Genomic DNA, 144,179 nt, shown 5'->3' with positions numbered 1-144,179 from the left:
CACATTTTGAAGTGTTCAGATAATACAAAACAAAAGTGTTGTCCAAATCTTGGGTCAAGTTTCAAAAACTGGTGTTACTAAGGACGATTAGTAATTAGCTGGGCTTGTCTCCAGCTATAAACAAACTCTCCACATTTGTGGCTTTCCTTGATATAAATATCAACCCAGTAGAAACTCTAGCATACCCAAAATTCAGTGAAAATCATCATCTACAAGCAAAACGAGAATTTGTTCCCTTCATCTGCATACTAAGGGTAATTTCCATCTGTTCTGTTTAACAATTAAAATAAAGCTTTCAAGAATATGATTATTGAGCATGGTAAAGATACTTCATATGAGATTGTCTTAGGTTGTAGAGAATGCGAACAAAGCCTAAGAAGAATGTTTACAGGAAGGACACTGAGTTCATGTACTTGGCTTACCCTTCATCTTGCAGAGAGGTTGATGGTTCCCAGATCGGTTCCCATACAACTGATGGACGTAATGGCCCCCCGTCTGGGGACTCGCTGTTTACTGATCTCAGCTATATGGATGTATGCCAGAAACAAAAGGGTTTGAGATTAACTTAGGAGAGAAGCAGAGGGCTTTTTAGCTGTACAGTTTTAAATTTTAAGATCTTTCCAATAACCTCTCTTGAGACAAACAGGGATGAAGTAGAATAGACCCATGATTACAGATGTTGATATTTAGATTCACATCAAAATGGCTGCACAGAAGAAATTTTAACCAACATGGTGCTCAAGACAAAGCAAAAAATCACTGATGGCTGGAAAAGTCAACTAAGAATAAAATACAGCAAGTTAATCTCTTCAACAATCATGCAGCATAAATGTTTTAGTTTTAAAATATGTCTTCGGACCTCTACAGTGCATATGGCAATCCCTGATTGCAATCTGCTTTCAGATCATTAATAGTAATCACAGAGTTGCATACTACAACTTCACACTGGCTGTTTACACAGCAAATGACCAATATCTGTTTCCAATTAAACGAAACATAAAAGCTGAACATTCAGATTTTCAGAACTGATGATACCACCATACATGCAGCTGCTTGGAGGTTTTTTCAGTCCTTATTCTCTTATTTGCCTCCAGGGCTGGGGGAAGTTACGCTGACTGCAGTTACCTTCCTTAAGAGATAAAGCCAGAAAACAACCAATTCTTTGAACACAAGCAACAATCATGCTTTTTTCCTCCACGTACACCGGGTATGTACAGCCAGTCAGGATCTGACTCAGCCAAGGATTCAGTGGGAAGTGCAGTATGAGGGGCCTCTAGACCTGTGTCGATCTTTGACCAGCCTCACCTCTTCCCTTAGACCACATCTCCCTGGATCTCTTCAATTCTTATTATAGTCCACCTTGGCTACAGCACTTCACACCCAAGCCTTCATTCAAAGCTCAGACCTAACCAATAAACTTGGCACCGCTTGCCCTGGTCCTCATGGCCCTGTAGACCATGCAAGTTAAAGACAAGGTACAAAGCACAGTAGGATAGCGTAAGCTTTTGTGTTTTCTGACCAATGATGTTAGAGTTTTCAAATTTCTTTTTTGCTAAAAGTAAATTTTCTCCAAATAGAATTCAGCCAAAAGTAAGGTTTGTATTTTCAACACCTTTATTCAGGAAGTGAAATATGGAAAAGAATAGCTAAAAAAAACCACTACTACCAGTAATGACAAAGTGACAACAAAAAAAATGACAGTCAGGGACACATTATTTCAATTCAGTGAAATTGTTATTGCTGATCAGCATAGGAAGGACACGAGCTGTGGGAGCGAGCCCAGCGGGGGCCACGGAGATGGGCAGGGGCTGGAGCCCCTCTCCCGGGAAGCCGGGCTGGGAGAGCTGGGGCTGTTCAGCCTGGAGAAGAGCAGGCTCCGGGGGGGCCTTAGAGCAGCTCCCAGTGCCTGAAGGGGCCGGCAGGAAAGCTTGGGGGGGGGCTTCTTACAGGGGCACGTGTGACAGGGCACGGGGGTGGCTTTGAGCGCAGAGAGGGCAGATGCAGGTCAGATATCAGGAAGAACCTCTCCCCGTGAGGGCGGCGAGGCGGTGGGCCAGGCTGCCCAGAGCAGCTGTGGGTGCCCCATCCCTGGCAGGGCTCCAGGCCAGGCTGGATGGGGCTGGGAGCAGCCTGGGCTGGGGGGGTCCCTGCCCGGGGCAGGGCTGGGAACTGGGTGGGCTTTAAGGTCCCTTCCAACCCAGTAGGATGGTTTATGATTTTGACTGGTGCCTGTTTTCTGTGCATTTCTTGCTTGTTTGTCCAGCCTGTTATGTTTGTCTATGGTACTTGTGCTCCAGCACATTCTAGTGTCATGACTGCAGCGCCATGCTTATGGTTGAGAAGGCGTTTAATTCTAATTCTGTGTTTTCAGAAGCTTTACATCATCTAAACAAATTGCATTTTGGACGCAAATTTATGTGCCTGTTCTAAACCCAGAATGAACTACCTGTTATGTCCAAACTCTGCTATAACTGGGGTGGCTAAGATTTTTATTGCCCACAGTTTGAAAGTGTTTCTGGAAATACTTTTGCCTGTCAGAATGCATCCTTTTTAATCACTTGAACCTAAAGCATGAGACTTTAATTTTCTGTGGCTACCTGTGTACACAAAAACATACCTGGCTGCAAAGGACAGGGAATTTTGCAAAACTCAAAAGAGCAGCAGTGCAGGTGCCACTCTGCAGCTCCAGGCACTGCAGTGAGCATGCAGGGGGGTGTGCCAGTAACTTGATGTTACTGCAAATTGCTGGTGGCATGATTCAACTCAACTGCTTCAACAACTCTTCTTCCTCCCCTTAGCAAAACAAGGGCACTGAGGAAAGATTGAGCAAAAGTCAAGGGTGATTTCTCGCATTTCCATAGATCTCACATGCAACTCTGGCAAGCCATTTGGCAGCAGGCGAAAGGGTAGCCCACAAAGCTAAGGTTAGGAAGTGGAGGAAAGAGAACTGTAGTAAAACATATTTCAGAGTATTTTACATTGTGTACAGAGTTTAGGAATATTAGTCCCTGTGGGCCATTAAATACTTTTCCCTTATCTGTAAAACAGAGGCAATAGCACTTACCCACAAATGCAAGAGTAAATAAATAAAGAAATTAAGTGGTCATTATACAGCCTTACGTACATACATGCTTTTCAGACATTGCCAGGACCTGCTGCCCACCAATGTTTCTATGCATTTGCAGATATATCAGAGGTGTAAAAACTTAATTTAGGCTCCATGCTGTGCCCATCCAGTCCCTGGGTTCATTTCCAACTCTGCCTACAGCTGAGATCTAATTTCACATTGGGTAGGATTAAAAAAAAACAAACAAATGTGCTGAATTATAAAAAAAAAAGAGCCATAAATATACAAAGGATCTGTTCAAGGAAAATAGTTCTGTATGTGGAAACTTCTTGGGTAGCTAATGATGAAGTTAAACTATAAAGCAGTGTAAGCAGAGACTCTAAGCAACAGGTATATTAGGTAATGTATGGACTAGGTGCTACAGAGAATTAGTGGGCTAGTAATAGAAAATGGGAGAATGCAAAGCGTCCTTTATTGCAGTGTATTTTGATAATGTGACAGTGGAGAGTAGGACAGCTTAGCAAAACTGTTATCAACTCTGACAGTGCCTTGCTGAATCATTCATCACTTCAAAAGAATATAGAATTTTCTGGGGAAATAAATATATTACATTCCCCTCATGTTTAACTAGATGTAACTGAAGCTGAATAGTGAACAATATGTAAACACTTCTTGCTCTGTTCAGTGGCCACTAGGTCTGACAAAAAAAGCTAAAAACCTTATAATATGCTGCAAAAACATGTTTGGAGACTGGTATTTCACTACTATCCTAGAAAGAGATAGCCAGTTGTTAGCCATTTTAAGCTAGATATTTCAGAAAGCCAAGTAGTGATAATTGTATGTCAGTTCTTTGTTTTCTTCTGTGCAAAGGTACTTAGAGAAACACTTGAAAGGTATTTTAATGGATGTAAAATAAACTAGACCGAGTCCCCAAATTAGGTATCTGAAATCCTTACGGGAAACAGAATGGAATAATAAAGAGGGAAATTTAATCATTTGAAACCTGTTTGCATGTGGCACAGACTACAGATACGTTACAGTCACAGCTGTAGAAATTACATGGAGGGTAGCTAGGAGTCAATAGGAGTTACTGTATTTAGTTACTAATTTTTTGTTAAATGTTAACTGTGGTGTTGAAAATCACACCTATTAAATTAAAACTTACCAGAAAATACAAGAAAAGCAATACTGCAGAAGTGAAATTTGATTTTCTTTAAGTATACAACACATTGTTAAAAAATATCACCGCTAACTTAGTTTATTCCAGATAGCGTAGCCAGTAAGCTGCTCTACATCCCTTTGTTCTTATTCTTGTTTCCTCCAATTCTGTAACAGTGTACGTGTCTTTACAGCTGTGGTGATGTGCTGGGCTTGGCAGAGCCCCACAGCATCCCCTCCCAGCGCTGTGCTTTGTGTCGGTAGCTAGAAGGGTGGTGATGACGCCTGGCTGATGCTGAGCAGCAATCACACAGCACCAAGGCTGTTTCCAACCTTCTCACCACCACCACCAGGCTGGGAGTGGGCAAGAGCCTGGGGGCAGAGAAAGCCAGGACAGCTGACCCAAAGTGTCCAACAGGATATTCCATACATGTGGCATCTGCTAAGAGAAAGGAGGAGGAAGGGAGGGCGTTTGTTATATACAGTATTTGTCTTCCCAAGCAATCTCTATGCATACTGAAGCCCCGCTTACCGGGAAGTGGCCAAGCATCACCTGCTGATGGGAAGTGGAAGATCCCATCTTTTGTTTTCCTTTGCTTCTGTACCTGCGACCTTTGCTATTGCTTCATTAAAATGCCTTTATCTTGACCCACAAGGTTTTTTTTCATCCTGTTTTCTGCCCCCACCCCCACATTGTGCTGAGGAGGGGAGTGATAGAGCAGCTTGGTGACCAGCCATGGCATCCAGCCAAGGTCAACCCATCGTAGGTGATAAACAGCATGGTAATTTTCATAAACATTTTCAAATAAGTCTCTGTCATGATTTAATTAATCAGAAATTTCCAGAATGCCACAAGTATTTGGGGATACTGCTCACTTATGATTGTTTTCTAAAAGTAGATGGAGGGATCATGTGGTTTGGGATCATCTTGGCATGTAGTAAACATGTATCATACAAGGTCTGCTCTCTACCATGGCAGTTCATGCAATCTCTCCACCACCACTGCAATGGTAATTGCTCCTGAAGATACTGCAATGACAATTGAAACACTCAGCCCAACTACATAACCATAAATTTACACCTATGCAGAAGCCCATGAAGTATTTTCTTTGTGTCACTTAATAGCCCCAAGCCACATGAACAGAAAAAAACCTGTTTAAAGTTATCCATAACTAACAAGTACGTATATGCACATATACACAGATACAGGCATATGCCTGTATATGCTTATAAAATGATGACTTGTTATGAAATGGTAACGTAAAAATCAAGTTAAGAGCAGGAAAAAAGATAACCCAGAAATTTTCACTGAATTCCTGGATTTTTTCAACATTTTTGTCAAAGTATCAACTTTTGAACATGGCAATAAAGCTTTAAAATGGGAGGCTTTTTTACCAGCTTTTCTTGAGACCTCTTGATGGATGTTATCGCCACCCCTAATATTACAAGTTGTACAAATGGCATCTACCTGATACAGATCAGACTGCTGGAAATCACTCTCCAGATTTCCCTTTGCAGTTTTTCTGCAGCAGTTTGTAGGGACAGAGAGCAGGAGGTCACAGAGCTTCCTGCCACCCCATGTGTGGTGCTCATTTTTTCCCCAGAATAACTGTAGGTACCTTCTATCTTCACGATACAAGGTAGTGTTGCTGAAAAATGGTCACGTTAGCCTACGGGTGGAGAGTCAGTGGATGGTAGTATCTCCAGCTGCTGAGCAATCACAGAGAAACCACGTTCAGTCAGTACCTGGAATGTCCTCGGAGCCGATGGCGACACTGACTAATGGCTGTTCTGAAACAAAGAGGGCTTTTAGGGCTGTTGGACAAGAAAGCATAGAATATGAAGTTAAATTCATGCACACACACACAAAAAAAATCCGATTTGCTTTCACACCAAAATTACATGTCACCAAATTGTGAATGATCTTCTGTTTGAGATCATAGCTTATTCCAGGTGTGTTTGTGACATAGTCCTGCCGCATGAGGCCTTGTAAACCCAGTCGGTTCTACTTCTTTTAAGCCAAAGCAGAAAAATTTTACTTAACTTGAAATATAAGATATAAACAAAAGAGGAATAAAAGGTTGGACGAATGCAGGCTGAAGGGAAAAAGAAGAAAAGTGGGAGTAAACATTTTCATAAAGATATGAGACAAATGGAACTGTAGATAATGGTGGTAGCAAGGAAAAGAAAATAGAAGGGAAAGAAAAGACAGACGTGCTCTCCGGAGAGGAAAAGATAACTGGCCAGCGGAAAGAAGCCTCACTGGGGAAGAAGAAGGTAAAGACAAGTGAAAGGGAAAAAAATACCCCCAAACCCCTCCCCCAACCTGATCTTCCAAAAACATGCTTTATCAGCCAGAGACAGAAAGGCTGTCTTTAGAGAAGAAACTCAGACATGAAGAAATCACAGCAGGAGATACAGAAATCCCCAGACACCTAACCTAGATAGGAAAACTGAAAATGAAGGAGTCAGAACAGAAGACAATAAAAATAAAGATGAGAAAAAATTCCACTGATCATTTCGTCTGGAATTTTCAGTGAACGTGTCTTATATTTGGGCTAGCATATGGTGTTTGGTATATGTTCTAAATTCTATGGAACCTAGGGCAAAGTGTGTCTGGGTGGGAGGGGACAGGTGACAGCACATCTTGGAGACCCCTCGTTAGTCCAGATTGTCAAATAAAATTAAGTTCTCGAAACACATTCAGACACACAGCATCCTTGTTGCTGGTAAATATGAATTTGCAACACCTTCTAACTATTTGTCCAGAATTCTATGCTATAGATAAAGGTTTATCAGTCTGTATGAGCTTGGCCATCCCAAAGAAAAAGAGCTGGCCAGGTTCATATGTATAGACAGATTCCAGAGATCGTAGAATCACTGAGGTGGGAAGAGACCCTTAAAATGATTGGGTCCAACCTTAATAAACAATATTGTATCTTCTTGATGAAACAGGTAGTTTCATCAAGTGAAGCACATCAGTCGCTGAATCCTGAGGCCGATGCTGTGCATCACGCTCCGAGCAGTGCCGGCCGCGCCCCAGGAGTGCCTTCAGCTTTGCGCAGTGACCGAAACACATGGGCAGCAAGCGGCAGCGAGGGGCAGCGGCCTGGCCGGGAAACGGCATGATGCCCATCGCACCTCGAGGGGACACAGGAGCTCGGATTGCGGGCAGGGGAGTTCGGTGCCACCCCTTATGCTCCTCAGCAATACAGTTACAAACACAATCCCAAGGAGGATGACTGAAAACCAGCATAAATACTTCTTGACTTCTTTCCAAATACAACATGGGTGAAGCAGCACCGAGCCAGACCAGAAAGGATGAGTTAGTAAGCAGGAGTGAAACATCCGAATCGGGAAACGTTTCATCAGGGAAGACACAGAGCCAGGCTGCGCCAAGGGTAAAGCAGCGACCGAGATGCCGGGGCCACCCAGTGAGCAGAGGATTGCTAAACTTGGTGGCTGATTAAAAGTAGCGCTGCAGTTTTCTTGGCAGCCGTGCCCTTTGGGATAGCTATCCCAGAGTTAGAGCCCAGCATTCAGGAAGGAGACCTTCCAGCAACTTAGGGGTTGAAAAACCATTTTCTTTGCCTGGATTTCGAACTGCAGTCCAGTTGGTGTCTGGTATTTCAAGCAAGGGCTTAGGAACTGCAGCCACCACGCAGCATCCCCTGGGGGGGCCGACCTGACCCCTGCACAGGGCTTTGGCACTAGCTGCCAGAAGGATAGACAGTGCAAATTAGCCACCATCATCTTTAAAAAAAATAGGTGTGTTAAAAGGCATTTACTGTGGGCTTTGGGCTTATAGCAAGTTGGCAGTGTGAGTTCAGCTGGGGGAGTTTGGGGCATGTAAATCTGCGGTAAGTACTCGTGGGGGATGAGGATGCTTCCCAGCCCTGGGCGTTAGTGAGCAGCTTGGCCTCAACTTAACGGCACATCTGGACAAGACAAGCAGGATCTGGCCATGCTGCCTGCTTGCCTTTTCCCCAGCTGGGCAACACAGGAATGTCTGCAAGGAAATAACAGAGCACACTCGGTCTAAACCCAATAGGTAGTACGTAAGGTATACTCTTCCTATGCATCCAAATACATATTTGTAACATAAGGCACCTTTCTTTCACATTCCTTGCCCTTTCTAAGCTCTAGCCAGTGGACTTGATTAAAATAACGTTACTTTGCTTGGGAAATGGATACAACTATAAAAACGGATGGTTTGGAGAAGTTATAATGCAAATAAATTTTTTGCAGTGGCTTAGAAAAATCCATTAGCTAAATATTTCTACCGCTTCTATTTTATAACCCATAAGCCACATTCTTAGTAAAGAAACTATAAATTATTACATGAAATGCAATTACAGAACACAGTGTTTGTGATACTGATTTGTGATCAGTAGAACAGGGCAATTCATCCCTCTACAAGACAACCCAAACAATAACGGTAAAAGTCTAACAGCTTTCCACAATCGCATATTTCTCAGAGGAGTGAATAATGTTTGAGAGACTCTCCTGCAAGATCTACAGAGCCACTTAAATCAGACTGAATCGCTCATCTAGGGAAGCAGAAGTTCCCTCAAATCCCATCACTTTTTACTGAAGTCAAAGGAGTTCTCTGAATATTGAGCGCTAAAGCCATAAAACTTTAAAGGTATACCTCTCCATGAACCCACATCTAGATGAAAATTTGAAACTATTCAGGTCTTGCTTTCAAATAGACGAGGGATTTGGCAAGGTGTGTTATAAAGTCAGCTACCGATGAGAGAATCTCGTAACGCAAAGATTTCAGGTAACTGGCGTTAACCGGCTCTTATGGGGAGGCTCCGGGGAAGGTTTTGCAGATTCCGAGCCGTGCCCACATGCATCAGCGAGGAGAGCATTTTTAAAAGTATGTTTAGAAAGCACTTGAAGTACTTGAAGTTTTATTTTTTATGAATGCTAGCACAAAGCATGTTTAGGATTAGTAACTTTGACTTGCTTGTTCACAAAGCTGTATCATAAAACAAGTATTTTCAAGAGAAATGCAAATTCTGGCAGAATTTACCTAAAAACAGATTATGCAGATTTTTTTCATTAAGCTAGAGCAAACCTGGTCAAGATTTAACTTCAAAACTCTATGTGAGTTTTGCTATTAGTTTTTCTTAGAGAGAGAGAGAGAGAGAGGAAAAACCTTTTCAGGCAACGCTGTGCTATAGATTGCTTGACTAGATACATTGTGCCGCAATTAATTTTGAGCAAATAGGTCCATCCATGCCCTAGAAGGAGATCTGCATTTGCCAGACATGTTTTTTCATCGTTTGACCCAGTTCAGCTGTACCTGGGAACCGCTCCTTGCACTTCCGTGGTGGTAAGAAGTGTTTAAGTGCAAAGCTCAATCCACTGGACATTAACAAAAAAATAAACGGACCACCTCCATGAAGTAGGTCAGTCTGTGAGATGTTCCTCTGCCACAGGCATCCTCCTCCACGAGAGTCTGAGCAAGGTGTTGGCCCATCGCTGTAGCTCAAGGCGGTGCGGTGCCTCTCTCGACCTCATCAGTACACAAAAGCTGCTTTGACTCTGCTATTTTTGGAGTCAAGCATCTCACTCGCTCCCCTGATAAAAGACCACTCGCCTTGTCAGGGACCCCTGGAAACCATCTTCTTTGAGACTGCTGGAGTCCAATCCAGGGGAGGTTAATGTCTGCCCTACCTGTTCTTCCCGGGTCACTGGGGACAAGGACCTGAAGTGCTCCTAAAGCTCCCTTGACCCTCTTTGCTGCCCTGGTTCTAATGCAGCTGTGGAAATGCTGGGTGCTGAGCCCCTGAGGCCACATCCTCCAGCCTCCCAAGGTGTCCCCAGTGCTGGGTCAGGCACCTCTGGCAGAGCATTGGAAGCCACCCGAGCAGCCATCTACAGCAACTAACGCCGGTGCTTTATTAACACGACCAAAAAGTTGGATTTATGTGAGCTGCTGAAATAACTGTTGCATTAGTATTAAGTTTCATTAATCTAGAAACAAAACTAGCTATAACAGTGTCTAAAATTCTTTTCTCTATCTTGGCAGGTTAGTTTTAACAAATTCTTTTTTAATGGAACATTTTTAAAAATGGTGGAGAGAGGCACTTAAAGTTGTATTTGGTAGCACGATTTATAAATGAAAGCATACATTATGTGTCATAGAAATGACTTTTTTCATTTACCCATCTACATAAAGCTAAGTGTTTGTTTTTATAATTGGCCTTCGCACAAAAAAGGCATTAAGTCAGCAGTGGTGAATTATTTATGAGACCTACTTTAATGTGATTATTCTCAGAGGGCCTTAAAAAAGTTTTGGGCATGGTGCTGGTTTTCATTAATTGCTGAGATAGCCCAGGAGTCAAAGATCTGCAAGGCCATTTTTCCTTCTCATTTTTTTCCACAGGCATCAGTCTCCAGCCACACCAGTTTAGGGTGGTGCTGGGAAGGGGCTCCCCTCTGGTGGAGGGATGCATTTCATGCTGCCCACGAAAGCCTTGCATTAAACCATGGCTCAGTGGTTCTTCAGGAGAAGGATGAAGGCTTTTTAGATGATGGGAAGCCCCTCAGTCATGGCTGTAGGACTGCAACTTTGCTAGAAGATCCTGAGCGGGTGCTTAGGCTCCTCACCTAGCATCTTCACTGCTGCTGCTTCACAGCAGCCAATACTTAAAATTAACTATCGCTCCACAGTGAGCTTGTTCTCTGAGCCATAACCAAGTTGTAATTACTGTTGCCAAGCATAAATGCATCTGTAGAGCTACACACAGGTCTTCTGCATCCAGATACCATACACAAAACAAAAAAAGCGACAGGCAAAGAAATCCAGCATAGGTATCACCTGAGAGACCAGAGGGTCCTTCGGTCCTGTCCCTTCTAAGGAAAGAAATTGGGATCTATGCCAGGAAAGCGGGGAGCAGGCGCAAGAGGAGTGCGGGGAAGAGGCGGAGGAAGGGAAAGCAGCAACTAAAATTTGTGAAATGAAGTATTTTTTCGTTGTGTTGGTTTATATCAGGCCAAGCAGCATTTTGGTGGGCAGTGATGCCATTTTCAGTGCCAGGCTGCCAACGGCTGCACACGGAGGTTGCAGAATGTGGGCCCTAAGTACAATTTGACCTTTTCTCTCTGTTTTTGAAAGCATACCACTGCAGGGGTACGCAGCGCCTTCCCCACGCTTCATCACAGTTGCACATCTCGGCAAAACTCCAAACAATCCCAGTATCGGACCATTAAAAAGGTGGAGGCAATCAACAGTGGTTTCACAGGCTCTGTTTTCTCATTGCTGGGTGCCTGGCTCTGCTCTCCAACTTCTTTTTTTTAAAAAAATAAAAAAAAATATTGACTTACTGTATTGTTGTGATTGTAGTTGTTTGGCTTTGTAGTGCTGTTTTCTCCCTGCTTTTATCCTTGGTTCTGCACCTGCAGCCAGTACTGCATGAGGATTTGGATAAAAAGCTGGAAAAGCTGGGAAACTACGTGTGCACTCAGGACATTGTTTGTTCCAAACAGATTTAATTATTCTTTTGGAGTACAAATGCACAATTAATTGTACTTATTACACTAGTTCCATACAGATAAAACTTAAACTACTCTCAGCTGTGGGTACAAATAACCCTAAGATAATTTTGAAAAATATAAACTAAAGATCAATGTTTTGCTGGGATTAGAAATTGCCAGGAAAGAGCAATAAAGCTTTAATGTGCCAAATACCTTCCCTTTTAACTTCTTTCAAGAAAATGCAATCTAACATTAGGAGCTGCCACACAAAGAACAACTGCTGGTAGCTTCAAAATATTTATTGAAAGTGACAATTGAATTAAGATGTACGACACCGTTAAACAATGGAGTTTTTCATGTGCAAGCTGAAAGGGCTTGAGCTGCAGCTTTACTGTATCGGTTTGAAAAATGATAGCAAAGGACAGAACCTATTTTAAAGTCAGCCTTTTAAGCAACTCTTAATAAAAATACATTTTTAATGTTAATTAGGAAGGTGAAATAACTCAGACTATTCATTCTCTGGCTCCAAATGCTTGTTCAGTGGACTCATAATTAAAATTTAGGTAATGTTCTCTCAGGTGTGTCCTTCATATATGAATTTAAAATTAAAAACACCCGTTCATTGCGTGAGTGCCTATATCCAAATAAATCACTTACCCCTCATTTTTTTTCAGGTAAGGGGGTTAAATGCAGAATCGGCTGATATTTACACCAAAAAGGGAGGGAGAACGTGAGAAACAGCAGCGGGGGCAGAAAGCCTGGGTGTGCAGGGGCAGCCCCGAGCCCACGCGGTGGCTCGTAGGGCACCAGCACCACTAAAGCTGCCCACGGGCAGCAGATCCACCCCCAGCTGCACAAAATGCCCTTGCGCTTGCTCCCCCACAGGATTTAACCCTTTTAAAGCGATTACAGCCAAGCAAGGACATACCTGTTTTTCAGAACGTTTTCTTTCTGTTTTGAGAAATATTTCATCCCTTCCTACGTCGGGCTTCTTTTCCCCATTTTACCGAAGATGCCCTATCCCTGTTGCACTGTGCAGCAGAGCACGTGGCATTTTGCAGGGGGGGTTAAATAACTCTTGTAGCCCAGCAGCTCTCTGGGCCTCTGACATTTCACACCTTGTTTTATGTAGCTCCCAAGCTAAAAACATGGGAAAAGATTTTTAAGATCTTCTTAAAGTTTTTCAGATCTTCAAGATCTGAAAGGAGCTGATCCAGCCTCACTAGGCTGGGAAACTGTAATGGCTTGCAAACTTTTCTGCAAAGACATTTATTTTGGTTATTTATCATATACTAAAGATAACAGCCTTGAACCTTCACCAAGTTGTGTATGTTCTGCATCAATATTTTTCCCCTAAAAGAAACAATGGGAAAGCCTCACACCGTAGCTCTGCCTTACATGTAGCTGTACTTGACCTTGAGCTGGAAGCGTTCAAAAACAGTGATCCTGTGGCAACAGGCGGAGAGAGCAAAGGCAGGGGCAGGGAGGTCAAGAAACCAGCTCTGACCCAAACTGCAGCTTGCCTACACGGGGCTGGAAAACACCGCTGGTCAGAAATGGGGACCAACACCAGACAGACTGAATTCCGCATTGCTGCCGGGCTTTACACGATCGTTACTTCACCCTACGAGTAGGATCCAACTCTGAAGAGCAGCCTCTCACAGGAGAGCTGCGTGAGACTCCACAGCCTGTTAAGCAGATGTCCAAAATAAGCGTAAACTCTAGCTGTAAAATTTTACCTCTCTTTATGGAAATCAGTGTACATATGGTTGAACATTATTAATACCCAGTTTTTCCAAGCTATAAGTTTTATTCCAGAGTTTTGCATTTCCAGGTCTCTGCTGCAATTCTGGAGCCCTGTTTTAAGTCCTCCTCAGCAGGGCTGGTTGTGAAGGGCTTGCACGGCTCCGTGTTTATCTCCTCAGAGCATAAGCGTAGTGTTTCTTCTCTCAGGGAAATTATCTATTTATGATTTATCATACAGAGAAGAAAAAAGCAATTCAGTGCAACAGTGGCGACACATCAAAATAAGCCCCAGAGCTGAGAGCAGCTCTGTCAGACCAAACGGCTCTTTGCAAGAAAGCCTTAGAAGACCCCCGCGCTGCTGGAAGCGACAGCAGAGGCAGTAATGGGAAGGGATACACCGCAAGCAGCGTATTAAAGGATATTTCTACACTGTAAGTAGTAGAAGCAGCAACGCAGCTTGCAAGAGGGGAAAGAAGACTAGGGAAGGGACACGCTGTGCCACAGAAAAGCAGATGGAGGCTTTTTCAGCCCCCTGTCCCTCACTCTGCCTCGAGCAGCATCCCCAAACCTGTCCTGCGGCACAGAGCAGAGCAGCCCTCCGAGGAGCCCGGCCTCCCAGGGGCAGCGAAAGCCAGGGCCACGTTCTGGTACCTGGGCACCTGAAGGTACAGCGCAGTGTCCATACTCCTCCCTAACTTCCCGATTAAGCTCCCAGGTGAAAACCTGCCGGATCCTCAGCATTCAGGATCACAAAGCACCCCCCTGCTGAACAGCAAAGCAGCTCCACAAGCGCCCTGAGTGGGCCCAAGAGATGCCCAGCCTAGCAATGCGACCACTTATGAATCAAAGCTCATAGGCAAATGAAGGCATCAATTAATAAATACTTAAACGCCATCCTTAAAGGATTTTTCCCAGTTAGGTCCTCTTGCAGTGCTGCCTGTTTCTTTGGGAAGGTGTTACAGCACAAAAAGCGTATTTATTTTGCTGTGCTTTAACAGAAAGTACTGAAAATGTCGGGGGAAAGGTCTCTTATGTAGTTTTAGAATTCCCTTTAGAATAGAAAGCACGTATTAAAACTTTAAGGCAAGCATATTTTTATCCCAGAGGTCACTGCTACATTAAAGGTTAACGAAACTACATTAAAGGTTTGACAAAACAAGATAGGCACCATGCCAGCACAACTTCTATTTTTTAAGGCCTAAAAGCTGTCTGCAGGCGCTTTCCCCGCAGCGGCTGAGCCTTTACCACTGCTGCTACGGGGACACATGTTGTCCAGGAGCAGCTTTTCTCGAGGAAGGCTCCAAGCCTGATCCCAGCTGAGCATAAGCCCTCCTGGCTTACCCTTAATGCCTCTCGTGACCCGCTTTAATGGATAAACCTTGCTGGGTGATGTCTCGCCCTGCTTTTCGGCACCCATTGCCAGCCCAGCCCTTTGCAGCAGCATCCCTGTGGTGCAGGCTGCACATCTCTACCATACCAGAGCCTGAGAGGATGGGGCTGCCTCCCCCTGACCTCTCCCAGCACACTCTGCCACTGGTTATGCTGGTTTGGGGTTTTGTTGCATTTGGGGGAAATAACAGCCTGTCCTTGCGCACAGAGGAATGCTCTCGGCTGGGCACTAAGCAAGCCAGCTGCTGTGCAGCAGGGGTAACTGACAGAAATGCACAGGTTAAATTTTAAACATGCCGTTTAAACATTAAGACTTCCTTGATTTATTTTTTAAAGGTCCACCAGCACATAAGTGTTTGCAAATCCTGTGCTGTGGTCCTAGATTTTTTGTGTTCGTACTTAAGATTTTTCACCACATCTGAAGTTTTGCTTATTTGAGCATCTTCTGAATTTTTGTACCTCTTTCTGGGCCATGATCTTATTTCTTTATGGGAGCTGGTGACTCTGGAGCTTAAACTATTTCTACATATATTCTGAATTTACAAAGGCAATGAAGAAAAATGTGTTGTGGGAATAGTCTCCTTCAGAGATTATTTCTTAGAAAGATGCTTTAGTCTTTATGCCCATCTGGCACAGTGGGTGATCCCTGTGCGGTACAGATGCTACTGATCTTGTAAAGCAGGTAGTAGTTGATATTTTAGTGTTTGAGGAGGAGAAGGGCCACCTCCACTGCCCTGATGCCAAAGGTGTTTCTGGGCATGCCAGAGCGCTCTGGGGGCTGGCTGTCAAGCTGCAGTGCCAGTTCCCAAAGCCAAGGTCCAGGCTGCTCCAGCACCACCAGAAGGCAGCCAGCACCCTTGCCCAAAGGCACTGGCTTACATTTTTTAATGCCAGGGTCCAATCCATATTTTCTGGGGGAACACAGAGGGTCGGGGAAAGCACGTGGGACACGCACTGCCCTGGAAGCCACTGCCACAGGCTAGGGCAATGCAGCAGCACGACACAGCTTCAGCTTCACAGCCCGAGGGGCAGCACATACAGCACCACAGCTACAGCTGGAGGGGACAGAGATGTTCTCATCCTGAATTAAGGACTGCTGCGCTCTCTGGCTGTTGCTGTGTCACCTCCTCAGGTCCCCAAGCGATCCTACACTCTCCATCATGCTGGAAGAGTCCACTCCAGCATCTCTGTCTCACATCCCCCTTCAAAGGCTCCTTTTCCCTGATGCTCCAGGAAGCCCACTCTGCCAAACCTAAAAAAATGAGGCTACAAATGAATATTGCCTAACATCATTACATCAGCTTCTGCCCTGGTGAGTGCTCCTGCATATTAAAAATCCTTTTTTTTTTTTTTCCCCCCACATTTATTCTGGAGGGAAGCAACACAGGTAGTGGGGTTTTTGAAGTTAATTGTTTAAGTGTCAGCCCTGAGACCTGCTGTTCATCTGACTCCAGGCTCTCAGGTGCCAGTCCCCAAAATAACCCATCTTCAGAACACAAGATGCATTTGTTTTCCAAGTTACACCCTCTGCTGTGGGTGAAACCACTGCCAATCTGCAACTGAGCAAACCAGGATACATTTTTAAGAGGAAAGAATATGGTCAGCCCCTGGGGAAGATTTTTTTCTTCTTTTCTCCCCCAGAGGTAACGTTCCATCGCAGCTGATGCACGCCATCAGTTACCAAAGCCTGCAAACAGAGCTCTGCACAGTGAGCCCATCTCAGCACCCTCTGCGCAGATCCCCCCCCCAGGGGGTTCCACTGGTGTCAGCCACCAAGTTCTGGTTCCCAATGCATCGCTGCTAGAGCTGTGAGTATCCAGAGTGGAGCAAATGGGGTCAGAAACTGGGAACAGGACAGCTGTGTCACAGGACCTACAGTAATTAGCACTACTAAATTAAATGCTGAGGATTAACCCAGTTAATTAGCACAGGCACAGCATCATGCTGGTACAGCCCTACTCCATCAGGGACCTGAATTAATACCTTTATACAAGGGTAAGTCATTCCTTGCACTCGGTGCTTCCAATCTCCTCATTCATACGTGCCCAGCCCAAGATTCTCATACAGTCACCTCTGCCGTTCGAATTTTTTTTGCTTTTCCAAATAGCAGTTATTGTAAGTTTCAAAAAGAAAATTTCTAGCAACCTCAAAGATCTCCAACTGCAAAGAAATGCCCTTAGACCAGCAAAATCAAACAAACACCGAGCCAGAGCGCTGACTCCTCTGCTTCAGCTCCACATTCCCGTTACAGACCTCTGTGTGATTCCCACAAAAGCCGAACCAACTCAGTTTTATTGGAATAACAGCCACACAAAGTATGTCTCACATTTGCGCCGGGCATATATCCAGCTGACGGCAAGTACCAACCAGAGAGATGCTCTCACGTACATGGTAACATCTAGTTCGCAGAAAGAGAATTCGGTGTTATCAAACCAAACAGATTTATGCTCCTGCACATGTCTAGGGAGGAAAAAGCAGCAGCAGCACGAGATTGATCTGATCAGTCAAACAGCACAGCTCCTGTGTCAGATAACCACCATCACCGCTAAGTGTAAATAAAAATTATTTTTAAATAACAGTGAATAAGCTAAAGAAAATGCAATGAATTACTGTCAGAAGGTGAGCTAGCTCCACTGTCTGCTCAGCTTCCAGCGGATAAACAGGTCAAACCACGCACCAGGTCTCAGCACCCCCACACCAGCAGGGCTTTGTGGGAGCAAGGTTTCCAGCAAAACTGGATTTGATGGGAATTATTTATAAGCGTGCACCAGGGATCTGAGGTCTCCCATGCTGCCCAGCTCCAAAGGCCAGCAGGTCAGAAAGAAAGATTTAAAAAGCTGTTTCAGCTGGTTGGAAGAAAAGGATGGAAACTTGGTTTTATGACAACAGAAAATCACTTTGCATCCATGGCAAACAAAGAGTATTTGCAAGGTCCATTTGGGAACTGGTAGATCAGCAATTGATTGACTTTGTGTTTTTTCCTTCCCCCCCCCCTGCAAATAGAGACAAGCAATAACCCACCACAGTTTCCAGCTTATGGATTCTGTAAAATATTATCCTCAGAAATGTAGTCTTTTTATGGGGTTAGTATTTCCTATCTTTTTGGAAAATGAATATCCTTAGTGTAAAATACCCCACGAATGTCTGATTTCTCAGTGTAGAACAATCAGACTTTTTGAACTAGGCAGTATTGTGGATGATTTTATTTTCTCCTTGGATCTGTTCCAACCAAGTAAAAGTCTTTTCCAGAATGTGTTATTTTCTGCTACAGGATATCCTTCATGGGCTATTGCAAGTGTAAAATCATAAATTTAAAGTGGGGGGTTTATTACTTTCAAGAATACAACTGACAAAATGCTCTGAAAAAAAATAAATAATCCTGCGATATCCACAGGGCCACAGTTGCTGGTTCCTGATTTCAGGTCCCTGTTTCCCAGAGCCAACAGAAATCATGGGAGATGCTCCAGAGGAGCACGAACAGCTCGACTCAGCCATGGCATCCATTTTATTTTTACATTTTTAAACACTGGCAATTACTGGGGCTCCTTCAACAGAAACTGGGCTTTCTGGTGTGCACCACAAATGGTTTAACTAATTATTCATTGACTGCCTAATCAATCCTGATTGAATTAACTGATAGCTGCAGCTTGAAGGAAGGAAGATAAGCAGGGAGGACACAATACAGATTGTTAGAAGCATTGGCAAGATCAGTGACTGCAGCTTAATTCAGCTGTGAGCTTTGATTGGAACAGTAAGATACCAAAGAGAAGATGCCCAAGAGAAGGTATTTTGCTATTCTTTACTGGCACATACCAGAAAAAGACATCCTCATCACGGAGAACAGGTAATTGTTACAAAAAGTGGGTGCATGCAAATCCAGAGCAAGTCAGGGCTGTGGTCCAGATGTCTCTGCAGCAATCCTGTACCCACTGGGCACAAAGGCGCACAGGACAGTTGGTGGGGCCAGGCTGTAGCAGGGCAAACCCCAGCTGCAGGTTTGGCAGCGCACGTTGAGCCGTAAGGCAGCCAGCTCGGGAACAGAGGGACAGGGAGGACGCAGGATCTCCATCCTCAGAGACATCCAAAACTGCCTGGACAAGAGCAGAGCTGCCTGATCCAGCTGTCCTGGTGCTGGGCAGAGGTGGGACCACCGGCCACCGAGGTACCCACAAACCTCAGCCCACCTGCATCAGCCATACAGCTCCACACCGGCTGCAGGATGAGGTCCAGCAGTGCCGGCGCCATCAGGCTCCACATCACCTGCGGCAGCACCCACACCATTCTGCATCCCACACCAGCCTTCCTAGACCTGGCAGGAGCTGGCTGCTGGCCCATTGCTCCCGATGCTGTTCCCAACCATACTGCCAGGAGCAGAGACGCAGACACTGCCCGAGCCCACAGCGCGGCTTTCCAGCGCACCAGGACTTCTGGTGCCAAGGGGCATTTGGTTATTTCTGTTCAGTAAAGCAGGAGAACACTCCAGGTTAGAGTTGCATGAGATTGCAGCTGCTGCACACCCAGGAGGAGGGTAGATGCTGGGGACAGCCCTGTTGTGTGAAACTGCCTCCATCCACATGGGGTTCAAGTTGTGCAATGCTTTACAGGTGTTCGAAAGCGCAAGTCTCCTGGACACACGTGGCGTGTCTCCTTTCCTCATACATTTCTTCAGCCCCATCATACACAACCTAAGCCTTTGGAGGATCATTTGCTGGCATCTCCTACTTCTGTTCCACATTATTCTTGATCTTGACTTTTTCTTCACTGCTTTTGCAGTGTTCAGTGGACTAGCTTAAAAAAAAATAAATAACCTTGAGTAATTCATAAGGTGAATTGTGAATTCCTGAGAGCTGTAAAGACCTGGGGTCTCTGCAGCGAGCCGTGGCCTTGGCTGCAGCAGTGGGATGGGCAGCCCAGGGAAGAGGTGACATGCCTTCTGATGGCATTGGCAGGAGGAGGTTTAAAGCAAACCACCTGCCCCTGGGATTTAGCCTACTTCTTTTGTTATCTAGTTGCATAGTTCACCTAAGAATTTAAAGCAATTTCTAGCTAAGCAAATTTCTACAAATAAAGGAAAAGCTGTGTAGCATAGCCAAAACCATGAGGGTGTTTCTGTGAAAAAAAAAAAGTAATTGTGGGAATTTCCCCATTTTCTGGCTACCCCAGGATCCAGCATTGCTTTGATGGGTCATGCTGGAATGTGGTTTCCATCCTCCTCTGCAACCCCGGTACAAGAGCTCACTTTTGCAAGGGCTCATTTCAGCCTGGAGCAAGCAGCACTTCTGTACCCATCTGCCACACATAATTTAGTGCAATTAAGTGTGATTGACGATTTCTTTTCCAGAAAGACTGTGAACAAGGCAGGATAAGAGAATAGATAACTTTTGTCACCTAGCAAAGCCGGCTTCCCTGGGGCAGAGCAGCTCATTAGCAGGGCCAGGCATGGATGAAGGAGCAGAAGCAGGCTGCTGATGACAGACATCTCCACCCCTTCATCATCAGAAATGCAAATGTTCCCACATAATAGGGCAGGACAGGCACAGAAAAAATCAGAATTTTCCATGCATTTTAATTAAAGGAGATTCACCTCTAACTCCAGCCTGACACTCAGGCCCTCAACCAGCAGGTGATGGCAGGATCAATCCCCATTTGACCCGGTATGTGGCATCAAACCACTGAAACATTTTCACACTGACCTGCCAAAATGGGATCTGCATGGCTGGTAAGCTCGACAAAAGCTGATAAATGCAACAAATTCTCTGATTGTCTGTGGGCTGGGTACATCTGGAATAACTTGAAAGGGTCTTTGTCTTCTAATGCTTTAATTACAGTTATCCTTCATTTTCATTTGCCGCATTACTGTGCCACCATTCCAATGCTTTCCAATACAGCTATTTTATAACGAAAAAAACAGTAGATCCAAAATTAGTAACCTGTTAGGAGAGAAGAGCTATACCAAAAGTCTGTTTCCCATAATCATCCTAACACATCTCAGAAATCCCACAATATTCTGAATGCATTTTGAACCTCAGCGAAAGTCAATGACAGTATTAGAATGACATAGGAATAATTCTTGCTTGAATATATTTGATTCATTTGATTCACTCCTCTTACATTCCTTTCCTCTCTGCTATCATGCTGTGAGCCACAGGAGCTAACAGGTATTCAGAAAGCCCAGATTTTCCATTCTGAGAAGATTGTGCTCAGCATCCCCGCTCCTCAGGCCAGGCTTTGCTGATGCCACCCCCAGGAAACCTTCCCTGTGCAGGCAGGAAAACAGCTTTATTACCTCCTGCAACTGTACAAGGTCTTCAGGGCTGAACAGGTCAGTCCGAGAATACGATAAGGCATATCAAACAGATTTTTCTCAACTTTAGTTCAATATACAAACAATTACTTCTGCAATAAGTCATCATCAGTCATAAGGTTTCACTTGTAGTCTTTAGAAGACCTTAGTATCTCTTAACTGAAACAGAGCAAGAATTCCCTTCTTCCTCATTCCTGTTGTATTAAAAAAAGTAGGTTCTATTTCCTCTTAAGCTATTTGCGTATCCAAATATTTCCAGAATAGCTGATACGAAGCTATGCTTGCGCAGTGTCACACCTTTGAGCTATGCTAAAACACCCGCTGTGTGCAGCCACAGTAGATGGGAATTCACGAGCTACCCATGCAAGGCAGACCATCGCAGACTGATTGTAACATCCCTATAGATACCATGCCCATGAAGAACGAAACTTACACCAGAGCCATTGCAAAAGTTACTCTGCCTACGTACTTGCACACGCTGGAAAAGGAGTTTCCCCTGGGACTTGGGAAGTCTAATGCACCAGGCACTTGGGACATCATCTGCTTCCCTTCAGCAATATTTTTAGAAAAGAACAGTGCTTTGCTTGACAAGTATTAACGATTACAGACTATCTCACAATATTGCTTATGGAACTTGTTTTCTTATTCACTTATAATTTTTTTTAAAAAAATGCAATTTGGATTTAATATCTTCCTGCTCAGTATTTATTGTGCTCCTTGAGCACACCTGCCCAGGATGCCACCTGGGCAGCAGAGGCAGCCAGGACCCGTCCCCAGAGGGAGGGCTGAGCCCCATGCAGGGGCTGGCACCGTGCAGAGCAGGGGGCTCACTCCTGGCCTCTTTGGTGAAGCCATCCCTTCCGCAAAGCACAAATGGGCTCAGGTGTTTCTGCCACTGGAGCCCAGAGGTGCCTGCAGGGACAGAGCTGCTGAGGAGGTGCCTGGATGGAGGCACGGGTGCAGAGGCAGCGGCTGACCATCCCTGTGGTGCCAACATCTCCCCCTCATTCTCAAACCCACCAGCATTTCCCAGCTTTGCAGCATCACCAGGCTGCCACGGTCCAAACCACTGCCCAAACCGAGCACAACGCTATCAGAAAGGAGGTGTATGTGTTATTTACCCTGATGTCCCCAGCCGTTCTGTAGTAAAGCACCAGCTACCTCCATTAGTATTTTCTACCTGACTAGAAGAAACACAGAGTCCTTTTAACAAACGCATAACAGGAGAACAACAGCTAAAAAGCCTAGACAATCCACTTCAATTTCCTTCTTTCACGCTTTGAGAACAGCTTGAAAGTAAGGAAGATCACAAAATCCTTAACTGATTTTGGTTTAGGGCTAGTGCAACATCAGCAAGATTAAGTCCTCCTGGGCACAGCTTGGGAAGAAATCCCAAACAGCGTGCAAGGTGTGAAAGATGGGTTATTAACTTCCCCTCTCCATGTAACTCCTGTTCCCGCTGCAAACATGCTCGTGCCTTCAGTGCGTGCAACAATGTAAATCGGGATGCGCATAGTAAAGAGCACGGGGAATTGGGCATGGGAACGGCTGTTATTTTAATGGGCATTTTGTGCCTGGTCTCCTTCCCAGCATGTGGAAAGGTGGCTGTAAGAGGCAGCACACAACTGTTACCAGACATATATTGCCCCCCACCCTCTGTTTGGAAGAAAACCAGCACCGCTCCATTTTCCAGCCTGAGCTGCATCCCCAGAACCGAGCTCCAGAGCCTGGCACATGCTCATTCAATGAGATGATCAGAGAAAAAGCTTTCTCTTACGGGCTAACTAACAGACTCTATACATAAAAGGATCTAAGTCTGGCAGATTTTACATATCTAATGTTTTACAGGAATTTTCCTTCGACACAGAAGACTGGTTGGGACTTTCTATAAAGCTTGCAGTAAAATAATTGAGTATACAGTGAAAACATCATTAAAATCTGCTTAGGATTCAGACAGAGAAATACAAAAATAGCAAGGCATCCTGTAAAAAGAAATGGAAAATGGTGGAGGAAAAAAGTGGCAAATACAGAGTCCATCATTAGAAGATGCATCATGGGCAAGTAGCTGAAGTAGAATCATTTTGAGGAACTGGTAGCATTCCCAGTTGTCCTTGAGAGGAAAAAAGCATTTTTTTCTGACCCCGCTTGGCAATGGTAGGTAGCATCCACAAAAAGCCACCCTGAGATAAGTGCATAAAGCCTTGTGTCTTAGCCAAGAACGGTGATGTTAAAGACTTCCAGAACATGGAAAATCCATACCAGCAGCGTCCCTGGAACACCCTACAGTGAGCAACACAGAACTGGGGGCAACACCTATATGAGGTACCAAAGATGTTACACAACAGCACGAAAAAGCAACTATATTCTAAATTTCAAACTTAAAAGCACACATAGGCATTGCCGAGATGCTTTAATGGGGCTTGTATGAGCACCCCACCCACTGTATGTACACCAGCAAACCTGCTTACTGAAGTCAGCCCTGCCAGAAACATTACACATTTCTCAATTTGCCTTAATTTAAAGCTAACAGGAATGGTTTTTCTGCAGTGAATTTTCCTTTACAGGGAAGGACAAAAGGCAGCTCCAGCCCTCACACCGTAAGTGCCTGAATATCTGCAGAAAAGGTCCCCCAGACAGCCAAACTGCCTACAGAAATATGAAGGGCTGGGGGGACACCACTGTAGGTGGTGTTATGTAGCTTTTTAAGTTTGTAATGGAGCAAATAGTGACTAGCAGAGGCATGGGAGGTGGTGGGGAGGCAGGCACCTGGGGCACCAGCACTGCCAGGTGCTTGCAGTTTCTTCCATCCACCCCTTTTCCATACTAACTCAGAGTCGGGGAAAAGCAAGGGCTCCGAGTCATACAAAAACATAGAGTATAACGACTGTTTTTTCCCACTTCCATTGATCTGGGATGAGGGATCCCTTCGGGGTGGTTGGGCGGTGTACAGCCCGGGGGGGGGGGGGGGGAAGCCCTCTGGCTGCACTGCCACCAGCACAGCGCTGTCCATGATGTTACTGCTCTGCACTCGTACCCGTGCCACCTGCCTCACTGGACATGCTTTCATCAACTTAGCTTATTTTACACTGAGGGAAAAAATGCATCAGAATACTACAGTGAAAAAAATCCTAGCAAAATTGTTCCCCTGCTCAGTCCAAACTTTTGTCTTCCTGGAAATCTCTCCAGTACCTATCATATGCAATTATGAAAGCTTTTTTTCCCTGACGACCAGATCGCTTCAACATCAGATTTTAAATCCATAGCATTTGTGTTACTGATAATTAGATACTAAATATAATATAGTCCAAAAGACTTAAAGGTCAGGCATCAAATGCTATGTGATTAAGTAAATCAGAGAAACAGATTGCTCTTTTGTCTTTTGTCTTACTCTATTGATTACAGAGCATTTTTATGGCATTTTTGTAGACTGGCACAGTGTCTTCAGGGGAATGGGACAGAAGGTTTGTTAAGTATTTCTCCTATTAAAATACCTGAAAAAAAGCAGTTTATGCTGCCACTAGACTACTGGGAAAAAAAAAGTTTGTAACAAATAAATTGAGATAAGATGCAAGAGAGAACTGCAATTGCACCAGCATGGGATTACTGTGAGCTCCATCGCTGGGTAATGGCATCGTGCAGACCCCGCTGCAGCTGGAAGCACACGGTGGGAAGGAACAGCAGTTCCAGCTGGGAGAGGGTGCTGAGCACCCAAAAGAGCAATGGGGCTGGGGACCACATGGGGCCAAGCAGGAGCATCCTCGCCATTCCCATCTGCAGCCTGCATGCCAGCAGCAGCCACGGGAAGGGCTTGGGCTGGGTGAGAGTCCAGCAAACAGCTGCCCTGAAGACATCAACCTGAAGACATCAAAAGGTGTTGCCTTTGAACCCCCCTCACTGATGCACATGGTGTGCACCCCGATTGCCCCTGTGAGGTTTTGCCAGATCAAGGCTTCAACAGCGCAGTTAACAAGGCTGTGAGCGTCACGACAGAAACCCGGGCTGCAGGCTGGCACACAGAGGAGCAGTGTTCTGAGAAGTGAGGGCTTCAAAAGCGAGCTATATTCCACTTATGCCTTTTGGCTGGTTATGACAAGAATAATAAATATTATTTGGGGACAAATCCAATAGGAGAATAATCCCCAAGAGATACACAGGCAAAATAAGAGAAATGCAAAGAACTTCACTGTAGTTATATTCAGAAGCAGCTCTGGTCCCCATCTTGGTGCAATTCCTTTTTATAGCTATTTCTTATTTTATGTCAACAAATTTATTGTGAGAGCATGGAAAAAACCATTGTTATGGTTTTATATTTCTTACACACACAAATCAAAAATCCCTGTAGAAAGACTTTTCTGTTGCATAGATATATTTTTCTGAGGTTCTTCATCAGGAAGAGCAGCTCAAGGACGCTGCAAAGCAGGAGCCTTATTTACAGGCAAGCCCAGCATCACACACCTCATTCCCAAATGCCACCAGGTTCCAAGCAGTTCAGAAGTGACACTTTGATCTAGTCTGCAGTCTGGTGGGAGACAGCTCTGCTTCATCAGCACTCGCGGGTTCCCCCACACTGGAGGGCACCTGCTCCCAGCGCCGCACAAAGCACCGGCCAGGGCCAATGCCAAAACCTCCTGCGGTGACAGGATGGCAAGTGCTGGTGGTGCCCGTGACCTGCAGCCCCCACGGGCTGGCTGGAGAGCACAGACTCAAATTCAGAGCTCCCTAGCATCCAGCAAGAAAAAACTTGAAAGGTTTTTTTAGAGGAGAGGGAAGGTCAGCTCAGGCAGCTTAACTAGAGCCACGCTGAGGCAGAAGCCACTGGCTGTCACCGACTGCGGCAGACCCGCAGTGCCTGCAGGCTACCCTGACACGTGTTCGCCATGTAAGACCAGTGTGCAGATGCAATCCCCTTGTCGCTCATGCTGCCCAGGCAGACCACGCCGATGTTGATCCCACACATCACTTAACTGCTTTATCTCACCCGAGGCCCCCAGCCCAGCCCCTGGACAGGCAGCCCGCAGCAGGGCAAGGCTGCTCCTGCCCCAGGCAGGTAATGCCTGCCTTGCTGGGGTTACAGCAGAGCAGGAGCTGCGGGACTGGGCACTCAGAGAGGGTGTCAAACAGCTCAGGAAGGGAGACAGATGCGCAAGCCTGCAGCAATGGCCAACCTACCCTTTTACACGCAATAAAGGCATTAGAGTCTATACAGTGCAATTGAGTTACTGCTCTTCTGGGAACTGTAATCGCGAGTGCCAGTAATGCATTGCTGCGTTTGGCCCACAAATTCTATTCCTCTCACCGGCATGCTGCCAGGAACTGGGCTGTGTCCTGTGTGGCACCTGAAGGTGCTCTACCAGGTCCTTCTCTGCAACTTCTTCAGGCTCATCTTCAGCCCCAGGCACCCACGCCAACCAGACACCATGCAGCTTAACCATATTCTAGGAACCCAGACTGGGCAGAGGAGCAGCCAGCCAACATGTAAAGGTGTCTGCTTTTTCCCCCAATTTCCCTTCTGCAGCCACTTGTTATTTCTTGTCTTCCAACTTGAGCTTTTGGGTAAAGGTTGCTTCCTTTGTACTTCCCTTCAGGGTCTAGCCCAGTTGGATCTGCTCACCAGGACCTAGGCGTAGCAGTAACAGGAGTAACGCATTACACTCATACCAGGCTTATTTGTTCAGAGCATTAAATCATCGCAGACGGAGTCCCAAAGCACACAAGACACATGCCGTGCCCTGCAGCACAGAGGAGCTGAAGGCTTAGCCTTGCAGGGCTGTTGGAGCATCCCAGCTCTCCCGGCCATGCCTGAGGGGTGATGAGGGAGCCAGGCCCTGTGCCAGGCACCAGCAGGAGCATCCTGAACATAAGCACACCAGGTCTGCTCAGTCTGTCCCGTCATTTGGAGCAAGGACCGGTAGGTTTCAAGGCAGACCAGTATCTGCAGGGACATCTGCAGTACAGGTGATGCGATCTGGTCTGAGCTATGTAGCTTATCTTTGCAGATGACAGAGGAGCGGCACCGCAGGACTGTTAGTAGCTCTGGGATGCAGCTCAGCATCAGCCTCTGTGTCTCAGATGCTCCATGGCAAAGCCACCCACCCTGCCACCCCACGAGGGGCTGTGCCAGGCCCAACCTGCCCCAAGGAAACACACAATTTATGTGTGAGCTTTAAAGCCTTAGGCAGTACTAATCCTGTTCACATGGCACTTGGGCAAATGTGGTTTTGCTCCACTGCAGAAAGCCTTACACAGGGTGGGCTTCTGCAGGAGGAGATCCCTTTATTTTGGCGGGGCTGCTGGCTGACAGCAGGAGCCAGACCCTGCTCCGCAGCACACAACATCTCCCTCGCTGGTTCTCACCAACCATCACATGAAAAGCACTTTCAGGAGGGGAGAGAGCAGTCATGCTTTCCACCTCCACCCCAGTCACACAAGACCTTCACGTGAATTTTTCATTCCCTAAGGTTAAACATGGCTCTGGAACACATCCTGGACCCAGGGCAGAAGTGCCCAGTGAAGCCAGCACTGCTCTTGCAAATCCCAGGGCAGTGCAGCCGCACCAGCACCTCCAGCAATCTCCATCCTGGAGTGATGTGCCATGGCCAGCTCTGGGTGGCAGCTGGAGGAGAGGGCAAGCCAGGAAATGGCTGCATATTCGCTCCTGGAGCAAGCACAAGAAAATCTAACTTTGTCCATGACCAGGACTGTGCTGTGCTACTAAAGTAAGAAAAATAAATGCCAGCTGGCTCCAGAGAAATTGAATTATTTTTTTCCCTTTTTTACATTTGGACATACTAAGAAACGTTTTTATTGCCCTCTAAGCCTAATGAGACGGCATAAAGTGCTTTCTAAGGCTGCTTAAAAATCCAATTTTTTAAAATCAAGTATTAACAACAACTCATTAAGTTGTATTAAAGCACTCAGAAGCTGTGATTTTGCTCCTTGGATAATTGAACAGTTTGTCCATTGTGCTACTTTCCTTGGTGACGGTTTAATTTTTGCCTTGATCTAGCAGCAGGATGACGGCTGCTTGGCACATCCCCCACCACCAGCTGATCCGTGCAGCTACTGCAGCTCCCCGGCCCCTGCAGAGAGCTGTGGGGACCCAGCGCTGCAAGAAAGATGCTTTCTCTTAGAAAAAGTACATTTCCAGTCCTTCAAAAGATACTTCATGTTAAGCAATCAATAGCATTGAAGAATAGTCTCTGAATTTTTCCTTCTATACCTTGTGGAAAATCCCTACTCCCATCACAGAGCTGAGCTCGACTCCACAGCCAAGCACGGGAGAAGCTGGCATGGGGCAGGAGGAGGATGATGCTGCCCTTTCCTCCCAAAACCAGCAGCATGGGAGGCAGGGGTCACAAGACCCTTTTGAACAAGTCCAGGTTTATTTTAACAACTTGCTGTCTCCTTTCATATTTTCCTTTGGCTTAATGCATATTCACAGGACTGTTTTTTACTTTCAGCAACTAAACACCATCCCACGCAGAGCATCCCGGTGGGGCAGGACACCCCATGGTCCCTGGGGCTGCCGTAAAGGCCAGCTCTGAATTCTGCAGGGATGCATCTATTCCTCTACATCAGCTCCCAGAGGATTATACGGAACATTTTTTTTCTTCCTAAACCTAAATTCCTTCCACAATCTACCAACTGGAGGAAGCAGCTATACGGTTTAATAAAATATGAACTTTTTCTTATCCTTTTCCCATTTCAAGATTGCCAAGACATTGCTCATCTTTTTTAAATGCATAGTTTCTCTAAACATCAAAATATTGATACACTCTTCCAAGAAGGCTGAAATTTAGTCTAGTAACAATAGTCATTTTTATTAAAAACACAACCACAGAATCCACGCACAGAACTACTGTTAGCTGAATGAAAAGCAGATGTTAAAACTGTTATTTAAAAGGTGAAAATTTGCTTCCTTTCATCTCACTGCCTCCTTTGGGGCAGTGGAAATGAGCACAGTTTAAAAGGGTAAGTCTCTCTTTATGAGGCATTAAAAAAAAAAGGTGATTTAAAAACCAGCCCCCAGCTGGTGGTAGAGCTGTGGCAGAGCCCTGCCGGGCACTCGCTTTTCCAGCAAAGCACTGGGCACAGCCAGGCAGCGGAACCTGTTTTGACCACGTAATTTTTCACCCGAAGATGAACAGGACCCCGGTAAGAGATCTAACTTCAGCCAGCCCCTCTGGCCACAAGCTCCAGTTCTCTCACTTCCAGAAAGCAGCCATCCCTTTCCGCATCTCAACAAAACTCATTCACCGCCCGCCTGCAAAGCAGGGGCACGTAGCGCATGCATCACTGATATCTGAACATTAGCAATCCAATACCATGCATTTACCCAAATACTTTTTTTTTTGCTGAACACTGTTGTGCTAGAACAGCACCAGCAGTCCATTTAACAAACCAACATGGGCTTTTGTTCATTTTTTTTTTTTTACCCTGACTACAAGTTACACAGTTTATTTCTCCATATCTCTCCCCACATCATGTCCCAGGGTGCATCCCAGACTGCAGCAAGATTGGTTTGGGTCTCACAGCACCACCCAACACAATTAACACACTTAATTGCTTACTGCCCTTGATTTCAGGTGTTTCCTTGGAAACAGCTCTTCAGCTGACACAGAAACATCCTGCAGAGCAAATACAGGATTTAAACCGGTACCCCTGAAAGCCAGTGGCCCTATGACTCTGGGCAATGCAAGGTCCTTGGAAGTTGCATCCGTCTTCATACAGGCCATAAACAGATGCAATGAATCCCTGGGGATTAACATCTGCAAAAGACACTGCAAAAGTTCCCCTTCATATTTCAAAATATTTAATTAGAATACAGCTGCAACTTTGTCAGCCATGGTGGTAGTTTTGGCTGAGCATTCTGGGTGTTCAGAAGTGCCCAGCATGACTTCTCCTGACAAGCAGTTTCATCGCAAAATGGACTGAACAGATAAGGAGGACGCAGGAAAAGGTGCTGCTCGTGCTTGCCATGACCTGCTGCTGCTGAATCCACCCCATGGCTTCGAGCAGCGATTTTCCAGACAGAAGAAAGATGGGCTTATGTGAGCTTCAGTGAAGCATTCTACCAATGCTAAAGAGGCATTAATTGTGGAAGATGGAAATTGGCACAAATGGCATGGCACTGGCCAAAATAATTAAATTGTTTACATCAATGGAGCAAGTACTGAGGAGCTGGAGGGAGGTTTTCCATTGGGATCTTTAAGGATGGATTTTGAACTGATCCCACGTAGCAGAAGCAGACTGATAGCACTGCAGGGAAATCAGAGGAGAATTAAGAGAGGTGTATCATACAGGAGCTGATAACACCAAATTTTACTTTTTCATTTTTAATTTTACATATCAGTCTGTACTCTCAGCCTATAAGATCATGCAATGAGGGTTTATTAGAAAGGTTTTGGATGGGGTTTTTTTTTGAGCTTTTAACAAACAGCTTGAAAAGGTAGTAAGAAGGGAACACCATTTCACAATAATTGTAAATAATTAGGTAAGTACTCTCAAGGAGGATGCTGAGCCTCCCCATGACAATTTTAATTCAATCCCTTTATCTGTTGTTGTACAGAGGAGTGTTCTACGCTGTCTAACGTGAACGGGTCTGACTCTGGCTTAGAGCAGCTGCTATCAGCAAGAGATGGGACTCTACTCTCCAGAGGTCCCTTCCCATCAGCTTTACACCAGTTTGACATGAAAGCACAGGCAGGTCAGGCAATATCTTCCATTTATAAACAAACCACCCCCAGTCTTTGCCCATATTCACAGTCAGCCTGTAACAACATTAAATAAGCAACAGATCATTTGGGCTGAGAAAAGGGCAGAGCCGAAGCACCACGCTGCAACTGCCCCGACAAACCCACTGTGCCACTCGGGCTCCCCGCCGACCCCCACTGCTGCAGACATCTCCCCTGCAAGGATCCTTTGGGCTGGGCAAGGCATACTCCATACTATTTCTGAGTATCAATTGAAAGCATAGATTTTTAAAAAATACGATCTGGTTTACAGTCAATGCTCTGTTGCTCACTAAAACAAGCAGTTAGCGTATTGATGGAGGGGTGAGACTGTGCAAAGCACATGTGCCGCATCATCTGTGGCCAGCGGAACAGGACAGGCTGGTCAGAGGGAGAGCAGAGCCCCCGCCCGCCACCCCTCCCCATCGGGTCTGCGGGCAGGTGAAGAAAACAGGGTCCAGGGTCTATTCTCAGCCTCCAGTAAGTCCACCTCAGAGGAGGAGGATGGATCAGCATGTCTAATGTACACACAGCCAGGTGGCTGAGCAGAACGCACAAAGAAAAGCCTGGGAGCAAAACCTTAGGCTGCCAAATTGGCAAATACTCGTTGCAGCAGCACAGGGCACCATACGGGCGAGCTGTGCTCGGAGAAGCGGTGCTCCAGCTTGATGGGCAGCTGGAGCAGTAAGTACAGCAAAACAAGCAGCCAGTCACCTGAGCTGGCAAAGCTGTTATCCTTAAAGGCACCTTTCCATCCATGCCACAGCTGGAAGGGACATGGGAGATGCTCCTGGGCTGCCCCACCACACATGTCCCACGGCAGAGCAGGGCTCCTCTCCAGTGCTGAACCTAGTTCTGAAGAGCCCCAAAACCGCATGCTGTGCTGCGGACACAATACACCCTCGTTACAGTTCGTGGTGCTTCTCTAAAGCCCAGCTGAATGGTGGAAACACCGTGGAAATGAATCCGGTTTATCTCTGCATGCAGCTGGAGACATCACAGCAGACATCAAGTGAGGGAAGGTCTGCGGGGGGTGGTGAGAGACAGCACAACGGCAGTTGCTGATGGAAGTAGGATTTGTGCTTTTATTCCCCTCTATGGGGGGAGAGGTAATAGACATTTTTTTTCCTTACTGATTTACCATTCTGGGTAAAAAACCACTGCCCAAGAGTAAAAACTTATTTACAGGCTCCTTATATTTTGATTTGACTTGAAATTACTTGTGCAGCCAAACAAATACACAAGCACAGGAGCACACACACAAATCTTTTCTTACCAGCTAATACCCATCTCCTCTCCAAAACACAAGCACCTGCTGGGCTGTTCTGAGCTGTGGAAGTATACTTAAGATGCTTGTTCTGTAATGGTTTACCTGAATGGTGAAAGCATCTCGATAGCAAATGAATGCTGTGTGCCTTTGCACTCTGCAGTGATGAGTGCTTGGTAAGTGATTTTTCTTCTGCTCCAAGTTAAAACAAGGGCAGAGGAGTTTGATCTTACAGGGAGGTGACATGCCCGCAGACTCAGGCCCTGGCACTAAGCCCAGCTCTTTTACAAGGCTGAGAGCGTGGTAGTAGAGATGCACAGAAACTAGACTCCGTTTGAAGCAGCTTGCAGAAGAAAAGAGGTAGCGCATATGCGCCACTAGCACCAGCATCACCAGTTAAGGCACCACCGCATCCACAGACTCACACCACTGTTGTCCCCATGGGGAGTAGGAAGAGCCCAAAGGGGATGCTTCTCCAGAAAAGCCACTAATTATGGTGTAATTAAGGTTCAGAGCAGCAGCTGGGAGGGAAGCCATAACTACTTGCTCCCCAGTACCACTGAGCCACATCAAGTCCTGCCATGCCAGCCACAACCCTCCACAGGGCATGACAGCATCAACTGCATCAACATCTGTCCAAGTTGGAAATAGTTTCCCCGCAGGCAGGTGTATCTTCCACTAAGATTTCAAATTAGCTTTCAAAGTAGCTCTGCTCTATAGGGCTGGGGGTCCGGCCCCACATAGAGAACTGCCCAGCCCACAGACCTACCCTGGGCACAGCCACAGCCAGACACACCACAGCCAGTCTGCCTGCTGGAGCAAGGGAGTTACTACCATGGTCCAGCTTCAGCAAGTTACATAAATTCCTTAAAAAAAACCCTCTCTATAAATATAAACTATCACTGCAAATTGTAGGACTGAATTGTGCATTTCAGAAATTAAGGCAATCAAAAAATATATTGCAGTTGCAAATTCCCTAGAGCTGTCTCAGTGAGCGACAAATTCATGCAGAGATACTTGGATCAGGCAAACGAAGCCCTGGAACTATGACAGCTTTGCAGAGCATCTTCCCTTCTGAACAGAAGGGCCTAAGGAGCTCAAAACTGAACTTGGGGTTAGGAAAAATAATCTTTACGTTGACTGTCCCCTTGTATCACAAAGCCCCTGCTGACATGCCACTGAGTAGAGCTTCAGCCTCTCCACGAGTAGGCGTGAGTATAGTTCAGCTTAGAGCTACACAGTCACCAACAGATCTAGTTGTGGCTTCACGAATCAAGAAGGGTCTAATTTTAAGATAACTCTAAGTATCTCAGACACTTTAAAAATTAACTCTTTCCACAGAATCCACTCCCAGCCCTCGCGAAGGTATGAGGAGCAGGTACAGCCGGTGGGGTTGCCATCATCGTTAGCTGCTGGAGCAGTGCTGCTGTGAGACAAAACAAACCTGTGGGTACTCCTTCACCACATGGAAGGTCCTGAGCTCCAGCAAGAGAAGCACTAAGCAGATAAAACAATTACAGGTGTGGTTCTTTAAAAAACAAACCAAACACTTGAGTTTTAAAGCAAATAAGCCTGTATCTCACATAAATCTCATGTGCAATGTTTTAAGGTAAGCTGTAACAATTTTTCATTTCATACTTAAATACTTCAGTTGTTTCACATGGATATAATGTTCATGAGCAAAACCTGTACAAAACCACCTTTTTTCTTGCTGAAATGCACAGAAAGCTTCCTTTTTTCTGGAGTGCCAACTTGGTGTTTATATGACAGCATTTCAAATGAAGTTAAAGACAAGTACTTTTCTTTATATAAGACATATAACTTATTTGCACATTATTACACTTCATTAAAAAGCACAAGATGCACGTGTGTGTGGAGAACGGAGTGGGAAAGAGAGGCAAAGCCACAGATCCAGGCTTGCATCAGTGATACAGTGAAGTTAAGAGGTTTCTGCAAGCCCTAATTTCCATATGTCAGTCACCATAAAATGCTTATTCCATGTTACTAGAAGTGGCATTTAAACCCAGAGGGTGCAAACCAGGACCACAGGAATCAGTAAAACACCCTCCCCTCCTGAAACTGCTGAGTTACACCCACTGTAGAAAATGTACTGCCAATCAAAAAGCTCAGCACTTGACTTTCTACTTTGTTTCCTACTTTTCTTCTGGCTCTTAAAAAAAAAATGACATTATTCCTGACACCAATGCCAGCAGATGGGCAGCTCCCCCATGCAGCTGGTCAGCCCCCAGCACCCACACAAGCCCAGTGAACAGCTCCCCAGGGGAGACACTTTTGTGGCCCACAGCATCAGCATCCACCACCCCATTTGCCCAAGGGCCACCAGCACAGACCCAAGCAGTAGCAGCCACAGGGGGTCCAGCACAGTTTACACTTTTTGCTGCCAATTCACATTTTGCAGCTACCATCTCTCAGCAGTTACTCTTCTGCTGCACCTTTTCTACCATCCAACACATACTGCTGCCTACTCCAACACTTCCTAGCAGCCTTGCCTGCTCCAGCAACCCCCCTGCACTCACAGAGCTGCAAGCAAAGATGTTACATCCTCAACCAGGAGATGTCCCTGAGGTGGGCAGTTGCTCAGGCATGGCACTGGGCTCCTCAGGCAGCTCCCACCCCAGCTCCCTCCTACAGAGCCATCCAGGACCAGGCACAGCAACACTGAGCCAAAGCAAGAGAAGTAACCTGAAGTCACAAAGACCCTCTCACACCCCACTGCCCTCACTCAAAAATTATTTTTTTCAAAAAAATCCTATTTTTCATTTCACATTGTACTTACAGAAGCAATGCACGCACCAAGATGAGCAGCAAGCTCAGGCCAGAGCTCAGAGCTCTGTTAAATATAAGTGTGGCAGCAACACCTGGGGCACGTTGGCCTGATGACTGGGAGGTGGGAAGGGCTGATCCCTGGCACCTGGCTCCATTTACTCCATTCCCACCTCCCAAAGCAAAAGATCGCTTCACTCTTCAAATAAAAAAATTATCTCATAGCTCATACATTTAAAAAGTGAATGACTACCCTTCCATAGGAAAAGCAGTGTGGTAGCAGTAGGCAGAATAATGGGCTTTTTTATTTACCCTTTATAAAAAATGCTATCAGATGCTACTTTGTGAAGGCACACCAGAGTTTTACTACATTATCCTGTGATCTAAGGCATTTTGGGAGGCCTAAAATATTAAATAAAATATTGGTTACATGTCATCACGTTGTCAGACTGTACAGTCCAATGTATTGAACAGTAATTAATATTTAAGTACCAAACTGATAATGTTAATTTTAAAAAAGTTGTTAACATTGGAATATGCCTTCCCTTAAACAGAATTAACTCAGTCTTTAACATTTGTTTCACTCTTGGTCTATTACAAAACCTAAAAAAAGGCAGCGTTGTAGTATTAAAACGGAAAGCTTGATTTGCGTTTTGTGCATTACACTCCTGGAGAACATTGTGCCTGCAAGGTGGGAGCAGCACATTCAGGGACCAGCTTTCATTCCCAGGGATCCCTCTTGCAGTTCTGCTCTGCTGCTTGAAGTTTGCAGTGAAATTAAACACACTGGAGTCCAAACTCCATAGGAAAATAATGAATCCTTACTGAAACATAGACACAGAGCTGTGGGAGCGAGCCCAGCGGGGGCCACAGAGATGGGCAGGGGCTGGAGCCCCTCTCCTGGGAAGCCGGGCTGGGAGAGCTGGGGCTGTTCAGCCTGGAGAAGAGCAGGCTCCGGGGGGGCCTTAGAGGAGCTCCCAGCGCCTGAAGGGGCCGGCAGGAAAGCTGGGGGGGGGCTTCTTACAGGGGCACGTGTGACAGGGCACAGGGGTGGCTTTGAGCGCAGAGAGGGCAGATGCAGGTCAGATATCAGGAAGAACCTCTCCCCGTGAGGGCGGCGAGGCGGTGGGCCAGGCTGCCCAGAGCAGCTGTGGGTGCCCCATCCCTGGCAGGGCTCCAGGCCAGGCTGGATGGGGCTGGGAGCAGCCTGGGCTGGGGGGGCTTTAAGGTCCCTCCCAACCCAAACCCTTCTGTGATTCTATGAAACAAAGGTATAATTGAAACCCAGTATTGAAATTAACTTAAATCATGTTACTATACATTTGGGGTGAAAAGCAACACTGAGGGAAGTATCATTTTAAGGAAAGCAACCTCTGAATTTATCTGAGTCCAGGGGCATTGCCAAGTGCCATCTGCTAACAGCTGTGAGAGAGATCTCTTGCAATTGCTAATACCACAAATGAGACATGTTGCTGCAACGCGATAAATATGACGGCTGTGTCTGAGAGGTTCCAGCTGCTGCACAATGACCTGCCATAGGTGGCTGACAGCACCCCCACCGCGGTGGAGCCTGGTGCCAGCAGGCAGCGCGGGCAGGAGGGTGCTGCGGAGGGTGCCAGCCATCCCCACACCCAGGCTGCACGCTTGGGCCACACAGCGTTTGTGAAAGCAATTAATGCTGGCGCTGCTGCCAGCCAAGACTTCTTGAAAAATATTTCTGCATTTTCAATTGGGGCTGTTGGCCAGAAACCTGAGTCTTGCTCTGCTGTTTCCATCTAGATTTGAAAAAAAAAAAAAAAATGAATTAGCATGCACCTCTCTTGGCGCAGCCTTATGTCATCAAAAGCACAAAGTCCTTTTTCCCAGAACGGCAGCAGCAGCAGGTGGGTGTCCTGCCCTCAGTTGCTCAGGTCCGTGTTTCCAGCAAACGTTTTGCTGAAGAAGCTCCGTTTCCCCGCTGAGCGGCACCAACCATTTTCTCTGCCCATGTGCCCCAACCTGCACAATCTGGACCTGGTCTCCAGCGCGAGAGCTGACCAGTACCTGCCATGCTTGCGTGGGCCATAGCAGTGCCTGCACCTAGCAATCATGTGGTTAAAAATAATTAACTCTTTTGACCTGAAGAAATGCTATTTTCTCCTCCTTTAGTCTTATATTATCATTCCTGGATTTCAGTTTATTCAACCCCCTGATTAGCCAAAGCTTTTCCTGTTTGAGTTTGAGGAAATTGGCTTAATTTAAAATAATTTGGTAGTGTTTATTTTAAGCTCCATTTCAGAAATAATTTTATTAAAAATGTGGGTGAAGTCTTCCCATTAGCATTTAAATGCTAATAACAGTTTAATTAAAATATATTTTGTAAACCCTTACAGGCTTTGCACCTGAAGGAGCAAGCACTGCTGGGAATGCTGAGGAGTCTTCAAAAGCCATATTTTGAGGAAGAAATGTTTTAAATGTCTTTGCTGACTGAGAGCCAGTATCCCAGATGAGCAAACCACTGCTGAAGTGCATCTTAAGTTCCTCTTAAAGCACATTTTAGTGAACAGATAATTGCAGGATAGGATCTCCTCAGAGACCTGTTGAAGTGCCATGGATCCATCAGTCAGATGGTGGATCTCCAACCCCTTGTGCTCAGCTGCCCAGCACAACGACAGTTCCACAGCCCCACACCGTCTACTGAGGCCTTGGAAATACACGACTGTGCTCAGCCCCTTGAGTCTTAGCCTTCCTCGTGCTCGTCCTGAGCCTTTGGAAGAAGAAGAGGTGTCTCGTGGACTTCTGCCACAGGGCTGAGCTGCCTCCATTCAAGATCACCGTGCCAAGCCCCGGCACTGCAGCAAGCTGCCTTATGGAGATGTCTCCACCGGTTTAGCTCCAACTTGTGTTATTTTTTTTGTGGCCTGCGTTTGTTTAAATATTTATTCGGGTGCCTAATGCATTTTTTCCCAAAGCAATCTGTCATGGCAATGAGGCTATATGGGACTTGAGAGAGCGAGCTGTGTCTGTGCAGGGTGAGCGTGTCCCAGCAGGACGCCCTGTGCATGCCACCACCTTCTCCTCGTGCGGGGTATGGGACAGGGGCCCTTGCGGTTTGCTCAGCCTGTCTTTGCCCGGAATGACAAAACAAGCCTTCCCCAGGCCTGGTGGGTGCGTTCGCGAGGGGAGCAGGAGACCCCCAAGGGCTTTCAGCAGCTTGGTCTCCACAAAGACCTGCGATCACGGTTGCCTTCGATATCAGAATGATATCAGAACCGCAGCCGGGTGGGGGCTGCAGGGCAGGCGGAGCCCCCCCAGCCGCCCCCCGGCTGCGGCAGCTCCCCTCGGGCAGGCTGCACAGAGCCTGGGCTGGGGGGGCTGGGCAGGAGGAGCCCCCCCAGCCTACCCGGCACCCTCCCGGCACAGCAGCTCTCCCTCACGGGCCGCAGCAGCCGCCCGTGCCGCAGCAGGTGCCCGCTGGCCCCAGCCCTGGCGCTGGGCACCGCCGGGCAGAGCCCGGCCCCGGCCCCTCGCCACCCGCCCGTAAGGTCTCTGTGCGCCCCGACAAGGTCCCCTCCCCGCCTGCCCCTGCCCCGGCTGGGCAGCCCCCGCTCCCGCAGACGCCCCGCACGCGCCGCCCGCTCCAGCACCTTCGTGGCCTCCGACCCGCCCTCCCAGTAGCTCCCTGTCTCTCCAGCCAGGAGCCAGAGCAGGACACCGTGCATGGCTCACACCACACCGCCGTTGTCACAGCACATCTTCCCAGATGTTTTATACAAGCCAAACACCATGGCAGGCTCCGGCGGCACCTGACGGCTCTCTGGAACTCATTTGTAAGCCCGCAGAGGGCACAGACAGCCGGTGGCATACCGGGGAATGCATTAATACGCACTTCCCACGGGGTTCACGCAGAAGAGTACTTTTGTAACATGAAGTTGTATTTCTTTGTGTCATGTCCATATCCAATTTTCACAGCTGTCTCCCTCTTCCTCACTAATTACCTCCATCCCAGTGGGCAGCCCAATTACATGCCAAGATATTTTAGAGTGAGTAGGGAGCCTGTTGGCTTTACTCAACAAAAAGTAAGTCAATATATTAATTTACATAATTGCAATCTTTTGGGAACAAATTATCCTTTGCAGCACATCTGGCCAGGTGCTGTGACAGCCCCGTCAAGCAGTGCCTGCAGATGTAAGGAGCTCATAATCCTTACAGAAAGACAGCAGCGACCACCTCGCGGAGGAAAACCACTGCTTCTCCACTGCTGGGATGTCTTCATCAGCTGTCCAGTGCAGCAGCAGGGAAAGAGTAGCTGCCAAATGTGAGCCTCTGGGCTGGGAGAGCAGCAGGAAGGCAGAAGCCACTTTGCCGTCACTGCTGCTGGAGAACAGCCCTAAGCTGGACCCAGTGGCAATGCCACCAGCATCCCTGTGCCCTGATCCTGGGCTTTGGCCATTTTGGGGAGTGCTCTTAAAAAGCATGCATCCCTCAGGGGGTGCACCCCAGGAAACCACCTCAGGAGCCCAGAGCAGTGGCACATGCATGTCTACACACTCCGGATTTTTTAGGCTGTATAGAATAGATCTGCCAGCCTTTATCCCAGAGGGCACCAGATCCATATGGGAATGGCTCAAAGCTGCAGCAAGGGAGGTTTAGACTGGACTTTTGGAAGCATTTCTTGAACAAGAGGGTGGCCAGACACTGGGACAAGCTTCATAGAGAGGTGGTCGATGCCCCAAGCCTTTCAGAGTTTAAGACGCATCTGGATGATGCCCTGAACAACGTGCTGGAGCCTGGTCAGCCCTGACTTGGTCAGGCAGTTGGGTTAGGTGCTCACTGTAGGTGGCTTCCAACAAAAATGTTCTATATTCTGTTCTGCATCCGTCTGGCATCCCTTTCCTTTCAGCAGCCGTACCCTGTTTGTGTCATCCTCATGGCAAACTCAGTCAAACCCTGCAAATCTATGGGATTGTTTTCCACGCTCTCATTACAGGTTATTGCACTTTTTATAACAAGATGGAGGAGAACAAAGTTTTGCATGTTTATACTCTGAAGCCCGGAGGATCCTGTTGTGAGATACTAGCTCTGCTGATGGCATGGGTTCCCAGCTGGAGACCAGGATGAAAGAGGTACTGCTACAAACCTTTCTTAAAATTAAAAAAAACCAACACCCGCTCATAAAAAGCACAGGTCTGTTCTCTTCGTCAACTCACCTTGATGAAGGCCTCGAGGGAGCTGATCAACATGATTTTTTTTCCACAACTAAGTTGAATAAATATACTTAAAATCAGTCACCAAATGAGAGTGTATTTATAGCTAATTACCAGTGGAATACACATGGAATGGAACAGAGTATGTTTCATACATCCGTTGACTGGCATGTTTTATAAATACACAATTTCTTACTTCCTCGGATAAAGCAGTTTAAAAGACTGAATCTTGTTTTCATTGCCTTGATCAAAATAGAAAAAATTAAGATAATAAGTAAAGCGAAAATGTAGGGGGGATGTGCGGGAATAATGAAAAAGTCAAACCTGCAGTTTTCTAAAATTTCTCAGGGGGAGGTCCCCAAGCGTTTATTAGGCACTGCAGTTCCCAGGGCAAAGTGTGCTGCAGGCAGGTCCCTGGCATCTCCCCACCATCCCTCCTGGCTGCTGCTGCTCTCTGCGGGAGCAAAGGCAAGTTGCTCTGTAGCACCGAATTACACCCCCACTTATTACGATCATAAAAGCATTACTTTTTATTTTTAGTCTCTTTTTAAAATAGGTTTCTCAAATTGGTGGTAATTGGAGATAGGAGACCCAGAGGGGCGCAGGCTGGGCAGAAAGGGAGCGAGGAGAGCTCACTGCTGGAGGGATTGCCTTGGCAGAGCAGGGCAGCCCTCCCTCACTTCTCAGCACTGCAGGTCATTCCAGAAGTCACATAAACTGGGCTAAGTTTCCTCTTTTCCTCTATCCTAAAGCTTTATGCTAATAAACAGGGCACATATTACCTCCAGCATCCATCTGGATCGTGACCGCTCTCCAAAGAGGTGGGCTTTGGATGTGGGGGAAGCCACAGTGACATTTAATCCATCTCACTGAGAATGTCAGCCGTGCCAGTGTACCCTAAGCCTACTATCACCCGGCAAAACAGGCCGTGCTCCTTGGTGGCGCTCAGTGGTCCCCAGGCTGGGGATGCAGAAGCATCCCTGTCCCTGGCCGAGCCAGAGCTCCCTTCTGCCAAGGAGCAGCCGCCTCTCCTCCAGTGTCCCTCACTGCGGAGTGAGGCAGGGCCGGTGCCAGCACCAGCCCCACACAGGGGTGCCCCTGCCCCCCCCCAGTGCTTCCCTCCAAAGAAGCATCACAACAAATGAAGTGGGTTTTTCCCCTCCTGGAATGCCCTGAAGAAGGGCTGTGCTATATAAGCCTCCTTGGGAGGGTCCCTGGGAGGTTAGTGGGGATACTGGCTGCCAGGCACGGGAAAGCTGGCTCTTTCTGGGAGCAGGAGATGAGGAATGATGAGGGAGATAAGGGCTGCCCTTTGGGATTGCACTTGGGAGTTCCTCGTTGTCATCTGCAAAATGCAGGCTGCACACCTACCTGCACCAGGGACAGGGAGGTGCCCCGTGCTGCGCTGGTATCTCAAACGCCAGCACGTTGGGGCTATACACAGCCACTTGTCCCCAGAGGGGCTGGTGCTGGCTGTGCTTCAAGCACAGGGAAACTTGCATGAGCGTCGAGAGGTGGTAAAAGGTTGGTATCAGCTGTACTCGCCACTGGCTGAGCTGCACCGGTGCTCAGTACCTGCACAGCACACTGAGCCGTGACACGGGGTGCGTGTAGGATGAACAAATGCCTCGTCAGCCAGAGAGGAAAATGTCATGGTCACACAGTATTCATCGCAACCAAGATCCCACGTAAGGATGCATCTGAAGGTGAAGTGCATGAAACAAGAACAGGAGAAAAACAGGCAGCCACTGCCTCTCCTGAAACACCTTTATTAGTTCCCGAGTATCAATGTTAGCTCACACCGCCATACGTTGCCCTGGCGGGCACCCCAGACCGCTGGTGATGGCACGGGTGGGAAGGAGAAGCCCCTGCATACCTGGGCACACCTCTCCTGGCCATCAGCTTGGCTGCAAGGACTCTCTGAAACCCTTCGCCTGAGCTCAAAATGGAATTTTGTGGTGACTCCCTGCTTTATGCTGTGCATACATTGCTGGGTTGAAGGTGCCACCTGAATTTTCCCCTTGCAGGTGTTTTTCCTGCATTAGCTCGGGGCTGAGTATTCCAGCAGGAATCTGAAACCCGCTGAAGGCGAGCAGAGCTCTGCGGTAACTAAACAAGTCAGAAGTGGGCACTGCCGTGGCTTCGGCAATCAGACCTCTGCCCTCGTAAGGGAGATGGGGCCGTTCAGGGTGGTCCTGCCCGTGCCCCTGCCCCTGTCCCTGCCCATGTCAGTGTCCGTGTCCATATCTGTGCCCACGTCCATGTCTCTGCCCATGCTCCTGTCTGTGCCCCTGTCGGTGTCCCCACACCTGTGCCCATGCCCCCATGTCCCCGTCCCTGTCCTTGTGCCTGTGCCCATGCCCGTGTCCTCATGTCCTCATGCCCATGTCCCTGCCCGTGTCCCCGTGCCTGTGTCCCCCTGCCCATGTCCCTGTCTGTGCCTGTGTCCCTGTGCCCATGTCCTTGTCCTCGTGCCCATGCCTGTGCCTATGTCCATCCCCATGTCTTCACTTCCCTGTGCCCGTGTCCTTGCCCATGCCCTTGTGTCTCTGTGCCCGTGTCCCCCTGCCCATGTCCTGGTTTCCCTGTGTCCCCGTGTCCCCGTGTCCCCGTGCCCGTGCCCGCGCCCGCCCGCCGCGCACACGCTAGGTGTCACTGCGCGCCCGGCAATGGCCCCGCCGAGCGGGACGGGAGCGGCGCCGCCGAGCGCGCACCCGCGGGGCCGGGCGGGGGGGAGCGGCGGGGCCGGAGCACCCGCGAGGCCGGGCCGGGGGCGGGGGGGCTGGGGGCGGTGGTCCCGGATGGCTCCGGGGCTCCGGCCGCGGGCAGAGCGCGGTCCCGCCGCGGGCCGGGCAGCTTCTGCAGCACCGCGGGGGGCGGGCGGCGCTTGACCGGGCGAGCCCTTGCTCCACAGGTGTCTTTGACATCTGCTCCTGGAAGCCAGCTGCTGCCTGGCCAACGGCTGCAGAACACACATCCCTGTCCCCATCCCATCCCTCTCCTCGTTCCAGCCCATCTCCATCCCTATACCCAGCCCATTCCTATCCCAATCCCTATCCCCATCCCATCCCTATCCCTATCCCCATCCCATCCCCATCCCTATCCCAATCCCTATCCCCATCCCAACCCTATCCCTATCCCCATCCCATCTCTATCCCCATCCCTATCCCTATCCCTGTCCCTATCCTCATCCCTATCGCTATCCCAATCCCTGTCCCCATTCCCATGTCTATCTCCATCCCATCCCATCCCATCCCTATCCCAATCCCTACACCTACCCCCATCCTAATCCCTACCCTATCCCCATCCCATCCCCCCCACATCTTCATCCCATCCCCCATTACAACCCAAATCACCCAGAAGGCTGGGGGCTGCCCCACAGGTGAGATGGGGCTGCCCCTACCCCCTCCCCACAGCCCCCCCAAGACTGTGCACCAAGAAGGTATAAAGACCCCATGGGCGAGCAACAAGGCTCTGCATGGTGGGAGGGGGTCTGCCACAGCAGGGAGGAGGAGGAGGGCAGGAACACTGCCTGGGGGCCGGGTTCTCCAGGGCTGCCACGTATACCACACAAATCCCACCCAGGGCACTGGCCGCCACGGCCTCCTCCAGCCCCAGCACCACGAGACAGGACCGTGTCACGGCGTACCGCTGAGCTTTGCCCCGATTTGTCCGTTTGTCCGGAGCACTGCCAAAATGAATGGTGTTTTTCTCTCCCTTCCTTTCCTAGATTTTTTTCCACAACAAAACATTGTAAATGAGAACATTCTTTTCCATCTCATAGCTCCACAAAGTACTCTTTAAAGCCCCTGCTGTTTCTTGGTGCCTTCTTGCCTCCAATTATCTACAAACCTGGAGGAGGGGAGAAGAGCGATCCTTTCCTTGAGCCTTTACAGGCAAGTACTCTGCATCTGCCTGACACTTGCACTGGCTAAAACCTGTATCCTGAACTTTTAGCAACTTTTTTCACTGGGCAAGATGAAATAAACTTTATTTTTCCAGGCTAATCCGATTCCAGTTTGCAAATCATAAGGATAAAACCTACAAAAACAATGACAGGGACTTTAAGAGGTTAAATTGCACATCTTGTTTTCATCCAGCAGTTAAATACAGTATGAAAACCATACTGTTTTCCCTGCTCAGACCAAAGGTCACTCTTCATATTGTTTCCTTATCACAGAAAACTAATAAAGATGAAATCTGCATGTTGTCACCAGGTACACAGAGACTGTGTTCTCCAGAATTTCTCTCTTTTGTACCTTTTGACACAACCACTACCATTATGCTGAGATGTCCCGGTCCGGTCTCTAAGATGGGTCTAACGCTGCTGCTGCTGCTGCTGCTGCTGCTGCTGCTGCTGCTGCTGCTGCTGCCTCAGGGCACTGTGAGGATCACTTGTTAGAAAACTTTTCCAAAGCACTTCAAGTTTAGGCTTTGCAAATGATTAATCTGCAGAAAACTTGCTAGCGATCCACAGAGCACAAGTGGGCGCACAGACCCAGCTCTCCTTACTCTCAGCCACTGGCTTTTCATAGCTGAGAGGGTACGCAGGCCATCCCCGACACAACTTAGGGACGGGATCCCTTCTCCTGACATAACTCAGGGATGCGATCCATTTTCCTAACTGCTGCTGAGAGGTGCCAAGAGCTGGTGAGCACAGAGGAGCACGGGGGGCAGACCCCGACCATGCGCCTGCCGCCCCCACCAGCTGCTTTGCACAGCAAGTTGGGAAAGCAGAGAAACCCCGAGCTGCAAAAAAGGAGTCATGCGGAGTTTGAACATCTCTTCCAGCATTTTCCTCTGGCTAAAATAACTGCCAGCACTCCCATTGCTAATTAGAATTAATACTATCTTCTTCCTCCAACAGTAAAAACAAAATGTTCCCATCATGTCCCATCTGATAAGGCAGCAGAGCTCACCCAGCACGGCCTTGTAGGTGGGCTGCTCTCGGTAGAAGAGCTGGGCTCCTCAGGGAGGGGACCCCGCACAGGCACTGCCACCCCTAAAACCCTGTGCCAAAGGAACGGGGTGCATCGAGACCAGGACATGGGTAACAGGTTTCATCTGGGCTCGGGATGACTGTGTCAGTTAACAAAACGGCCACCCCGCTAAGGCAGATTAGCTCAAGGGGTTCAGAAAACATTGTTTCTCCATGCCTGGCCTTGACCTCCCTGCTAGTTTCATCCCATGAGGACCAGCCTTGGACGGTGTAAGGAGCCATGTGGCTGTCGCAGCCCACCCTGCCATGGGCAGTGCTTGCTCGCAGCCCCCCGGCAGGCCCCTGCACACCGACTCCTCTGCCTGTTTGCGATAATTAAATCTCCGCTCAAGCAAAGAGAGGGCCGGGTTAACAACGGCAGCAACCGTCTGCTGCCTGCAGCTCCCAGCTGTGCCTGCATTCACATCCTCTGCTCGGAAATACCCCTAGCCATCACCGCCGGGGTGGCGGTACGGGACTGCCTGTCCTGCCCATCACCACCCGGTGGCCAGCGGCATGGGCAGACCCACACCCAAACCAGAGCCCCGGGTGTCGGGAGCTGCTGCCACCCCCCACTTAGCCCCCAACCCCCAAACTGGAGATGGGGAAAGCGGTCCCACTAGCAACATCAGGGCTGGACCCACCCCTAAATGGGGGGCACGAAGCCCCAGCCACCCCCAGGTGCTTGGGTGCCTCTGGGGAAGCAGCGTTGGTACCCAGGGTGCTCAGGTGCACCCCCAGGGCTGGGCAGTGGGGTGCAGAGGTGCACAACCCCCGGACCCCTGTGCACCTGCCGCTGAGTGCGTCCCCAGAGTCACACTGGGTTGTCACCTCTCCTGGCACTGTGGCCTCCAGCCACACACAGGAGGCAGGGCTCCGAAAAACCCTTGGGGCCATGCAGCGGCTGAACCTTCGATTAAAACAGACCGGGGGCGGGGTGAGGGCCCGGTGTTTGAGGAGGGTAAGGTTCAACCAGCTGAGCCCACACATCCCCCAAGGGCTGGTCTGGCTCCTTCTACATCACCAGGGACCGGCACTGCACACACACCCCCGCAGAAACCTCCTCCTCTCCCCCCAAAAACACTCCCCAAACCCCACTCTCTGGAAGCCCACACCCAAGAACTTGCTCCTTTTAAAAAATAACAAACAACCCACTCCTGCAAAATCCCACTTGGAAAATCCTGCTCCCTCAAAATCTGGAACACTGTTTCCCTAAAAACACTCCCCAAACTCCACTTTCTAGAAAGGCGCCCCCCAGAGCTTGCTGCCTTAGAAAATGCCCATCCCTGAACCCCATTTCCCCAAAGCCACTGGCAAAATACCTGCTCCCCAAAAGCCATTGGCAAAAGTCCCACTCCTCAAAACCCACCCCAAAGCCCACTGGCAGAAATCCTGCCCCCCCAACTGACTCCAAAACCCACTGGAAAAAATCCTGCTCCCCCAAAACCTACTGGTAAATGTTCTGCTCCTCAAAACCCACCCCAAAGCCCACTGGCAAAAATCCTGCTCCCCCCAAAACCCACCCCAAAACCCAGGAGCAGAAATCCCGCTCCCCAAAACCCACTGGCAAGCATTCTGCTCCCCCCAACCCCCCCTCAACGCCCCCCGGCAACAGCCCCGCTCCCCACGGCCCCCCCCAGCGCCCACCCCCAGCCACCTCCCCATCGCCTCCCACCCCCCGCTCACGAAATCCCCCCGCCCAGCCCCCCGCCCCCCAGCCCCGCTCCCCTCCCGGGCGCGGCGGGGCGGAGCGCAGCGCGGAGCGGCGGGCGGAGCGGGGCAGCGCGGAGCCTCCGCCGGCGCGGGGCAGCGCGGCACGGCGCGGGCAGGGCGCGGGCACGGCGGGGCTCGGCACGGCACGGCCCGGCCCGCCTGCATGCGGCGGCGGCGGCGGCGGGGCGGCCGGGCGGGATGAACGGCTCGGCGGCGGGCGGCGGCACGGCGGCAGCGGGGCTGCTGGCGGGCACCGGGAGCGCGGCGCTGGAGCTGGAGCGGGCGCTGCGCTGCTGCACCGCCGCCTCCGTGGTGACCGACGGCGGGGCGGCGGCGGCGGCGGCGGCGGACGAGCGGAGCCTGTACATCATGCGGGTGGTGCAGATCGCCGTCATGTGCGTCCTGGCCCTCACCGTCGTCTTCGGCATCTTCTTCCTCGGCTGCAACCTCCTCATCAAGTCCGAGGGGATGATCAACTTTCTGGTTAAGGACCGGCGGCCGTCCAAGGAGGTGGAGGCGGTGGTGGTGGGGCCCTACTGACGGCCGGGCCCCCGCCGCCCCCCGCCCCGCCGCCGGGGGAAGCCGTCCGGCGCCCTCCGCCCCCGCGCTGCCTGCACGACGGCCGTCCCTCCTTCGGACAGACTGGGTGTCGGTTTGGTGCTTCGGGTTGGTGTTTTTTTTTATTTTTTTTTTTCCCTCCGAACCCCGCGATCCCGGAGGCCGGTGAGGCGTGCGGGGGTGCCCGGCGTGTGCAGCTCCCCGCCCCCGCCCCGGAGCCGCCGTCCCGACCCGCGGGGTGCCCGAAGTAAAACGTGCTCTAATGGCAACAGGTCTGGGGCTTCTTACTCCGCTCGCGTTAATTCAGCGCCTCCCGCCTGCCGGTGCTGGGGTGCCGGGGCGGGGAGCGGGGAGGCGAATCCGCGGGGCTCAGGGTGAAGCAAACGCCCCGCGGACCGTCCGTGCAGGTTTTTGCCTTGTAACTGGGTTAAAACTTCTGGTTTAGACAGCTGTCCCAGCCCCCCTCCCCCGGCTGCAGGGTGAGCGCTGTACCCTCTCCCCTGCGCACACCGGTACCCGACGGGATGCACCTGGAGGGATGCGCCGGGTGGGTTGCGCCGGGTGGGGGGTGGGATGCGCCCGGGACCCCGCTCCTGCCCCGTGGGCTCCAGCTTTGGCCGGGGAAATAACCCAGGACACCCCGGTTGTATCTCCCTCTGTCCGAGTTTGACTGGAAAACCACTCTACCTACTTTTTATTAACCCAACTCCAACAGGTGACTCCTTACATTTAAGGCTGGGAGAAATTTATACTTGCACAGGAATTTATTTTATTTTTTTGTTCATCCATTTCCTCTGTAGGGATAACAAAGCATCTTTCTATGTGAGGTTTGTGTAGCTGTTTATCATATCCCCGGGGGCTTGCACTCATTGCTAGTGATAAATCAATGTATCTACATCGGCTGTAGGAGCAGAACCGCAGAAATGCCTGCCAGGGACCACAGCAGTGGGATGGGGGCAAAAAGGCTAAAGCAACCTGCCTGTGAGCAAGTCTCTCTCATGACACCCAAAATCCTGCAGTAAGACTGTTAATTGTCAGTATTTTTAATGCTGGTAAGAATCAGAAAGTTTCCCCGATCAGCCGTGCAGATTTCAGACTGCTTGGTTTTCCCTCGGTTTATCCTGAGTGGTGTGAAGATGGCCAAGGCACCGAGTCACTGTAGATAGATATCATTAGGAGACATTATCAGGAGATTCCATTGTGATAGACAAGGTGAAACTCATTCACAAAACACACCTGAGCTAGAAGGGGGTGAAATAAAGCTGGAGTCTGACACAACCACCTGATTGCAGATAAACTTTTGGTAGAAAATGAGACAAAAATCAAGAGTGTCTCAATGTAGTCAGGTTCCCTCCGAGGAGCAGAAGTCTCAGCCATGTACTTGCTCATTTACAGCTACATTTAAGGGGAAGACAAAGATCTGCCTGTTCTCTGGGAAACAAGTGTGCCAGTGACTTTGTCATTACATCAAAATAAATGTTACGAAGCCACCTATCAACTGAAACATTGGTGACAAATTTAACCAAAACTCTCCCCCTTTCTTTACCCCTTAGAGCTGTAGAAGCATTAGATAAAGCAGAATTTGAAGATCATACGGTAAGAGGGGAAAGTCCTAATATAGATGTTTCAGTCATTACAAAGTATTTCCAACTTTTTAATTTGCTTCACTTCACGGTGTTGCAGATAACACAATCGTTCCCGTAATCTGAACTTGCAAGGAGTGTGCTGCATGTTTGAACACTTTTGAGAGCTGGATTCATTAGGCATTCTTTATTAATTATAGCAAACACTTGAAGTATAATACATTTTGATTAACCTTTGCCAGAAGCCACAGCTTTTTCCAACACTGTAAATCAGAGGCACAGCAAACTCCAGGTTCTGTAATAAAATTGTAAAATTCTCGGCCTCAGCCCAGGAGTGCACATGGCCTGATGCCTCTCACCTAAGGATCCCCCAGAAGGTGAGAGCCCCTGCCCTAATTAAGTTATTGGGACTTTAATCCTTACAAAGATACCTCATTTTAGGCAGGGAAGAGTTGGGAAAAGGGTTTTTCCTGCTCACGGAGGTGCTCCTGATGCAGAGATGCTCGAACACATCCAGTCCATCAGCTTTACTCAGGCCTCTCTCCCTGCCTGTACTGTGGGGACTTTGGGGCTTGGCACAGAGAGTAGGAGACCTGGGATATTTATGATCCATCGGTGGGCAGGAGGGTGGCAGCATGGAGAAGAAGCACTTCTCAGACACCAGCAAAGGCTTTGGCACCCACCTCACCCCCACGTTGCATGGGGTGGATGGAGGAACTCGCTTCCATTGGCACAGGGAGCCATGCTTGAGCAGGTACCTCCTACCCCGGGGGTCCGGGACACCTCCCTGCTTTATAAAGCCATGTCCTCCTGCCCAGAGCATATGCTTGTCCCTTCTAGATGTGTGTGTAAAGCCACGACCTGCATGTTCAAGGTGCACAAACCTCCCGGTGACAATAGCTTTTTCCAGTCATCACATGCATCATTTCAGGGATGTTTTTAGAAAAGCACCTGCTAGGAAAGCAGCAAGGAGAGTCTGTGGTGGCGACGAGTAAAGCTCCATCAGCTCCTAGAACACAATGGAAATGAAAGCACCCTTGCTGCAGTGCTGAGGTGTCAGAAAACGGTTGTGTTTGGGACAAAACCAGTGAGGGTACCCAAAGGAGGGCTCCGCCACCTTGCAGCTGGCTTGGAGGTAGCACAAACAGCTGACTTGCTTCTTTGTACTTGTTCCTTCTTTATTCATCTTAAATGGTAAGTTATGTTCACTTGTACCACCAAAACTTGAGGGGCCTTTCACTTGATGTGCATTCCCCTTTCTCCGTCATGTTTCCATCCATAAAATTCCCAGAGGACCAGAAGACTATGAGGGACCTGGTAGACCTGACCAGCTCTCAGTCTTTGCTGTCAGATGTGAGCTCTTACAGGGGAAATTTCCAGTTTGTGAGGAAACTGTGCCCCTTGCCATGCTCAGTGGCTGCTGAGGGGGGTAGGACTTTGCAGCAGGACCTCTCCCAGCAGATTTCACACTGGGACTTCTCACCGCAGCCTCTCCATGGCTGTTTCGAAGAGAACGATTCTCAAAAGTCCCTACAGCCCCAACCAGAGCAAGCCCTTAACGGGGTGCTATTTGCAATGCTTCCTGAGTGCTAAAATAAAAAAACCCTCAGATCTCACTTTTCTTAAGTCAAGGTTGAAGTAGTCTCACCTTAGGCTGTCTGCATACCTAATTACTCCCTACAAATTAATAACATAGTAATTCTTGCCATGAATTAAATTAGCAGTGCCTACGCAGCAGAGCTTCAGGCCACAGACCCCAGCCCTCATGCTTAGCCTTGGCTTCCAGCTTGCAAAACACCGGAGCCAGAGCTCTTCTGGCATGAGTCCCCACCAAGGCTCGTCCCCGGCATGTCTCCATGACCTGCCAAATGGCACCTGATTTCTCTGCTGCTTCTCAGCTGATCTTGTCTTTCCCCCATTAGCCAGGAACGTGGGCTTGGGGACACGAGGTAACAGGTTTCACCCTTTCAGCTTAAAACACGTGCTAATACTCTGGGACAAAAACTGAAAGGCATCTTAGACGTTTCCCAAAAACCCACTGAAGTGCTTTTGTTCTGTATTTTAAATCGGATACACTTATTACAAACACTCCAGCAACTGCAATTGCTTTTAGATAACCCTGTGAATGTACTCAGGCTAAATTTGTCTAGATGGCTGTACAATTTTAATTGTATGCTTTCCACATCTTTTTTCGTAGTAATAGTCAAATGCTGTCTGAAGCATGAGGAAAAGGTGCACTTTAGCAGTTCAGACATATGCAGGTGCGGGGCTTTATTCCAATTTCATAGTCAGGCAAAACTCACATTGATTTTTAAAGCAGTTTAGCTTTAATAAGGAAAGTAAGATCCAGCTGTTCACTTGCAGTTAAAAAAGCAGAACCTCGCCGTAAGTGGGAGGCACAGCAGACATTGCACATTTGCGATTTGCCTTCGTATTTGTCACTTAAAGTAGCCATCGGGTGGCCCTGGGTGCTGCAGCACAGGCAGCCTGGGTGCTCACCTGGGGTGGAGCTGGGAACCCTTAATGATGGTGTGTCCCCTAAAAAACCTTCATGTTCGCATGCAGCTAGACACCCCATTTTGACATGCAGCCCTAGCTGCGTTTGAGCCCGTATTAATTATCATTAAAGAATGAGTCATTAAGAGTGCTCCTCCTCTCTCGACAGCTCTGTTTGTGTGCATGAATGGATTGTGTCGTTGCCATTGATTTCAGCAAGCCGTGACTGGGGCTGTCGAACGGGTGTAGCTGAAGGAGCCCCGAGGGACATCAAGTCTTTCAATTCTTTTATATTATAAAACAGCAGTGTCCTCTCCATAATCAAGGTTTAAACTTGCTGTCCAGAAACCTAATTTTCTGTGAGCTCACCATCGGCAAGTGATAGCTGCTGCCCATGGCACCCTGTGTGGCTGGCAGCCAGGTTTTCTCCCAGACAATTCAGCCAGTGGTGCTGCACCGTTACTGGCACCGTGATACGGGCTTCTCTACCAAAGGAGAGAGAAAAACGGGGAGAGAGAAGCCAGAAAGCACTGAGGAGGGTACAAAACACAGGCACCTCCAGGCCCGTTCCCCACGGTGTGGCCAGAGCTGCCCTGTACAGACACCTGAGCTGGTAAATGTATTTTACAAACACAGGGCAGGATGGCTGTTGCAGAAAGGATTTTGAAAGTCGTTAGGAGCACCTCTTTTGCATGGAGGCTTTGTTTTCCTCTTGTCCCACACAGCATGCATGCTCAAATGCAAAATTTCAACTGCACCATCTTCTCCTTTCCCTCCTTCGCTGAATTTAAATCCATACAAAGTGATCTCAGTGATCATACAATTTATCATCTTTGTAATGCATTTGTAGGAAGCAGCTTTCTTTTATGGGGCACTTTTATTTTTTAATGCCAAATATTAATGTGTTTGGTTTTTTTTTTTTTATTGCTGGGGACCAGACACATTCGCTTAAGAAAGAAACCAAAGGAAACCTGAGCTCTTCAAGACTAAGCATATCCATCAATTTGGCCACCGGCAGCTTGGGACCTATTCTGCAGTTATAGAACGTATTTTTAGCACATGGAAACACAGTGTCATGAGCACATGATATGAAAAATACACAAAGCAATAGATCATTTTTTATGTCCTTTATTCTATCATAATCAGGTTAGGATTTTTCCCCTCCCTGCTTGCTTCTATTTTGGAAGTGTCTCCAGGGAGGCAGACTGTAGGAGCGTAATGGCCCATCAAACCCACAGCAGCTGTGTGCAGCAGCTGCAGCAAAGCCCTCCACCGTGTTGAAGGAGATGGAGCAGCAAGGCACCAAGATGAAGGAGATGGAATGGCATAGTACTGGGATGAAGGAGATGGAGAAGCATGGCACCAGGATGAAGGAGATGGAACGGCACGGCACCGGGATGAAGGAGATGGAGCAGAGATAAAGGAGAAGGTACCGGCAGGACCTCGTGAGGGCAGGGCAGTTGCTGACCACCAGTGCTGCCCTCCACTCTGGGTCCAGCCTCAGTGATGGCATACAGCACCATGCTCTCCTTTCATTACTGCCATCTCCTCAGTGCAAATTCTTTTTTATTTCTTTCATTTTAGCTACTTCAATTGCCTGTCTGTCACAGCAAACACAGAAGAAAACAGATGCCTGTTTGGGCTGATATCTCACATGGGCTTGAAAGAAAGGAGTGCCCTACTTACATTAAGGGATAATATGATTGGGACACAAGAGCAGAAGGTATGGCTTTGCCCTTGCTGGGAAAGCGAGGTTCCAGTTCTTTCCCAGCTCCAGGAGCTGAAGTGATGAACACAAGGGTTCACCCACAGACACCGGGCCTAAAAGGAAATTAGGAATGATTTTACAGCATGAAAAATGGAAGTGTACTTGCACATAAAATCTTGTCTGTTTTGTGCTTCATTTGTGAACGTACCATGACATAAATCATGGATTGGTAGTCCCCGCTCTGGTTCATTCCTGGATAACAGAGGATGGTGTGTAAATCCCACTTGGATACCACCGCCAAACTGGCAAATGAGAGGAAGAGCAACAAAAATCACCAGGTACCTGGAAAAACTTACGAAGAAACAAATGCCCATTAAAAAACTACTCAGTCTTGGACAAAGAAATGGAAAGAAGAGTGCAGAATGTGTGATGCACATCTACAGGACAACCTGATGGGGCAGAAAATATTTTGGACATGAGCCCTATCCAGAAAAGATGGGATGGGCTGGAAGAGGCTAGAATGAACTGAACAATTTTGCTGGTTTGTAGGAAAGTCTTGAAAATGAGAGATATTAGGCTGTGGAATAATCTCTATAGGGGAGATATAAACATTATTTTATTTATGACCCTACTCTAAACTTGAGAATATATTCCCTACAGGTGGTTGCTGCATTCACAAAAAGCTGGACCTGGTTCTCTAATGCAGCCTCTCCATCACTGTCTGATGAAATTCCCTGGTTAAACTCATCACTGTAACTGCTGAAGCTACGGGAATGAAAAGTGCCAATCATGCCGTAAGTATTAATTACACATAAGAACTACTCAAAAGTTATCAAGCAAAGAAAACAAGCTGAATTACGCTCAGCAGTTTCAGGAAGTGGAGAAAAAAAAAAAAAAAAAGCGGTTTTCTTTAATTCCCTCACCTGCAGAACACCGCTGGCTGTTTGACAGCAAGGGAGACGTTTCAAATCCTGTTACCCATTAGGGCGTTTGTGTATGTCTGTAATGGAACTGCCACTCAAAGCTTTCAAAATATATTTTCAGTGTTTCACAAATCCAGTCAAACCTGTACTGAAATCCCTACGTGGTGAACGAAAGCTGTACCTGCCCTTCCCTTTGCCAAATACAAGCTCAGAGCTGCCGAAGAGCACGTGTTGGAGATGGAGGAGACCGCGGAGGTTACCTGGAGCAATTCCTCCCAGGTGAGCCCGCATTGCCATCACCCACCAACCGCCCCTTTGTCTCGCGTTGGAATAAAGGGCAGAAAGATTGGGCCGATGCTTGTTTGTTTGCGGAGAAATGAGCCATAGCCTAATGAACCTTGGTCCCCATCCCCTTGTACCGATGTTAATCCCACCAGCAAATACTCCCCAGTCCTATCCCTCTGGTTTTCACTGGGGGCAAACCTTCCTGGCGTTCCTATGCCATATTAGAAGGGAGGAAACCACGCAGTGTATTAAGTAATTCTGTTCTTTGCACACTCCATGTACTGATTATCATTTTCCTCCTTTTCAAATGGTGCACCATGATCAATTTTATACCTAAATAACACCTTGAACTTGAACAAAGCATATCCACAGGATAAGTGAGAAATTAATTACCTCAGAAAAAAATATAGTGTTATTGGAAAATGGAGCACAGCAGGTACTAGCTAATGATACTGACCATTTGTTGTATCTTGGACAGAAAATGAAAATACATACATTAACTAAAAGCAGGCTTTAGGGAAAATATTATTTACTTGTGCTATAATAAAAACTAAAGGCTTCCAGGGAGATCCATTGTACTGCGGCAGGGCTGTAGAGTGGGGCTGTTCAGTTAATTTGATTAAATGCACGGGCTCAGTGCTTGGCGGGGCGTGGGACAGCAGCTCATTGCCATGGAAGAGGGACAAGAAATATGGGACCTCGCGGGGCACTTGGGGGACTCAATATATCTGGGAGATGGGCGAGACTTCAGCTCCTGACTAAATGCCACAATTTAAACAGACCAAATTTATCCACCCTCGGTGGATAAATCGCAACTGCACACTCAGTCCAGTGACTTTCCTAGATCAAAGAAAGGTGGATCAAGGAAGAAAACCACAATTTCATATATTCTAGCTAAGCTCTCTCGATGCTGGTGAACACTGCCTGCGGCACGGACTGTACCTGTGGGAGTTCAACCGTACCCATGGAAAGGGTGAAGTTAGACTATAAAAACACTTTTAATAAAAGATTGCTGCCAAGTATTGACATTCTGTCATTGGCAAACTAAGATCTGGGAGCATTTAAAGCACTGTACTATTTTTAATTTTCATTGAAGGCCCATACTGTGCAGCAATATTGGCATCCCATTACCACCGGGGCTCCGTTCCATGGAGCACATACCCAGGGCACGTAACCTGGTTCCAGCCCTGAGGTCCAATGGGGCAAGCAGATAATAGCTTGGTTTGTTTCTCAGCAGCATTGCAAAGATACATTCCTCTAATTGATTGAAAAAGAGAGGGTTTAGCAAGACACCAGCCTCTTGGAAAATGTGAACTGCCATCGATTCAACCTAGGGCTTTGAGTTCTAAAATAATTTGCCCTGCTCTTAGCTGATACCAGCAGTATCAATGGCCCCTGCTTTAGCAAGGGAGCTGGGGTGCGAGAGGCAATCAGCCGGTGGTGGACTGCACCGAATTCCTGGGCAGAAGCATGCTTCTTCATTTGTTCTTGAAATGTTTGTGTCGAAATGCCAAATTAATTCTGACAACCCCCACAAGCCCAGAATGCACAACACTGTAAAACAGTTCAAGCCATTGTCTGTCATGCCACCTCTCAGAGCCAGAGGACACTTGTCCTTGTCTTCACTGCTGGGACCATTCCATGGAGCACCAAGAAGGGGGTTTCACCACAGCATGCATGGGATACAGCACTCAATCATACAAATGGTGATCAATTTGATAATAAAGTGGGAGGTTTGTTTCCAGAAGATTTGAAACACCCTTTCTCCTGGCAGCAAAGCACAGCAAAGGCAGGCTGTAACTTGCAGCAAGCGGTATTCCTCACTGCAGGGCCAGGACACGGGGTGTCTGAACCGCCCTGGGCAGATACTGCCCCAATGCATGCAAGCTTCCAGCAAGGGTGATTCCACCATTTCTCTGGATAACTCATCCCAGATTTTCCTATCACGAAACACTTCTCCTAAGATCTGACCTCAGACATGTCAACTGCAAACTGCCGTTTTTTCATGATCCAGCCTGGGAAAACAAAGGGCTATGACTTCCCTTGTGCTACCGGCAGCTGCTGGATGGAACAGCAGAATTGCCTCTTGTCTAATTCCAACGTTTCTTTGCACCAGAGATTTTTAATGGGTTATTTTCTCTTTGGAGAGAGGTTCAAAGGGGCCGTTTATCTTGCAGTAATTTACTTAGAAGCAAGGGTGGGCACAGGGGAGGAGATTAACGGCAGGACACAGCACTGATGATGACTCCCAGAGTGGATGAGCATTCCTGTCCTTCCTCCACCCCTGTGATGGTGCCTCCTCCTCGCTCACTGCTTATTGCAGGTGCCCAAACTCCTCAGCCCCACACCATCCCCCAGCTGCAGAAGCTCTTTCATACTTTATAATCATGAGTGCCAGTGGGTATGGAGACAGCTGGATGTTCTTGTTTTCCGCTGCCTCACTGAGGAAGGAAGCCCCAAAGCAAAGCACTTGGCAGTTGACTCACTTCATCAGCAGACTTCATTGGTGTTGGAACATGCCCCAGAGCCATCTCTTTCCTGAAGACCTGCCTCCATCACCTTGGAGAAGGTTACCAGCACCTTGGGGAAGGTTACTGACACCTTGGAGAAGGTTATCAACACCTTGGGGAAGGTAACCGACACCTTGGGGTAGGTTAGGAACACCTGGGAGAAGTCAGTCAGCCAAGCAAGGATTGCTTGAGGAGCAGAAGAAAGCAGTGACAAATTTTACCTTTTTCAAACGAAATCCGATTCTTTGTCTTCCGAAGATACCAATCCAAAATCGGTGCACATGGAGGTAAGTAGCTCTGATTCATACTATAACGAGCCTGTGAGTCTTGGAAAGACCTTGCCAAGGAGAGCAGACTCCTCACTGAAGGTGATAACGCCTCTGTAGGTGTGTACTGGAGTAGAAATACTAAACATAATAATATGGGTAGTCAGGTACCATGGAAAGACCAGTTTCACCATTGTCTCTTCCCTTAATTAATCCATTTTTTAATTACATTGTTTAAAGAAAAATATCAAATATGAAGTTTAATTTTTTTCTGATCCGTGGAGATTAAACACAACTGTAACAATGGCTAGTTATCCTCAAAATTCAGAAATTGCGTGCGATTTTTGTCTGAATATACCTCATGTCACACATGGATTTCTTTCTTCTTTCTTTTCTTTTTCCCCTACAGTGGAAGGCTCTACATTACCAGTTTCCATCTCATGTATGAGACTTACAAACTCTAAGCCCTGGACTTCCTTTCCGTTAACCAAAAGACATGCTTTTGGTAGCATAATTGTGCTCATAGTACTTTCCTGAATCTTTGCCATCTAATAAGTGTCTTTTTTTTTTTTTTTTTTTTTTTCTTTTTGAATGCTAGAACTGGACACAATGTTCCAGTCGCAGACTCGCCAAAGCAACACAACCACTCTGCCCCATAAATCTGTATTCTTCTGTTCAAAAAACTGTGTGTATGCTAATTGTTCTTTTAGTCCGAGTGTCACACTGCACACCTACCTTCAGCTGATTCCATTGCAGTGACATAGAAACACCTTCAGTATCCTGGTTCCTAGGGCAGAGTCCAAGGGGATATAAATGTCACCTACTTTCTTCATCCTTATATACATTTTCCATGTTAAACAATATAAAAATGCATGTTGTGTGAAGGGTAAAGTTTGATAACATCTGCCTCATATAAAGCCATGTAGATCAGCAGCAGTTGTATTGGCCTTTCATAACCCATGATATCAAAGTTTTGCCCCTCCCTTGTCATGCCTGGGGTGAATGGATGAATGGATAGATGGATGGATGGATGGATGGATTGCAAGAGGCTCCCCAGGGAGGTGATGGAATCGCCATCACTGGAAGTGTTTAGAAAATGCATAGATGAGGTGCTTGGGGCCATGGGTTAGTGGTGGGCTGGGCAGCGCTGGGCTAGTGGTTGGACTTGATGGTCTGAAAGGTCTTTTCTAACCTCAATGATCCCATGGTTCTATGGACGGATGGATGATTGACTGATGTGCACGTGATTAGCAGGGGTGCTCCTCACAGACTCTCAAAGCACTGGCACGCTGTTAAATGTGAAATTTCATTTTATACCTCTGGGGCTCTCCAAGCAGACTTAGAGCTCGTTCAAGCAGCATCAAGAGCCCTTAGCTTGTTCTTTACATATTTTCAGAAAAATATTGTTAACATTTCTGCCTTTGCTCCCCATGACTAACAGCTGTGTTGTTCCTACCTAGTAATCTAAGAACAGTACCACATAGTATTGTTCCTTTTACTGAAACACTTTTTTAAAAAGAGCTGTGCTGCACTTATTTCTGCTTGCCATTTCTCTCCGCTTTACTCCTTTATTTTACCAGAGTGCCTGTTTTCCAATTTTTCAGTAAATATACAGTGCTTTTTTATTTAAGATAGGTAGGCTTTTACATAGCCATTCTCTCTCACCCTATAGGTCAAGGTCATTTTTCCGGAGTGGAGTACATGGAGATGATCCCAACAGTAGTCCGTGCTGAAAAGTGACATCTGCCCACCACGTCCCTCAGGCTGGCGTGGGACAGACCTGGCCCAGAGGAACTCAGCCGTACAACCTCCGTGCCTGTGAGGGTTTTTCCTTCAGCTTTAGAGCAGTGACCACCCTGTCCTCTCCCTCACCTCCAGCTGCTGCCAGTCTCCATCTACCTTCTGGGGAAGGTGAAGACAAAACACCTGGCCAGCTGTGCACCTCTAGGCATCCCCTTGCTGCCTTCAAAGTGCCTGTTTACAACACTGCTGCATAAGCTTTGAATGCAGCCTTCAGGCTACTCCCAATCACCATGGCATTTTGAGTTCTGGAAACAAAATGCTTCCCATGACAATATTTGGGTGCTGAGATTAATCCACACCTCAGATGTCCCCGTTTCTCCAACTGCAATTTAGTATTGCAACTGCAAAACAGGGATGACATACTACTATATTTGCTGCCTCAGAAATGTGCAGTGGTTAACAAGATCTCTGTGGTGTAATTATTTTATTTTAGAAAAAATGTATCTTTCTCCCTCCAAATCTAAAAGAAAAAACAATTTACCAAGTAGAAAGTAAGAATATCATGTATGGCTTATGAGAAAAGCTAAAATACAACACAAAATTCGGACCATAATTATAGAGGTCTGTTACACTTACCGCCTAAGTCATGTTTTGTTCCCTTCTGATACATTTTTAGAGGAATGATTGATAAGACAGAGACTTCAACCCAGCACAGCAATGACTTAATGAGACTGTAAACCAGACATACTGCAATGCTGTAGCCACTTGGTAGGCGTATAGCACAAAGTACCTATAACTTCATGCTGGAGGCAGAGTTAATTTAAGAGTCATCACTTTCTCAGCTACCTGAGTACAGCAGCCCTCATTTACATGGTGAAAGCCCCAGCTCTGCGGCACGATGATTTTGTTTGGAATAGAAATCCAAAATGGGAAATGGAAAGATATTAAAGCCGGTAGTAAAACAGCTTGCACAAGCAGGATATTTGTTGTTGAAAGAGAAATGATAGACTGATCTAAAGGTGATGAATAGTCATGCTTACGTACCAGGCACTCTTCCAAGGAGTAACAATCCTGGAAAAATTCCTCTCAGAGAGAAGGACGTCTATGGCATAGCCCCGGGTCCTTGAAATGAGTCATCTCACAGGGCAAAAGGAGATGTGAAAGGGTCTGAATGAGTCTCCGTTAGTGCTCTGCGAGCTGGAAGTGGCAGTCCTTAAATGGAGAAAGAAATGGTGGTGGATGTGCAAGCTCAGGAGGGCGAGGGAACTTTGCCTTTTATAGCTGATGGTGCCCCTGGCCTCTCTAAGAGGCTCCTGCTTTTAGTCCCTAATTTCCTTTGCATCCACGAAAAGATATCGCCCGGGAGAGGTCCTGCTAAGTGGAAGCTGGAAATCAGGACGGCAGGCATTAGAGACAGGACACCGCCTCTCGTCTCTGAACTGGGGGCTCCGGGCCGCAGCAGCGCCTCCTGCTTTTTCCTGCAAACACTCCAAAGATGCACATTTCCCCCTAGTTGTGCTGTCTGACGCCTTGCCCTGGAAAGCCACACCGAGAGCTTTGGGGTGCAATAACACCCCAGCGCAGATCCCACTTCATCACTGTGGGCTGTTGTATCCTGTGGATTCAATACGCTAAAGGCTTGGATAAAACCACCTGTCTTAATAGCAAGTGTAAACACACAAGTTATGGCAGATGTGGTAAAGGACTACAATTTTTAGCTGAAGCAACTTAAAAAAAAAAGGTTTTGTGGTTCAGTCACCCAGAGAACAATCTTGGTGATGCTTGTGGCAGTCCTGAGTAATGCTCCCAAGTGCAGAGGCCCTGCGAGGCTACTGAAAATTGCTGCCACTTCTGCTCTCCCTGTGGTGTTTTAAGTACTAAATAAGATCTCACTAATTACAGTATCTTCAAATTTTTGCACTGTCTTTACTGGTATCATGATGTACAGCACCCATAGCTAGCAGTGCATAAAAAGCTTTATTTGTGCTCTCCTTTGTTAGCTTTATATTACTTATCCTAACTTAGCTTTTGGATTATCAGAGAAACACTTTTAACTTTCCTCTGCCTGTGCAGGATAGCCCCACACTGACCAATATATTGAAATTTAAATCAGCTGAAATGACCTGACCTGCTCAGTTGAAAAATATTTTCATTGGTATCTCTGCTATTTGACAGGTATAAATAATAAAAAATAAAGCAGGTATGTACACATTTAAAACCCAGAAAGCTACAGTGCCACAGGGCAGAGGCTGGAGCCACTGGGGATGTGCCCTGACGCAACCCAGGTTCGTACAGAAAGGAGTAAGGGGAAACCTGTCTGGTGCTCGGGCAATTGGAAATCACCTCTGCCAACAGCAGCAAACACGTGCTGAACCGAAATAGAAATAAAAGCAGTTCAAGCATCACGACTGGTCCAGCATCCCTCTGGTGCCACCCACTGCCCCCCACTCAGCTGCTTCTTCTGCCCCCCAGGGCAAGGACTGGTGGGAGTCATAGAGTCGGGTACATTGGAAAAGACCCTTAAGATCATCGAGTCCCCTGGGAGCCCACGAGGCTGCTTCATCCCTCACACAGCATGAGCAGAAAGGTCTCTGGCTGCCAGCCAGGGTCGGTTCGGGGTGATGAGGGACCATTTTCTTTCAGGGTGAAGATCAGGGAAGGTGCAAATAGGAGGGTATAACCAGGGAATGGGGGTGAGGGAAAAGAAATAAGTGAAATAGCCTTTTAGCTCTCAGCTGAAGATCTGAGCAACTCCAAGGACCTACCAAGAAGCGTCAGGTGACCTCAGCTCCCACTGGCGCTTGGCAAGCTTGAAGGTTTATGGAAGGCAGAAATAACGAGGCGTTATCTCCCTCAGTCAATCTCCAAAGCTCCTTTCCCTGGGGCTGGAGCACAAGGAAAGCAAAACCCCTTACATCAGCTCCTGACCATCTCCTGTACGTGACAGAGAAGCGGATGATAGCACAGCAAGCTTGCAATATATTGCTGTCTAAAGATGGATACTGTGCTACGGATACGGGTCGAGCACTGTTGATGTTTCCCGAGCGAGTTTTGCCATTCTCCCTCCAAATCCTGAGGCAGTTGAATAGGGAGAATTAATTTTCTTCAGGTCTTTGTGCTTCCACCACCAAGTGATAAGTCTCTGTTTCTTTTTCATCTGGCATTTCTGTCTAATTCAGCGATCCACAATAGGCGGTGAGAGAACCGGGGAGCGAACAAAGCTCCTGCTCAGAGCCAGATGCTGGCCCTTCCAAACGGGGTGTTACTGGGACAGAAGGACAAGATGCAATTCCAAAAGTTAAAGGTATAATTGAATAAAATTGAGTTTTGTAGCTTTGTGAGATAATAAGAACAAAACCACATTCATTTAGAGAACAAGAGCTGGCTTGAATATTTAGAAGAGGCAGACAAATACGCAACATTTTCACAGGTAAAGCTGCTGCAACTAATTCATAACGTTATGAATGAACCTGTCACCAGAGCTGACACTGCAAATTAAATTCTGTATTCCCTCCGCAGCCATACCAATACCAGCTATATTAAATCTGTGTTTAAAACAGGCTGTTGCATGTAGGGCCAAGATAAATGGTTCAGCACCTTGGTAACACCTTCTCACCTACAAATCATAGAATCACAGGACGGTTTGGGCTGGAAGGGACCTTAAAGCCCACCCAGTTCCCAGCCCTGCCCCGGGCAGGGACCCCTCCCCCCAGCCCAGGCTGCTCCCAGCCCCATCCAGCCTGGCCTGGAGCACTGCCAGGGATGGGGCACCCACAGCTGCTCTGGGCAGCCTGGCCCACCGCCTCGCCACAACAAAAGCCTTCAGTATGTCCAGCTGTTGGACACTAAAGATGTAAACTTTCCAAATGTGTTCTTGACCTGCAGAACTCATTACAAAAATCGTTTCTACCCACTGTAGACTGAACGTGTGTGTGTACCTGCAGCCACGCACACAAAAATGCATCTTCAGATCCTGGGTGGGCAAAGAGAAGGACATGGGGTTTCAATTTTGATTAAATATTCTTGTGTTTCTCTAATGCTTTGGCTCTTTTCTGTTTTTGCAGAAAAAACATCCTGATTTAGCAAGTGCCTGCGCCACAGAGGTGGCCATGCAGAGGTTCTGTGTAGGTCCTGTCACCTATGATGGCTCCCTTTTCTATCCAGAAATGCTTAAGAATTTGGAGAAATTCCACTGAATTCTATGTAATGATGTAATGAAAAGGAGTCTATTTTAAGTTAAATACTAGTGGCCAGTAAACGATATCTTAATTATTTGGGCTTAGGAACTGTACTTCACTAGGATTCCTGCAGTGCTTCTTCCTTTCAATTGCTTGACCCAAAGAGCAATTTTGGGGCTAACAAGACAACTTATAGGACTCTTCCATTGAAAATGGCTACATTAAATTTATTATATTTTCTGTGCTTTGAATATCTAGTAAGTGCTAAGTAATATTCTCTGTATTTCAATAGCAATTTGACATGAATATTTATCCTAAATAAGTAAAAAACTGCCATGTGCATGCTGAGAAAGAAAAATGGAGCCTGGTGGTACTTGGATGGCTGCGATGAAGAGCAATTTTGGTATCACACATCAGCCATAAGTAACAATTCCAGGGGAGCTGGGTGCAGCCAGTAGCAAAACGGGCTCACTCAATTACAGTCCAGAAGAACAGCTAATGCCCCTATAAACTGTCACCCATAATAATAAGTGATTTGGAAGGGATTAGGTTTTATTGCCTGACCCACGATCAGCAGTCCCTGGACTGTACATCTTCAGTTGCTTAAAAAAAATAGAAAATAAAAGCAGACAGTCTCTCCTAACCACTGGTAGCTAACTTTAAAAAAAAAAAAAAAAGTGCACTGTCAGATGCATCACTTCGCCATGTGTTTTAGATTTTATGTCTGGATATGGGATAACCGAACAAAGTAGCCCAGAGGCCTGAATGCAAATGAAAAAAAGAAAAGAAAAAAGCTAGAAGGAGTAGAAGAAAATGTAAAGCACCATTTGCACTGAGTGATGCTGCTGGAAGCCCCATCCGTGCACCACCTCATCCCCCCCTGGGGTCGGTTAGCTGTCAGGGAGAGGTCTCACATCCCTTTCCCAAGTCCCATGCAATAAAGTAAATAAATAAATAAAATAAATAAAACAAATCATGTCTTCTTTCCCCACCACATCCCCCCACTGCATCTCTAGCTCCGGGATTGTACCTGGAGCCATGGGTGTCACTCCCCAGCAGCCCCCAAAGATCCAGCAGCCCCCAAAATCCTGGTGAAGCAAGACCAAGATGCTGCGGCTGGTTTGGAACTCCGGTATTTATAGAAGGGGGATGTTTACAGGAGCCTTTCCAAGGCTGCCAACTGCGTATGTAAATAGTGACTATTACTGTCATTAATAATAGTAAATGGGCTCGGAGGCTTTCTGCTGGAGGTGAGTGTGCACGAGGCGTTATCCCTGGGCACCTCTTTCCATTGTTTTTAACAGGCTAAATAAGATGAAAACAGCAGTTTTCGACGGAAGGGACAAACATGGTGGCAGTAGCTTCTCACGGCTATGGAGCCCCCCCTGCGCCAAGCGGTTAGCTGGAAAGCTGCCGCAGAGTGGAAGCAGACACCTTCTCGGCGGTCATTTTTCCCCATTCCCACCTTGGCTCTTTCTGTTTGCAGGACTACTAGATTGAGAAAATCAGCAGTCAACTGGCCATCAATAGAATACCCTTTCTGAAATTACTCCCATGCTTTGTTCTTCACAGTGCCCTTTATTCCTTGACTCACGGCCTCGTTTTGCAAAGGTGAGGCAACTCAGAGGTCTATCAGGAGACGAGCAAGTTCACTGGCCACTTCATTGCACCCTTAGTGTATTGTTCCCTGGATATTTGACTGTAGGAAGGCATCTTTAGCAACTGCCTCATGTTTTCATAAGGCTTATGAAAATATAGCTTCCTACAGTCCTTTCTGCTTTTTTAGAATCAACGCTGAATTTGCATGAAAGGGGAAAATTGTATTTTGCCTAATCAGAAGTCATTAAATTGAGGGAACAGATGGAAACTGTGAGACAGAGATCTTTAGTTTGGTCTGTAAAGGAGACATTGCATCTGGGTAGTATGGCCAGTTTTCAGCTCCTTGCTGCTGCAGACTTTGCTTTAAAGACTGTTTCTATCTGGACAAACACTAGAGAAGGTGCTTAAGGCACTTAGATGCCAAAGTGCTAGAGAAATTTGTCATTAACCTCCGTGATGCTTTTGAAAATACCATCATACCATCTCAGGCAATGCCTTCGTTCCTCATGAATGTGGCATTTACTAATGCAGCTGCTACTACTATGAGCAAACCCTAGAGAGCAAGAAGATATATTCCGTCCCCATCCATGATAGATCATTGTTTTGTTGGTCTTTAGGGGTTTCTGTAGGAGCAAATCAACTGGCTATTTTGGACAACTGCAAGGCCTTCTCCTTCAGCTGCAAAGGGTCTCACCATTCCCTACAGCCAAATCAGTAGGAGGGTCCTTGTCTTACTGAAGGAACGGGGCTCCTTCGGTGCTGTTGCAGTTGGATTTCTGCCCTTTCATGCTTGGAGAGGCTGGCCCGGCCATGGGCTGCAAAACTTGAGAGCTGAACGTTTTGTCCATGCAGGTTGCATCCCATTGATTTGTAACTGCTTATGAGAAAGTCAAGCTCTGGAAGCAGCCCATTGCATCTATGAGAGCAAACATTCACATCAGCACATCTTTGTAAGGTGGTAGGATTGCCTCTGGCTCCCACCACTGTTTCCTAACAGGACTGTAAAGGTGTGGTGCTCTCAAACCTTGGGACAGGACAACAACAATAACTCATAATAGAAAATATTCTGCTATTTCAGTAAGGTCCCTGCAGCATTTGAGCACGAATGCCAGTATTTTCATTTTGGAAATAAATTACTCGCTAGATGAACACTCCGTAAGAACTGGGGTGATGACAAATACAACTCAGTAACTGTACTTCTCCATCCAGTGCCAAAGATGGTCCCCAGGAACAGATTTTCTGCTTGCTGTCATCCACACATTGTGTCCTCACACCAGGCAAAAGTGCACTCCTCCTTGGTGGGCCCCTTCTTTCAGTCTCTTTTTAAATAATGTTCATGTTCACATTTTTTTTTTGTTTTGGCATAAGTGAGGTGCCATTCTCGGGAAATGGAGCATGAATGCCGACGGGAGCCAGTGCCAGGCAAGCACCTGCCAGGTATTTTGCTCCAGTTTCTGAGCATGCAAATATGGTTTCTGTGGCTACCACATGAACCGAGTTCAAATAGGAAATAAAGGAAAACAAGGAGGTTCGGGGCAGGCTGGAGGCTTTAGTCATAACTCATTTTAAACTGAACAATAACCTACCATTGTATGGTCTTCAGAAAGGGATTAGAAAATGTCCAGGATATAGAAGAGAAAAATAAAAGATGGAAGATCTTATGACAGAATAAAAAAATGAACAATAACAGAAATCCGCTATTGTCCAGTTCTCCGAGGGAGAGAGGTGCCCAATCTGTGCTTTCTGAGGCTTTTTGCTGAATATAATGTAATATCTCAGGCATGTTGCTGTCTGATAACTGTGGGTGAAGTGTTTGTTTCAGAAAAATTTAGTATGGTCAGAAAGCTACGCATAAGAAAGGCTCATGTAAACTGATGAGCAGTGAAAGAAGAATGGAGATGCTATCTTGGCTGCTAGCACAGTTTTCTGAAAACTTCTCTGTAATAATTACACTGAGTTATATTCTCAAAGACAAAGCCCCACAGATAGCCTATTATAAGCTGAATTAAAAATCACAAATCAGAAGCTGATTCAAACCACAACTCATTAGCACATGTACAGACACAGGAATAAAAAAGGAGTTATTTTTGAAAAGCGTTGAAATCACCATTATTTCTGCCAACATGCTCCCCTGAGCTCCAGCTCAGCTGTGTCCGAGGAGGCACGAGCTGGTCCTTACATGAGCACGGGGAATGCAGCTGCCTCCGGGATTAGGGCCTGGGTTTTGCAGTCTCCTAAGAGAAACACATCTGAAATCCCCAGGAGACTTCAGAGTTAGAAAAACCAAACCTGGTTACTCAGGGCAGAGAGGGATTGCCTGCACCAAGGATTAACCTCATGCTCCAGTTAGCTTTAGTTTAACTGTCGGTCACCCAGACCCCTCACCGTACCTGCTCACCAGGTGTGATTCCCATAACTGGTGAAGTTCCCCTGTTTCTCCCGAAGCCCTGGACCCAGCTGTGGTTCACCTCCCCAGCCTGTGAGACGGTGCGGTGGGCAGCCATCCTTTCTGCTCCTCATCCTCCATGTCCTCATCCTCCTCCCTCCCAGCCACATCGCTGTCTCCAAGGTCTCTTCTGGAAATGCTGGGTACTGATTCAGTCTTCCCTAAAAATGTCACAACCATCCTCCAAATCACCAAAAAAATGATGGAGCCTAATTTAGACTTAAAAACTGCTTCATGCGCACAAGACCAGGATTGACCTCCCGCAAAAGTAGAACCCAGGCCATGCAGCTTTCTCTCCTCCTCCAGAGGAGAGATTTTTGGCCGTGACTTGATCTGTGGCACAGCTCAGCCTTGGTGAGATGAGGCCAGTCGTGCAGGAGGCTCAGCTGAGGAGGAGGAGGGAGGGAGAGGTCTGAGCAAGGGAAGGTGCAACACAAGCATCTTTGGAAAAGGTTCTGCAATGAGCAGTATATTGTATTCTTTGACCCCTCTTCTCCAGGCTCTCTTCCCTTCCTGCATTGCAGCAGACATGGCATGACAGACTTGTCCTGATCCCATCCTTTGGGGTCTCCTATCATTGTCTCCCAGTCACAATCTCAGGCAGGACAAGGACCTCCTTCTGCAACCCAGCTCCAGCACAAGCCCCGTGTGAGAAAGGTTTGCCAAATCAGGGACATGGACCGAAGGCTGCTGGCACCAGCAAAAATGCCCCCTGAGGCTGGACTGCAGCCTGGGTCCTACTCCTTATCTAGCAGAGGAGAAAAGCGTGACCCCACCAAAGTCCTAAAACCTAGGGAAGACTTCTCCATGCACTAGCGGAAAGCGAGCTAATTAAAAGCATGCACATCCCCGCAGTCTGGGAAGTTTCTATACCCAGACTTGTAAACATAAAATGAGAAAGGTCATGCTCATGTGGAAAGCAAAAAAATCCATAGGCCAGTTATTTCTAGTGGCAGGTTGCTCTGCCAGGTCAGCAGCCTACCTCTGCCCTACCTGCTGCTAGAGCACCTGCATGAAACGCTGTGGAACCATCAGAACCATCACATTCAGGCTGGTCTTCATCCAGAAGTGTGCCCGTCATGGCTAGAAAACTCACTTTGGTGATAAAGCCCATCAGCCAAACTCTTGGTCCAAGTTTCTTTGCTTTAAAAAGTGGTTGCATTATTATTCTGTTGGTTTTTCTAAAACCTTGGGTCTGGAAAATTTCAGCAAAAAATATACTTTGGAAAATTCAGGGTGGATAGAAATAACAGCTCTCCAATAAAACAGTCAAGGAACCTGAAGTTTACCTGGACAACTGGAAAGCTGCTGTTTATAATTTTGTACCACAGCTCATTTAAACATGCTGCTCAGTTTCAGAAGCGTGCTTTTCCAGAGATAACACTTATTTTCCAGCAAGAGTCCAATTACTATTTGCTAGAATATATTTGATTTGGTAAAGTGTTTCAAGTACTAGCAATTCTTCAGAGTGACCTACTTTAAAATAAGGATCAAAAAAAAATCATTTAGTTAAAAGGTCATTTTAGAAGACATCTGAGTATATGAGTGGGAAACATTCCGAATACAGACAATTATTTAATTCATGGTTTTCCATCAAGTGTCTTATTTTTAAATTTGGCTGCATGCATTTTTAGAAATGAAAACCAGTAACTCCAACGAACTTCAGAAGGATGGCAGAAGCTCTTGGATAAACTGATAGAAAATTATGAAGACATTGACTAACAACACATTAGGACTGGAAGCGTTTCTGAGCTGTAATCAGACAGTTCTCCAAGAGCCACACAAAGGAAAAAATGAAATGTCAACTGTGGATACCAGCAGAGTGGTTTCCTTGGCAATCACAACTATGCAAAAGACTTTGGTTTCCTTCCGTCTGCCTAATATAAGCAAGTATTTAAGCTTATCAACTGATCTATAAAGATTAATTCAACTGAAATCGGACCATCTTATTAATTTGAAATTACAGGGCCCTATCCAGAGGAGCAACACAAGTACCTACATATGTGTGAGCATTTCAGCAACCCAACGGCCTTGGTGGATTGTTCCCTTGCTTACAGCTCTGCCGCATTTTCATGCTTTCATTGATTTGGAAGACGGAAAGCCAAACCAGTCAAGGGCAGAACTGGGAAGAATTGCATAGACCCAAACTGGGACAAGCTAGTGAGGTTTCTGTTTGACAGCCGAACTTCTCCCAGCGCTGGCCACCTAATTAGGTTAAGATTTCCAGAGACAGAAGAACATACAAAGCTTATCTGGGACACAGGAACCATTTTACTTGGCTTTTGCCGTAAGAGGCGAGGTGTTTGTTTGCTTGCATTTTTTTTTTATTTCAATCCCAAAATCACAGCCTGGTGTCACCAGCTCTAATGTATTGCTTCGGTTTCTCCGAATCAGGGTTACTCATGCCAAAAAAGAACAGATTGATCATATTATCTGAAGGCAATGGAAGCCTGTCCTGGCCCCAGTGCCGGGGGATTCTGTATTCCTGGAGGGAAGGTTCAGAACAGATCATTGCCCAAATGCAAATATGCATTGGAGTGTACAAACCCTCGGCCAGGGTTTATTAAAGATAATTATTTCTTACAAATAAGTGGTATGGCCCATGCTTTGTCTTTTAAAGAACGCCAGCTACCTGAAAATGATTACTTTTGTGAATTGCTTCTACATGCCTTTGTTATGAATCAATGGGGGAAAAAAGATGATGAATAAAGATCAATTTGTAAAATGAAAGCAGGACCTCACATTTCGTTCCTACATCAAAGGGAAGACTTCCTGACGGAGGAGGCAGTGTGGATAAACACTGCGCATGAGGGCCCTTGCAGGAGGCACAGGCAGGGCTGGGGTCCTGGTGTCCTCCTCCTTTTGGGGTAGAATAGGTCCCTGGCCCTCCCCTTGTCCCACATTTGACCGTATAGAAACGGTACCCACCCCCCCAGTGCTGCTGCCAGCGGAGAGCCTGTGCTTCAGTTCCTCAGCCCCAGGGAGCAGGGAGCTCAGGGGGAGCAGCATGAGCTCATCAACATGAAAAACGTGTTGTTCTGCTAATATAGGGAAGATGGATGAGGTTTGATTTGCTTCGAGACTCTATCAGTTTAAAAGTAAAACCAAAGTCTATTATTATTGTTGCCATTTTTCTGAAGGGTGTATTAAATTTCAGCCATCCTATGTGATGATTTAAAATGAGCTTTCTGGGTAACTTTAATTAAAAGAAAAAAAACTCCACAGCCTAACTATGATTGACAACTATGTCGTTGGATATAATTAATAACCTTTCACTGTGCACTGTGAAAATGATGGATGCAGGATTCATCCAAGCCCACATGCCCTCCACACACCATTTCCCAGCCTGCGCGAGGAACTGGGGCTGCTCCCCATATCCCAAGGGCAAGTGGGGGAACCCACAAGGAAGGAGACATACTTGCCATCACCGTTTGCTCTCCTGCATCCCAACTGCAAATATTTCCAAGTGATCAGATGCTTTTGCCATGTCTGACACTCCTGAGTGAAGCCTGCGCGCGTGTCAGGGACTGGGGTGATCGCTGCGCGTTGGCCATCGCCTCCTTAGAGGTTTTGTGTGACATGAGGCCTTTATCTAGGGCTGACATCTGACCTCCTGGAACAGAAATATATATATTATTAGACAGGTACCATCTTAGCATATGACGATTGGAAAAATCCACTTACGTAGTCACCCAATGATCCCCATTAGGGACAGGTAGGGTGCCAGCAGCCTAGTTACTGTAGGAGTTAGCTTATATTAACGTGTTATTTTTCTTTCTTCTTTAATCTGTGCCTTTCATCAATATTTCTGCTTGTATTGTTTACACTGGATATTGTAAAAAAATGGTGTTTTCTCTGCCAGTAGCAGTACCCCAGCACACTGCCTGGAATTCACTACAATGGCAGGGAGCATGCATGAATCCCAGGGGCTCCCTGAGAGCTGGTCATGATCCATAAAAAGAAAGAAATAGACTGTTCATTTGAAAATTATGTATTTTATTTATATATATATGTATATGACCATATATATAACAGAACAATAACAGGCTTTATATTAAGTCATCCCATTGACCTTCTCATCTGTCTGAGAGGGGGGTTTTGACCAAAAAACTGTCCTTCATGTTCAGACCTTAGTTTCCATTTCCTCACTTGATCTCATTACTTGTATTTTTTTTTTGTTTCTGCTTATGAGTCTATGGCTCTGGCAGGCTCTGGCAGACAGTCTGGCAGTGCTGCCCAGGCCCCCTATGACACCTCACCATTGCCTCCTGCTTTGGTGCACCTGAGAAGTGGGCTGCTGGGCTTCGATGAACAATTCGTAGAAGGAGCTCAGCGCAGCATCCTGCAGTGCTACTCCAGTACCGCATCCCAGCCGCACGGAATAGGGCAGAAAGCAGGTTTATGGCTGCCAGATTGAATTAAGGAATAAAATAATTTGTGCCTGCAGCAAACAGACTGATTAGTGGCAGCACACCCAGAAAAGTCCTCTTAATTTCTACACGATTAGGATGCTTTGCTAAGGCTTCTAGCAGCCTCCAAGGTCCTATCTGACCTGCGGGGAGGAGGAAATGACTGAAACGCCAGCATAGGCTGGGTCTGTGGGAGGATGGCAGTGCTCCTCTGGTGGGTACCCCAAAGTGGTGCCTCAGGGCAGTCGGCTCATGGTTTTCAACCCAAGACAAAAGCTACTAAAATGAATTTAAAAAGTTCTAAGTGCCTGAAAGCTGATTTTATGGAAAAATTATCTCTTTAGGCACAGAGAAGCAGACCCAGGATAAGCATCTCTGCCTTTCCAGCACAGCTCTATACCACACGCTGATTGTATTTATCCTACAGAAAGGTTATTGCCAAATAGACAAGTATGATATTAGCTGTAAGTCTGATTTTCAGTCCTTATCGTGACCATTAGTTACAAAATAATATCAAGCAACTTATTCTAGATGTTTGGCACAGCCACTGCAGTGTGTGGGCAGGCTGGATGAAGCACAGAGCCCGAGGTGGCTTCTCCTGGAGATCACTATGGTTGATTAGTTCCCTAATTCCTGCAATTATTAACCTTAATGAAATTTTACTCTCTAATAGCTGCATAGCTATTGATTTTTAATTGTTTTGTTTGTGCCTTGTATTGATTAATATCAATTCTGAAAGGCATGCACAGCAGGAAGAGTAATTTGTTATTTGCAAATTAACATGAGAACAAAATGAACCCAGTAAGTGGCTGCACATGAGGGAGCTGCCGAGAGCATCCATGGACCATGAGCATCCCTGTCCCAGACAGCTGTAGGCCATTAAAGGCTTTGCCTGAAGGAGAGAAGATGAGAGATGAAGGGCAGGCGAAGATCCCACATCCTGCTCACTTGTCACGGCGTAGTTTACACCTGCTCGCACACCGGGTACTGCTCTCAGTGGCACAAAAACTGAGGCAAGTAGCACTCTAATGCCCAAGATCGGCCAGCCTCTTGGGATATCATTTTCTCTATTTTTAATTAGATTTTATAGAAGACTTTTAGCACAATTTGTCTGAAAGCTACACATTGAGACAACTAGGTAAGTTCAGGTTTTTAAGTCGCTTGTTCGATTTTGCTGTGACTTGTGCTCATTTCAGACATGGGCAGCAGAGGGATGGTCCTGAGATGCTGGGGGGGTCCGCATGGCCATGGGGTCCTTGTGCTTGAGGCACTGTGCACAAAAAGCCTTCTTCAACATTAGTCCAGGGAATCAAAAAAAGTGAAGTTATTGTCACCGAGTTTGCATGTATAGAATGAGACTGCTGAGCATCTGAGAACTCGGTGGTCTGTAAGGTCCCGTCCAACCCAAACCATTCTGTGACCTAATGTGAAATAAGATGATTTCCTCTTTGTTAAATATCCAAGATGTTTTTTTAATTTAGATTAAGCAGTACCCTCAGAGGTAGCAAGAGGTGGCCTACCCAGTTCATAAACAAAACCCCAAGCTTTAAAAAAGTTCACACATGGGTACATTTTCTTCAGATGAAATAACTATCTGGTTAAATAAAGGAGTAATGCTAAACAGCATAGTTAGAAAGCAAAAAGAGATTAACATCCAATAACAACAAGAAGCAAGGGAGGACCAGGATCTTCCTTCCCCCAGGTAGTCACCAGGCTGCTCACCTGGGGAGCCGTGGGGGATGGTGTGGGGCAGCAAGCTGGTGCCACCACTGATGCTGTGGTTCCATTCCTGCTGCAGCCCGCACCCACAGCAGGCTGCCATGCCATGCTTCAGCCTGAAGACTCCCATGGGAGAGGACACCTTCTTCATCCAAAATTGTACCATCTTCCTGAAGCTGGTAAATGTGATGCCTACAAAAGTGCCATTTCATCTCGCTCATCCCACCCCGGGATGTTCCAGTTATGGGACTTGTACCGTGGTGCACACCCAGGGGGAGGCTCCTTGCCTGCAAACAAACCCCAACAGCTTGCCAGCGTCGGACTGGTTTACCACCAAAACTCCCGAGAGGCCAAAAGTCTGTCTCCTGCTAGCAGGCAAGCAGCCTCCAGCATCAACTTCCCAGTGTTCCCTTAAGCATCCGGCAGCAGGGATGCAGGGATGCATCTCAGCACATGGCTCCCAGCCACTCGCCAGCAGCCCCTGGGTGCCTGGGTGGGCATCTGCGAAGGGTGGGCACTGGCTGTGCCACCCCGCCATTCAGGAGCTCAGGGAGTCACGGTCCACAGCAACTGACATTTCCACAGGCCTTAGAATTTACCTTTTTTTTTATTTTTTATGTTGACATGCACAGAAATCCTGAGTCTGAAGGAAGAATACTGCTATTCAGATTATTTATCTCCCAGTAGGCCCCCGTTCAGAGAAAGGATGCTGCTTACGCAATTCACATCAGAAATTGCCATCTCCTAGCAGAAAGGTGTGCAAACCAAAGTGCAGCAGAAGATTCTGCTCAGCTTTTTGATATGTAAAGAAAATAACTGCACATGGGACATACCTGTGAGGTGGTTCGCTCCCAGCTGGGGCATTGCCATACAAAACACCTGAACACATGCAAAAAAACTGAAATTCATTGTAAATTAAAGGGGCAGGGTAGATGTCACAGCCCCTTAATCTTTAAAATTTTAAAGCTGTCTATGCTTTCTGAATTTTAACAAATCCACAGTACTACTCACTTTCCAGCTGGCCAAAATAACACACATGGTCAGAAGCAGGAAGAGTTTATTCTACCTTTCAAAGCTGGATTCTTCTAGCATTTTGTGCTGGAGACGGAGTTCCCTGTTACCTGCTTGGAGGAATATATATGATCTAGTCACCAGATACCAAATTCCTTGGCCTTATTGAAAATTTTGCTGAACATTCTATAAAGTGAAGATTAAGTTTAAAAAATATTCTACAGTAATAGCTGGCAAGTTAATATACATAAAGCAAACCATTTTAATCTCTGGAATTCAGGAATTAATTTATTTTCTCATACTTATAAGATTAAATAAAATGCATTTTCTGTTCCCCATAGATATGAAATTGTGTGCTTCTTTTTGACATTTGAAGCAAGAAAGTATTAATATAGAGAAGTTTGGGTCAGATATGATTTCCATGCTCTCTCTGTAGACGAAACGGGTTGCTCACTGCATACAAGAGAATCGACAAATCCAGTAAACCGGGGAGGGGGGGTGTGTGTGTTTTATCCTCCTTTTCAGTTTCAGGAATTGCTAAGACTGGCTTTTTGCGCTGGCTGGGGTGAAGATAACGCTCACTTTAGAGACACGAGGACTATTGAGATCAACACAACAGGCTGCTGCCAGCCCGCCCTGGCTGCCTGTACCTACCCACGATGCCTCCTTTTGTTCATGCCTGTCTGACCCAAGCAAAAAAACAACCCAATTTTTCCTGTTAACTGTCACTGTGGTAAGAGAGTGTGCTAGGATCTTGCAGAGCACGGCGAGAGCCTGCCAGTCCGGCAGCCACAGATGGCCCTGCCCAGCAGGACCCAGCTCTGCCTGAGTGAGGGCTCCGCTGCTGTAATGGAAAATTCCCCTGGGGTCAAGCAAGATGCTGCTTTTCTACTTTTCTGAGGCTGTATGACACTGCTCTGCATTAATTAGCTTCTCAGAATCGAGGTACTTCAGTATGTAATTACGAGCAACGTTTCGACAGGAATTAGGCTGAGATCAAGGCTCAGTGGTACAATGCAGCAAAGCCTGTGTTTTCTTCCCAGAATTTCTCTATTTGCTTCCTGTTGGTTGCGGTGAGGGCCACCTCCTGTGGTGGCTTAGCCGTGCAGGGAGGCATAGCTGCACCACGGCTGTGACACTGGGATGGGGTCAGCCATCTGCCCTGGGAAGACTCCAAAGTGACGCCCCTTGCCAGAGGAGAGGCTGAGCGTGTGGCCCCCAGCCCTGCCAAGGCTGGACCTCCCCAGGCACAAGCTCCCACAAATCCAGGCACCACCAGTTCACAAGGGAGCGTGCACATCCTTCAAGAAGATGCTCTTCTCTTTGTATCGCTGCCATCACTCACCCATCTGCTGGTGGTAAGTGGCGATTCTCCCAGCAGCGGCGGTGCAGACAGCACCGAGCAGCTTAACCCTGCCCGGGAGCAGCAGGAAGAAGAAAACCATCATCATGCATGGTGGGTTGTAATGTATATACCTCGAGCTGTGATGTCTGCCTTCACTTGACATGTCCCCCGCCACAGAAGCCTTTCTGGCTGAGAGAAGGAAGCCAACCAGCAGCCGCAGCTCCATTTCCTTCCCCAGGTGTAATGTCACCTGTAACACCCCAACAGCTCCAGGGCTGGGAATTGTGAGTTTACTGGGGCAGTTCCCTGCAAAGCCAGGTGGTCTGGGTGCTTAACGCCGCACCTGAGATACAATACACGCAATATTTTCATCCTCTTACAGTCCCTAAAACCCAATATTAGTGAAAACAGGGAGGCTGGGAGACTCACACGCTAAAAAAAAAAAAAAAGAAAGAAAGAACTATTAAAAGATATTTTAAAATATATATAAAAAGAACTATAAAAAAAATAAAACCAACAATAATGATGTTGCCCAGGCAGCGCTCTGCCTCTTGTACCCTCGGAGCTGGTTTTCCTGCCCCTGGGGATGAGAAGACCAGCGTATGTCCACCCCATGATTTGCACTTTTGAAACAGCAGTGAGATTTTTCAAAAATATTATTTCCCCATGAAAAAAATAAACTTAACGTGAGCTGAAAAGAAAGTGAACAAGGGGACAAAAGAAAGGAAATGCTTAGCAGCAGTGAGCATTAAAAGAAAGCAGGTTTTATTTAATCTTCACAACAAATGGAGAAGACTAACTCTTCATCTTATTAAAGTGTGAAGAGATTGCTATGGTTGTCAAGACTGTTTAAATTTATTAGCTTCTCTAGAAAGCATTTTGGAGTGGATTCCTGGTATTCCATTGATTTGCTTTTAAAAACTTCTGTTTTACTGAGCTTCTTCCACCACCACCACCACCCCTCCTCCCCCCCAAAAAAAAAGGAAATACCCCCAAAATATCCAAGTATTTTGGTATTGCCATTTTGATTTGTGGGGATATTAGGCTCTTGGTGCTTTTTGAACACACATTGTGAATGGCTCTAAACACAGTGGATATTACCCGTTACTGACCTGCCTACTACCCTCAGGCACTTCTCTCTCATTTGAGAATTTAGGACAGGCTTTAGAGCAACTCATAGGGCCTGTGAGCAAAGCTTCTCTTTAGATTTATAAAAAATTAAGAAAAACACTCCTATTTATTTGCAAGTCTTAGTTTTAAATGACTGCAAGCTTCAGGATCTGATCTATAAAGGTTATGTATATAAAACCAAAGAGCACTGCAATGATCAGTCACCTAAAAACGAGGCACAGCTTTTTATTTTAGCATTCACTGTTTTTTCTAGGTGTAAACAGAAAAAGAAGAGGGAGTGAGGAACCTTTTTCTGAGTCCTGCTCAGTTCCAAGACCCTATTTCTGTTGGGAAAATTACCAACCAAAATGAAATAACTTATGCTGAGAAAAAGGCACTTCCCAGGCAGACTTTCTAGGCTATTACTCTGTTAGGGTGTTGAGTTCCCCAAGGCATTAATTACTGGAAATTATCACGCGAGGAGTCAGCACCTTCCCTTTGTGAGTGGTTGTGAGTTGTCTTGAAGATGTTGATGGAAAGCCGGGGATGCCAGGGATGGCTGGCACCTCTGCGATGGTGGGCTGCTGGGACAAATCGCTCCCTGCATGGTTTCCCCTACCTGAGTTGAGCCGAGCTTCCCAGGGAAATAACATATTGTGCAATTTATGCCCCTGGAGAGGGTGGTGCAGTGAGACCTGGCCAAGCAGACGGGCCGTTTCGGAGTTCACCGGGCAGAGGGAACAGCAGCCCCAGCTGCGCGGCACCTGCTGTGTCAGTGGCACCACGTCAGTGCTGGAGCCATCCTGCCGTTCACACACGGAGGGTCTGACCCTACCTCTGGAGAGATCCAGGTAAGCCCACTTGATTTATAAGTTTGTTTTGTGTTTGTTTGTTGTTGGTTTTTTTTTTTAATAACTCCTTTACTCTGCTGGCTTGAACAATTTGTTATACCCAGGAGCCCAAGAGTGATTTCCAGGGCAGACAGCAAAGCTACCGAGCATCACAAGGCAAGGAAGGGGAATCCTTTCCTCCCGGCCTGAGCTCTAGGGCACATGAGAAGCAGTGCCGGGCGCCTGCCGCTCTCCAACAGCACAGCCTGTGCATGAAGGAGGGTGTGAAGGACCAGACACCCACCCTCCTGGCACCTGCTTTGAGCCATGTACCCAGCAGAGCAGAAGCACCAGGAACCAGTCAAATGAGGAGGCATTTCCCGGCACATCCCTGTTATCTTCAAGCATAACCCTTGATTTAAGAAGGCGTGTGGGGACCTGAGAGACGTCCTGCCGCAGTGCAGAGCTGTAGGCATTTAAAGGGCATTTCTACATGGCACCATGACAGAAAATGTCGTGTCCGCAGCATTGCTAGCCCAGGTCAGAGTTCAAAGCGTGGTCAGCTGGGACTGACTTCTGCAAAGGCTGTTAATCCCTAAACCTCTTGGCTCAGCTCCTCAGAGGCACTTAAGAGCCCAGCACTGGCAACTGCAACGGATCCATTTGAAAACTGGCATTTACCTTCCTGGGAAGATGCTGTTCTGCGCCGGGTGTTGGCAGGCTAATGCAGCCATGCCAGCAGCTCCCCGGGAGGTGAGAGCCGCTCTGGCCCCAGCTCCCCCGGGGTTTGCACCTAATGGAAGCCTGGGCTCCAGCCAAGCTCCACTTTTCTAGTAATTTTACTGCAGAAACCAGAAATACAAAATGACAGCGATGGAAGAAGAAGGGATGTTGATGAGAGGACTGGAGCTATTCAGGAGCGGTTCATCCCCATGTTTAAACCCAAGCCTTTCCATTTCATGCCACGGTTAGCTAGGAGTGCATGAATCACTCAACTTGAACCTGCCTACTACAATGAAAATTATGTTTCCAATGACCCCTTGCTGTGACCTGCTCCTTTCGACTCAAATCATTGAAAAAAACAACCCCCATCTCATGGCATGGGCAGGACAAATGCAGTCGTCATGGTCCTGCTAACACTGGCTTTGTGTTCCCGCTAGCTGAGACGCCAGGTGACCTTGCACAAGGGAAAGGGGAGGAAAAGTCCAAAAAATAATGTGAGATCTCAAAACCTTTTCTAAAGCTAGCTTTTACCCCAAATGCATGTTTTTCAGCCATCCTACTGAACAGGTAGAGGTTGACTTTAACCATGGAGCTCCTCTCACCATCAAAATAAAGCCCCAAAATGTCCCCGCCATGGGGCAGCATCCGCAGATGGATCCTCCCCTGCGTGCTGGGAGGAGACGAGGCTGGCTGGCACGTGTGACCTACCAGACAGATGACAAAGGCTTAATTTTAAATAATGGGTTTTTTAAAGTAAACTACGTCCCTGAGCAATGGTTTGCTAGAACACAATGATTTCTATTCAACATACATGGGGGCTGGGCTTTGCTGAAAGACACTGGAAGGAAACGGGGATTTGGGGAAACACCGTTTGAATTTATGGGTACGCAGAAGAGTTCCAACAGTACAGAAGTTACACACTGCTATAAATTACGGTTTTTTAACTGGAAGCATTTCATAAAATTAAGTATGTTAAAACAGCAACTGGGCATTCATTTTGCAATGAGGTGTAAATATTAATCATCTTGCAAACATACCACCAAGCCTTGATTTTAATATATGCATTCAAAATGATACAAATTTTGCTTCAGATCACATATTTTGCCAGCTGGGCATTAATTTGGGAAGCTTTCCTTCAGCACTTTATGAAGCTATCTGTTTATATCACTATCAAAGCAAATAGTGTGAAGTGAGAAATGGAAAAATATTGTTTCAAACCATTTACCTCTTATGCCAGCTGCTCTCTTCTCAGATGTGGGTTTAACAAACACCAGCCCCACTGGGGAGCCCAGGGGCTTCATCACTCCCAAAAAACCAAGTCCCTTCCACAGGATATTTATTATTTATTTCTTAGGTCCTTCTCAGTCATGCACATACCCCACTCTGTAAAGAACTAACTAATTCTGGCAGAAAGTGGGTTAAAAGGCTGAAATGGTACTCTTATTTTTAGATGTTAATATACAGTACATTTTTTTTGTTCTTAGAAGCTCAAGAAGATGACTCAAACTAATTGCACAGCAAAAGCATATTCAACACAAACAAAGAGTTTAACCTTCAACTCGATTGCAAAAACCTGGTGTAATGTAAAACAAAACATCACGCAGCAAGATGGGTGCTAGCTCCTTCGGCGAACCGAGGGCACAGCTGAGTAAGCAGATTTGCCAGGCTTCTATAGAATAATTACTTAGCAGTATTTACTTCCATGCTAATCCCAGATGAATTATTTCACTAGAAGTATCTTGCAAAAAAGAAAAAAAAATCATCTTACAGATGCCAAAATTTAGATTCCCGATGAAACCTCAGCAGTGTATTTTTGCCTTTTGCCAGAGAACAGCCTGGAAATGGATTCAGCCGGCTGAAAGTCAAGGCAGCTTGTGGCACGGGGGCTGCTGGTACTGCTAAACCAAACTCAGAGCCGGTTTCACCGTGGCTCCTGCCACTCAAAGAGGATGTGTTTGTGTTTGAACGCTAGCACAGCTACGCTGGGGTGAGCCTCTGCCAGCCTGGCTGGGTTTCCTGAACCTTTCTTTGACAGTGAGCGATGAAACTCAAGCCACCTCGAGTTTAAATATTTATACTTTGATCTGAAATGTAACGGCTTTCCTGTAATGTTTTATTGTTTTATATTCCCCCTGTACATTTAAAGGCAGAAGCCTAAAGATCTGTCACTGGGAATGACAACTCGCTATATAATGTAATCGCTAATGTTTTTTGTCCTTTGCACTGCATATTCAAGTTTAATGTGTGCCGCGCTCCCTGGGCTCTGCAGTTAAATGTGATTTATAAATTTGCAGGTGATACCATCATTTACCAGCGTTTCAGAACAACAACCCTGAGACGTTGTGCTGCCATCCAGGTTTTTAAAAATCCAGTCCCGTAGCGGTCGGCTAACCCCAAAGCCATCGCAGCAGCAGGGAAAACCACATCCCAGAGAGACCCCCCCTGCCCCCCATCACGGCACCGCGGGGCTGGGTGCTGAGCCTAGCCCGAGGGTAAGGCTCAGCTTTAGGCAGAGAGCAGCTTTCAGACACATTTTCTACGTGCTGTTAGGAGCTAGCAGGGATGAGATGACCGAGGAGCTGCTGCTGCCTGTGCCCCTGCCAGGGTACACCTCCCTCCTGCTCGTGCCCCTTGTTCAACTGGGCGTTCTAGAGTTAGTGCTGGATTTCTGGCACATCACTATTGATCCTCCATCAAGACCCCTCGCCAGCGAGCCCCTGCCGCAGACGCCGTATCGACCTGGCCACGGTGAGGTAGCTGCCGCCCCTCAGCTGCCCTTCTCTGCCCACACATTCAAAGCCACACAACGAAATCAAAAACATCTTCCACCTTTAACGGCAACTTTTGGGTTTCCCTGCCGGCTACAAGAGCTGCTCCAGCTTTACACAGAGAAAAACACGATGGGGCAGCACAAGCTGGCTCCAAGCATGGGATGCCAAGATTCCCTGGGCCAGGCGCTCCCCACTGTGGGGAACCAGGAGCAAAGGCAAAACAGCCAAAAAAATACTTGCCCTGATGCTTCTGAGCACCCAGTCCCACCCAGTATCCCAGACACGGTACTGGGGAGTTATAAACAGCCTTTCTCCCTGATCCAACTAATAAATGGGATGTTTGAAGGCTGCAGCAGTGGTCAGAGGACAGGCACGCTCAGCCTGCAGACGGCAGCCAGACAGGAGGAGGTAGAGGTTCGGTGCCTCCGGGTGATAACGTGGATCAATGACGCTCAGGTTTCTGGAGTCCATCCTGGGTCCCGGCTGTCGGCTGCGGCTGATTTATGGTAAATAAGTGTCATCTGCGAGAGCTCACACTGAAAGCGACATAAAACACGGGATGAGGGGGTGAGAGAAGGGGGGGTTCTGAAATAAAGTGGGCAGCAAGGTGCAGTGCAAAGATAGCATCAAAGGAGTTTCTGGAATACGCAGTGTTTGTTTTACATGAATATTTTTTGAGCAGTTAATTTAGCTGCAGAACAGTATTTACTGACCTCATATACATCTCCTGCGCGTTATCATGTTTCTGTATAAGCAATATTTTCAGGGTTTTGTCTTGTTTCCCTTTGCAGGGCAGGTTCTGCCTGATGATGCACAGAGCTCCAGAGAGAGGCGGGGGTAACCTGACCCTCCCGCGTCCCTCGGCCAGCTCCAGCTCGCACTTGGAGATTTGCCTTCTCATTCCCTTGGGCTTATTTGGATGCCTCCCCAGCTCCCCCTGAGCCTCCTCCTGCACCAGCCGCCCCGGCACAGTCAGGGGCTCCTGGGAAATGCCCCCTCAGGCAGCCCCTCTGGGGTGGGGGGCACCAGCCTCCTCGTCCAGCTGCGCTCTTCCAGTATACCAAGGCAAAATAACATTTAACACCATCAGCATCTCATAAGCTTGTGAAAGCAGAGATGGCCAAGCATTTGTCTCCTCCCTGGCCAGGTTTTCCTGCTCTGATTTAATCCCACCTTGCTATGCAACATGTCTTTGCCTCCCAGAAGGAGAAAAAAAACCCAAAACAAACCCAAGAGTCACTGCTGTGGGTTAGGCTGCTGTCTCCAGACAACAGGGAGGCATGCCTGAGCAAATATGAGGGGATGTTGTCCAACCAACCTGTTTTGGAAATGTCCTACACATGCAGGAGAATCAGCACACAGCTATTAATATTAAATCAGACTTAGGTATTTGTATTTCACACGCTGTTGGAAATAAATGCCAGAAATAAAATTGCTTGGTGGATGGACTGAATGCGAAAACAGTACAGAATGAAGTATTTCAATGTCTGCTTCATTTAACATAATACTGATTCCTATTATTAATTGCTGAGCAGTTGAAACACCATTTCTCTGGAAACAAATGCATAAGAAATATGCTTCTCCCTAAGTGATGTCCGGAAAAAATAAAGTGTCACGGAAGGCAGAAGTAACAGATGTCACTCAGGCTCCCCTGTTCCCATCTCTAATTAAGTTAGGAACCAATCAGCTTTTATTCATGTTGTTGGGGTTTTTAAATCATTTTTCCTGTAGTTTAAAAATATTACATCTCTGTTACACAAGCACTAACTGCTTAGGCAATATTTATCTTTTGTCAAGACTATCTATTTGCATATTTTTATTATCTTTGTTATATTTTTGTACAATTCCGCTACACACTGTGGAATGAACTACCTAAAACAAGGAGCAGGCAGCACTTGTGCAGCATCAGCATCCCCACCTGAGCAGGAACCTCACACAGGGGAAGCCTCTGTAAGCCATCCTCCAACACGGAGAAAATCTCGAGTAACCCTCTTGTTGGGGCGATGTGCTTGCATACGCTTGGATCAGTCACGACAAGACAGTGGGGTTCCCTGGCTTTTTGTGTCCTAGGAAGATGGGGGTGGGAGGGAATAAACCAACCCAACCCAAAACAAAACAAAATATACCAAACAAAACCAAAAAAACACTTCTTTGCATGACTGTTGTGGTGACACCTTTGGGAAGGATCATATCTCTCTGGTGGTTTCTACTGCCTTAACCGATTCCAGCAGGATCTACCACCTAACTCCTTATAAGAGTCAGTGGAAAAATACCTGGGAGGTGCCAGACAGCCAGTGGTGTGCATGCCATAACCAGGGGAAAAAAGATGGAGTCATTCTATAGGAGAATAGAAGAAAATTTGCATGTAAAATCACATTATATACCTCCTGGGAGAAACAAAGGGAGCTGAGCACCAGAGACCAAGCAGAAACCTCCTTGGGAGTCCAGCCTGCTGGCATCTCAGACACTTCCTCAGTCCAGGACCGGGCTGTGTATTCGCCACATGCAAAGATGCAGTTTCAGGTTTTGTGAATGCCCATGAGACATTATCCCACAGTTTAGATGCCACCTCCAGACATTATTGAGCAGAGCAGCAAAGCTCATTACAGCACAGAGCAGCACACAGTTGGCTTCCCACATTGTTTTCACACCCCCTTCACTCCTCAGCCACATCGATTGCAGTTGTGCATGTGCGTTGCTTTGCAATTAGTGACAGGCAAACGAGCACAGGTTGGAATAAAAGGTTAATGCTATTCTGACATCCCTCCCAAGGAAGAAAGAAGGGTCAGCAAGTTTTTGACATGCCTTCTTGCAGCGTTTGAGGAGTGGCGTGCTGCAGAAGACGCGGTGATGCAGATGGGATCCATGGGAGAGGAGATCATCTCCAGAGGTCATGTTTCCAAAGATCACAAATGCAGCTGCTGGAACCAATCTAATTTAACTGCTAAATTAAACATGGTTACTGCCTTGGGGACCTTTCGTAAGAGCAAGGTAAAGCTGTCATGTTTCTCAAAACCAAGTATATTATGTAAATTTGAAACAATAGCAAAGAAATTAATTATTTCCCAAAATAAGAATGCTCAAAAAAACTATCCAAGCTAGGTTCCTCCTTGTTTTACATCTAGAAGAAGTCTGTATTTTGAGCCAAAACCAAGGGCACCAGTGCCAAGACATCACCTGCACCCCAACACCTCATCCCCTGCCCAGCCCACAGCCACACTGGGAATGGCTCCTGTGTTTTGCTGGCTGCAGCACAGGGGCAGCAGGACCCCCATGTCCCCTTTGCATCTCTGCTGGTGCTTGCTTTGCTGCTGTGTAATTTAGCTCACGGATGATGGATATTTGGTGGTTCCCCCCACTGTGACCAAACTATGGGGAGCCCATGCATGTACTGGCACACTACCAGGTCCTTATGGCAAAGGGACCGCAAGGGAGGGAAAGAACCAAAGGGGAAGATGTGCCGTGCATCACATATAGACCCTGCTCCCCCCTGCACTCCAGAGAGGAGCCACAAACCCCACTTTTCCACCAAGTGCTGGATGGGAGCTGCTGGAGGGCCTGAAGTGCAATTGCACTGCTCCGCTTCCCAGAGGGAACAAAGAAATTAAGTCACTACAAAATTATGCATGTTCCTAAGGTGAAACTGAATTAAAGTGAGACCTCCAAATCTAATAAAAACCCAAATAAGCCTGGAAAAAATGAGCAAGCCTTTCCAGAGGCTTTCTAAAGTCCTTGTCAAGATGGTCAAAACAGGCAGTAATGAATGGAACCACAGTTTATGGATTATGCCCAGAAAAGTTATTGACATGCAAAAATGTAATAAGAAAGGAAAGGGCATGAGGGAAAGGACGGTTTACAAGAAGCAATGACAAAACTATCTAGAAGTGCAGCACTTAATGGATAAAGTGGTTCATCTTGGAAAAGTAATTTATAAACAGCAGAGGAGAAAATGGTGAAACCTTCCCCGTCATTCTCCGCTTCTCCCAGCTGAAGCATTTGCAGACAAACACAGAGAACAGATGTTGTCATGATGCCTGGCTACTCAGAGCAAGGAGTCGGCAAGTTCCCAGCCAGTATGCTAAAGGATAACCTTCTCATTAGGTGGGAACAGCAGCCATGGGCTGCCGTGGGCACAGCTGGAGCACAGCTGGAGCACAGCCCCAGTCCTGCGTCCACTGCCAGCCAGCAGCTTCTTGCGTGTTCCCACCAAGGAAGCGTGCAAAATGGAACTGGTTTTGGAGATGCTGGCATACAGAGATGACTCACAGCTGGGAAAAAATATGGGATAAATGTTGCATGTGATCGAGAAGTTAAAGTGCCATAAAATGCTTTCCCTTGAGAGCAGCAAAACCACTAGCAAAACTCTCCATTGTGCAAAGGCAACTGTTGTCTCAGCTTACTTTTAGCCACTGAAAATGTCCAGCTGTAATAAAAAGGAACACAAATATCTTGCTTAAAAACTCTAACCTTTGCATAGTCATTACAGCCTACATAAAATCTGTGGGAGGCATGCCAGCAAAGTACAAAACAGGTACTAAAAACTTCATGTTTATGTACACAGATAGATCAGTGGATTCAGCGGAATGATTTCCAAGTAGTTCTATTAATAAGCCCTTAATACAGAGTTATTTAGTTTTGGATAGCATCATTAAATGTTATTACAACAGGACTGTAATACCAATTTAATGGTATTATTCAATTCATGAAACACAGCCCAGGCAGTCAATAAATAGAGCTGGGACCCAGAGGAGAAAGGCACAGCACAGAGAAGAGCAGTTGGCACCATGGGCAGGAGGACCCCACGCAGGGATGCGGCACGTGGGAATAGGCTCCCAGAGAACAGCACTCCTTAACCGCATTCCTGATACCTGTTAGTGCTCCTGCTACATCCCGTCCATCAACTTACCCTACCGACTACGTTTTCCAAAACGTATTATGAAAAGGCAAAACCTGTTACCCATCCCCCCAACCCCAGCTCTGGGGTTTATGCTCTTCCTCCTATATAAAATAGCAGCCAGCAACATCTCCTTATTTAAAAAACAAATGGTATTTGTGTAAATTTTAAGCCGTGTCTGGATGCAAGTGAAAATGATCTAACTGAAGCAAAGCTACATTGTATTATATGGATTTAAACAATGCCTTCTTCTGTTGACGGTCCTCCGGCGCTGCAGCGGAAGGTCTCCAGCCCACCAGTCATGGGAAATGCAAGGGAAGTGGCAAGAAAATAAGTCACATCCCTGCTGCGCAGGTTCCAGCTGCGAGCTGCGCCGTGCTGAGGAGAGACGGGGTGCCGAGAGGAGAGAAGGGGGCTTTGGGCCAAGTGTGCCACCGAGGGCAAGCATCAGCACACGGCTCCTGCTAACACAACACATGAAAATGCCCATTTAAAGTGCCTATTTTTCAAATTCCCCCAGACTTGACAAGGGGATATTTCAGCTTCGTCAGCCGGCCGGTGCCAGGGCTGTTAGCATGCTGCACAAGCCACACAGCCATAGGTTCTTATGTATGGGAGTACCACTTAATTAAGGTCGGTGGCTTGTGCTATAAGGTGGCTCTCCAGAGAGAGGGTGTCACTGAAAGATCCATTTTTCCAATTTCAAGACAACCTTCTTTTCAACGTGTATGAAGGTTTCCTATTCAGTATTTTGAGGTTTATTTCCTTCCTAAAATACTGATTATTTGGAAAAGTCTTAGGAAAATCTTGCAAATCCCATTTCTGCTAATGTGTAATTAAGCGGGCTGATTTTAGGAAAAATGTCGCTTGGATCGAGTGCCCCATAACAAAATAGATTGTATGGCAATTTACTGTAGCATGGTATAATTGCTTGTGACAAAGTGCTGCCATGTGTCAGCATGCAATGCTGCTTCCCAGGACAATTGATTTTAGAGAGGGAGAGAACCTGAATTTATGTAACAGTAGGATGCAGTGGCATTTCCTATGCTATTCAAATATCCCAGATTTTTCTCTGATTTGTTGCATACTGATTTTAGCATAAAAGAAATTAAGAACTTGCTTTATCGTGAAGGCATTTATATAGCCATGCAGCCACTTCAACAGATCTCCATGGGAGAAATACAACGCGGCTTTGTGCCCAGTGAAATAATTTCTCTCTCTTGCCTGCCTTGGAGTTGCAGAGAAAAATCCATTAGGTTTCAATATCGCTGCAGGGCAATTATTTTTTTCCAGGGCACTCTTTGGTGATGCCCTGTCACTGTGGAACATTCTTGCTTCACTTGGACATATTGCACAGCGGCTGATGTCTATTTTAAAAAGCCAAGCTACCGAACACTGACCCCGCCCAGGCTGTGCACCAAACCTCCCCGAACCACCGAGGCTGCAGACAAAATTACCTCCGTAGACCCACAGCTTCTGAGTTCCACCAGGACTTGAACTGTTAGCCCTCCCCTGAGCTGCCCCCCGGAATTTGTATGTGGCAAGCAAATTAGTCTGCACATTATTGATAAGCCCTTGGGTTTTATTGTTTTTAAGTAGTATTAAGAATATCATTATTTTATATATATATTTTTAAAATATGACAAAATACATAAAACAATTAAATATTTGAATTCAGATAATTAGTTAATTAATAGTAAATTTTGTTATTAAGCCTTTATCATTCTCACATGAAGTCTCATTTCAGATTTCTCCACCCAGTAACTTCTTTCACCTCGTTACCGTATGGACCCTGCTCTGCACCACACTCCCCTCCCGCTCACACTCCACCCCCCAGACGTGACAGTGGTAGGGATCAGCAAGAGGAAAACCAAGTTCTTCACCTTTTGATTGCAAAACGCTGGGGTCCCCGATGCAGCCCGCCTGGGTCCAGCTCGAGTTCAGAAGCAGACCGCCACCGCCTTGCATTTCTCATGTCCAGCTCTCTACCCAACTTTCTCCTTCCTTAATTATTATTTGAAGAAAATACTGAAGTTCATTAAGGCTCTCACAGCCACTCCAGCACCCTGATGGGAAAACCTGAAGACTACCGTGTTAAAACTTAGATACACCCTTACCTAAGATAAAACTTGGGTACCTCCACGCATCAGCCAGCGTGCCTCCAAGTACTGCCCAATCTATATTCCTTCTTGAAAAAACAAGAGAGGATATGAAAATCACCTTCACTTGGGTGGGAAATGGTTCTTCTTGGCCAAGGACCTACCTCTTGGCCATTATGAGCTTTCAGGGGAGCAACCCCGTCTGACAGAGAGGGTAATTGGGTGCTTCTCGTACCCCTGAATGGGGCAGTTGCAGGACAGCAAAGAGTTCCTGGCCCGAGGTACACCTCCTGAACCGACTGCTGAAGCATTTAAAAGACACTCACAGGAGCAAGATCATAGCAAGTGGATCAGAGACCACACGAGGATGTCTGAGAGGTTTTGTTTAAAAATCCCCCTGGCTCTGTTACTGCTAAAGATGCTTCCTTTAGCAGCACTTCAGATGCCCTTTTTTAATGGAGTCTGTACATCAGCCTTGCAGTGAAAAGTGTAACAGTCATACCCCACCTGGCCTTTGTTTTTGATCCTCTCAATTATTCACCCCTCGTGTTACCAGTGGGGTTCAGTCATCTGATGCTCCCAGACGGCTTTTTCCATGATGAGTTCATGTTTTGACAGGTTTCAAATTTGAAAGTCCAACTCTTCAACAAAGAACAGCAAATAAAATCAATAGCAAACACAGCATACTGAAAAGACCACAGTTTAATAATAGCAAAAAAAGACTCCAAATCCAGTAATTTTCATGTTCCAGAGAAAAAGCAGTCAATTCCCAAGAAAGATTTCATTGTCACTGCCAGAGGTTTGTTTTAAAAGAGATGCATAATGCCACTGGCAGCCTCCCATTGCCCAAGGTCTTTGCTTGTTCCCGATAGACAATAAGGGAAAAAACAAACCCTAACCACAGCGAGCTTACAAGCTGCATTGCAATATTAAAGTTCCCTCTTATTGCAGGATCTGCCTCTGACAATTCTCTCTGCTTTTAGTTAAATGTCAGGACCCCACGTTGTGCAATAACAGCAGCAACCAGCAACAGGAGTCTCGCTACAAGTTTAAATTCATATTGATTTATTTTCACATATATACCGGGGCTGCAGCAGCACCAGGGATGGACGGTGCAGGTGAAGGTTTCCAAGACGCAGAGCCTGCCCACGCTGAGTGAGGTGCTGTGCCCTGGCTTGGAGGAACCTACCCAGAGAGCAACCTGCACCAGTACAACAGGTTTTGCCATCGGCAGAGACATAGACCACGAGGAACCAGGAACCAGGTTTCTCCAAGAGACCCACAACCCATGCACACAAGACAGATGGTGTGCTGGCAAGGTTTAACCAGACTTCAAAATTTTTGTTCATAAACTTGCTTTAAACACACAATATATGCATAAAATACATTCAAAAAACTCTCACAGCTATATATGTTGTGATGCAGGTTTAATGTACCTAATCTGATAAAAATAAGGAAAATGTGATTTTTTTCATCATTTTTATCCCCTTCCTTTGTGAATTAAGAATTTATTAAAATATATTTTAATTTGGCTTAGATCAAGATACACGAACAGTCTGGCAAACTCCATTTCCGCATATTTTGGGGGTGAGGCTCAACACGCATTTGGCCCAGTGTTTGCCTGCAGAAAAGACTGATTCATTGCTAGTTTTGAAAAATCTCTGACCTTTCTTCCCAGCCACAAAATGAGAAGCATGAGCACTTATCACATAAATGGGTCTTAAAAGATATCCAGAGAGCAGAAACCTCAAAATGATGAATACTCACATTGACTTCTGCCTCGATTCAAGGATAGCATGAAGAGGGCACCATGGGAAATGAAAAGATATTTCTGTAGCTTATCTAAATACATCCAAAAAAGTACTTATTCTGCCAGTGAGGATACAGACGTTATCCCAGGGAGAAAGAGTGAAACACCTTTGGCAGCTGCTTAATATTAAAATTAATTTTCCATCAGAAGGTGACACACAAAATACCCAGCTAACGGTTTTCTGTTGAGCATGGGAGCATCATATTAGCCTCATCACATCTGCAAAATTAACTTGAAGATCTGCAGCTATGACAGGTTTACTGCTCACCCATGGGATTTGGAACGCAACACCAAACGGAGCCTAACAGAACAGCAAAGAGCCCAGTGCACACCGAGCATCTCCATCCCACGGGCCGCGGTGGCTGACGAGCAGATTGCACCTTAACCTGCCAGGTCCTTCATGGAGGAGGCTCAATACACCATACAGGCTAATTTCTGGTGATGGAAAACACTCTGTTACCATGGAGCCTCAGTTTCCTTTGCTTCTTCCAAGAAAAGCTGACAAGGAAAAAAGAGGGTTAAACTTCAGATTAACCATAACCTGTCACGGGCAACAGGTATCAGGCTTCAGATCCATACCTGCCTGATGCTGCCCAGGTTGCAGGTGCTGGGGAGACTTAACCAGCCCTCGGTGGTTTTGTCCCAGCTCTAAAGCAAGGCTGAACACTCTTCATACACAATTAAAAATTAAAATAAAACAACCTGTACAACACTTCTTAAAAGAAACTGCATGAAGATTCAAAGCAGCACCTCGCCAGCACTTAGGTGAGATGGGATGCTGGAAGAGGACAGCTCTGGGATGCCGAGTTGCACCCCCACATACTGCAAAATCCTGCTGGGATCCTGACCTTAAGGGGCCCAGGACAGCATCGGCTAAAGCATTCACACCCAAAGCGTAAGGTTAAGGTTTTGCAGAGATCTGGTTTATACAGCGGCAGATGCCAAAGAGGTGCCTCTGCTAGAGCGGAATGGGAGTGTGCACCCAGCACTGGGAGCAGCGGGAGGGAAGGGGAGAGCAATGAGCCTGGGCAGGACTGGGCTCAAGAGGGGGAGCTGGGAAGGAAGCAACAGCCAGAGACTGGGGAGAAAGAATGGAAAAGCAGCACTTGTTTTTGATTGCAGCTCTCGGTTAGACACGTGCAACACTTGAGCACCCACTAAGGGTGTACCCAGAGGTTGCTCAGATAGATCAAAGTGATCACCAGCCTTTTTAACAAAATAAGCCTAACTCTAAGGATGAAAAAAAAAAAAAGTAAGAATTTCTACCTAGCCAGTTTGCCCCAGCAGAGCGTCGTGCTTTGCTTGATTTTCCAGAGCAGTGCTCATACCACCGGTGACTCCACAGCTGAGCTCAGGGGGACACCCCAGTGCCTCCTGCTCCGCCTAAAAGTGTCATTGGCATAATACAACAGAGATCCAACAACATGAAAGATAAAGGTTGCACTGAGTTTCTGAGAATTTAATTTATTTAATGACACCTTAAAATAAAAAAGAATGAAGAGCAGCACTGCAGTGCTTGATCTCACCCTCATACTTGTGTGATCCTGGGTCAAATTTTCTGAGGAAATTCGCAGGAACAATGCACATTGGAGCAGGTGTAAGGTTCAAGGAGAACACAAAACAGACCTTTGCTGCTCCAGTTGCATGTCCAGATCCCCACAGTGCTGTTTAAGAATGGTCTGGAGAAGCCATAAAATGAAATTGGTTTTGTCTTTCACATAATAGTTCTTTCCTGTGAAAAACTATATATCCAAAATCTAGATGCAACAGGTCCATTCCTCTCTCATTTGAGGCTATTAACAAAATGGGACATTCCACCACTCTGGGATAAACTGGGCAACCCCTGGAGGCCAAAATCCTGTTTGGTTTTGCTTGAGAAGTGCCCCAGAAGTGGTTTAAATTGCAAACCATCAAAATGTTACTTTAATTTGAAAAAATTTAGTGCCAGGGTCCTGAGGTCAACTGCCCACTTCATCCCCTTTTTACGGCTTGCTGTTCTTCACGTGCTCAAATTCCTGCTGCAAAGACATGAAGATACCTCAAGTCTCCTTACCTCCAGCTGATAAAATTACCATTTACTTTCTGCAAGGCCCTAGTGAAGAGACACCCTCCTTTGGTAAATCACATTTAAATGCTGATTAACTATATAGAGCAAGAAAAGTTAAGCTGCTTCCAGGGTTTGTTGAAGGCAAGAGACTAGAGAGATCAGGCTGTGAGAAACCATCATTAGATTTTCCTATGGAGAATTTCAACAAAAATAATTTTTAAAAATGTCCTGCTCAGAGTGTTTACTATGGGAAAAAAAATCAGCAGTTATGCAGAAAAGCTCATGTGAAAACAGAATTATTTATCATGCTTATCCTCTAGCAACCCAAAATTTGGAATGGTTGCTGGAACAGAGAAAAGGGCTTTTTTTTTTTTTTTTTTTTTCTCCCCAGGTGAAAATACAGGAAGAGTGCCAAATTCATCCCTGGAATTATACCCAGAACAAAAGCAGAGATAAATTGGGTGGGAAAGCTCCCAGCCCCTCTGTTGTGCAGGGGGCAGCATGAAGCAGCTGAAGAAGACTGACAGCCCTCCCCAGCACTGAACCTTCCACCGCTAACAAAGGGACCAGAGATCTCCAGAACGAAACTCCATTTTACTGAAAGCTGAGTGAGTATGGATGAACCTCCGCAACACACGCAGGCATAAAAATAATTCAAAACCTCTGAAAGCACAGTATAAATGTGCTGGGAGCAACCGCTGCCCTGCTAATGCCAACACTACCTGTAGCACTGATTGTAGCAGGATGAGTATTTTACACCCAATGCTAAGTGATCTCCTATCCCATTAGTTAAACGTTATTATCTGTGGAGGTACCACGTGTCTGTCAAGTGCTAATCTCCAAACATAAGGTGCTTGGAAGAATATTGAAAGTAGCGCAAACAAGAACAATCTGGTTACGAGACATGAAAAAAACCCCACCCCGGTACCATAAAAATAAAATGTATTTTTAGAAAGTCTTCACATTTACATAGTACAATAACACAGTCATTACTGGAAAAACTTCGAAAGTGGTTGCTTTCAGCTTCAGCACATCTCTGAATAAACATGAGGCTTTAACCTTGACTTCAGTTGTTTCTACAGAATTTGGTAGAGATTTATTTGTGTACATTCACTCAGTTCCCAGGCTGTTGGATATGGGAATTTTGGGTAGTTTGGGCTTGTTCATTTTTTTTATTTGGTTTGGGTTTGTGTTGGTAAGATGGTTGAGTGTAATAATAAAAACTGAAAACCCCATTGCTGAAATCAAGTCTAACATCCCTTTCTTCAATTGTTTTAATTGGCTAAAAGTAATGTCCTTTCGTGTCTTTTATTTGGCAGCAGCTATTGTCTATGGAGTTGAAGACAACAAATTAAATTTTTAGTGCCATGTTCAGATAAGCCCATTTCTTGTTAAAATGATTTAATTCATTATAAGATCTGGAGGAATCACTACAATAATGTTATGAGGCTTCTTGCTAACTGACACCGCAGTAACTCACCCAGCATCTGCCCTGCCAAGGTCACCATTTGTCTTAGAGCTTGAGCATCTCACAGAGGGTTATCTAGTCCTCGTTTAGAGACTTGAAAATTTGCATAATTCACCACATGGTGGTGGATAATTATACTCACTCCTAAATGTTGACACGGCTCCAATGGCTCAGTTTCCATTTTCCACTTCCCATCATTTCCAAACAAAATGGCTTTCTGCACACTCCAAGCCCTTCTCTTTAGAGCAGTGTCTTCTCATTTTACCTGAGTTTTTCCTTAAGGAAAATATTCATATTTAAAGGAAGATAAAGTTAAATGGATATTTCTTTAATGGAAATAATTTGAGCCTCTAAGCAGCAGTTTAGCAGCCTGTAAAAGGAACAAGTGGGAGAAAACAAACAGCTATTTTAAGATCAGCACTCTGCACCACAGTTAAGGCATAGTTTAGTCTTACAATAAAGCCAAACTCTTATCAAACTTCATGAAAGTTTTGAGAAACAGCCAGTTGACTCCACCAATCTCCAGTCTAGCCTAACTGCAAGAAAACTGAGTTTATTTTGAAGGCTTAATTTAAATAGTCATAGCAATTATCTGAACGGGGGTGAATCAGACACCCCGCTCTCAGCGCTGACACGCTGAACCAAGCGCAGACCCCCATGTCACGCCGTGTGCCCCATCCTGGGAAACGGCTGCCCCAGGCAGCAGGAAGAACCCATCACCACCACCAGGGTCCCTGCCTCAGTTTCCACTTGTACAAGTGGAAAACGAGATTATTTTTCTCCTGAAAAACAAGAGTAATAAAAACACTGAGAGATCAGAGGTGAAAATAATGTTTAAATTAATTAAGCACAAAAGTAAGGCATGGTACTGTTGGACTTAGTGAATAATTTACATTTCAGTTTAGGAGCAAGAGGAAGCACACCGTGGTAAAGACTGGTTTTGTCCCTGCACAGATTAATTTTTTTTATCTGAATATATTTGTTTTGGCAAATAAACATTTGAGTTTAGACTTAAACTGTTCGTACTCTTTATCCTTAAGAACTAATAATTACTATTTATCTGGCCAAAATTTTTCAGTATGATGAACCTTCTGAAACCTTTTTTATTCATTAAATCAATCCATTATTTGTTGAAATAAATGGAATAGTTTCAATTCTATTTTTGATTAATTTATATTTAATCCCATGACTAAACCAAAATTCTCCGTTCAATGGAAGCCAGATTTCCATGAGGAAATTTAATGCATTTCTACACAAGGCAATTAACGCTTGCCCAGCATCAAAGCACAAAGCATAGTTGCTAAAGCTCTTCAAAGCACATTTTTTGGGGCCAGCATTTTTGTACATTTTGTACCACACCAAGGGTGACCTCTGTCCCCACAGGAACAACTACCAGCAGGTTTGAACATGGCAAAGCCCTCAAAACCATGCAAAGTGGAGCCAAGCAGCCCCTGCAACTGCAGCAAGACCTCGGGGTGGGGGGAGTGGTGTGTGTGTGTGTGCGGAGGGGTGTGCAGAATTTGCCAAAAAACCATCTTCCCCCTCCACTGGCTGCTCCTGGCAGCCTGCAGGCTTTTTCAGGATGACCCTTTAATTTCATTTCCATGGTCAATGCTGAGCTGAAATGATGCCATAGGGCTAAGAGCCCCCAGACTGCCCCCAGTTTCAGGGGGCCTGGAGCAGTGGAGCCCCAAGGGGGGAGTCAGGGTGCGGGTGTCACTCCCACCTCTCCCCTCCGTCCTTCCTTGTTAGAACCCAATAATGGGGCTCCACATGAGCAAGATGGAAAGCGATTTACGCAGCCCTTAACGCTTGTCTATTATTCATTTCCTCATTGGGTGGAGGGTTATACAACTCCATAGCCTTGGGTATCTTACAATACAATAATAAAATACAATAAACTCTGCAAAGTACTTTTCCTGTCTCGCATCCCAAGGCACTGTACAAATAAGATTTAAGAGATAAGATCCATCCCGGCTTTATGAGGAGAAAGTGCAGTAAACTGAGACTAAAATAGGAACTGCGACATCAGCCATACGTTAGTCTATGCCTACATGGAGCAAGGTTGCAGTTGTGTTTTAAAATACATTTCAAGTCTTCCCCCTGCCCCTCCACCCCGCTCCTTTTTCTTTAAATATATGATCCAGTGAAAAATTAGGAGCCAGCATGAGATTGCATGAACACATGGACAGCGTGAAGCATCTGCCCACAAATGAAACTGCTTAAATCTGGCAACGTTCCCAGGTGTAAAAATAAATTCTTCAAAAATTATCAGTCAAGTCTCAGAGGGCAGACAGGGGTAGATAGGAAGATAGCTATGATGCTAACTAGAAAATACAGCTTTATTGAATTGATCTCTGTTAAAGAGAAAATGACACCTCAAGGGCAGCAGATGTGCAGCACTGTCTGCAGTAGGACTTTTTTTCCAGAATTAGCCTTAACCACTTTTGAAACATGCAACTTCAAATGTCCTTGAGCAGACTTTCAGTCTTTTGATGCCACCATGCAGACCAGCAGGAAAAGCCAGACAAATTAAACTGTAAAGGCTTAAAAGTTCATACATGGGTTTCTTTTGCAGGAGACCAGACCAAGGAAATAAAAAAATCCCTCAGCCTCCAGTGGATAGGTACTTAGTAAGTATTAGTTCATAGCAGCTGTCCGAGTGAGATGGGAAGGACTGATCAGCATGGCGTGGGACATGATGGAAAAGCAAAGCCCGGTGCTGGGGCCAGAGTCCTGGTGATGGGGAGCATCTCCAGCATGACCACTCAGGGTATTCTACGGACAGCAGGGCTATTAACCCAGCCTTAATTAAGAGCAATAGGAGCATCAGTCTTGCTGATCCACATCCATTGGGGGATACTTACAGCTCAGAGCAAAAGCCCTATGTGGAGTGACAGACCAAGCTGGACCACTCCTGGTCACTTCATTCCTCTGCATTTCCTCCACCCACCCACCCCCCCTTTTTTTTTTTTTTTTTTTTTTGTGTCTTAACAAGCACAAAGCTTCCCCACAGAACAACCACATCATGAGGGTCAAATGCGCAAATAATACCAAGAGAGGTTCAGGGCAGTAAGTGGTCAAAGTTTAGCGCAGGTAACTCCAACACGCAGAGCAGCCCGTTACTCGGCAAAACCCATAACTGAGGGTTCTGTCCCCTGGCAATAGCCAGTTTTCATGATATTCAATGGAAACAATTATCCTTAAGAAATATACACCTCTTTCAAATGGCTCTAAAATTGGGCAGTGTCCAAATTAGAGAATGAAGAGCTGGGACAATATTATCCTACTGAAAGTTCATCTTAAAAGAGTCCTGGACAAGACACAAAATACAGAAGAACTGGGCTGGGCTCACTGTTTTTCAAAAATGCTGCACTACGGTTTCCAGTGTAGGTTACTTATTTTCAACTTGAACTCAATGTCATGTTAGATTTTAATTAAACATAATGCAAAAATAAAGCATGTGTGAAAACGCTGCTCACCTGATGCCTGCAAGACAAGGTGCTTCTGGTCTCACCACAGGTATTTTATATCTATCCCCATCACCTCCACAGAGCAGGTTGGATGCCCTGCGTAGCGAGTTTATGTAATTAAGGGTGAAAGAATTGGCAGGATCTTTCTTTCAAAGAAAGGACTCACCACTCAGCATGGAGGTGCATGTCACATCTCCCAAAGAGCAACAACTAAAAGCTTTTGCCATTTATCTTGCTCCCCTCATGCTGCTCACTACATCTTTTTTTTTTTTTTTTTCCCCCTTTAAAAACACCTTTGCTTTTACTGACATGGCCACTCTGTAAACTAAAGTGGCTAAAGTGATCCAGATCAAGAATAACCACAGAAATGAAGAAGTGAGACCAGTTCCAGCCACTGGACAAGACACTCCCTTTCATCGTGCACCACCATGCCCCACCATTACAAAGCTGTTGTAAACTGGGATGCAAAGGGACCAAACAGGGGTGAACACACAGGACTGATTTGCCAGAAATATCCTTAGCCACACTTACCAGCACAGAAGGTAACATGTGTCATGTTAATTCACCTAAGTTCACTATTAGGAGCAGATTCAAAAGCAAATGTCATGAATCAGAGCTCTAACTGAAGATGGGTGACTTGCACAGCGCTAACAAAGCGTGCACAGCTTCATGACAGCCACCCAGAGAGGCTGATGTCAGAAGCGTCCCCCAGCTTTCAGCCTGCCATCTCTGGCCACCCCAGCGCACCTCCTGAATGGACCTTTCAGCCCAATGAGCCCAGCCTCTGGTCTCTTTTTTTGTCGTTGTTCTTGTGAGCACGGAGGTGCCCACACCAGGGTGGAGCACACCTCCATCGCGTCTCATTTCCCACCTCGGAGGACCCTGTTTCTGCTCGGAACCCCCAGTTCTAGCACAGAAAACCCACAGCCGAGCCCCGTGCACTTTGCAAGGGATGCACAGAGCACTGTGCACGGCGTTCGGTCACTCTCCCTACCTGCACGGAGACACACGTGCAGGATAAACGCGCTTTTCCTTTCCAGCTTTATAAAAGTTGAAACAGAGCTATCAGAAACCAGACTGGATTTCAAGAGAATCTTTTTCCATACACTCTGGCATAGGAGACTGAAATGGGAATAACAAACTCGCCGACAGAGTAGTAGGCTTTCATTGCACTCGCAGGATTTAATTTATATTGTGGCTTTATCGCACACATTGCTCAGAAACATGTGTAAAGACAACGTAGTATTGCACTGCAAAAATGAGCAAGGGAAAAACAATGTTAAGCGCAATATCAGAGCTGCGATGCATGTTGGTATTGCACCACTGAGAGCAGTTTAAAGATTTATATTTATTTCTGTCGCTGTATAAATTACATCTTGGGAGCAAAAGGCAAAATAAGAGACATCGTAATAAAGCAGCATTTTGTTCCGACTACTTTATTACTTTTAGAGATGAATAAAACCAGAGAACTATGGTTTATTTTCTGCATTATAACTTGACTTCTTTTTTTCCTAAAAAAAAAATGAAAAATTTCAAATCAGTCGATACATCTAAGAACTATCCTAAGAATTATTCCCCTCCTATAGCGATTTTCCTTCTAATAGCATTCACAAATGTTACTCTTATGAGTGGCTGCAGGACTATGGCATAGTCATGATCCCACTATCCTGTCTAAATGGCCAGGTTATCTTTGGTCTGTGCTCTTCAAATCTAGCAAATCAATAATAAATAGCAGATCAAGTAGTGTGCTGTTACTACAGGCTCCTCCTTGCACCTCTGCAGAACATTATTTTTCAGGGGTTTTAGAAATTATGGGAAGTCAAACATCAGCCAGTATTTTTAAACCCAAATACAAGTTTGGTTTGACTCTTCCAAGCCACCTTCAAAGCAAGAGGTCTCCATCCCAAGTCCCTTGCAAGGATACTTGCTTCCAGTCCCAGCTCTCTCAGCTCCTTCAGAACCGCTGGGCATGGTCTCAGCTAGTTTTGCATGGTAGTTATTTGACAGTAAGAACACAGTGAAGTATATTTGCCCAGCGAGGTGTTAACAGACTCTCCAAGTAGCTGAGGCCGTCCAGAAGAAACATTTCCTGTGGATGTGATAGAGGCAAGGGGGTCCCAGCTCCCCCACCAAGGTCTCTCTTGCCCCTCTCCCCAGGCAGCTTTGTCAGCCTGGACCAAAGCTGGGGAGAGCTGACCCAGGGACATTTGGGTGCTGGTTCCTCATGTCATTTATGTTTTGAACAATTTCCCTGTTACCTGGCTCCAGAAGAAGTTAAAAGCATCCAGGGGCCAGGGACAACATTCTACCTCATGCATGCGGCCAATGGAGGGCTTTGAGACAAGGTGGTGACAAGCAGACAGTGAGCACTGAACAGCATGACCACCTTTTTCAGTTCCATCAACCATTTGTGATGAATAAGGAGCCACAAACTTTAGGCTCATCTTCTGTGAGAATATATTGAAAATCAGGTTTGGAGCGGATGAATCTCGCAGAGCAGCACTCACCTGCAGCGAGAGGCATGAAGTGAATTTTTCTCCACTTTTCTGCAGCCACATATGTCTGTGAACATGGAGGTGCTACCCACCCCATCACACGTGTTTGTAAGGGGTTGGGAACCTGTTTCCATGAGCACTGTGCATGGGGGTTTTGAGTCTGGAAGAAGGAGGGGGCAGCAGAACCATCTGCCATGAAGTACCTGGTTGACCTTGGACCAACTCCAACCGTGGCAGGTGCACAGCTCCAATTTCTTTATAAAATAGCATCTAATGGCAAAATTATATGTCCATCAGGCTTCCCTCCAATTCTCACTGTGAATCCTTTCTTTGTAACACTTTTGGAGTTAGTCTTGGACAACGCCAATTACTTGTTTTAAGAACTTCTACCATGGTTCTGCTTCTCAGCTTGGCAAACCCAAGCCTTGCTAAGAAACAGAGCTACCAAAGTCACAGCCACAGCATTCCAGCTTTCAAACTATCATTTCCGCAGCTGACTGCAGGCTGTCCACCTTAGCGTAAATTAGAACCAAACTGTACAACTACAGCTGAGTGCACGCGAAATATTGTATTCCAGTTTTACACCTAAAGCAGTGTCACCCATCCACCCAAAGCCTCCCAGGAACTCCAGTTCACTTGCTCAAAGGCCATCTTAATGCCTACAGAATTAACACATTTTGTCTTATTAAGCAATTCAGTTTGTATTTTTCTCCCACTAGGTCCAGAGGGCTTTAGCCTAGGAATGATGACAACCTTGTTCAAAAACTTTACTATGAGCCACTTGTGTTTAAATTAAAGAAGATTATTTCTACTGGATCCATAACATTTTCGACCATAAGAAACAGGCATGTCAAATAAATTTAATACGTTTAGGAACAGTTCAAAAGATAGGGAAAACAGTTCATGACAGCTAGAAATCTACACCCTTTCATGGAAGTTGAGAGTCACAGCAACAGGGTACCTCAAAAAACACATTTTAAAGTAGACTACAACAATCGAATTTGCATCTACATGTGTGATTTTTTGTCACAGAATAGTGAAATTAATACAAGAAATAGCAAATGAGAGATGTATGTAGGTTAAGATACGTTGAGGTACTACGCTTTGACATGAAAAATTACCAACTATGTAATTGTTGTTGTATTCACCACATCAGCCCCACTTGGTCAGGACTTCACCGTGTGATTTTGCTTCCAGCAAGGTTCAGCGGTTTGGTTTCATTTACAAGTTACATGCACAAACAGCCGTGACCACGTCCTGAAATAAGTACTTTTATTATGTTGTTAACTACTGTAAGATTGATATGCTATTGGTAGCACCTCAAAGAGGCAGTGAGGTGTCCTGAGGGATGCCAGGCAGCAAGCGCAAGGCAAGCAGCTGCTGGAAGCATGCGGAAGAGCTGTGTGCACGTCCCAGTCAGCAGCACTCCAGCCTTCCACAACCTGCTTGCGCTCACCACCTTACAAATGCGATCTAGCACGCACTGCCTAGGCCAGCCTGCAATTAGGAGCCTGATTTAACGCTCCAGAGACATTCATTAGGAAGGCTCATCACATTCATTCCTATTGACATAACCCGATTCCTCCATATTCACTCTTCCTTCAGGTACAGACACAGTGGTTGAGGGTTTAGACTCAGCTCAGCTGTTGGAGGAGAAAATAGCTTTCAGGCTTGTAGGTGCAGCATCGCAATCAGCACTGTCTGGGGCGGGGGGAACCCAGGTCCTCACGAATGAGGGCAGGTGGGGAGGGACAGCCTAGGTTTGTCAGCATCCACTGCCAGTGCACTCCCATGGTGCTGGCTGAGATGGGAAGCATTAATGGAATATTTATACCTTATTTTCCATTACAAACTGCCAACCCGTTAGAAGCAAGAGTGCAAGCCTACCCAAGGGTGCGTAGTTAAGGCCAACGCCATACACTACCGCGTCCTCTGACGTGTTTCATCTGTTCTCTGCCACATCATAGTTTCCCAGCATTTATTTTGGTTGCTGTCACTGCAAAGAGTCACACTAAGCAGTGGCAAGAATTCACCAGGCAGTCTGGAAAGGGATAACTTCTCTCTAGAATACAAGGTTGTCGTTATTTTTTTCAAATAAAGCAAAAATAAAAGTGTCTAAATTGATGCAACTCCATAATGCAATTCTAGCTCCTAACATCTGTCCTGTAAAGCCACTTGTATCAGCTGTCCCCTGCCTAGCAGAGGAAGCAAGTGAGAAACAGCCTGTTACATTGGCTACGTATATGCATAGGTACACACAGCACGCACACTTTGTTTGGTAAAACGGGCTGGCAAGCTGGGGTTAACATCAGCATCTTGGGCATGCTCAAGCTAGCCCTTTGCACAAGGACAGGTTATATAACGGGGCTTAAATACATTTTCTGAGCCAATTATCCAGCCATTTACACCTACCGCTTCAGGTGGCGGCACCTTGCAACAAGGAAAGGGAAAATGGGAAAAAGGGAAAAGGGGGAGAAAAAAACCCCACAATGGCAGGAGGAGGAAGGCTGCCAGTAATCAATTGCAGACCAACAGAGCTGCGACACATTTGCAGACAACACAAGAGGCAATCAATTTACCTGTAACCTCCTGGTTGTGATGCTTAGAGACTAACACTGAAACTAGAGTTCAGAAGGCAGTTTTATTACTGCATAAAATAATATGATAGGGGAGAGCCCTCTTTTTCATACATAACTTTTCGCTGGGTAAATCAGATTTTTAAAACATGGATTGCTACTGTCAAGAGTGTTTTCCTGCACAATATCACTGTCTGTCAGCCCTGTCACACGTACAGCTATTAAAAGCTTAAAATAAAAGGAAGAGAGTTAAACCGCCTACTTTGCACTGTACCTTTCATCTTTAACCTTGGGAAGATGTGCCCTGTATCTTCAGGCACACCACAGAGATGCAGAGCTGATGTGTGGTCCCAAATGCCAGTGGGTAAAACTCAACAGAGGACACAGCAACCGGACCTGCCAGCAACACGCTGCCCGGCTCCAGCACCGCAGCTGATGAAAGGGTGTGGGGCAAGGGCGGGCATCCCACGGCACTGCCAAACCCCCCTTCAACCCATCTCAGGCAGTGGGGAAGGCTCAAGCAGCTCCCAACAGTTACTGCCTTCATCCAAACCCAAATATTTAGTGTTTCCAAGAGAGAAAGGCTGCCTTTCTGCTCATGTCCAAGGGTCCCTATTTATAAAAAGGAGGAATTTACTCTGCAGTTTGAAAATTACCATTTTTTTCACAGGAAAAACTTTCATTGTGTACACGTTGCATTTTCTCAGCACCACCACCCGTATTAAAGCTGAATCAAAGCCTCTGTTTGGCAAAACAAGTGAGCTACTAATTACAGGCAGTAGCAGCCACTGTTAGCCAGGTAATGATGAGAGGACTCTATCTGTGTTACCCAGAAAGGAGGAAAAGAAAACAGTTATATTCCTCTAAAATAGGCTCCTTCTCCTACAGTGACATTTTTACAGTACATCATTCTTAATACTTATTTCATTCTGAGGCCAAAGGATCATTGCTCACCTCGTGTGACAAGGTTAAAGGAACAAACAGCCCCTTTAGCCTAACACGGGTGCCCCGAATCAGGCACCCCAGCCCTGCCCCCATGCCCTGCAGCCTCCGACCCCAGTCCCTGTCACCCACAGGCAATTAGGTGTGCACCTGACTTGCTTGGGGCAGAGGCTTAAATCAGTTATTTTGCAGCAAATCAAAAGTAGACAAAATGTAAAAGCACATGGACATTTTTTTCTACTTATGTGAAATAAATTACAACACATTAAACCCATTCCTTGGTCAAAAAAGCGTTGCAGCCCTTGAACACCCATCTCTAAGGTGGCCCAAACACAGCCTCTGATGGCAAGGAGGCCCTCAAAAGGCAGCTCTCAAAGCTACTTCTTAGAACAATTCACTTAACACCTATTAAGCATCCAACACCAAGTTAGCAAACAGGAGTTGCTCTCTCTGCGTGCAGGTCTGCCAGAGCCTGGTGCGGCCGCCCCTGGAACCCTGGGGTCAGTTTTGGCCCCTCGCTGCAGGGGGGTGTTGAGGGGCCGGAGCCGGGCAGGGGCTGGGGCACGAGCCTGATGGGGGCGGCTGGGGGAGCTGGGGGGTTCAGCCTGGAGAGGAGGGGGCTCAGGGGGGCCCTGATCGCTCCCTACAGCTCCCTGGAAGGGGGCTGCAGCCAGGGGGGTCGGGCTCTGCTCCCAGGTAACAAGCGACAGGACCAGAGGGAACGGCCTCAAGTGCACCGGGGCAGGGTCAGACTGGGCACTGGGGAACATTTCTTCATGGAAAGGGTGGTCAGGCACTGGGACAGGCTGCCCAGGGGGTGGTGGGGTCAACGTCCCTGGGGGGATCTAACAGACATGTAGATGCGGTGCTGAAAGACATGGGTTACTGGTGGGCTCATCCCTTGGGTACTCAGCTGTCACAGTGGCAATGTTCACAGGGGAAACAAAACCCACAGAAAAGGTGCAGAGGAAAGAAATCCCTCCCTGTAGCCCATTGGGACTCTTTAGGACACTTCACACAAGGCTTTACTTTTATTTATGTTGAGTGATACAGTATTCTTTAAATAAACTATTATCTCTGAAATTAAGGATGCTGCTCATAAAGTAAAAAATATTGCCCAGTGCAATAAAGCATGGTGAAACCTTCCCCAAGCTCAGCAAATGTGGTTTGTGTGGACTAAGCCACCATCCGTCAGCACCGTGCCGTATCACACAGCACCAGTTAATAGGGTGCCAGGGCTGTACCGGCTACCTGGATACACAACGAGATGGCAAAAGCAATGAAGCATTCCCAGCTTCACCTCAAACTTTAGTGCTTCTCTGGAAAGAAGCCCTCGATGCCCCTTTCCTGGAAAAGAGAGCTGGCAGAGGGACACGCAGCTCGGCACCTGGGAGGCATTGATGCTGGGAAGAGCAGCCTGGAGAGCAGAGATTAGACAGCAGAGATTGTTTTCTAAATGCAGTGCATCGTTTAGCAGCTGCTCCAGCCTCCTGCCACAGCAGGCAGGTCTGTGCTGGTAGTGGGGCACCACGGGGCTGGCATTGCCACCGGGACCAGAGAGGATGCCCGAGGGGCAACGCCAGGGCTGACGGAAGTTTTAGTAGAAGACACGGGATGGAGGGGAAAAGAAAGGCGCCAATAGCTATTGACTCATTTTCACACTTTAATTAAAATGAGAATACAATTGCTCAGAGCTCAAGTCATTTAGTGCATGTAATTAAGCTCTTTGGTCTTGCTCATTTGCTAGGTAATCGTTACAGCAATTCCAGATTTCAGTCTGAAGAGTTGCCAGCGAGGTTATTCCTGCACTGTAACTCGATGAACAGAAGGGTTACGTTTGTAAAATGGGAGCCCTTGCGAAAATCTGACTTACAGAATGTAAAGATGATGAAAGTTATTTGAAAAAATTGAACAATTTTTATCTGATAGGGACATATCTTCATTGCCAAGATTATGCAGAAAAAAGGGCTTCCAATCATTTTAATAACAGCACTTGTTACAATCTATTTTTGTAGTATGAGAAGTATTTCAAATAGTTTTAAAATTGGCCTCTGTCATTTTCATGGAAGCCAAGAGCTTTGTATGAAGCCAACGCAACAGCAAGATGCTAGGTGCTGTATAAAAGAAGCTGCAGTAGTAGAAATTTACTAATTATAACATGTCAGTGCCTAAGGGCTCAAAGCTAAAAAGTGTGCTCCATGATGCTAGGTGCTGTACAAACACATCAAAATAAACTTTCCATGAGAAAGCTAGAATTTAAAAAAATTAAAAGCATCTTGTGAGCCACACTGGGTTTTAGCTAGAACTACAAAGCAACTTTGATATTACCTTCTTTAGTGTCACAAGATACTGCCCATTTAACATCTTAGAGGGGGTTACAGGCTTCCTAGAAAGTCTAAATGAGAGAGAGGAGAGGGGAGTGATGTGGGAATATGCACAGCCTGGCTTTTCCGAGCATAAGAAAATACCCAGGAGCACAGATACAAGGTACATGTTGGAAAAAGAGATGCCCCAGGCGTTGCCATCATCAGCAGGGCAGGCACAGCAGCAGGGGTGTGAGGGGGAGCAGGTCTAGCAGGACCCCCAGGAGAGAAAAGAAGCCCCAGTACATGCAATGTAAGCAGTGCAAGAGTTCAGACAAGCAAGGATTGGCTGTCTGCAGAGATGGCAGAAAGACACGCCAAAGCTCAGCTCAGGCAGGAGGCCCATTTCCCAGTGACGCAGCCTAAAACCAGGAGTAACCCCTGCAGCTGGGTGATGCACCCTGTTTCCATCATTGCTAAGACAAGCCTGAAGGCCAGCAATTTTGCTTAGACCCGTGTGCACAACATATATAACCTGGAAATCACTTCTTTAATTACTAAAAGCTTAACTCCTACAGCAAAGAGCAGTTTGCATATCAATCTGCCATGGGATTTTCTGGAAGCCACTGCCGTGGCACTTCCCACTTACTGCAAACATAGCACTAAGGAAAGGGATGATGAATCCTGACTTGGTTTGGCAACATAAGTAATTTTTCATCACGTACAGTGGAACAGGGGTCCTACACACAAGTGTGATGTGAAGAACCTGCAGAATGGCAGGAGGAGGGCATTTCATATTTGCGGTCAAAGAGCCCTGGAGCTTCCTTGCCCCTGGGCTGGAAGCAGCCCCCGCTTCACTGGAGCACTGCGTGGTCTTCAGACACAAGCCTACAAGAGTTAGATGGGGTGAGCGTAAAAATACAAATCAGCATGCTCAGACGAGGCTGTGCTCATTTGGCTATTTTTAGCTTCACAGAGCACTTTAAATCCCTGGTGGGTTCAGCATAACACTCCAGCGGTCTTTTGAACCAGCTTAGTCATTGCATCTTATCAACAACTACCGATAGCCCCACAGGAGACCGGCCAGCCCTCCGCAGCATGGCCACCCCGCTCACAGCAGGACCCCCTTTCCATCAGGTCACTTCAGAGGGCCACCCGCACCCAGCCGGCTGCTCCTTCCCCAGCCTCACATACGTGACAGGCAAGTCAGCCCTGACCTGTCACCAGTGTGCTTCTCCCGATGGCATCAGACCAGCGAGTCATCATCCCTGAAGCCATTTATTGATGCGGGGCTGGCATGCAGCTTGCCCGGGGCTGGAGGATGCACTGTGCAATGGACACTGCCATAGAGCATCCCCCAGTGCCACCTTGCCAAGGTGGGGGCCCTGGCCCTGTGCACCCCACCCAGCCCCGCTGCCACTGCAGCCACCCCGAGGAGGATGATTTTCAGCTGGCGTTCTTGGTCACGTTTGATAGTTTTGTTTGTGGCTTGAGATATTGCTTCACCATAGAGGCCTTGGGGAAACTTCCACTGTTATTAGAATATATTTTTTTTTTTAAATCAGCTTAACCTGTATTATTCCAACCTATTGACATTTATCTCTAAGGAAAAAAGGAAATCATGCAAAAGTCCATGCCTTGGAGTCCTTTTCTACAAGAACAACTGGACATAGGAAAGCTTGTTGTTTTCAAAAGGGAACATTTCAAGTTAATATTGACAGACCAGAAAACCCTGCTTGAAAGACATGCCAGGACAGGCTCTGCTCCCTCCTTTTCAATGATAACTCCGTTAACATTACTATTTCTTCACATTGTTTCTTGAGATTGTTGGGTAATTGGAACCATTAAAGAAGTTCAGATAAATTACTGATGCCTTGAAAGAGACTCCTCTTTCCTTGCTCCCTCCCTTCTGCCACTTCATGATCCCAAACACCTGGGAATAAAATCCCAGGGCTAGGACCAGGAAAATGAAAATGAAATGGTTCGGAGAGTTTCTGATCATTGATGCCCACTTAGCCACCAGGAGGCACCCAAGGAAGGCCCCCCAGCTGCTGTCCTTGTCCTGCTCTGCTCTTCCCCCAGCATGGGCAGAGCGGGGAGCAGCGACCCTCATCTCACAACGGGGGAGCGTTGGCATGTCCAAATAGGGTTTTAGAGGGAGCAGAAGCAGAACAAGACTCTCTGGACTAAAGTAGGACTTTGGCAGTATCCAACCCAAAGATGGCGACGATTTATGGCTGTGAAAATGAGCAGAAGAGTTTGGAGTGAACCCCTGAGTTGCTGAGGCAGGTTTTGCTCTTCATCCCAGCCGAGAGGCTCAGAGCGGTCTGGCTGAGGCACCACACAGGTTACACCACACCAAAACAAAAAGGACAAAACAACCCCAAATCAAGGGGCGAACGTTTCAAATTGCTGCCTAAGCAAGACTGGTCTGTAAAGGGAGAGCTGCGCAAAACCATATCCAAGTTCTACATCTTCCTCAAGTGGCTGATTTCACTGTTCAGAAGGGGAAAAGGCAAGGGCTTCATAATGACAGCACTAGTCATCTGCTCTTTTTTTTAAAAAACCTTTTTTTCTCCCCACATTCTGCAAATGCACCTGCTGAACCCACAGCTGCACGTACTGCCAACCACAGAAAGGCCAATACCAAGTAATTTGTGAGTGCCGATAATGCTACGATTTGTTATAATTCAACACTAAAGGAGGGGGCGTGGGGGGAGAGAGGAAGCAAAGCAATGAAGCCACACAAGGAAAACAGCAAGCAGAAGCCTTAAATATATTGCATGTTTTAAAAGCACCTGCCTGCTGGTCTTTACTGAATCTTTTGTACCTCTGTGCTCATGATGGAGATGCAGATGAGCACAGGGTTTAGCACAGATCAACCGTTGCGCTGAGAGGATGGGTGTCTGCTGCGCAGGGACATAATCTGACTGCGTCTGCACTCACCAGCAGAACCCATCGATCAACGGTCGTACACAATCAATGACGCTGGTTAATGACTTTGGGGTCCTTTGCAAGGGGGAGTTTCCTTAATGATTAGTACATTACAACTCCGAAGAGCACAGCTCTTAAGATGAAGTACAAAGCCAACAAACCCAGGCAGGAGCTGCACATCTGATAGCCTTCATTACGAAGAGCACCTTTACACTGCCAGGAACCCACGGTCTGGGCCCTGTGGGGACTGCCTCTCCTGCAGGTTGCTGTTGCAAGGGATGGGTCCCTTGGGTGCCTGATGGACACGGACTGCTGGGACACCCACTCCACTGATGAGACACGTAAGAGGGATCTGAAATGTGGGACCACCCTTCGGTTAGCACTTAAGAGGGACAGGAAAAGAATTCATGTTTTTTTCATAGCAGACCTGTGTAACACCTCCACTGAAAGACATATTTAATGAATATAAACATAATGAGTTGGCCACATTTTCAAAAGGCAAAACAAAGAACCTAGATGAAGGAGAGGGGAAAAAAAAAAAAGAAAAAGAAAAAGAAAATCCTTCCTCTTTCTCCTCTCCCACTTTGGAGATTAACCAGCAGAGCACTGCAGGGCCACCTCCAGGGCATGCTCATGGCTCCTGGCTTGTTCCCCTCACCTGCCTCCCCTCCTGCGAGCATGGCTTAGGAGAAACAGCAAGAAACCTGATGTGTAGATGACACGAAATCAATATAATCTGCCGGTACAGAAGGGAAAAGACAAGGGAAATCAGCTGTCAAAAAAAGCTTGCAAAAAAGTGTCAAACAAAACCAGTGGGTTGGAGAGGAAAGAAAAAAGGAGTTTGGATTAGGAAACGCTGACTGTGCTGAGCTTCTGGGGAAGGAAGCTCACATGGGCTATAGGTGAACCGCTTATACAACTGCTGACATGAGAGTTACACATTTCTGAACATTAATGTTAACTTTAGGTGGAAGGATGCAAATGGTGACTGTCAATGGAGCATCACACCCAAAGGTTACACAGATGCCATTAAAGCAAAAGAGCCCAAGCAATGTTTGCTCTTGCACCCAAATAAAGCAGTACAAGCATCCGCATCACACTGACAGGAGGCAAAGGTGGGGAGGGCTCACGGCTTGGGCCGGCGGGCAGGTCAGTCATGCCATGTGGCCACAGGTGTGCCAGAGGGACCATGAGCCACCGAAGGACAAGCCCTCGGGGCAGTGATGTTTGCCCTTCACAGCATGAAAAGCCACCTTGCCACAGCAGCACATGCAGGATGTCTTGAGCCATTACTTCTCCGCAGTGAATCTGATACCGGTATTTTTTCTCCTCTCTTACTATGCATTTTGTCCTACCTGCAATGCTTTGGAGTTTCCAGGATGGCAATGGCTGTGTAACACAACAGAAATTACTGTACTATTTCATGATCAGACGTTCCAGAATATTAATTGGATAAATTACAGTTCTCATCTCAGTCAAATGGACATTTTAATTATAGAAGTGAAGATCCATAACCCTACCAGTATATCCTGCTGTTTTATTTAGAGCACCTAGAAATTATCATTGCCACATATTTTCATTTCAGAGACCACACTGAATAAATACATTTTTGAGACATAAACTGCAGAGCTTTCATAACAAAATCCTTATTTGAAGTTGTCCATCAAGAAATGTTTTCAGCTGCAACAGTGTTGTGAGTCACACAGCAACCCAGGGATCCTGACCTGTATGTGTTTGTTTCTGAGTCTTGTCAACTGGCAACCAGCTCATTCGATGGTCTGTAAAAACATCTTCTCAGGAAGGCAAATATTTTTCAAGATTGCTTGGAGGAAATGTTCTTTTTAATCAAGACATAGCATGAAAATGCTTTCCTGCTTCTTCCCATCATTGCACAGTTTTGATTTTGTTCTCTGAAAATTAATTGAGAGCTAGGCAATGTCAGAACAAACAACTAAACATGAACCCATCCCTGGTAATTTGTTCTGTGAAGGGAGGGAAAGAACCCGTTTACATTGGGGTTAGATACACTAGTCATCAGTTTTCTTAACCTAGACTGAGGAAAGACTGGGTGGAATCAGATAAAAAAGACCCACTAGAGTTTCACTGGCCAGAAAATCATCTGACAACCCTTAAGAAACACCGACCAGCTATGAGCGGAAAGACAAAGGGCACAAAATGTTCAAGTGAATTACCTGAGTTTAAAAATAAGGCTTAAGTCAAAAAGTCTTACCTGGATAGAGGAGGGTGCCTCCCCATTTAAAGGTAGGTACAAGGCAAGTTACTGATGCAATTATCTGGTTTTTAAGTGTGGAACTCTGAGGGCTGGGACTTGTCCCCACATTTATTGCAGTCTAGGTAACAGAAGAAGAAAAAATACACACACACACACACACACACACACACACACACACAATACTCAGCTAGTCATGAATATCAAATGCTAAGCTTTCAAAGGCAGCTATATTTTCTTCTTCATTTATCTGGAAGTTTTCAGTGTGAACTTAGTTCCCAGAGGTTTGATTATGATGATTAGACACAAAACCCCTTTGAAGCTGGTGACAACCTCTGCACTGGCTCAAGAAAATATGTGAGCAGACGTATATAAAAGTCACTGTTTTGAAAGGTTTCCATTTCTGCAGATTGCCTTGTTCTTAATTTCTATTGAGCCTGAAAAAAAACTGCTAGGAAGAGTGATGGGGGATTAGCTTTACAGACAGGACATTTCATTTGGTAAACAACAGTTTACATGTGTCTCAGATTGTCAATTAAGTTGAAGACATTTTTAAAGAATTCACAGATTTGAAAAGTCATTGCCCATGCGAGGCTGGTACGAATAGAGCTTACAGCATCTCAGGTCTCATCAGAGAGCTGAGCAGCAGCAGTGGGAGATCACTCAAAATGCTCATTTCTAATCAGTTCCATAAGACTCATTTGCAGAGGAAATTTTCCCATTTTGGTAACCGTACAAAATGTCACATCTTTCAAGAGAGCCTTATCAAATAAAACCCAACAAATAAAATGCCAAATTCTGACACTGTAAAAGTTCATTGCAATGGAAGCTGTATTTCATTGCTTTACCTCTGAAAGTAACTCCACACCCAGACCTTTCAACATAATCAGCTGCAGGCAAAAACCAAAGGAATGCGGGAGATGGGTAATGGCGATGCGCTGTGGGAATGCGCGAGTGCGAACCCAGAGCTCAGTATCCAGGTCTGCAGTACAGATGTCCCAAAGCTAAAGCATTTTTTAGAGTTCCTAACAGGTTTAAGCTGTTTAGGCTCAGCCTCACCCACAAATGCAAGTCCACCTGTCTAAGGAGGTTTGCAAAAGATTCAGGATAACACAAAGGAAGCACCTGGAAAAGGGTCATATTGACAATAGGTTGGTCTCCCCAGTGAGTGCATAAAGAAATAAGGGCAAATTAGACTGTGATCAAATAAACCAGCCCAAGGGCAATAGAGAAAAATAGTTATAGAAGTTAAGGAGTCCTGGTGCTGCCAGAAATAAGGTGAAGGAGCCCCCACCTGCCCAGCATGCTGAGTCACACCTGACCTTCCTGCCCCTGGTACTTTATTGCTCCAATTCAATTAGACCAGCAAAATCATTTATTCTGGAGCCTGGAAGGATGTGGAAATTAAAAACAAACAAACAAAGAAAACACTAATGAAATGGGGCTTGATGTTGTAAACATCATCTTAGCCCGACATAAAGACTTTCTAGAAACAACTACTGGGGAATCTAAAATGCTTCCTAACAAGGTTTATCAAACTCTGGGAAAATGAAAACTCTGTCATTTGGTGAATTGTATCCTCTAACCTTTGACAAGTCCATTCTGCTTTTATTTCTTAGTACAAAAATAAGCCTGTAACGGCAGAACGCTGCCTTGAAATGAGCAATTGCCATCATGTCATTAGAGTCGTTCAACAAAGCTACTTATCTCCTGAAACACATAATGAGGAAACTTCGCGTTTTGGATCGAAAGAGCGAGCTTAGCTACCCGATTACACACTGCAGAAACCTGCCCTCACCGCAGCCAGCAGAAACTTCACCCCAGCTTCAGCAGAGCCATGGCAACAGAAGCCACTGTGGTTTATGGAGACCAAGAGGGTCATTTGCAAAAGGAAAAAGCCTGAAGAAATTTTTATTTTATTGGCATCTGTTGTCCCTGTCCAAGGAATCCTTTACGCTAAAAGGATGAAGCCCCGTTGTCTATAATTTCTGCTAAGTTTACAGAGGATTGATGGAGTCACATTATTTACCTAAGAAAAACGTGACACTACCATTGCATATAAAATGCCACCAAGGACTCATCTTTACTGATCTTTGTCTTATCCACCAAGGCAACAACCCAATTAAATATCTTTCTTCCCTCTGCAGTGGAGCTGATCCCATGTTTCCCAACAAATTTCAAGTGTAGAAGAGTAATTGCCTCTTTTATAACGATAAAAATGTAGGCTGAGGAAAAAAGGCTGCCCTGTGCATTGGCACGTCTCATTAAACCCCTCTGACTATTGCTTCTATTAAATCTGTTAGTATTTGTTCCTTTCAAAAGGGAAACACGGATTGCAGATAGCAATGAAGTGTACATAGGTCTACTTTTCCCACACAAAGCTAGTTTGTGCAGATTTTAGAATCACAGAATCATTCAAGTTAGGAAATATCTTTAAGATCAGAGCCCAACCGTTCATCCAGTGCTGCCCAGGCCACCACTAAACACCGCATCTACGTGTCTGTTAAATCCCTCCAGGGATGGGGACTCCACCACTCCCTGGGCAGCCTGTGCCGGTGCTTGGCCACCCGTTCCATGAAGAAATTTTCCCCAATACCCAACCTAAACCTCCCCTGGCACAACCTGAGGCCATCTTCCCTCATCCTATTGCTCATGACTTGGGAGAAGCAACCAACCTCCCCCTTATTACCTCATTTTAATCAATTTTAATGGATGCCTTTTGATGATGAGTACAGCTGCACACTCCCTGCGTGCTAGCATTGCAGGCAGCCAATTCAACCCAGGGTGCACCCTTGGCATCACCTGGGCTTCTTCTGTCTTGTTTAGAAACGGCACAGTAATTGGTTTAACGTGCATATGAAAATAGAAGTTAGATAAGATTGGAAAACAGAGATCTATAAGAAAAATACCAGCTTGCTCTAATACAACCAGAAGCCTTAAAAAGTAGTAGAAGTGAAGCCACCCTCCTGCTGCTGGTGGGAGCTCATTGCCAGAGCAGCTGAGCCAGCACCCAGCTGCACCACAGCAAACACCTCCTTGGCACCCACACGCAGCACAGCCTCAGCCCCCCGTTACAGAGCTGTTCACCCTTCTTTTTATCCATATCCCACCTTCAGCCACACACCAAGGACAGCAGGGCTTTTTGTCACTTCAGCAGGGCTAAGTAGCCTTTTTTCTTGGTGCTTGTGGAAAACCACAGTTAAGAGTTGCTTTCGTGCTTTATTAAGCAGCTGAACATTTTCCAGTTTTGACTATGATTAAGCTTTGCTCAAGTTGGAGCCAGGCAGAGCCCCACATGCCTTTCAAGCAGCTTGCCGGAGGCTGGTGCTCTTTTTAGAGCTCTGCCCTGTTTGCTGCATAGAAAAGCAAGTTTCTCAGACTGTTTTCTCCTTTAAAGCTTTACCTCAGCTTGAGCATGTGTCCTCAGCCAGACCTTTACGCCAGTTAAGTTAGTCAGCAGCACCACATTTAATACATTCTTAACGATGACCAAAGCTGTAACAGGTCTATACATTTTGGAGGGGCATTGTGTCCCTATATTTAACTGTTATTTACAGCCCAGTCCTGCCGACTGCACATCACGCCCAGCTCTGCCCACGTCCCAAAGGAGCAGCCATCACCATGTCCATGACTGCAGGCGCCACGGCAATGCGCGTTTTATTCTTACTCAGCTCCAGGAAGCATCTTCTCCCTTAAATCCCAGTAACACTATGGCCACTATGAGATGTTGGGGAGAGTAAATCCAGACTCTGCCCTACATTATTTATAACTCTTGCTCCATTCAGAGAACTTTGAACCCCAACTGAAGCAGAGCTAGAAACCTTACAATTAATTAGAAGACAACACACAAAGCTAGCCCGCTGCTGATTTATAAGGACTAGCACACGTTTCGCCAGCAGAGGAGGAATCTCTAGTGAAAAGACACAACAGAGCACCTGCCTCAGCAGCAGGGGTGGCTGTTGATCCCCGGAGCTCACAGATGCTGCCACCCCCTCTCACCGGGAGCCCTCCCTCGCAGCGGGGTTACACTTCCACACACCCCGTCTCACCGAGCCATTAGCACGCAGCCAGCTTTAAGGAAAGGATATCACCTTCCCACATCAAAAGAGATAAAACCCCCAGAAACCAGAGGTTGCCAGATGCATTTCGTGTTACAAGTCAGGACAGCCCAAGCTGAAGGTTTCTTTTGTGGCACCTTGAACTTTGCAGGTACGGTCCAGCGCGGAGCACACCGTTAGGCTTGCACGCACCCACCTCCCCAGCCCCCAGATCCAATTAGAGACAAAGCTGGCACATACGCCTTAATTGTGATACCAAAGACACTAACTCAGAAAGAACAAGCCCCCCTCCTTTTGCTGCTGTCACAAGGTCGGGAAACAAAGAACACTTCTCTTGTTACGCAAAAGAAGCTTTCGAGTGAGGAAGTTCTGGCTGTAAGCGGGGGCAAGCTGGTAAAGTGTTGCAATTCACAGACAGTAAATGAGTTGAAATTAGGGCAAAAGTAATTGTGGCAGTGGGAGAGCGTGACCTCTGACTCAAATAGCCCCTCCGAAAGAGGGCAAGCCCCTGCCTGGGGAGCACACAGAGTTAGTAAAAAGCTTCAGTAGTGCTATCTGAGGGTGCGGACTAATTTAAATTATAAGCGAGAAATTTGTAACCAATCCTGTGCGTGAATGATGATGAATATGCAATGTGCTATGAAGATGCAAATACTCCATTGCACATAACAGGTCCCCTCGAGTAGCTTGGTGTGCACATTAGGAGGAAAAATGCCCCATGCACCCAGTGCTGCAATAAACCACTGTCAGCTTTCTAAATTGTCATTTGGTTTGGAGAGTTTTCTTGGTTAATGATCTTCATTAACTATTGCACTTTCCATTACCACTGCTGCCCAGATGCTGCAATTCTCTCTCCTTTCTGCTAGCACAGCCAAGAGCTGCATCCATTCCCTGGGATGCTCATTAGCTAAAAGCCTGTGCCAAGCACAGGTACACATTTATTTATTTTTAAATATATTTTTTTTAAATAGCTGGGCCTACAGCTAGTGCCCAGCTAATTGCCCAAGTGTCTGCAACTTGCCATCAGCCAAGGAGTTCAGGACTGTGAGTTTCCCCATGGCCTGACCGCACACAACCACTCCAACCCCAGAAGCACAGGTTTACTGAATCTACCTACTTCTTAACAAATTTTAACATCGCTCGTTCCCCAGAGAATAAGCTGTAAGAAAATCCCATTAATTTCCCCCTGTAACTCCCAGTATAAATTCAAATCAGCCTGGAGGGGTGAGAGGCAAAGCCTGTTTTAATTACCTGGGAGCAGTCCCTGAAGCAATTTGCCCAAACCTCTCCCACAACAGCGAGTCAGAGCAGCAGAGCCTTCGTCAGGAGCTCTTTAACGAGCCTGGATTGAAATGAGAAGGGTGAAGTGCATCGCCCCCTTCCATTTCTAAGCCATAATTTGAAGGGCTGGTAAGAGAGCCAGTTTCTGGAGGATAAGCACAGAAGAGCTTCAGATCAGAGTAATCATTTTAAAACGTGTGATTTTGCTCCATTACAACACATATCTGTGTATCAGTGCACGTAAATGCCGTGGCCCCACAGAAATTCCCCTCTGCCCCACTGCTGCCAGCTGCACAAGCCGCCTCTGGGCAGCACCACGGGCCCCTGGAGCCCCAAGCAAAAAGCCCTTCATGCAGGGATTATTCAGCTCATCGTTTGGCAGCGCAGGGTAATGACTGGGCTTCTTGTTTATGACACCAGCTTGCCATCCCTCCAAACCCAGTGCAGTTGCATGGCTGAGGGGAGGGTTTGTCCTGGATGATGGATGCTGAGATGCTGCGTCGCACCCAGCATGGATGGGGTTCTGCCATGTGCCATTTTGTACTCACCAAGCCCAGGCTTTGTTTTCCCCAGGCACTGAAGCCCCGCCCCCCAGCCACCAGCACACTTCTGCTTCTCAAAAACAGCTCCAAAGCCACGCATGGAAACGGGATCCTTTGCTCTGAAGTGAGACACAGCAAAACCCGTTGCTCTTCATGAAGAAACAGATCCAGCTGATTGAGTGTCACCACACTACAACACTGACTGACATCACAAGAATCCCCTTTACAGCAAGGTGAGTTACCGCAGGTGGAGGAGATGGGTAGGACAGCCTGGGTTCCCAATCCCCAGCAGGCTTCACCGCCAGCAGGCTCCAGCTCCTCTGCCCCTGCACGCTGCTGCCCTTGGGATCTCATGCTCATTTATAGGTGCTGCTGCTGCTGCACTTAGTTTTCAGAGTGCCAGAAAGTGACTTGAGTAAAATCAAATCGCAGTCAAAAGAAACCAAAGAGGGGAAGATCTGGAAAGCAAGGAAATACTGAATTTTAAGCAGGTCTGAAAGAAAGAAGTTAAAGTTAGGCACCAAGAAGGAAAGCTCTGCATAAAAGCAAGTGACCTATTAAAGCAAAAAAGGAAAATTAAATCGAAAGGGCTTATAGGCAGTGCATAATAGATTACAGCATATTCCTGTTGCGCATTTTGAGAAGTGTTCAAATTCTGCTGCTTATAACTGTCATTAGAGCATGCTGGAAAAGCTGTGCCCAGCCCCACGCACAGGCGTAGGAGCGGGCAGGACGTGCTATCTGCCATGCAAGCATCACCCCAGACCCACCTCTGCCTTAGCAGCGCTGGGAGAGGGAGATACCTAATAGCAATACAGAGCTGCCTCCTACTCGTGATCAGCTCTGCCAACATCAGCCCATGACTTCTGAAGCAAAGGGGTCAAAGGAAGAGCAAGTACAGGGCAACCCCAGCTATTTATTTCAAGAATTTGATGGGGACTGTGGCAGGTGATCATGAAATAAGGCTGACATTCTGGTCATGAATTGAAATCAGACAATGCCAGATACATCCCTCAGTTAAAATTGGTGAAAAGAGTTTACTGGAAGAGTGTTGGTTAAAAACAAACAAAACAAAAAAAAAAAAAAAAAAAAAAGAAAGAAAAAGTAAGCAATTATTTCTGTTTAAAAACACAATTAGGATCCAATAAACACAATTTGCTCACAATTTTGTCAAAGATCCAAATAAGACACATAAGGGTCTGATGATGTGTTTAGTGGTTTCTGTGAGAGAAGATTTTGGAGTTCAGCCCACAGTAATGTTTCTAAAAATGTTACATGGTGTAGAATTGAAATATAACCCCCTGTGTTTTGGGTTTTTTTACGTTCTCCAAGCATTTTGTATTCCAAATGTCAGAGTTTAGCTACCAAAGCAAGTTCAAGTGCTCACCTGAACACCAAGATGCTTGGGTACAGCAGGCTCTGCTGTTGACCACTGGTCCACAGAGCCCTTAAAAAAGGGATGTGAGCACCATGGAAAGTCATCCCGCCCTAACAGGAGCCGCTTGCCCAATATCCAGGGATGGGCTGAGCCAAGCAGTTTAAGAGAAGGACTCAGAGATTTTGTGTTAAGGAAGAGGTAACTTTTTAAAAAATAAAATAAGCAAATATAAAAAAATGCTGCTTTTAAAACAGTGTTTTTGTTGGCATTCCTATAGCAAATGTTAATGTATTTGATAACTTCTGCATTTCACATGTTCTCATTTAAATGTACTTTTCACAGCAGAACATCACGGTGTTCCAAAAGCAAACTCCATCCAATGTTTATTTAAACTTTTGGTGCTTTGCTGTTGCCTCTCATGTTCTGATAAGTTCTTCTATTACCAACCAAGTTCTAATTCATTTAGCATTGATGCTATGATCCCTCCCAACAGCACAGCCTCATGTCTAAAAATTCCCAGCAGGAAAAGTTAATTGAACAGCCTTCTGGCTGAGAAAACATTTGATTTTCCTTTTTTAAAACCCGTCAGCATCTACAGGTGTTTTGGCCACTCTCTGGGAACAAGTAAAGGGAAAAGCTCTTCCATTTTAGAGAGATACATTACCTCTGATGAAGAACAATTTGTAAAATGGCAAGCTTTCCACAAGAGTGGGAAGTAAGGAGAAGCATGATAGTGAAAGTCTGGTAACCTGTAGGCTCTTCAAATGGATCAAATGTTATCGGCCAAAGGAAGCAAGCTCAATAAAACCAAAGGATGAGAGTAGTGGGAAAAAACAACTGCATCTGGAAACAGATGAAGACAAAATGCAAATTCACTACACTGACAACCGCACGGATCTTGCTCATCTCTGAAAAATATGTTATTCCTGCCATATCCTTTGTTTAACATCAACTTGGAGCTGACGGTAGCAGTTCCACCTGCCAACAGAGGCACCCAAATGAATGATGCCCATGCAGTGAAGCTGAAGCCAGACACCCGTTCAGAGGTGCCAATCTGCAGCCAGGTAAAGAGCCATTAGCACAGCTCAGTGATGTGCTGCCTGGGACACCTGTGCACGTTAGCGCATTGCATGGCTTTCCTGAAGAGCAATACATGTTTTTTGGAGTATCACATGGTGTAGGTCATCATTACTCCCAATGGAGAGCAAATAACCTTGATCATTAAGCTGAAAAAGTTCAGCTGCAGCAAACTAAGACACATTAGAGCTTTCCCATAAGTAAGTATAAGAAACTGTTTCATTAAGGATGTTAAAAAAAAAAAAAAAAAAGGTGGACTGGAAAAACATTATATTCTTCTATCTTACAAAGGAATTATCTGAGGATCAGTGGTTTACTTTTTTCCCCCCACCTTTTCCCATCTTGAACCACTTTGATCCTAATGCCCTACAAAAAAATTCCACTTAATTTTTGCTAACACTTGATAGTCAAAATAGCCTTCACAATGAGAATTTCACCTACATAGTACATTGCTTAGGGTAAATAAGGTGCTTTGGGGGTCCAGCACAACACACAGCACACAGATTGGTCTCTTCTCATCCCTGCAAAGAGCCATTCCAGATGGACAGAGGATGTCCCAGCCAATCCCCACTTCTCCACGAGTCAAACGAGGCATCCTCAGGGCAGAGGAGCTCCAGCCTTGCAGGACCCTCCGCCTCAAAGCTAACTCATCAACCAGCACAGATCCCTTGTGATCCATTGTGATGTTATAGCCGTCACCCAGCACGCACCCTTACTCTTCTAGGTACCAGAGGGCTTATCTTAAATATTTAGACTACTCTGCTCTCTGCCCTCAGACTCAAGATGAAAAATGCATGGCTTATTCTTGGTATTTATTTTTCATCTGTAAGTATCTTCTGTTCTGTCATAAAATAAATTCCACGTTAGACTCAAATACATTTCAAAGCTTTGCATCTTCAGGGGAAATGTATGAGATTATGTATTTTTCCTGGGAAAAACAAAAAACTGCTGAAGAATTCAATTTCAGCCTGTGAAATTTGCTGTCATTAGAGATGATCGAATAGAAGACTGAAAATATTCAAACAAATGCATATATAGCCATATGACTAAGAAAAGCCTTCTCAAAGTGCATGAAGAATGCAATACATCATCCTAAAATTGCTGTAAAGGCACACGTATACGGCCCCTAAGCAGATTTACACAAATAATCTTGTTTCTGGTATTTTCCAGAGAGGTTTCTCTGCCACTGTACACAACCCAAGCCTATAATGTCCCAGGTGCTCCATGGCCAAGCTCACTTCCACCCAAGTCTTGCTGCTTTCAACAGGGACTTCAAAACAGAGACATCCTGCAGCATGTTTTTACATTGACTGACCAAATTATAATAAAAGCCTGTTTCAGCCAGAATTCTTATGACCGGCTTTGGTCTGACACCAGAATAACAGGCTGTTCTCATTCATGCTTGCTTTTCCCTTTGATTCAGATTTGATTTTATTGCTCACAAGAAATGCCAAATGGATTCCTAAGAAGACACAAGAGTGCTGCCTCGTCCTGGAACAGAAACATGCAGAGGGAATTGAAGAATGCAGCTTTCCTCCAGGTTTTTAACAGAGAAAGCTCTATTCAGTACACAGATAGATTGTTTCCACAGTCCATTTATCCTTGGGTTTTTCCAAGTACAAAAGTGCCAGTGGACACAGTGAAGGATACTTTAACCAAGGCAAATTAATTCACGGCTTCTAACATTATACAAAATGTGGGTTAGAATCATCATAGAATGGTCTGAGCTGGAAGGGACCTTGAAGCTCACCCAGTTCCCAGCCCTGCCCTGGGCAGGGACCCCCCCAGCCCAGGCTGCTCCCAGCCCCATCCAGCCTGGCCTGGAGCACTGCCAGGGATGGGGCACCCACAGCTGCTCTGGGCAGCCTGGCCCACCGCCTCGCCACCCTCACGGGGAAGAGTAAAAAGCAGCGGTTTATCTCCTTTAGTAACATCTTCCTTACCGACATTAATACCCAGGACTTCAGGGGAGTACTAAAGAAGTCACGCACAAAATTACCCACATTTGAAAACTCAGCAGGTTTTGGCTAAAGCTGTTGGCCCACAAAATTCAGGGTCAAAGTCAAATTACATCAGGTAGAGCTTCTGTGTTAGGATTAACTCATGCAAGGATCAATTAACCTCGCAACATACGTGCTCCATCCTAGAAGACTTTGTAGTCCTGAGATGACGAATAACCTCATCTTCCTCACCTACATCCAGGTGCTCGGTATGTTCCCCCCCGCTCCTCAGAAGGCACACCGCAGCGCCCAGTCCCTGCCAGGGCACATCCCAGAGCTGCTCTGCTGCCGGGCGGGCAGCAGGAACATCGGACAAAGGAACCTAGCCATGAAGGACATGGCCGATTACAAGTTCCACTTGATTATAAAGATACAGGGCACCCACAGTTTCTCTCCCACCCGATTCCACTGCCCGCCAGGGTGCAGGCATTCCCAAGCACAGTGCAAAATTCAGAATCCCTGCACAGAGATGCCCCTCACCAGCTCCACTGCTCCCCTCCTCTTGTTTTGGGTAGGGTGTTTAGAGGGGGTGGCAAAGCTTCTGGGAATATTCCTAGGATTCAGGCTTGTCTGGAAACCTGGTATGACTTACACGCGCTCATTAAAATATAAAAATAAGAGATGCTTGTTACCCACACAGACCAAATAGGAACATTAAGCACTATATCCCCTCAGTCATGGAAAACTGACACTGCTAAGATTCAAAGCATCCAGCTCAAACTACTTTGTGAATCATTTTCCCTTCTGGGAAAGAAAAGAAGCAACTATACAGTTATCTTCCATTTCTTTTTATCATTTCACCATTGCCACCTGCTGTGCAGTATTTTATGCTCCATTTCTTCCAGTTAGTCTATTTCTAGGTGAAAAAGTAATTTATTTTGTTCAGGTATAGGAGGGATTGGCGTACTGTTCTAGAATGAATGGACTCCATCTGAAGAATAGGAACACTTATCCAGCCCAGGGACATCAGTGCTATAGGCAGAACAAGCTTTAAGGAGGCTGTGACCATTCTCACTCCCTGTTTCACTCTAAGAACAGGGATCTTCTGCTTTATCATTCCAGGAAAACAGCACATAAGAAGATGATCTACATGAACCAGTGCAGAGGAGCACATGTCAATCCACAGCTATTCCAAAAAAGCCCATACTGTCTTTAATAGATGTCACCAGCTCAGGTTGTTTCTCTGACCTAGGACTCCTTTTCCCATTTTGGTGGGAGCAAGACTGGCACTTGCAAGGCTTCTTCCTGCTGTGGAGGAAGATCTTCAGGGCTGCACCGACTGCCCTTCATTTCCAGCCTCAGTGACTAATGTGATGCCTGAAGCCCAATTTTCTTCTTTCTTGGACTCCTACCAAAACAAACCTCGGAAAGCCTATAACTTTCTCAGTAACCTCAGAATTATTACAGCAGCTGCCAAATATTCTGGGACACAGATAGAGTTCCTCAAAACTACACATTCATCTTTCCAGGAGAAACCTAACGATTTTTCCCCATGCAAATACTCAGTCTCAGATTCAGAAGCATATTTTATTTATCAACAGTACTGTAAATAAGATAAGCCCCATTCATCACATGTGACACCACTAAAACCAGAGGCTGTTTCTGGTATAAGATCATTAGAGAAGTCCACTCCCACTCACCAGACAGATGCAGGTGTCCCACAACAGGCCACACCAAGTGAGATGCAGAGGGAGGGAGGCTCAGCCTTGGAAAGATGGTTTGGCAGGGAAGCAGATGAAGTGTCACCGCGTTGCAGTCATTTAACTGAATCCCTGAAAGAGGACAGATTTTTTTTTTTTCCTCCACATACTTCATTATTGTAAACATTTGTATGTATTTCCCTGGAGACAATGGTATTTTGGGTAACAAAAAAGACAAATTTACTGGCTAATTGATGATGTCATGATGTTCACTCAAGTTTCTTCAATTCCTGGCTCTTCCAGGATGCAGTAGTTGACAGAGGACAAGTGAACAAAGATGAGGAGTTTCCAGTGCCTTTTTATTGACACACCTGATGCTCAAACTAGTCACCAGCCCCATCTGCTTGCACCAGGGAAAGCTGTTCAGGGAGCACCAGTGTGTCTGGAAATTTTTTGTTATTATTGCCTAAATAATACTGACTACTGTATGAACATGGTTAAGTACTTCACTGGGTTTTTCTAAGCAGAGGTTGGGTACATCAGTCTTATTTTACCTTCCCGGTACTCCATAACTCATTGAATCCTGGTTTCCTGGCTAACCAGAGGGAGAAGCCTTCACACCAGCCCTGGCACTCACACAGCTGAAGGCAAAGCCCACTCATTTGCAATGGACCTGGGAAGCAAGGGATCCCCAAAACCTTTGTTTTGGCCCATCTCAGCCAGAACTAGTACGAAAAGATGCTGAGCGAAACACTTAGCCCTCAAAAAAGTCACAGCAAATTCACTTAGGGTATAATTAAGCATATGAGTTACAGTGAACGTGTGAATTAAATCTAGCTGAAAATTTTACATTCATGTCTTAAAATAATTTAGCTCACAGCAGGTGAGAGCTAATGCTTGAAATCAAAGCAGGTGAAGGCAGAGGCTTCATTGCTTACATACCAAAATGATAAAGAAATGGTAACTTGACATAACTCAAGGAGGGTGAAATAGATAGATGACACAGGATTTTATATACTCAGGCTTTATTGAAGAAAAACTCATCCTTAAACTGGTATTTTCTGTGATGTACTTAGTTCTTCCTCCTGCTTGCAACCAAGCAACAACCTCTAATACATTAGACTAAATGAAATCTTGCAGTGCAAAGCCCCTGTGACCATTTTTTATTTATTTATTTATTTTTTTAACTTTTGCCTATGAGGAAGGAACCTTTATTTCACACAATTCATCATTTTGGCTGTCCTCTGCGACCTAGAGTTAGCTAAACAAACAATCTTCTACACCTTCCTTTTGCTTTTCTTAGGACTGCTATGAACATTTAAAGGTCACTTATAGCTGTGTTTGAAAAATAACACAGCTCTCCAGCTTTCCCTCCCCTTTTGTCACAAGGCTGACATTTCTCAGATGGATTGTGTCTTTCATGCCCTCTGTTCACCTGCTCCACCATCTCCCCTTTGGTGAGGCAACCTGTGTTTTAAGCCAAAGCACATTCTCAGGGTAGTTGCAGTGATCTTTGCTGGCACTGAAGGAGCAGCGTTGGAGGAATCAAAGTGCCCATTCTGCTGAGCCACCAGCCAGCAAAGTACCAAAAAAACTACAAAATCCTCCCTGTGGGTTATTGAAACACCTTGGCTAGCACGCCAGTGAAACTAGAAATAAGCACTAAAACACCAACAGGGTCTGCAGGGGGGATTGTGTGGTTACTGAGCTCATGGTGGGGTCTTGCAAAGCACACCACAGCTCACCAGTCCCACCAGTGCCTCTGTGCACCCCATTGACCTCCACAGGTTCCTGGCCAGCCTTTATCCTCAGCACACATGGCAGGCAATTGGTCTTCTGCCAAGCCTTCCCCACCAAGCTACTCATTTTTGATGCGGCTTTTGCCACAAGGGGGACATTTGCAAATCTCCATAGGTGCCAACAGGAACATTCCTGATGTCTCAGGTATAATTTATAAGCAGCCCTGTTCTAAAGATAAACCCAGTCTTTGAGCAAGAATGACAATTTTGACACAAATCTGTTTTAAAGGGGCTTAGGAGGTTCTATTTTCATTCTTACACGCAAGGAAAGATTTTAAAAACTAGGTAGTCGCTGTAAAACCACATCAGCAAACCCAACCCAAGTTTTACCCTTCCCTGCAGGCACAAACCATTCTTACAGACCCTTTAACACACACACACCTGACAGCTCCTGCCACCTTCTCCCACCATTCTCCCTCTGCCCCTTGTTTTTGAAGTATGGTTGCTTTTTGTTACAGGCATAGCAAGGAAAAGTGCCAAGAGTTCATTTTGTATGGCAGATAATGGAAAATAACATTAAGCAGCGACTTCCGTGCAGCAGGAAGTAGGCTGGTATAATTTCAGGAACTCTGAAAAACCTTTAATTCTATGAATAAAACAAAACTGGGAAGTTTTCCACCACCAGCTTGATTCGCAACTCTGATCAAACAGCTCAGTCTCACTCTGCCCCAGTTTTCACTGGATCAAAATGGGCATAGCCATCAATCTCACAAGGGTTAGCACACCCGAAGACGGTATTAATATCAAGAACGATGTCTGTGTAAGTGGCTCAAATGATAGCAATACCAATTTTTTCTTGGATGGAAGTGAAACAGTAAATAAAACTTGGTGATTTGGATGGATGCAATTAACCATTCATCCCCCACAATGGTCTACTCTACCCAGAAGGAATGTTTTCTTTTTCCTAGCTGCAGAAAAAGCACCGTAGAGATCAGCTGTGCTGCTTGGCACTGCTGTGTAACCTTTTCATACTTTCAGTCACTGCCATTTCACACCACCACATGACTTCTGGGATATTCAACTTGGAAAGCATCCCCAGATGCATGACCCGCTGTCTGCAGGAGTCATGCATGACCTAAGGCAGACCCCCAACACCGCTGGCCATCAAGCTGTAGGGTTTACGACAAGAGCAGAACATCAGGCACAGTTTTATATCCATCAGCTCATCATCTGCAGACCTGAAATCACAAATCTATTCAGGGGGGAAGACATTTCAAGAGCTTTCTGACTTTTAAGATCCTTGCAGGTTTTAAACAATTTCCACCAAGACCAATACAAGCGTCTCCTCTTGAGCTTATTTCTAAACAGCTCTGTCAGTCCATGCTAACTTGACACTTGTGTTTCTGGACAGTAAGCAGCATCACAAATTGAGGTGAACACAGAATTTTTTAAATCAGAAGCAAATACAAATTGCACATCTCTAACAATGAGCATACTCAGCAATGAGCAGTTAGCTCACCACCGCCAACTTGCCAGTTCTCTGCAGCTCCCCTAACACAAAGTAAAAGGGAAAATAAGTCTTGTCTCACCTTGTAAACTCAAAGCAGAGGTGTTTAGCACAACCAAGTGATATGTGGAGTGATTTACCACAGCAGGCTGGAGTCAAGCGCAGCAGCCAGATATTAAGGACAGGCAAGCTAATTTTACAGATAATAATGAAGCATGCAAAGTGCTATTTAGACATGCTAAAATGCAATTAATTAAAAAAAAAAAAGTCGTATCTCATGCTTCAGCATAACATTACTGTAAGGATGACAAATGAAATTCTGCTCCTAATTCACTGCTTATTGGTCATTGCTGGAAATGGATACATACAACTGACATGGATCTGATCGCTGCTCCCGCTCTGAGGTTAGGGCCAGGGTAAGAGTCACTGACAGTGATGACATATCAAAGCAAACTTCTTTTCTGCAGTTATTTCAGGTACCTGCAAGTTCTCAGGTGTTTCTGCTCATTCAACATAGAAAATAAGATTCCATACAAGTCCAGAGACCTTTCAAGAAACAGAAATAATATTTGTCCCCACAGGTGACAGCTGGTCAAGGCACTGGTCCACGTGGCAAGGTACACTGTGGGGGACGTGCTGCCAGGCTGCTGGTGCCAGCTGTGCCCAGAGCAGTGCCAGGGAGCAGAAGAGAGAAGAGCACTTGAAGCACAGCCCTTCAGTCCGCACTTTGGGACACAGACCAGCCTTCCTGCTCTAGGGATAAAGAAACACGGATCAAACCGCTGAACATCAGGTGAGGGATGGGGAAGCACTCCTATTGTGTGCTGGTGTAGACTCCTGCCCTTCACCTACACTGCCCCAGCTAGTGGCAAATGCGGTGACCCATGCCTTGGCTGGACTAAAGATGTACTGCTTCATCACCTTCAGGAGAACTACATCAGATAAAGATTTGGCCATGTGTTTCTGATTAAAAAACAATAATTTGCCCACTACATCATGCAAATTGCACATAGCTAGTGTACACAAGGGTGTTACAGCTGTACAGACACCCAGCGCCTCCAGCCCCACCGTGTTCCTGGCTGGCTGTAAGGTACAGCCGCTTGCCAAATCTCTGTGCCTCAGCAATACGGATATTGGAATAACTGGGAGAGCAGACCCAGGGGCACAGCAAACAATAATAATTAGTAATAAACAATAACAGCAATGAAGAGTGCTGACCTCTTACAGGGCTGAGTGAGAAAAGCCATGAAGTGAATCAAATAATCACCAGCAGGTTTAATGGGATTCACATCAGTCCTAATCTGAAAAAAAAGTTATCCAGATGCCATTAAAACAATGATAATCTGTCTATGCTGTCCCCCTGAGCAATGAATGAGAAATAAAGCAGTAACTTACAGAAGGCTGTTTTCTCTGTATTTCAGCTTCCATGGTGTTATCTTCTCTTTAATCAAGATAGTACCTAGAACAAAAAACCACCAACAACTGCCTGTTGGTCATACATGTCTATGAGTTGCTTGTATCATAGAATGGTTTCGGTTGGGAGGGACCTTAAAGCCCACCCAGTTCCCAGCCCTGCCCCGGGCAGGGACCCCCCCCCCAGCCCAGGCTGCTCCCAGCCCCATTCAGCCTGGCCTGGAGCACTGCCAGGGATGGGGCACCCACAGCTGCTCTGGGCAGCCTGGCCCACCACCTCGCTGCCCTCACAGGGAGACTTTTTTCTAACATCTAATCTTAATCTACTCTTTTCATTTGGAATTTTAGTGTTAATCAAATTTTCAGCACAACTTTGTTGTAAGGAAGTTCTGCAATATTTTGTCTTCATTAAAAAGCAGGTTTCCCTCTATCTATCTCTTCCCTTTCCCCATGCAGGCTGAAGAGAAGTTAATCAAACATCTTTGATATGCAAATATACTAGCAATCTCAATTTTTTTTTAATTTCCGAAGTTAATCAAACACTTGGATCAAAACAAAATTACTATATTCCCTTTTGTCCCTAGAGCAGCAGTCCATCTGCTGGTCTGCAGAAGCACAAGAGCACTGCACCCTGAGATACAACTCAAGTATTCCAACAGCAACGGAGAGGATGTTCCTCAGCAACTCGCCCAACACCCCTCTCCTCCAAACCCACTTCTGCATTTTCATCACAATGTTACTGATTCCCCAGGAACTACTTGGACAGCAGTTTCTGCAGGAAAAGGATTCCCTTTTTGAACATTCCCTCAGGGTTGTGCTGTTGAAGGCAAAAGCAAAGCCGATTCCTTCCTGAGCTCTTCTGTTGATGTCATCTGTCAGTTTAGTCATAGACAACCCACCCCCTCATCACAGGCAGCCTCTTACGGCATTTTGCCATTCAGCATTAAATTATCTGTCCTCCCTCACAGCAAGCAGCAGCAATCCCTCAATGCTTAGGGGGAAAAAAAACAAACCACCCCTCTACAAGATAAATGACTGTGTTCTTCCACATACTGCCAATAAGGGAATAATGGTCACGATACACTTTGGATAAGAATTGCCAATTAACTCTGGAGATGGCCACTTCCTTTGATGTTTTCTTTCTCATTAAGGTGCTGAAAACGCTTAATGTTTGTGAAACATTTCAATTATTGCCATTTGTAGACATTAAACCAAACATTTGAGACATGCAGAAATGCATGCATTTCCCATCATCTAGCCTGGAGATTCCTGGTGTTTCTTCCACATCACAAAAAAGGTACAAGCAGGTCCTTTGTTCTAAAGGTCATTTGCATGAAATGCAGGTTCCAGTTCGAGCCTTGATATGTTCCCTCTGTTCATTCTCCATTTGAAGCCACCACTCCCTGTGATATCACAGCTGGTTACTACAGAAATTAATTCTGTGCCCCAGGCACAGAACTTGCAGTATACTGATGGGAAGTATCAAGAGCAGCGGAAACTTCACATCAGTCATACAATTATTTAATCTAAGTCTGGCAACGTGCAGAGGTCCAGGGAACCAAACAGAATCAAGATTAGTCTTCCCTCATCATAAAAAGGAAGTATGTAAATGTTGGAGACTTCAGGGTTTTTAAAAGCACTGCTCAGATAAAGCCCGAGTCCTCCTGCCTGGATAGGGGCCATCATGCAAGTATTACTGTTAGAGGGAGGAAGAACTCAGCAACTGAAACAGAGCAAAGAAACACAAGGAAGTCTCAGAAGACCTTTTGCTCTGCACAGAGAGAAGCAGCAAGGCAGCACCGCCGTGTCTGCGTCCTCAGGTCACCCAGTGAAAAGCCCTTGTGTGCTAGTCAGCAAAGTTCTGCTGCCATTGGAGCCACAGGGGAAAGGATTTTTAGAAACTCCTATGGGCGTGAAAGTTGGTTATAATGAATAAAGAACAAAATGACACATCTTATTTACATGTGCCTGGTGTCCAGGAATGGTACCGGCGAGTTGTAGCCTGAGTGAGGAATGCAGCAGGGCAGATGCCCACGCAGTTGGTGAGACAGAAGAAGAATACTGCTCATGTGGGTCCTTGTAGAAGAAAGTTCATCTTGACTGGAAGGTCATGGTGCTGATTGAAGCCAATGCCCTCACCACCAGCCAAAGCATTTGCTACCTCTGCATTTCTATTTACTATTCTGGTATCAGAATCCAACAGATCTCAATCTCTTCCAAGCATGAAAAAAAACCATGAAAATTTTGACAAGCCTTACAGAATGGGGGGAACCACCCAAATATCACTTTCACAGATAGAAATGCAGCTACCCTGTACAGTTAATTTGGTATCTAATAAAACATGTTAAACTTGGACATGCTGTTATTTAAATAACACTTCTGTAAATGTAAGTTGGCAGCGCACTCGGATATAAAGTTTCTATTTCTCATAACAAACTTTGATTTTCCAAAAAAATACTTTATACTCCCTAGTGAACTCTTGCATAAGGACACCTTATTTTGGAGAAATGTGTGCTAAATTAGCCTCCGGTTTTATCTTTTGGAACATCAAATCTCATTTTACAGACTCAGTCTATTACGGAGGCATAACAGTTTGTGAAGAAAGTCAGCAACAGCAAGACAAAGCGATATTTCATTGACAGTTAAAGAGCAGAAATAAAGAGGAACTCTGTATCAAGAGATCCATCTAAGTGTACTTTTAGTGAAGAGAGTTTAGTGTGCATTTTTTAAAGTCTTGCCTCATTGTAAGCTACACTTAATTGCTAGGCATCAATCTTTAAATTATTGCAGATGAGTAGAAAAAAATCAACACACCAGCTAAGGAGCACATTGTAAATGCCATGTGAGCCTTTGCTGTAAAAACAATTAATATTTACATGCGACCTCTTAAAACAGGCCACATGCTCATGCACAGAAGTCACAGCATCGGTCAGGAACAATACCGCGCACCGTGGCGAAGGCTGCCGTTAAACGCAGGGAATTGCAGGCTGCACGAAGGCTTTGATCCCTCTTGTGCACCTGACCATCCCTGCAGCAAAGCTGTCACGGACTGTTTAGATTCAGCTAAGAAAGTGCTCCAAAAGCAATCCCTTCCCCCACAGACAGCTCAGACCGGGGGACTAAAGCATCAGTTATCGGGGACCTGCATCTTCGCCGGCACAATCGAGCCAGGCTGGTTAGCATGCAGCCCGCAGTCATGGGATTAGCGCTGCTCACCCATTCCAGCAGCCAGTTTGTCCTTTACAACAGGGCTTAGAGCCAATGGATACTCAGCATCCAGTTCAGATTCTGCTGCTGGCAGTGTCACCACGTCACATACCTTTGCTTTACCTAAAATAAAGCACCCTAGGCTGTGACCATCTCCATGATGGAGCAAGAAACTCGAGCTTTGCTTTGGAGGGGGCAGTTGGGGAGCAGAGGTGCAGAAACGATAACAGCACAGAGACACACATTTATGTCTTCTCTGCACATGTCCCCCCCCCAAGCTGTCATGTCCTTTACATCATGCCATAGCTAAAAACCTCTGGGTTGCTCCAGCTCCATTTTTAAACAGCTTCCCATCAGCCACACTACTAGGACAAAAAAACCAAAACCAAACAACAACAAAAAAACCCACCCACAACAAAAGACTAGTTGTGGGTGTGCACTTGCCCCTCTCAAACTGAGCTTGCACAAGAGAAAGCACAACCGCTTTTTACCCAGACCTTTCTGGGAGGACACACCAAGTGGTATTTGCAGATATGATGGTGTGACCTAGCTGGCTAACAGCCTTCTCCACTCATAGCTCTGCCAAGTGCCCAACTCCCTTGCTTACTGCACAAAGTTACCTCCTCAATGGACAAAGTTTTAGGCCAGCAGAATTATCTGGGCAAGCACATCTCAGTGATGACTTATCCCCACTGATACACAGAAGCATTCCTTGCTGTGGCATGAAGGACAAAAACTTGCAACAGCATTGGGTTTAAGACCACTTGTAACCCACAGGCTCCTGCACCCACCACGGGAAACCAGTACAGGCTGCAGCCTGCATTTCTGAAATGTGAGTTCATAGTTGTGTGCTGGCAGCAACACCTGGTACTTTGAGGTGCTGGGGGGACAGCATCATTAACTCCCTAGCTCATAGCATAGGAACACAGTAGGCGGTTATTTGTCATGAGTCTAGAAATACTGCATTAGCTGTAATTACCCAAGATACATACTGGTAATAGAATAATTAAAAAATAACCAACATTAACTCCCCAGTTCCCCCTCACCCGCTGTCAGATGCTGATGACAATACTGAGGACGCATGCATCTGCAGTGCAGGGTGTACTCTTAAATACCACATTTCCAGCAATCCTTAAACTGTTTGCAAATTCAGCTGCTATTGGTCTGTCAGGCAAATAAAAGTTCGTTTTCAGAAGCAGCAGCTCTTGTTCTGGCATCTGAGAGCTGCTGCAGGTGAAGTGGAGCACAGGAGCTCTGCACACGCCAGGGTCGAGTCCACATCTCCGCTGCGCGAGGTGAGATGCTGAGCGCTTCTCTCCACGGAGATGGGCTCCATGGGAGGACTGTGCTGCCGAGCTGTCGCTCCCTGGCCTTCAAGGGGATCCAGATACTCTCAGTTCTCTACTGAAGACAGTTATTAAGGGTCTTGTTCTTCTAAATAATCCCTAATTACATTTTCTGAAATATTGCACTCATTTCACAAAACCTCACTGAAATATTATTTCCTCGGCGATTTAGCATTATAATTCATTCCATGGGAGGCACAGTAATGTAAAACAGCAGAACAGATACAAATAATCTCAACACCTCCTCATCACTCAAGGGGTCAGCTCTAAGAGCCACAAACCAGTAACAGGTGAGTTAACAGACCACCGCAAATGACCTGGTAATTAACAGCACATGAGCTGTACATGGAGCGCCCACGAAGCCTATCTAGGACACAGGCTTTGCCACCTTCACCAAAAATCTTCATACAATTAAACGAAGCCACAAACCACTCCATAACATGAAGCAGTAAATTTAAACTTAGCGACACCACTGTAACAGTAGCAACTTCCAACTTCTGCCTGTGTTACCAGAAAGCACAATATCACTTAACAAAAATAAATCATTACAAGCTATACAGCTGAGAGTTTATATTTATTGAGTTTGCCCAGAAATTTGTCATCAACAGGAAAATTTGCAGGTTTTGCTCTGTGAAAGAGAGATGCCCCTACTGCCTGCCAGGGATGCTGCAAAGAAGTAATAAGCCCCGATTTCTTGTGGCAAACATCCTGATCTCGCTGCTTCCAGCAGCTTTCAGGTCACCAACACAATCTTTTCTCATGCAAAAAAGGCTTAGCTCTGTACGACAAAAACACAACAGGACCAAGAGAAGCCCCCAGAGCTAGGAAAGGTCGCTAAATTCATGCTGAACCAGTCAGAAGAACAATACCAGCCTACCTCACACTCTAATTGTCATTAGGAAATTCAAAATGCTGTCAAACCTTGATGAAGAGTTTGAAAACTCAGAAGCAAAGAGAGGGAGTCACAGGGCAGCATTACCTGGGAAAAGAGCATCTAATAATGGAATGAATTGGGCATATCCCAAGAGTTTGATTACTAAAACACATTTATACCCAGAAAAAAAAAAAAACACACACAACAACTTGATGCCTTCTTTCCATCCTGCTTTCTTAACTTCTTATCCAGCATATGTCCTAACCTGATAATTTTCCATATCTAGATATCATCATTCTCCAAGCTCCCCCCCTCAAAAAAAAAAAAAAAAACCAGAAGCAAAACAAACCTTTATCAGAGCCTAATTTTGAAAACCAATTCTAAAATTCAGCCACAGCCCTCATAGCCAAAAACCACCATAACCAACCTAACTTATATGCAGAGGAGCTACTAACAGGTGTAGATAATGATTACCCCCAACCTCCTCCCTGCCAAACTGCATCTGGGAAGACGATACTGAAAACATTACAGCAATTACCAAAGCCTGATAGGTAACATCTGTGTTTCTGCAGCTACCTTTCACCCCTTTGGCCAGGCTTTCCTATTTTGTATTTGGAAAACACCTGGTCCCACTTCTTTATGTCCCCAGCTCCAGCACCTGAAAGGACATGACCATCGTCATCTGGTGTCATTTTTTTCATCTTAAGGTGAAAAAATCCAGCATCCAAGATGCCTGTAACTTCAAAATTGACAAATCCACATGGTATTTGTGCAGGTGATTAATCATTAGCAAACAACTTGTTAATTAAGGTTGCTGATTAAAAGAAGTAAACATCAAAGCTGCACCTGCTTTCTAAATTGATCTCTGTGAAAGTGTAAATATTTTATCTATACAAGATGGAAAAACAGAATGTCACTGGTGTTTAATCTGTACCATTCATTACAGACTTATATTAACCTTTAGAAAAGCACTGACTACATCCCAGTGTTCAAGATGAACCACTGTTAAGAATAAGACTCAAGGCAATTAAAAATTGAAGGATGGTTGTTTACTGAAGGACAGATAATGATGATGATGATACCACTGCAACAACCCTAAAGCCACAGTTAAAGCAGGACTTTCCTCTGGTGTTACATTGTCATGCAAATATAACCTTAAGTTTAAATGGTCAATGTAAATAGTAATGTTTGGTTTAAGCACCCAAGGAAGAAGCTTGGCCAAACTCCCAGGTGACCATTTTAGACCACCCCAAAGCAGGAATCCCTTCGCTCAGCTGAGCCTAACACAGCTTAAAAACTTCACAACAATAAGATTTAACAGTGCACAAGAAATAACTGCCTAAAGCCAAGGGGTCATACTAAGATGCATTAAGTATAAATGCACACAAACAGCACAGGTTTATTTTCACCCTTTTGTTTTAATAGTCCACTTTCAAGCTGATTGCTGAAATAACTGATGGAAACCAGGGAGGCAGAGGGAAGGCTAATAATAGTTGCCAAAAAGAAAAACAAAGCACCAATAAGGCAGGTTATTTGGAGTTTGTCAAAATGTAACCACAGGAATTAGGATATTTTTCACAATCAAACAGAAACCGTAAGTTATAGCATCTATAAGATCATGCTATTAATATGAAGTATGGAGGAAGCCGATAAAGATTATATCATGCACAATTTCTAGATTTCATGTGCAAGAGAAATTAGATACACTGCATTCAGCATGGGGAATACATCTTGCACTTCAGCTGTAATTATTTCTCTCGGTGCTATCATATTACTCGGCAAATGTGACAGACAAAGAGACTGCATTTCAAGGCATCATCACAACCCAGCAAAGCAAAACAAAGTTAAGGCCCCACGTGAGTGCACAGAATTTTAGGATCTGACATTATTCTGATGCAACCCTCCAGTACCCATAAAAATGAAGAGATGCAGGAATGAGATAGTAGTACGTAATTATAATGTCAGAGGCTAAAAGATGCCTGAAAACACAGGCTAAAATGAGCACTAGCGCCTAGTACATTATCTTCTAAACCCAGAATGACAATAGTTTTACTGCATAATTGCACTTTTATTGTTTTATTGCACTCATTAAGGAGAGCAGCCTTTCTTTCTGTATTCCTTTCTGACTACTTGTCTCCATCCTTCCCGGCTGCTGGCCCAAATCCCTTATCCAAACTGATCCGCAGGGCAACTGGCAGTGGTCTGGAAATAGCTGGCTGGTCCCATGGCCCATCCCGGGCCAGAGCCCAGATGCTAAACTATCTGGGAGAGGGCTCGGTGTGCTGTGGGAGAGCCTGGGCACCGGTGTCCTGTGGAGCCCCTTGCTGTGGCAGGCACGAGGAGGCCCTTGCTGTGCCAGAAGGAAGGGAGATGCTCCGTACCTCACCAGCAAGCCTAGCTAAATCATCCCTTAGCATCGACTTCAAACCCAACAGGATCAACTCATCCCTGAGCAGATGTCAAAGTGATGTAGTCCTAGAAGTAAAAAAAGTCTGACCCAGAGTGACTTTCCCAAGAGGGTTTCCCCAGCTGGTATAAATTGGCATCCCTTTACACCAACTGATGACAACACAACAGTTACACAGGGTACGTTGCTCTGCACTGGTCAGATCCAGATATAGAGGGTTTAGGGCCTGGATTATTTTATGTCTTAATATTTCCTCCTGGGTTATTTTATATCTTTATTGTTTACTTTGTTGGATTTATTTATGTGTGAAGACATTTACAAGAGGGAGGTGTGAATAACTTAATAGTATCAGCTGCCTGTCACCAAGAGATCATAAAGATAGGAATCTATATACAGAGCTGAAGAGTACTGAATATTAATACATATATTATCAGTAATTCATGGAAACAAACCAAGCGGAGATGATTCCCATGTGCTAGTAACATACAGCCTCTACAAGGAAGGCTCATTAGTAAAGTGTATGTACCCCCAGCTCGTGGGCACACTGTTATAACCACCAGTGCTGTGACACACACTTGACAAAAGGTTCTATCCCTAGAAAACACTGCCCGGCATACAAGAAAAACATTGCAACCGCTAGCACCGGGTATTGAAAGGTTAATATCGATGCTTAACACTTCTCATCTCAGGGTCCCAAAGTGCCCTGCAGGATGGCCAGTACCCTTACTGCCCCGTGGCACAGATGGGGAAGCAAGAGTGAGGTCAAGCAGCCGTGCTAAGGTACCACAGAGACCCAGCAGGCAGCTGGAACGATCTCCAGACTCCCAGCCAGGATATTGTGCCCTAATACACTTGGCCTTGCAATATCACATCTAAAAAGAGATGCTGCAGCATGCTTGAGAGTAAGGAAGTTGATATTAAGGACATCAGTCAGGAAAGCAGTAATACATTATTCAGTTTCTTGAGCAATCACATCTCCGGCAGATGCCAAGACAGCTCTCCAGATTTTATTCTTTCAATTTAGTACAGGAGCTGCAAGAGAGAGAAAAAAATGAATCATAATCCAAAGCCACGCTCCCTGCTATTAAAATGAGAATTCAGAATATTCAGAATACCAAACTTGTAAGTCATTTCATGCCCTTTTCTGAAGTTTTGTCTCAGATTTCAAGTTCTCTGTGCCTCTAAATGGCACGCAGCTTTCCCAAGAACTCAATAATTCATTAAGAACCGGTTTGGACTTTGATCAAGACTAGTAATTTGTATTTGATAGCCCAAAGCCCACAGAGACAGCCCTCAAGAAACGTGGGCAGGCAGAACTACAAGGCAGTGTCAATTCCCAATGTCTTTAATAACTTTAATAACTAATTGAAAGTAATAGTGTACTTTTGTGCTGATGTCAATATGTTCAAAGCTTTCCAATCGAGTATGAAAGTCAAAATGAAACCCAGACCAAACAGATTGTTAAAAGCCAGCAGTGAAAAAGACTACAGATGGAAAATAAGTAGTTGTAAGCTGATCCAAACTGTAAAGCTACTTTCTGGGATCACGGATATTCTTATGTAACTTTGGCAAAACTTTTTCGGTAAATCGTTCTGACTCGCTTTGTTCCCGTGACCTGCTGAAGCCAAACCAAACATTCACCTTCTTCCCCCCAGCACCCAACGCAGCCCCTGTGGCTGATGTCCCTATTGCAGCAGGCTTTGGGCACGGCTTCCCAGTCTGGCTACTGGGAACTGGGCACTGAGATGGAGACAAACACCCCATGCCATGCCCAGTTTGGCAGCCATGCAGTGCCAGCACGGGGTCGGGGTGCTGCGAGGTGGGTTTGCCATCAGCTGCGCTCCCCGTGGCGTTTCCCATGGTTTATAAGAGCCGCACAAGAGCACGATCCAGGCAGGGGGATCATATTTCTCAGGCTGTTCCCCAACATTTATTGATTGCAGAGATATTTGAGTTTCACATCTAAAGGAAGAACTTAATGCAAACTGTCATAGTCATGCAGCTGTATTGTGTATCATATATTATGATGTTTACATATACCGTGTCTATATTGCACTCTTTTATAAACGTATATTCATGTAACTATTAAATTGTTAATACCAAGTTGAAAGCTTTTAAAAGTACAAGCACGTGCTAAAATTAACTTAAGCGTTTGTTTTCACCAGTAAGTCAGCTGGCAACGTAAGCAAGAGCCAGGCTGTATAAAGGCGCACGGGAACACATTACTCCCACTAATAATAAAACATAACGATAATAGTGCTCTGAATGGAAATGATTGTGAAAGCAGGGCAAGCACTTAGGTAATTTCATGCCCGACAAATAGCCTGCCTGCAATAAGATATTTTCACAGCCAAACACTAATTGAATCAGTCAGCCAAGAGGAAGTGGCCTGAAATATTTGTTCTGCCAATTTTCAAAGTTTCTCTGGTTTGATGCGCCTCTCCAGACCCAAACACCACATGGAGCAGGGTCCTGTGCTCCTGCAGGTGACGAGGGAGGCAGGAGGGGGATGGCAGAGATGCTGAGGGCAGCAGGGGAAGCAGCGAGCCAGCACCTCCCAAGCAGCTGGCGCGGCCAGCTTCACTTTCAGCAGGAATCAGGCTTTTCCCTTGTTGGGATTTGTTTATTTCTTCATTTCTTTTTGTCCTGGAGCTGCAGGCATGGCACACCACAGCTTCTGGGAGATGGCTGGGGAGACATGCATTAAGTGCTACGGGAACTGATGAAAGAAAATGCTATTACCAAAAATTTGCATTTCGAGGCAGGTGAGTCACGGCACAAGGAGCAGTTTCTTTCTGTGTTTAAAAGACTTGGATATCTCCTCTTTCTGAGCAGGATGTGTTACTGCTGAAGGCTCCTTCCTCTCCCAGCTGGAGATCAGCTTACCCACCACAAAAGAGCACTGAGCAATGATTTTTGATTTTTTTTCCCCACTCGGTTTTGCTGTCTCACCAACAGCAGCGTGCTGGGCTGCAGAAAGCATGCAGAGAGCGTTCCTTGGACTGAGGGATGGGAGAAAGGAATAGCAGGGAAGGGAACACCAGTGTAGCTATCCCGGCCCCTTTTCTTACTGCTCCCACCAGCTGAGCTAGCTCCGCTCCGAGCCAAATATCCCCCCCTCCCCCTGCCCAGGACCAGGGCTCTGCACCACGGGCACAGCCCAGCCTCCCCCCGAGCCCACCTGCTCCCCAGGACGGGTTTCTCCTGCCCTACAAGGTTCAGCGATTTGGGTGCTAAAGCACTTTAAAGGCATTTTTGTTACATGCGTAAGATCTTTCCCCATGTTTTCACTGGAATTTGGGAAAAGGCAAGTCAGCGTGCTTACAAAGGCGGACTCTGGCAGTACTTGGGAAAGCGGTGGCCTGTTGCAGGCAGGTTTTTCAGCACAAAGTCTTGGGGACGGGGGTCTGAGGAGCACGGGGAAGGCAGCCCAGCCACCCAGACATCCCAACCTGCACCGCCGCGGGTGCGGAGAGATCACGTTGGGGTGTACCAGAATGCACAGAAACCACCTGCATTGAAGAAGACTGAAAAAAACAGGCTAGTTGTGCTGAGAGCAACAGCCAGAAATTCCTTAAGTATTTAAAAATAGATCCACACGATGCTTTGCCCCGTGCATGCTCCGAGGAAGGAAAGCGGAGCTACTGAGCTCTGGCAAAGCTGGCCACCGGGCTTGGCTGGCGCGTCCCCACACGTGTTCCTGGGTGGGCTTGGGGAGTGTGTCAGCTGCCTGGGGGAGCAGGGGCTGCCTCAGCCCATCCGGGGGGGCAGGGGCTGCCTCAGCCCACCCTGCTCCTTCAGATCGCTCCTCCAGACTCGAGTGCAGCACCGCAGTGTATGCTCAGCCATGAGCACTTCACTGGCAATCAGTCTCCCAGCGCTAATCCAAGAGCAAATGTTGCCCAGGATGTTTGTCCTCCTCTAAAGCTGGGATGCAAAGAGCCCCAAACCCCCTCTTCTGCCAGAAACAGCCCCCAGAGCTGGATCCTCAGCTTGTCTAAGGGCAGGCAATTGCCAGCACTGCATTTATTTGTCTCTCATATGTGGTAGCATCAACATCTGGTGGGAGCTGAAATATCTGCCCAGGCAAAGCGAGTCCTTGGCCACTGCAGATGCTGCACATCTGGAAATGATTTGTTCTGCTGCCCTAGGACACACACAGTAACCGTGGGATGTGGGGAGCACATAGAAACCTGCCACAGACAGGGGCAAGGACCAAGCAGACAAAAAGTGAAGGGTGGGACACCAGCGAAGACCTTCATTCAGAAACACCCTCCTGAGGACTAACAAAGAGCACCAGCTTTGCCACTCACTCTCCAGGCAATGCTGTCTGGGGCCAGGGTGGCCACAGGGGACTGGGACCACAGCCTGCTCCATGCCAGGGAGCTGGCCCTACCGTGGGCACTCTTGGCTTTGACCAAAGAGTCAACTTAGGCTGGTGATGGACAAACAGCCATTACAACCACCATCCCCTGAAGCCAAATTCAACACAGGCTGCATGTGCTGGCACGATCAAATCACACCTTGTGAATGGGTCTTGCAGGGGACCTGTTGTGTAGGGCCATTAGTTTTGTGGATGCCAAGCACCACCAGGGAATATATGAGCCTAAATGTTCAGACAGTCCGGCTACGTACAACAGAAGAACTTGGAGGTGCCCAACAACATGTTTATCAGAAACTCCCCCATGGCATCTACGCATCATTAGCCGAATTTCTTGGATCACACTCTTTAATTCAGCTATGTAAACTCCAGCCAAATTGCATTTTCTGGATCTCATTCCAAGAGTTTCCAATCAGTCAAGAATTTAAACTCAGTGTGGAAAAGCCAGAGATAAACAAAATGGTTGTGTCACCAGTGGGTTTTTTGCTTTCTTGCCATTGTAATAAAAAGCAGCATTAAAGCTGCTCTCCAGATACAATGTTTTATATGCCCCTCAGGATTCCCTCTGACACAAGTGCTGGTGATGGAAGATGGTGATGACCAGCTGGAAGCCAGTGGCCATGCACTCAGCCCCACTGCTCCTGGGTACCACACAGGGATGCAGCAAGCCCAGGCTCTTTGCCTTTGTGCTCACACACCTGCGTATCTATACAGTGTGCAAATCCTAACTAATAAAGCTGGCACCTGACACTATTTTAATTCATTTCCTTGCTTGTAAAGCTGACAGCATGGCTGACACGAACTTGGAAAATTCAGTGGCTCTGAATGTGTATTCCTACCAGACTGTGGGTGACAAACAAAGCTGAATAAGCAGCAAGAGCAGAGGAAGCCACAACTCGTGGTGCACCAGATGCTCTGCTGGTTGACTTGCTGCGCCTTCTGACCCCTTTGACGTGAAAACTAGCAAAGTGACACAAAACCCATCCCCAACATCACAACTGTCCTTGAAGATGTGAATTGCTGTTAGCGGTTTAAATTAGGGCATAACACAGGTTCTGGCTAAGAAATGGTGCACAGTAATGAGTGCTATGAACCACAGCACCACTCTTCAGCCAGCTCAGCTGCTCCAGAGGTGAACTGTTAAACAAAGGCAATGGAGAATCTGTATTATTCTTTAGATAATCTTCAAATAAAGCCCCAATTTGACTGAAAGAGTGCTCTCACTTTGCAGCATAGGCTTTTAATTTGTAGGTAAACTACTTTCTGAGGGATAATAATCAGCAAATGGATTATCTCTACATTTTTCCCTATAACCATTTGCAGTTCAGACTGAATCACCAACAGCTTTAAGAGCAGCATGGGTAAAAATCCCCAGCCCATCCATTGTAATAAGGGAGATGACAGGATGCTGTTGATCCACCTCTCTTGAAGGTCACGCAGAGGATCTTCCTGACAGCTTGGAATAAGATGAAAAAGAAAAATATGCAAGAGGGCAGGGGAAAATAAATGCCTCCATGACAAACGTTTTCTAAGAAAGATGACAGGCTGAGTTCTTCTGCCATGACCCAGCACCCAAATCCTTACTCACTGGTGTACACCAAGATACTCTAACAAAAAGAGAGAAACCTGGACCCAAGCCCTTATCGTGTTGCTTGAGCACCCACATACACTCTGCATTCCCCATTTCTAAGCCCCCTTCTGCAGGGATGTAAATGGAGCTGTTCTCCATCACAGCAAGGTGCCCTAAACACCAGTCTGTGGAGTGAACCTGGGGGACCTTCTCGCTGTCACTTCTTCTCGTACAGTAGTACTTCATAGAAACAAATATTACTCAGAGGTCTGAACCAGCTCTTGCAGCATCCGTCACCTCCAGGCTGCAAATTTCTCTTTGCAAGTCAAATCAGACAAAAAAATCCTAACAAGGACAGGCAGACTCCCTACCCCCAAACTCTCTGGGATGTGGGAATTCCTGCATTTCTATCTACCACAAGTCAAGATTCGGAAATCTCCACTCTGGTCCTCTTAAATCCTGCCATAATGGATCTTCCTGTTGCTGTCAGTTGTTTTTACCAGTGGTCAGTGGTCTGCTCTGATGGGTGCACTCCGAATTCTCAGCCCAACTCTGAAGCTCCACAGACATAGTCCTCAAGCACCAGGAGCCTAAGGGGCAATGGAAAGCACCTAGAAGTTTTGAAACATAATAAACTTCATGCCTTATGTAATTGTAATGATGGTTACATATTATTTGTTAGAAAACAAGTCTAGCAGGAGCTTTAAAAACCATTCTTATTTTTAAATTATTCATTTCCAGCATAAATTCCATTTATGTGTTGAATTCTGTGATGACTGAAACCCAGCAAGCAATTGTCACTAAGCTATCCGGGTGTGAAAAAAACATCAGTGGCATTTGCCACAGAAAAGTCCTTACCTTTCACATCAAAAAGTCTAACGCAGACTGCTTCTGATGTCTAATTAAAAAGGGCCACTTTCCTCCACCATCATCAATGTTTAAGATACCATTTTAGTTTCAGCCCAGGTTATGAACCTGGGCAGCATAAGAAGTGCAGGAGATGCTCACAGTGGTGGGAGAATGATCCCCATCTCAAAGTAACTCTCTCCAGTTGTTAAACGTTATTTTTAGCTGATTTGGAAACTTAAAACACAGTAATACTTGGATAAAATAAAATCTCTGCTTTTACTAATGATTAGCCACTTTTTTTAAAGAAACTGCATTTTAGGTGGACAGCACATCCAGCTGTGCCTTGAGTCTTTTCACTTCCCATTTTCTGCTTTTGGTTTTGTTCTGTTACCTACAAATATATTTTATGGTTTATTTGACAATTGGATATACTGATGGTGTTTTACTTATGGCTTTTTAATTTCCATTTGTTTAGACTTTATTGGAGAAATTTCATGAAGATTAACAGCAAGTTTTATATGAATAATTAAATACTAGGACCTTTATAGCTGAGATAGATAAAATGAAAAGACACAGATGTACAGTTTCTTTGCCAAGGAGCATAGCTAAGTCTGATCACAAAATTTCTCAAAAATAAACCTGCATTGTTTGCTGCTGGTATTTACAGTAACAGGCGTAAGGAATAACGAGAAAATCTGCTTATTATTGTGTTACCTTATGTTATTGACTATGTAAAGCAAAGGTATTGAAAACTTTTGATGGTCATCTCTCCTAACAGTAATTTTTCCCACGAACAAATGCTTGGGCATGCTCTAGTAATTTGACATTGTTATAGTGATTTATGGACACAATAAGATAGGCATCGTGCCTGTAAAGTGAGAATTATTTTGGATTCTTTACATTCTCCACAGGCCAAAAACATGCTGCACATATGAAAAAAGTCCAACAGCTCCTAACTGGAATCCTTGTGGAGCTTGATTTCAAATGCAATTATTGTACACCTATAGCAGCTGCGCAATAAGAAAAAACCATGGTTCTAATGCTAACCCTAACCCTAACCCCCAGCTGTAGCCCTACACTTATTACGAATCTGAAACCTAACTTTAACTCTACCCCTAACCTAACACTTAAACCAAAACCCTAACCTTAACCCTAACACTAACGCCTAACCCTAAACCTAACTTCGCAAATGGTGTGATGTATTTTTAAGGCTCTTAGTAGTGTCATGGGCAGCACCCTCATACCGTTCAAAACAACAGCAAAATCCCCAGGCATTTCAACAGCTGTAACACTTTTTTCTTTTGCCAGTAGTTTCTTAATATTTTTTTTTCCCCAAGAAATTCACAAATCTCCGCTGGGTTAGGCGGCTGTCAGTAATGTTGCACATTAGGAGCCATCAAACCTGACCGTGCTCAGAGCCATTTTCTCAGAGTACTTTTGAACTCCCGTGTTAAACGTAGCAATCCAAGCCCAATATTAATGTTTCCATTACAGCCAGTTTATTAAGACAGGGCATAATTACCTTGCACAGATCTCCTGCTGTCACACTTTGCCTTTTGGCCATGCCGGCTGGACAGTGTAACACTATTCCTGGTACGTTTTGTGGAGATACGCTAAGCATAATGCCCATGTTATCAGCTTTGCCTAAACTGCCATGCTATGGCTTAAGTGGGTGCAAAGACGATGGAAAAGTTGGAGACGTCCCTTGGCACATCAGGGGTGGCACAAGCACAACCATGTCCTTCAGCAGCTCCCCTGCCCACAGCTGCTGCTCTCACCTCTGCCCTCCCTCAGTCTGCTCAGATTATTTTTGCATTCTATATTTACCCCTTGTCCTCCTCTGCTCTGTGGGATCGGTACAGCATCTTTTCCTTGGGTTTTGAGTGATGAGATCCCAGCTGTGCATATTTGGGGCTGGTATCTGAATGGAATACACCTCCAGCAAACAAGCACGCCCAGCCCTGCCTGCCGTCTGTCCCCAGCTCCAGACATGTGAGAGAAATGGTGATTGTTATTTTCCACAATGAATATTTGCTATTTAACAATGATATTCTATACTCCTTGTGATACAATAGCACAGGCAATAAAACCAGAGCCTATATTCTCCCATTTAAAAAAATCCAGCATACATGTACCAACCATCTCTGCAGCTTAGCAAACCAGGAACGCCGCTAGCGTGCAATGGCACTGAGCAATTAGTTACAAAAAGCTTTGTCAAACACAGTTTGAGGCCTCTTGAATGCCTCATTTTCATCAGAAGTGAACCCTGCAGCTAACTGAGGGATCATAACTGGCCTTTTTGATTGTTCTCTGTAGGACTTAACGCTGAGAACATCCACTTCCATCATTTCAATGACACTGAGCCTTTTAATCAAGCAGCACAGTTCACAAGGACTGCAGTGTTAGTTATCTGTTATAAATAGTTCACTGCCACAAAATATTGCATCATTTCTGCAATATTTATGTTAGGAAGACTTCATGAAATGAGCATCCTGGAATTAGCAGAGGAGCTATTGCAAAAAGGGTGGTCTTCAGAAAGTTCAAGGCACTGTACACAGTGGGATACGCTATTTAAAATACATGTAATCCTTATGTCCTGCGTGCTGCAATGTGCA

General features: G+C 46.1%; 1 protein-coding gene across 1 annotated transcript; it reads left to right on the top strand.

The window, feature by feature from the left end:
* Positions 1-44,473: 44,473 nt before the first annotated feature.
* RPRM (reprimo, TP53 dependent G2 arrest mediator homolog) lies at positions 44,474-107,442 on the top strand. The gene has a single exon (XM_080400114.1). It carries the CDS (start codon positions 47,010-47,012, stop codon positions 47,349-47,351), a length of 342 nt encoding a protein of 113 aa, XP_080256240.1. The 5' UTR covers positions 44,474-47,009; the 3' UTR covers positions 47,352-107,442.
* The last annotated feature ends 36,737 nt before the right edge of the window (positions 107,443-144,179 follow it).

The sequence above is a fragment of the Falco punctatus genome, assembly GCF_963210335.1.
Source record: "Falco punctatus genome assembly, chromosome: 8".
Lineage (NCBI taxonomy): Eukaryota > Metazoa > Chordata > Aves > Falconiformes > Falconidae > Falco > Falco punctatus.
This window is presented reverse-complemented; position numbering and strand designations above follow the sequence as displayed.

Excerpts from the sequence above, each read along its gene's own strand:
- RPRM (XM_080400114.1), top strand. The coding sequence starts at position 47,010 with ATGAACGGCTCGGCGGCGGGCGGCGGCACGGCGGCAGCGGGGCTGCTG.